Genomic DNA, 144,179 nt, shown 5'->3' on the forward strand with positions numbered 1-144,179 from the left:
GAATTTGGTAATGTAGCAGGATACAAAATTAATGCACAGAAATCTCTTGCATACACTAATGATGAAAAATCTGAAAGAGAAACTAAGGAAACACTCCCATTTACGATTGCAACAAAAAGAATAAAATACCTAGGAATAAACCTACCTAAGGAGACAAAAGACCTGTATGCAGAAAATCATAAGACACTGATGAAAGAAATTAAAGATGATACAAACAGATGGAGAGATATTCCATGTTCTTGGATTGGAAGAATCAACATTTTGAAACTGACTATACTACCCAAAGCAATCTACAGATTCAATGCAATCCCTATCGAAATACCACTGGCATTTTTCACAGAACTAGAACAAAAAATTTCAAAATTTGTATGGAAACACAAAAGACCCCGAATAGCCAAAGCAATCTTGAGAAAGAAAAATGGAGCTGGAGGAATCAGGCTCCGGGACTTCAGACTATACTACAAAGCTACAGTAATCAAGACAGTATGGTAGTGGCACAAGAACAAAAATATAGATCAATGGAACAGGATAGAAAGCCCTAAGATAAACCCACACACATATGGTCACCTTATCTTTGATAAGGGAGGCAAGGATATACAATGGAGAAAAGACAGCCTCTTCAATAAGTGGTGCTGGGAAAACTGGACAGCTACATGTAAAAGAATGAAATTAGAACACTCCCTAACACTGTATACAAAAATAAACTCAAAATGGAATAAAGACCTAAATGTAAGTCCAAACATTATAAAACTCTCAGAGGAAAACATAGGTAGAACACTCTATGACATAAATCACAGCAAGATCCTTTTTGACCCACCTCCTAGAGAAATGGAAATAAAAACAAAAATAAACAAATGGGACCTAATGAGACTTAAAAGCTTTTGCACAGCAAAGGAAACTATAAACAAGACGAAAAGACAGCCCTCAGAATGGGAGAAAATATCTGCAAACGAAGCAATTGACAAAGGATTAAACTCCAAAATTTACAAGCAGCTCATGCAGCTCAACATCAAAAAAACAACCCAATCCAAAAATGGGCAGAAGACCTAAATAGACGTTTCTCCAAAGAAGATAGACAGATTGCCAACAAACACATGAAAGGATGCTCAACATCACTAATCATTATAGAAATGCAAATCAAATCCACAGTGAGGTGTCACCTCACACAGGTCAGAATGGCCATCATCAAAAAAATCTACAAACAATAAATGTTGGAGAGGGTGTGGAGAAAAGGGAACCCTCTTGCACTATTGGTGGGAATGTAAATTGATACAGCCACTATGGAGAACAGTATGTAGGTTCCTCAAAAAACTAAAAATAGAACTACCATATGACCCAGCAATCCCACTATTGGGCATATACCCTGAGAAAACCATAATTCAAAAAGAGTCACGCACCACAATGTTCATTGCAGCTCTGTTTACAGTGGCCAGGGTATGGAGGCAGCCTAAGTGTCCATCAACAGATGAATAGATAAAGAAAATGTGGCATATATATACAATAGAATACTACTCAGCCATAAAAAGAAACAAACAAACAAAAAAAAGGTTCTGAAGAACCTTGGGGCGGGACGGGAATAAAGATGCAGACGTAGAGAATGGACTTGAAACGGGGAGGGGGAAGGGTAAGCTGGGACGAAGTGAGAGAGTGGCATGGACTTATATACACTACCAAATGTAAAATAGATAGCTAGCGGGAAGCAGCTGCATAGCACAGGGAGATCAGCTTAGTGCTTTGTGACCACTTAGAGGGGTGGGATAGGGAGGGTGGTAGGGAGACGCAAGAGGGAAGGGATATGGGGATATATGTATACATATAGCTGATTCACTTTGTTGTACAGCAGAAACTAACATAACATTGTAAAGCAATTATACTCCAATAACGATGTTAAAAAGAAAAGACAGAGGAAGACAAATTCTGTGTGATATTACTTGCATGTGGAATCTAAAAAATACCACAAACAAGTGATTATAACAAAAAAGAAGCGGACTCAGAGAGGTATAGAACAAACTAGTGATTACCGGTGGGGAGAGGGAAGGGGGGAGGGGCAACATAGGGGTAGGAGAGTAAGAGGTACAAACTATTAGGTATAAAATAAGCTACAAGGATATATTACACAACAAGGGGAATATAGTCAATATATTATAATTATAAATGGAGTATACCTTTATAAATGGTGACTGTATTGTACACCTGTGACTTGTATAATACTGTGTATCAATATACTTCAATAAAAATAAATATAAATTAAAAAAAAAAAGTAAATGAATTCTTTGGGCCTTATATTGAAATGGCTGATGTTCACTTGTTTCAATCACATAAGTGAACAAGGGCTCTGGTGTACTCTGAGCTACCTGCCCGTCAAAACAGCATGAAGATGCTGGGATGGGTACACAGAGAGCAGAAGGCGTGAGTTTATCCTTTATCCTTGTCCCCCCCTTTAACTATAAGCCTGTGTGCAGTTTCTAGACTCCTGACAGAGTGAAACTTGGCACGGTGATTTCATTAGCACACTGCTTTGGTGAACTGAGCTCTCCAACCATAAACATCTAAAGTGTGGTGACAGTCAGGTTCATTTTAGAAGGCCTTTTGGTTCTGGGGAACAGAAGAAAAATAATCTACATTATTTGCAAAGCCCCTCGGAGAGCCCTGGGTGAGCATCCGGTTTTGTTAACTGAAATAGAAACAATTTTCTCTCGAGGTGCTAGTGTTCCCTCCCCTTGACAGGTACTCAGTGAAAGAAACTAAAGTGCCTTTGTGTAATTAAGTATTTGCCTGTGAGGGCCTCTGTGACTCATTCCTCATTTTCAATTGTTTCCATCTACTTCTTTTTGTCTCTCTAAGCTTCTATTGGGTGTTTTGTCCACTTTTCTAACATATTCTTTTACCACTACTATTTCTTTGTCACTAGTCTTGCCCATCTCCTAAAATGCCCTTAGTTCCTGCAAACAGTGCATACTCATTGCTTTATTTTTTTTTTCTTTCCATCTTTTTTGTTTGAAAATAAAGCTTAAGAGCTAAGAAGAGTATTCAACTGAATATATCCTCAGTTTAAGCAGCTAGGGGCTTTTTAAAATGAATCACATTTCTCTGGGGTGAATACTGTTAATGGAAGAATTCTCCCCCTTACTAAGGCCACATTAAGATAAGTTTAACATCTCCAGGGCTCAGTCACTTAAAATAGGGTATAAAGACATTCTGAGGAAATGCTAGACCTTCAAGTTTATCTTACACTGCTGCCAGCTTTTATGGCCTATTTTAAGAACTTGGTAGGAGCTCTCCTGTTTAATGAGCAGTTTAACGTAAAGCTTAAAATTATTAAGGATTCCAATAGAGTCATAAATAATGCAGTTTATAATATTCTTATCAAGCACATAAAGATACATTTGTCTTCCATTAACAACATACTTTTAAAGTAGCCTGACCTCTTCAGATGTATAAGAGCATGCAATTAGTGCAATTTGTCACAGGCCTTTTACACGTTAATAAGATGTAATTAATTGTCTGTTTTGTCTAATTAACTTTTCAGACACTGGCAGCTCCTGTTCTTTTAATACAAAGCAAGTTTGCTCTATTTGCAATTCTAATACTTGACAGAGAATTCTGACCATAAACTCAAGTCTACAAATCTTAGAAAAAGAGCATAAGGCAATTAAGAATCCAACAGAGAAATAGTATATATTTTAGGATATTAATATATTTTTAAAGTAAGGAGTAAGAAAAAATGCTACTCAAAAAAGGCTGCTCTAAACCATATGAGTAGAGAAACTCATATTAGAAAATAAATGATAAGAAAACATATATACACATTCTAAGGACATATTCATATATAAGAAGTTCTATACAGTCATTGCTCAGTATCCATGGGGCATTGGTCCTAGGACCCTCCCCTATGCCAAAATCCACAGATGTTCAAATCCCTTATATAAAATGGCCTAGTGTTTGCCTATAACTTATATACATCCCCCCTTATGCTTTAAATCATCTCAATTACTTATAATACCTAATACAATGTAAATACTATATAAATAATTGTAAATACAGTGTAAGTGCTATGTAAATAGTTGCCTGCTTGGTGAATTCACGTTTTGCTTTTTGGATCTTTCTAAAGGTTTTTTTTTCAATTCTTTTTGATCTGGGTTGGTTGAATCTGTGGATAGGGAACCCATGGATATGGAAGGCTGACTGTAATTCATTTCATATTTGTTCATTCATTAGCCATTCTCTTACTAATTTATTCATTTTTTGAATGCCCACTTTCTGCAAAATTGTTAGTAGCTAGAGATGTGAGGATTAGCAAGATAAAAACACTACCTTTAACAGAATATTTGTTACTTGACCATGATATTAATAGTGAAATTAACTGAGCCTTGGAGTAAATGCCTATACTCTCTGTGTAAACTTTTATTTTCCTAGTGAAGTGTAGACCAGAGTGAATTTTTGTGGCATATTTGTTCAACATGAGCCAATATATTTACTCTGTTCTTCATGCTTTTTAACTGTAAAATTAATATGTTTTAAGTACAAATATTTGAGAAATAGTTTATAAATATTTTGTGTAATATTAAATATTATTCAAAAATATTATTTTAATGGATAGAATAATTCTAATGAGTACTATAATTTATTTAACACTGATCCTGCAACAGATCACCAGTGGGCCTTTTTAAAATTCTGAATCTGTGATTCTGTGTAGAAACTCTACAGGCAATTGTGTTAGTCAAGTTTGAAAAGAGGTTTCTCACTATAATATATTTACACAAATTACCAGTGTGACAAGTAATGAAAGATTTTACATTCTGCTTCACTAAATATTTTTCTTAGGGTACCCTCTAGATTTAAAATGTGTGAATCAAATTCCAAATTGAAAGTTTTTTTTAAATCTTCTAATTCATATAGTCAAATCACTTTCTAGAAAATTCCCAGAAATTTGACACTCTATATGAAAATACCAGTCTTACTGGACTGTATTATTTTAAAAATTCATATTTGATTTTAAAAGTCTCTATATTTTGCATTTTTGAATGACATTTTCCCTATTTGTATTTGAGTTATGTACATAATATTAAATATTTCCCTATCATGTAACAAACTTTTTAAATTTTCCATTTTCATTGTAATATAATGAAGTACTACTTACACTCATTCCCCCACATGCTTCCCCTCTGGCAACCTCCTGTTTGTCCTCTGTATATATTTGTATCTATAATTCTATTATGTTTGTTCACTTGTTTTTTAGGTTCCACTTATAAGTGGAATGTATGGTATTTGTGTTTCTCTGTCTGACTTATTTCAATTGTATATTGTCTCTAGGTCCATCAATGTTGTCACAAATGGCAAGATTTTATTCTTTATTATGGCTGATTAATATTCCATTGTAAGTGTGTGTGTGTGTATACATATGCATAATGGATATACTATATATATAATCGCTTCTTTACTTATTCATCTATAGGCACCTAGGTTGCTTCCATCTCTTGGCTATTGTAAATAATGCTGCAGTGAACAGAGGGGTGCATATATCTTTTCAAATTAGTATTTTATTTTCTTTGGAAAAATACCAGAAGTGGAATTGCTGGGTCATATGGTAGTTCTATTTTAATTTTTTAGGGATCCTCCACACTGTTTTTCATAATGGCTGCACCAGTTTACACTTCCACCAACAGTGCATGAGGGTTCCCTTTTATCCATCTCCTTGCCAACTCTTGCTATTTCTTGTCTTTTTGATTGTAGTTATTCTGACAGGTGTGAAGTGATATCTCATTGTGGTTATCTTTTGCACTTCCCTGATGATTAGTGATGTTGAACATCTTTTTACATGTCTGTTGGCCATCTGTATATCTTCTTTGGCAAAATGTCTATTCAGGTCCTCTGCCCATTTTTAATCAGTTGTTTTTTTGATGTTGAGTTGCATGTTATCTGTATATTTTAGATATTAACCCCTTATCATATATATCATATTATTTCCAAATATATTCTCCAATTCAGTAGGTGGCCTTTTCATTTTGTTGATAGTTTCCTTTGCTATGCAAAAGCTTTTTGGTTTGATGTAGTCTCACTTGTTTATTTTTGCTTTCGTTCTTCTTGCCTGAGGAGACATATCCAAAAGAATATTGCTAAGACTGATGTCAAAGAGCATACTCTCTGTTTTCTTCTTAGGAGTTTTATGGTTTCCAGTCTTAAACATTTAGGTCTTTAATCCATTCTTGAGTTTATTTTTTAATATAGTGTGAAAGAGTAGTCCAGCTTGTTTCTTTTACATGTAGCTGTCCAGTTGTTCCAACACTATTTATTGGAGAGGCTGTCTCTTCCTCATTGTATATTCTTGCCTCCTTTGTTGTAGATTAATGGGTCATATGGGTTCATTTCTGAGCTCTCTTTTCTGTTCCACTGATCTATGTGTCTCTTTCTGTGTCAGTACCATACTGTATTGATTCCTGTAGCTTTGAAGTATAGTTTGAAGTCAGGGAGCATGATACCTCCAGCTCTGTTCTTCTTTCTCAAGATTGTTTTGGTTATTTGGGATCTTTCATGTATCCATACAAATTTTAGAATTGTTTGTTCTAGTTCTATGAAAAATGCCATTGGTATTTTGATAGGAATTGAATTAAACCTGTAGAATGCCTTGCATGGTATGGTCATCTAAACAGTATTAATTCCACTAATCTATAAGCACAGTGTATCTTTCCATTTGATTTGTGTAGTCTTCAATTTCTTTTATCAGTGTCTTAAAGTTTTCCAAGTCCAGGTCTTTCACCTCCTTAGTTAAATTTATTCCTAGCTATTTTATTCTTTTTGATGCAATTGTAAATGGGACTGATTTCTTAATTTCTCTTTCTGATAGTTCACTGTTAGTGTATAGAAATACAACAAATTTCTATATATTAATTTTGTATCCTGAAACTTTACTGAATTCATTGAGTTCTAATAGTTTTTTGTTGGTGTCTTTAGGATTCTCTATATATAGTATCATGTCATGTGTGAACAGTGACAGTTTTACTTCTTCCTTTCCAATTTGGATTCCTTCTATTTCTTTTTCTGATTGCTATGGCTAGGACTTCTGATACTGCGTTAGATAAACGTGGTGAGAGTGGGCATCCTTGTCTTAATCCTGATCTTAGAGGAAATGCTTTCAGCTTTTCACCATTGAGTAGTATGTGTTTGTGGTAAATAGACTGATAGTGGTGGTCATTTTGTAATGTATAGATATATCAAATCACCATTATGTTGTGCACTAGGAACTAACACACTGTTGTAGATCTATTACACTTCAAAAAACAAACTCATAGAAAAAGAGATCTGATCTGTGGTTAATAGAGGCAGAGCATGGGAGGAGGGGAATTGTGTGAAGGTAGTCAAATGGTACAAACTTCTAATTATAAGATAAACAAGTACTAGGGATATAATGTCAACATGATTAATATAATTAACAGTGCTGTATGCAGTATATGAAAGTTGTTGAGAGATTAAGTCCTAAGAGTTCTCATCACAAGGAAAGTTTTTTTTCTTTTATTTTGTATCTATGTGAGATGATTGTTCATTAAATTTGTTATGGTAATCATTTCATAATGTAGGTAAGTTGAATCATTATGCTGTACACCTTAAACTTATACAGTGCTGTATCAATTATATCTCAGTAAAACTGGAAGAAGAAAAAAACAAAAGAGATATCTACAAAGAAGCATTTTTCCTTAATAGCAAAATCAAGGGAATAACCTAAGTGTTTACAGGTAGAGAAATGAATAAAGACATTCATATGATAGGGTATAATCTCAGGTTGAAACATTGTAAAGCAGATAGAATGTGGATTCATTTCAGAAACATAGTGCTGCAAGATGTAACATGATCTATATACATCTTTTAGTTGGTAGCAGTTAAAAAATACACCAAAAACAACACTCAGATCATTTGTGACTGCATACCTGTGTGTGTACAGTGGAGTGAAAGGATAAATACTAAATGTATGATATTTGTTGCCCCTGGGGTTAGAAGAATAGGAATATAGGTGTTAGTAAAAGGTGAGTTTAGTCATACCTGTAATATCCATAATATATAATCTCTTAAGATAAAAAAAAACTGGAAACAATTATAAAGAAATGTTTGTGGATTTTTTGATGATAGCCATCTTTAGTGTGAGGTGATATGTCATTGTAGTTTCGATTTGCATTTCTCTAATAATTAGCAATGTTGAACATCTTTTCATGTGCTTCTTGGCCATCCATATGTCTTCTTTGGAGAAATGTCTGTTTTGCTCTTCTGCCCATTTTTTGATTGGGTTGTTTGTTTTGATGATATTAAGCGTCATGGGCTGTTTGTAAATTTTGGAGACTAATCCCTTGTTGGTCACATCATTTGCAAATATTTTCTCCCAATCTGTGGGTTTTCTTTTTGTTTTGCTTATGGTTTCTTTCACTGTGTGAAAGCTTTTAATTAGATCCCATTTGTATGTTTTTGTTTTTATTTCCATTACTCTTGGAGATGGATTGAAAAAGATCTTGCTGAGATTTATGTCAGAGAGTGTTCTGCCTATGTTTTCCTCTAAGAGTCTTATAGTGTCCGGTCTCACATTTAGGTCTTTAATCCATTTTGAGCTTATTTTTGTGTAAGGTGTTAAACCCACTCCTGGGCATATATCTGGGAAAAAAAAAAAAAAAAACATGGTCTGAAACGATACATGCACCCCAGTGTTCATTGCAGCACTGTTTACAATAGCCAAGACATGGAAGCTACCTAAATGTCCATGGACAGATGAATGGATAAAGAAGATGTGCTTTATATATAAATGGAATATTACTCAGCCATTAAAAAGAATGAAATAATGCCATTTGCAGAAACATGGATGCACCTAGAGAGTAATACTGAGTAAAGTAAGCCAGACAGAGAAAGAATATCGTATGATATCACTTACATGCAGAATCTAAAAAGAAATGATACAAATGAACTTATTTACAAAACTGAAACAGACTCACAGACTTAGAGAAGGAACTTATGGATACCAGGGGGGAAGGGTTGGGGAAGGGATAGTTAAGGAGTTTGGGATTGACATGTACAGACTGCTATATTTAAAATGGATAACCAACAGGGACCTACTGTATAGCCCAGGGAACTCTGCTCAATATTATGTAACAACCTAAATGCAAAAAGAATTCGAAAAAGAATGGATACATGTATATGTATAACTGAATCACTTTGCCTTACATCTGAAACTATCACAACATTGTTAATCACTATACTCCAACATAAAATAAAAAGTTAAAAAAAAGAAATGTTAACCATTATTCTGGGTGTTTAATGTTAATAAAACATTAATGCTTGTAAATCTTTGTACATTAAATTCCTCAAAAAAATAAAATAAATATATAAATATAGACATTTGAAGTTCAGATCAAAATTATGAGTATTTTGTGTTTTTTTCCATTGCTATTATGTATTGAAAGATCTTGACTTTTCCGTCATCAGTTTCATATTAAATTATGTTTTTTTCCCACAATGTTTTATGTTCTCTCTCTTTTACATTTTACTTTTAATTCAATTGGAATTTGTCTTAGCCTATGTTGAGATGAACAGTTGACTTGATTCTTTTTTTTAGCTCCCAGGTAGCCATTTTTCCCCACATAATTTCTTGAATACCTAACAATTACATATTGGCATATGTGTATGCCTTTAACACATGCTCAGTAGATTTCTTTCCAGAACTATATGTTCTGCTACACTGATCTATTATTTATTGTGCCAGTTCCACATCTTTAATTACTATAGTTTTAAAATATTATTTGAACTGATAATTCAAGCACCCTTTTATTCATCTTTATCTTCAACATTATATTACTTTTCTCCTTTAATTCATCAAAACGGACTTTAGAATCATAATTTTTGTTTCCTTAAACTCTCATTGTGAGTTCTATTATAGTATAATTAAAACCTCTAAAGTATGCAGGAAAAATCATACTCTTTTACAATAGTCAATTTTTATATCCAGAAATATTGAATATATCTTAATTTATTAAACTTCTATGGCATTTATGAGCAAATTTAGAGATGTATTTTTATAGTCCTATATATTCTGTGTAGATAACATATATTCTTCTGTATATAAATTACATGTGTGTTTAATACGTAAAATATTGGATCTCATTTATTTTAGTCTACTTAAGCACATTTTTTCAGTCTTTGCCACATTATCTCTATAATTTTGTTTCTCTAGGTTTCTCTTTGTACTTCTAAAAGTTAAGCCATTTTAAGTTTCGATATCAATATATCACCTGAAGACTCATGATTATTAAACCCCTATTATGGATTCAGCTTTGTGATGATATAACATTATTTTGTTTCCCCTTTTCTTAAATGCTTATAAAATAATAAATGTGTCTACCCTCATAATCAAAATGTTTAGCTCAGTTTTTGAAATTTTGGGAAATTTCTTTGCAGCCTCCTTTCTGCTACTGAATAGATTATATTTTATCTTAAATTCTATGGTTATTTTGGTGGTAATATATTATGTTAAATTCTAATAGTAGTTTCTTTAGTTTATTCAATACGTCAGTATTTCTCTAATACAGGAATGTGATTCTTATTAATTTGTAAACTCAGTTTTTTGCTTAATGAGTTTGTGTTTTGTTTTCTCTATAATATTAGCAATTTCACTGTTCCCACTCCTTTTGAGTTGGTTGTACTTCTGTCAGCAACAGTGTTAAGTTAGATTACCATTCTCTGGTCTTCAGTGCTCATACCCACTGTTTCATTAAAATCACTTTTAATCTTCCACTGCATTCTTGGTGAGTCTTTCAGGCTCTCTCAAGTGTATGCTTCAAATCACTGATTCACGTTTCCAGAAGTTTCAAATATAATCTTTGCCACTAGTGTATTTTGTATTTTCTGGCATTTTTTTTTTTTTTTCAGTTAACTCTTTGCATTTTTTACTTCAGCCCAATTTTGATTTCCCCCTATGGGTCCAAGACTTTGTGTATTAGAGGCCCTTTCTTCTTTGATATATTTGATAACACCAAGCATATATCTCATAATATTTCCGTATTTTAGTTTTAGAAATCTATCTTTACAGATGTACTTAGTCTCTGCTTTTCTCCTAATTTTATTTTTTGGAAGTGGGTTTATATTTAAAAAAAAAAAAAACTTCAGGCTACTCGCATTGAATAGGGATATATTTATCTAGGCCTGTTGTTTTGCTAGTAGGTAAAGTGGCAAAGTACTTTTGATCTCTCTGACTGCTGACATGCGAACTGGCAATGTTCTGCCTCTACCCCCAAAATAGACCTAGTTCAACCTGATATGCCCTGCATCTTTTCATTTAATGTTGACCTGATCATGAAGATTGAAATTTGTTTCAACATTTTCAGAGACTTTGAGGGCTTAGAGAAATGGCTTTGGTGAAATACCTGAAGAATTCTATTCAAAAACATGGTTATAATCATTATTATTAAAACTTGTATTATTATTGAAACTTGTATTATTGTCCAATTCACAAGTGTTATAATATAGTTACTGACAACTATAATCATAGAATACTTTAGCTACTGACAACTAGAATCATAGAATATTAAAACTGGAAAGAAACATTATCATTCAGATCAAGCTCAGAATTTTATAAAACCAGATGCCAAAAGAGGTAAAGTAATAGCTATTAGGTAGCAGAGACTGGAATTTGACTCAGAATACCAAATGTCAGTGATTTGTCCCATGATATATCACTAGCCCTTAAGGTTCAGGAATCAGGATACTAGGCCGGGAAAACACAACACGTTCACCAATTTCAGAGATAGTTATCATTGGATAAAATCAGGCAAGTGGTACCTAAGAATAAAGACGGGCTAAACACAATATGAAGAGAATGAACCATTTTTCTTGGCCCCTACGGAGATTCTTGCAATAATGTTTGAGTGGATGTCATTGCATTAGGAAGTGATAATGTGCCCAGAGAGCCATGGGTAGATGCGTATTAAAGAGCCGGACACTTGAAAGTGGAGATTTGTAATTTTATTCTCACCTGGGATTTGGATTAGTTGACAAAGTTGACGAAGCATGGAAAAAAGAGGACAGGTTTTTTTTTTTTTTCTGTTGTTTTTAGATCCATATCTCAAATCCATCACTTTGGGAGTTATATAAGCTGTCTCCTCATCAATAAAATATCAAAAGTGAAATACTTCCTTTGCCATCCAGTTATTAGGGTTATGAGTGAAATTACCTATGTAATGAATATCCAAAACTCCATTTGCTAGTGCATCTCAGTAAAGGATCATTTCCTTTCTTACCTTTTAAAACACACAGCTAAAGGTATCAGTAGTCAAGAGAATAGATATTCTCTTTGTTCTATTTGTTGCTACTGTATTAGCCATATAATAAAAATTATATTTTTATGAATAAAGACACAATGCAGTGTTTTGTTGATTGGCTACTAGAAGCAATGCTGTCTGTTTTGATTTGTCAATGCAGACGCTACTTCACTTGTTGGCGAATACCTAAATTTCAGAATCATGTCTGAAAATATGAACACTAAATTCTTTTGGGTTTTTTATGTATAGTTATTTTTTTTCCAGCTTTTTGGAGACATAATTGCCATATAACATTGTGTAACTTTAAGGTATATAATGTAATAATTTGATATACCAAAGTGAGTACCACAATAAGGTTAGTTAACATGTCCATCACCTCACATTGTTACCAGTTTGTGTGTGTGTGGGGGCGGGGGTGGGTAAGAACATTTAAGTTCTACTCTCTTAGCGACTTTCAAGTATATGATACAGTATTATTAACTTTAGTCACGATATTGTACATCAGATCCCCAGAACTTATTCATCTTATAAAAAGAACTTACTTCTTTTGTAAAGAAAGCTTGTAATCTTTGACCAATTTCACCCATTTTCCCCACCCCTTCATCCCTGGCAACCACTAATGTACTCAGTTTCTATGAATTCACTTATTTTAGATTCCAGATGTAAGTGAGATAATATAGTATTTGTCTTCTTTGTGAAATTATTATTCAAAGAGGAAATAATTTTTTATCATGGACATTTTACAATTAATTTTGAGGCATATGTAGGCATTATTATAAAACCTAGCTGTGATTTAAAAATGGTTCAGACATGAAGAAAACTATTCAATATTATTATTTTAAAATAAAAAGTGAAAGTACTTTTTGCTTTGTATATTATGACAGGCTAAATAAAAACTTTAAAGAACCTTGTTCATTAATTGTCTCAAACATGTTTGGAAAACACCATACTAAATAAAGATAAGCAGGCCTCAGTGTTCTCTTTAGTATTACCATGGTGATGTATATTGAGAAGAGAGTATCCATCACTTCCCAAACTCTCTGGATCATTCTGCTTCCATCTCCTTTTCCCAGAACACACAACTAGTCCTCTAAGGTACACAGATTGGAAAAAACATGCAAAAAGGCTCATTTTTAAAATGTTGCACACTGATGAGTTATTTTTGTACTTCTGTCTTGGAGTTTATGTCAAAGCTGAGATTGTTGAGTGGAATGATGAATTACATCATCTATACCATCCTTTTTGTCCCCGTTATGAAGTCATGACTATGAAAAGTATATACTCGATTAAAATAAATTGGAATATCTTCATTCTGGCATTCTCTGGTTTTTGTACAATGAAACCACTTTGTGAGAGCAGTACAGCAGAGGGCTGGAGGGAGAGGGCCCAAGTCTTCGTGCTGGGGTCAAATGCCAGCTCCACCACCTAGCAGCCAAATGAACTTGAACAAACTGGTCAGCCTTCCTAAGCCTCAGTTTCCTCAATATTAAATAAGAAAATTAATCATTTCTAGTCTTATTTGAGGATCCATTGAGTTACTACATTTGCATGGTATTTGGCACATACTAAGTGCTCAGTAAAATACATAGTTATTTTTCATAATGAAACTACAAAAATTAATACATGATCATCTTTAAGGAGAGTGTATAGCATTTTAGATTTTTCAGGTAATTAATATCTCTTGCTGTCTTAAATAATTTCAAGGTTTTATACATTGAATTTAACATGTTAAGGATAGAATCTACATTTTTATTTAAACCACTTAGGGAAATAAGTTGTTTGAAAATAAGGATCTTATTTTAGTGCTTAGTTTGCATTCTCAGAATTGAATTGAAACCTGGATGTTTGGGAAAATCTTATTTTTTAACTATCTTGATAATTGAAAACTATCATGAGACAATTCTAAGCAACATAAAAGCAATTTTCTAATGTTTTCATTAGAATAGTGACATTCTTGGAAATTCTTTCCTTGTAGTTGTTGAATATTTTATATGTAAATTATCATATATATGTATATTGCAAAACTTAGTGGAAAGTGTTCATTGCAAAAGGTAAAGCTTTAAGAGAAGCATAGTATTATTTTTAGTATAGATTTTGTGTTTTTATGTAAAATTCTGTGGGAAAAACCCAGCTAAAGTGAGGATTCTTTGTCTGATTCTAGAACACCCAAAATGATATTATATAAATCTTTTCTTCCTATACTGTATATAGACTGACAGGGACAGAATGAAAACCAAAGCAAATACGGGGTAAAAATGATTTTTTATTACTTTAGGTATTTCTAGATATCAGATAAAAATGAGAACATTGCTAAAAATTTTACAGAACAACAGCTCTGCCTTATGGATAAAATTTTATAGTTTGATGTGTGAGGTGCAAAATGTGACAAATATTATGAAGTACTACCCTGACATGATGGAAAGCTGCTGGAAGTATGCTAACATCAGAGAAATAGAATAAAGTTAAACTAGGAAGAATGCAATTTTTTTGAATCTTGCCTACCCCAGAAACATGAAGTTTGGCTTTCAAAAAACGCAAACCACTAACTTTTATTCTTTAGTGACTTCTAAATGTTCCACTTTACTGCTTCACTTTGAGATTAACTTCTCAATGAATGCCTTTGCATATCTATCAAATATGAAATATAGAAAGTTCTTTAAGAATCATGATTGATTTTTTCCATGCTCTGTTCTACTGCAAATTACTAGATTACTGTATGATAAATTACTAATTCAGTGTTGCTACACCTATATTCTCTCTGCATTCTTTCTTCTAAGTGATAGTAGGCACTGGATTCCTTAGTCCACATGGTAACCATTACCCTTTATTTACATTCACGTTAGTCAATTTTGTCTTTTAGAAATGCTCTAATTCAATGTGCCCTAGCCTTCATCTTTCAAGAGGTGAACACCTAACTCGGAGTCAGGCAACTGGCCTCTCTCTCCTGAGATTTTGCTCTTAGGCTGATTTATGTCAATGGTGGTTCTTTAGAAAATCAGCTTACTTTCTGGAAACCTGAACCTGCCCTGATTCCTAAACCTTTCTAAGCTTGATACATCCATTACTCTTTTGACTCTATAAGAAATCTCTTTCCTTCAAGTAAATTTTGTTTTTGTTAAATTAGCTAAAGTGATTTCTGAGGCTTGCAACCATAAAAACAGTATAAGTACCATACTTATTAGTTGAAGCCGTGATATGGTATAAAACCTCATGACAGAGGCATGCAGTTCAAAGTGTCATAGTATTCTTAATACCTTTAATAAAACAAACCTCCTATTTCTATGAATAATGCTGTCATGGGATTTTATTTTGAAGGAAACTCTCTGTTTCACTGATTCTTCCCCCATGTATTTCTGATGTTGAGAAGACTCCTCATGAATTAGTAAGTTAAATCAAATATTATTTATTATCGCATATATGTAGATACAATAGTTTCTACATTGATTTTACCTTAAAAAAGGGATCCTTCTTTGTAGCTGCTATCCACATAATATAATGTATTTCTATAAGATCTTAATTTTTCATAGACTACAGGCCAGAATATGGGCTACTGTATTTTTTTGCCATGGATATTTTTCATTAAGTTGAAGTTCTGCTGTACATATACATATATATGATATTCAACAGCTGCAAGGAAAGAAAGACTTCATTTCCTCAAGAATGCCACTATTCTGGACAGTTTAATGGGAACATTAGAAAATTGCATTTATGTTGCTTAGCATTAGAAAAACTCAACTTTTATATCATTTACAAGGCATATGCATTATTTGGGTTTAATGTATTAGAGTCACCAATGAGAACCATACTTAGAACAATAATTATGTTAGAGTTTATTTCTGATTAGATATATTTGTATAAATATTCATGTTGAACAAAAATTAAAGATTAATTGAAAATATTTTTTACTCATTCAATTTGCTTTGTATAATAGTAATTACCTCATAGGATTTTTATGAGTAATAAATGAGACAGTCCATGAAAAGCTCAACAGAAAATTGGAGACATCACAACCTCTGAATAAATATTAGTTGTAATATTGAAAAGTTAATATAATGATAATGATGGTGCAAATCAACTTGACAATAAGTCTTGTCTAAACATTATTTTTTAATTTTTAATACTCTTATCAGCTGGTTGGGACAGTTTATATTTCTCACCAACACTTGCTATAATTAAACTTTTATGTTTTTATTATACTGATGGGTATGAAATTATATCTTATTGTTGCTTTAGTTTGTATTTCCCTGAGTTCTAGTGCAATTGAGCTCTGTAAATTACTTAACCACACACTTCACCTGTTTTTTTTTAATTAAAAGATGTTTATTAATATATAATTGACATATAACATTGTATTAGTTTTAAGTATGCAACATAATGATTTGATACATGTACATATTGTGAAAGATTACTATAATGTTTAGTTAACGTCCATCACCACCCATAGTTACATACCACATCTTCTTTATCCACTCATCAGTCAGTAAATACATAAGTTGTTTCCATGTCTTGGCTATTGGCTATGGTAAATAATGTTGCAATAAATATGGTGATGTATATGTGTGTGTATTATATATATATATGTGTATATATACACATATATATATATATATATAATACACACACATATACATATAAATTTTTTTGAGGTTGTAATTTTGTTTCCTTTGCATAAATACCCAGAAATGGAATTGCTGGATCATATGTTATTTCTATTTTTAATTTTTTGAGGAAGCACCATATTGTTTTCCACAGTGGTTACAGCAATTTATATTTCCATCAACAATGCCCAAGGGTTCTCTTTACTCCACATCCTCACCAACACTTATTACTTTCCGTCTTTTTGAAGATAGCTATTCTAACAGTTGTGAGGTGCTATTTCATTGTGGCTCTGATTTGCATTTACGTGATGGTTAGTGATGTGTTGAGTACCTTCTCATGTGCCTGTTAGCTAGCTGTATGTCCTTCTTGGAAAAGTCTGTTCAGATCCTCTGCCCATTTTTAATTGTTTTTTTTTCTGTTGTATGACTTCTTTACATATTTGGGATATTAACCCTTATCATATATAAAGTTGTATATATTCTGTCCCACTCAGTAGGTTAACTTTTTATTTTATTGATGATTTCCTTTTCTGTGCAGAAGCTTTTTAGTTTGACATAATCCCACTTGTTTATTTTTCATTTTGTTGCCTTCACTGTTGGTGTCAAATCCAAAAATTCATTGCCAAACCTATGTCAAGGAACTACCCCATATGTTTTCTTGTAAGAGTATTATGGTTTCAGGTCTTATGTTCAAGTCTTCAATCCATTTTGAGTTGATTTTTGTGTATGGTGTAAGATAATGGTCCAGTTTCATTCTTTTGCATATGGCTGTTCAATTTTTTTCAGCACCATTTGTTCAAGAGACTATCCATTCCCCATTGTGTATTCTTGGCTCTTTTGCCATAACTTAATTGACCATATATATATGAGTTTATTTCTGGGCTCTCTGTTCTGTCACACTGATCTGTGTGTCTGTTTTTATGCCAATACCATACTGTTTTGATTACTATAGCATTGTAATATAGTTTGAAATTGGGAGGCATAATGCCTCGTACTTTGTTCTTCTTTCTCAAGATTGTTTTGGCTATTTGGGGTCTTTTGTGGTCTCATAAAAATATTAGGATTGTTTGTTCTTTTTCTGTGAAAAATTCCATTGGAATTTTGATGGAGATGGCATTGAGTCTCTAGATTACTTTGGGTAGTATGGAAATTTTAACAGTATTCTTCTAATCCATGAGCATAGAATGTCTTTCCATTTACTTGTGACTTCTTCAGTTTCTGTCATCAATATCTTATAGTTTTCAGTGTATAGATATTTCACCTGCTTGGTTATATTTTTTTCATAGGTATTCTTTTTGATGCAATTGTAATGGGATTGTTTACTTAATTTCTCTTTCTGATATTTCTTATTAGTGTATAGAAGTGCAACAGATCTTTGTAAATTGATTTTGTATCATGCTACTTGACTGAATTCATTTATTAGTCTCACAGTATTTTGGAAGAGTCTTTAGGGTTTTGTATATACAATATTAGGTCATCTGAAAATAGTGACAATTTACTTCCTTTCCAATTTGAATGCTTATTCTTTTTCTTGACTAATTTCTTTGCTAGGACATCTAATATTACATTGAATACAAGTGGCAAGATGAGGCATCCTTGTCTTGTGTTTGGTCTTAGAGAGAAATCTTTCAGCTTTTTATTGTTGAGTATGATGTTAGCTGTAGGCTTGTCATATATGGGCTTTATTATTTTGATATGTTCCCTCTATACTCTATTGTCAATACTTTTTGTCATATATGGATGTTGAATTTTGTCAAATGCTTTTTCTGCATCTATTGAGATGATCATATGATTTTTATCCTCCATTTTATTAATGTGGTATATCATGTTAATTGATTTGCAAATATCAAATCACACTTGCAAGCCTGGAATAAATTCTACTTCATCATGGTGTATGATCTTTTTAATGTACTGTTGAAATTGGTGTCCTAATATTTTGTTGAGAATATTTGCATCTATGTTTATCAGAAATATTGTCCTGTAATTTTCTTTTATTGTGGCATCCTTGTCTGGTTTTGGTATCAGAGTGATACCTTGTAAAATGAGTCGGGAAGTGTTCTCTCCTCTTCTGTTTTTTTTGAAAGAGTCTGAGAAGAATTGGTATTAATTTTTCTTTAAATGTTTGGTAGAATTCACCAGTGAGCCATCTAGTCCTGGACTGTATTGTTGGGAGACTTTGGATTACTGATTCAATCTCCTTACTAGTAATTGTTCTGTTCCAATTTTCTATTTTCATGATTCAGTCTTGGTAGGTTGTATGTTTCCGGTAGGTTATATGTTTCTAGGAATTTATTCATTTATTCTAGGTTGTCCATTTGTTGACATATAATTGTTCACAGTGGTCTCTTATGATCCTTTGTATTTCTCTGGTATCAGTTTTATTATCTCCTCTTTCATTTGTTATTTTATTTCAGTTCTGTTTCTTTTAATCTTGGTAAGTCTAGCTAACATATGTCACTTTTGTTTATCTTTTCAAAAAACCAGTTCTTATTTTCATTGATTTTTTTCTATTGTCTTTTTGGTCTCTTGCATTTATTTCTGCTTTGATCTTTGTTATTTCTTTCTTTTTACTAAAGTTGGATTTTATTTGTCTTTATTTTTCTAGTTCCTGGAGGTGTAAAGTTAGGTTGTTTATTTGGGATCTTTCTTGTTTCTTGATGTGAGCATTTATTGCCATGAACTTTCCTCATAGAATTGCTTTTGCAGCATCCCACAAGTTTTGGTATGTGGTGTTTACATTTTCATTTGTCTCAAGGTATTTTTTGATTTCTCTTTCGATGGTTTGTTTGACCCATTGTTTGTTCAGTAGCATGTTGTTTTATCTCCACATATTTGTGAATTTTCCAGTTTTCTTCTTGTAATTGATTTCTAGTTTCATGCCATTGTGGTCAGAAAAGATGGTTGATATAATTTCAGTCTTCTTAAATTTTTTTAAGACTTGTTTTGTGGCCTAACCTATTATCTATCCTGGAGAACGTTCGCTGTGTACTTGAGAAGAATGTAGAGCCTGTTGCTTTTGGATGGAATGTTCTGCATATGTCTTTAAGTCCCTCTGGGGTAAAGTATCATATAAGGCTAATGCTTTCTTACTGATTTTCTGTCTGGATAATCTAGCCATTGATAAAAGGGGTGTATTAAAGTCTCCTACCATCATTGTATGCTATCTATTTCTCTAGGTGTTAATATTTACTTTATGTGTTTAGGTGCTCCTTTGTTGGGTGCATATATATTTAAAAGTTTATATCCTCTTGTTAGATTGACCCCTTTGCCATTATATAATGATCTTCTTTTTCTCTCATTAGAGTCTTTATTTTAAAGTCTATTTTGTCTGATGTAAGCATAAGCATCTCAGCTTTCTTTTGGTTTCCGTTTCCTGGGAAGATGCTTTTCCATTCCTTTACTTTCCGTTTGATCATGTGCTTCTATCTGAAGTGAGTGTCTTGTAGACAGCACATAGATAGGTCATGTTTTTTATCCATTTAGCCACTCTGTCTTTTGATTAGAGAATTTATCCCATTTACTTTTGAAGTCATTATTGATAGGTATGTCCTTATTGCTATTTTGTTCATTGTTTTCTGGCTGTTTTTCAGTTCCTCAAGTTCTCTTCTCTTGCTCTCTTCCTTTGTGATTTGCTGACTTTCTGTAGTGGTATGCTTATATTCCTTTCTCTTTATCTTTTGTGTATCTACTATAAGGCTCTTGCTTTGTGTTTACAGTGAGGCTTACATAAAACAACTTATATTTGTAACAACCTATTTTAAATAGATAGAAACTTAAGTTTGAATGCATTCTAAAGCTCTACATTTTCACTCCTCCTCTCCATGATTTATGTTTCGATGTCACAGTTTACTTCTGTTAAATTGCTTTATATCTTACTTTGATTAGGGTACTGTTGTTTTTCAGAATCCCCTCCTAAATATAGGAAACACTTTAGGTGGGATGCCAATGTAAATTTTAAATAATACTTGACACATTTATCTGTGCAAATATTCTCCCAAGTTATTTGAATTTAATAACATCAATTATAAGGAGCTACACTGAGTAACGTTACCTTTATGTTTCAAAATATAAATAAGTATGTTTTACTTTACTGGTAACGTTGACTATAATTATAAAATAAAATGAAATAACTTCATTGAGTGTTTTATATCAGGTACTCACTATGACTTTCTCTATGCTGTGAACTTTATATTGATATGTATTGCAAAGAAATAGAATATTTAAGGTATCCATTATTTTCTCCTAGAGAATGTAAGACACAGTAAGATATATATATGTTGGATTTCTGCTTAGTATATTAAAATGCCTGTGGAAAATGCCACACATACATAATTCCCTTGTGCTCATGCTATGGCCTGTTCTGTTCTCAATGGAGTTGGTTTTTTAGTCTCTCTAGTCCTCAGTGACATTTTTGTTTTGTAAACGACTCTTCTGTTTAGGATGTGTGCATCCTTTGTCTAGTATCTGTTGCAATGACATTTTGGAACAACTCTATTTTTTTTAGATCAGTATTAATTATACCACACATTTTCCTTTTGCATTGGGTCTGGGATTGCTAGTGGGTATCTGAATGCATACATATGCAAAATACACTGTTATCAAAGGAAAATAATCACCTAAGTACAGAGTTAGAGTGAGACTGCATAACTCTTAACATAGCATTTACAAACTCAAACATATATGAAGCATAATTGTCACCCATAATACATCTTAGATGTATATTGTCATTATTTTCCCAAACATTGTAAACTATAACAAATGGACCCCTCTCTTAAATAAGTATTTATCAAGCTCCTGCTTTAGAGAAGCTAAAGATGCCTTCCCTATACCCATCCTTAAAATTTATTTCATTTAGGAGTATGTAGAAAAAGATGTTAGAATACTAATAATTTTTGTCCCCCCACTCTCATCTCCTACTACCTTCATTCTCTTATATGTTCCCCTGCTCATGCCCTTTGAGTGCAGTGGATTTCCTAGTCTTTATTTAATCCATCATTCTCCTGCTCAGTCTTTGAATCACTTGCTCTCTGTGCTTAGAATGTTCTTCCACATGCTTGCTGCATTATCTCTTTTACAACTTTGTTTAAACTCCTTCTCATTGAGTCCTACTCTGACCTCTCTATTTAAAATTGCTATCTCTCCCACAAAATCCACTTTTTTCATCTCTCTTTCCTTGCTCTTAATTTTCCCACAGCACATCTTTTTAATACCTTATAAATGTTCATTGTTTATTATCATTTTCTCCACTAGAATATTAACTATATGATGGCAAGTCTTTTCTTTTTTTTTTGGATTGTTTTGTTTTTCCAGTTTTCCTCAGACCTGTACCCACCTTGCCTAGAATATTACTTGCCGGGTAGTAGATAGTCAATATATAATTGTGAAATGAGTGAATAATTACACTTTCTATTAATTAAGTACTCAAATGTAATAAAGTTTCATAGAACATGTCTGAAATGCCATGAATTCATAATTAGGGGGGAATTTACAGTAACTGTTTTAAATTTGTTTTTATTGAAAAGATAATATTAAAAAGTTAAATTAGAACTTTATAATCCCACCATTTTAGTGAGCCTATGTTAACATTTGTATGTTATCTTTATCATGTACATAGTATGCTATTGAGACAACATACCAACATATACAATTTTATGTTATATTTTTCCACTGAGTTTTTATTTTTTCCAGTTTTATTGAGATATATTTGACATATCTGTGTATGTTTAAGATATACAGCATAATGAGTTGACTTACATATATATATATATATATATGATTACCACAATAAGTTAACATCCATCATTTCATATAAACACAAAGAAAAAAATGTTTTTCTTTCCGTGTGATGAGAACTTTTAGGTTTTACTCTCTTAACAGCTTTTAAATGTACCACACAGCAGTGTCAACTATAGACATTATGTTGTACATTGCTCCCTGAGTATTTATTTAGCTTATAACTGGAAGTTTGTGCCTTTTGACCACCTCTATCCAATTCCACCTTCCTCCATCCCCACCTCCAGTAAATACAAATCTGACTTCTTTTTCTATTAGTTAGTTAGTTTGTTTCTTAGATTCTAAAGATAAGTGAGATCATACAGCGTTTGTCTTTCTCTGCCTGACTTATTTCACTTAACATTATGTCTTCAAGGTCCATCCACATTGTCACAAATGGCAGGATTTCCTTCTTTTATATGGCTAAATAATATTTCGTTGTTTATATATACCACAACTTCTTTATCCATTTATTTATTGATAGATACTTAAGTTATTTCCATGTCTTGGCTGTTATAAATAATGCTGCAGTGAACACGTTGCTGCCTATATCTTTTTGAGTCAGAGTTTTCATTTTCTTTGGAAAAATACCCAGAAATGGAATTGCTGGATTGTATGGTAGTTTGTTGTTGTTTTTTTTTTTTTGAGCAACAATCATACTGTTTTGCAGAGTGGCTAAATCAAATTACAATCCCACCAACAGTGTCCAAGGATCCTCTTTTCCACATCCTCACCAGCATTTGTTGTTTCTTGTGTTTTTGATGATAATCATTCTAACAGGTGTGAGGTAATGTCTCACTGTGGTTTTGATTTACATTTCCCTGATGATTAGTGATGTTGAGCACCTTTTCATGCACCAGCTGGCCATTTGTATATCTTCTTGGAAGAAATGTCTAGTCAGTTCTTTGCCCATTTTTTAACTGGATTATTTTTTCCATTGAGTTGTTTGAGTTCTTTATAGATATTTGGATATTAACCCTATCAGATACATGATTTGCAGATATATTTTCCCCATTCCACATGTTGTCTTTTTATTTTGTTGATTGTTTTTTGTTCTGCAGAAGCTTTTTAATTGATAGTCCCACTTTGTTTTTTATTTTGTTGCTGTGCTTTAGGTATCATTGTTGTATTTATAGATTAAATGATCTATAATTTTATTACATATTTTCTTTAAAATGTTCATAATGATCTTAGGGTTATAAATATTTTACCAAGTTTCTGTAACATCATTTAATAAATCATGTTTTCTTTGATAACTTTAATTTTTTAATTTTATAAGTATAAAATAGATTCTCAAAATTCCTTTAATTTGCAATCCTTTATCATGGAGAATAAACATTTTTTATTTGAATTTTGTCTAATTAGCTCAATTGTTAGTTTTTTCCCTTACAAAAAATTGTAAGTTTTTTCAACTTAACTGTTGAAGTATTATAGTTTGATAACTTTCCTATAAATTACAGTAACAAAATAGATATATGAACACCTATTAATGCATTGATAGAAGTGTTTTTCTCTTCTACTGTGCTTTTTGAGTTTTATTATATTCACTCTAAGTTTTAGTTTTTATACGTTATAATCTGCCAATATTTTCCATCATAAATTTTCTGCTGTTTCAAGGTTGAGAATTTTTGTTGATTCTATTATTTGTCCCATTAAATTATATTTTATATTTCTCCTCTTATTCATAAGATTTAGTTAGGAGTATGATATAAGACAGTATTTGTCAATGCAGAGATCAAAATTATATGCTATCAGATGCATGTGGTTTGCTTATGCAGATTAAAGCAGTCTCTGGTCTTGAGATCTTGGGAAGTATGTTTTTACAAGTGCCTGAGTTGATACTGAAGAACACTTGAGAACAACTGGCATAAGATGGATAGAACTCAATATTTGCCCCTAAATCACTGACTGTATTAAAATACAACTCTTTATTAAATAACATTCTACACTAACTTATATTAAAATTGTGTATAATCATGAGATATTAGGCTTTATATTTAATGGATTGCGTTCCGAGTTCTCTATTCTGCTAATTTATTTCTCTGTTTGCCTCTACAAAAGAGAAATTTTTAAATGTTTGATTTGAAAGAGTTTAATTTTAAACTTAGTTTCTGAAAGGAAAAGAGTCCAGCTGTCCCATATTTTCTTCCAAATGTCCTACAACATTGTCTTTTTATTGCCATTATGTTTTGTAAACATTCTGTCAAGTTTTAAAAATGTTCTCTTAAATATTGTCATCTTGGTGTTGTTTAAACTTATATGTTTAACTCAGGAAATAGATATATATTTTTTAATATTTAGTGTTTATATCCAAGAGTATGATGTATGTCTGTTTATTTTCAGATCTTTTGATAATTAAGGCTTTGCCCTTTTTAAAAATCCTGACCATCTTTAGTTTATATTTATGGCTTATTATGTATTATATATTTTATATTATTTTTGCTATAGTACATAGAATCTCTGTTTTTATTATATCTTATTTAGAGGTTTTTTCATGATGTTCAGCAATTGATCCCTTCTTTGGAACTTTATATGTAGTTCAGATTTCATACTATATGACAAGGCAGAGAAAAATAAAAATTTAGTGGTAAGAAAGAAGTTTATGTAAGTTCCTGGGTCATCCCCCACCCCCTCTTCCATATCTTTCCCACAATATCTCAATAACCTATGCAACAATGATCATCTTATTTCCATAGAAATTAAGTTTTAACATAGATTCAATCATGCAAGCTATCCTTTCAGTCCCTCATTGCTCCTCCACTCCACTAATTTAGTAAAGGGTTGTTTCAATTGCCCATTGAAATTTTCAATCAGTACACTACTTTGGTAAATGATAGAGTATAGGATAAATTCAGTATATATGATGCTTCTTAGCCCATTGTTGTACTGCATCTTTAATAAAAGCAGTTGCGTTGATCAGGTGATACATAAGCAGGGAATCCAACCTGAAATTATATTTTTGACTCTAGACCTATGGCTGTTGAATCTAGGCGGATGTCTGTCTATATGGGTGGTGAATATCTAAGTAGTTAATTGGTATGATGGGGGTGTTTTGAGGCTGATCTGTTTTGATGGGTGTTTGTTTTAGACGAGGCGGGGAGACTGGAATGCTATGTCTATTGTACATATGTACACAATATAATATTGTTATGTCCTATAACCACTGACTGAATTGCACACCATGGATTGTTGCTGCTGGTAAATAACTTTTCAGTTGAAGTCCAGCTACAATTTGCTTGACTGTGTTAAGACCTTTTAAGGTCATAGCTGAATCCAAACATCCCCCCTAAAACTTAAAAAATACCAAATGCATGAAATCACAGTTATGTGTGAGCATGGGCTGATTAGTCATTAGTCTATTGAGATGTCTTATTTAAGGGAAAGAGTGGGCAATTTTAGGTGAGATGACCCTGAAGTAAGAACCAGATGTCTGGTAAAGTTCATCAGTAGTATACCCTACAAGTTATGGGCCCGGAGTGAGAAGAGGGACACCTGCCGAGCAGGTTGATGGTTTCATGCGGCCTGGTGATTAAGCTCGTGATCTAATGGACCGGATATGCATGTTGACTGGAATTGATTTGACTTAATGTGCTATGTACGATTAATAATCTGTATGTACTATGTAATACTAATAATAAAATGTACATGCTTATAAGCATGGGGTAGATAATGTAATGCACGATTATACATATAATGTAATATGTACGTATGAGGTATATGTACTTATTAATGTGATAGTACAAGTATGCACGATGTACATAATAGTTTGTGATAAAATGGACTGTTTTGATACTGACACAGTTCTTAATAATTTTGTAAATGTCTTATATTTTCAGGGAATAGTTTAAGTAGAATTTCAGCTTTGGGCGCTGGCGGTGAAGCTTTGGGCTTCTTCCTTGAGTCTTAGGGAGGTGTGTTGTCCTCCTCTTCTGGTTTACAAGACCAGGGTAATGTGATATATTACAAAGACTCTTCATTTCAGGGAATTATTTTCGATGATGCTAGTTACTGGCATTAGCACTAGAATTAAAAGAAAGTATAAAATAGATGCGAGTCGTCCGATAATGATGAAGGGGTGTTCTACAGGTTGCCCTCCAATCCATGTTAGTATTAGTAGGTCTGCCACTAGCACTCAAAATAAAAACTGGCTAAGAGGTCGGAATAGTATGCTTCTCTGTTTGGATGTGTGGAGTATTGGGATAAATGCTAGAATTAGGACTGAGAGTAATAGGGCTAAGACTCCTAGTTTGTTAGGGATTGTTCGTAGAATTGCATATGTGAATAGAAAGTACCACTCTGGTTTAATGTGTGGTGGTGTGTTGAGTGGATTTGCTGGGGTATAGTTGTCAGGGTCTCCTAGCAAGTTGGGTGAAAATAGGACTAGTATTAGTGAGGCTAGGATTAGTAGTAGGGCACCCAGGATGTCTTTGATTGTGGAATAGGGATGGAATGGAATTTTGTCTGTGTCAGATGGGATTCCTGTGGGGTTGCTGGATCCTGTTTCATGGAGGAATAGTAGGTGGACAGTTGCAAGTGCTGTAATGATGAAGGGGAGAATAAAATGAAAAGCAAAGAATGGTGTGAGTGTTGCTTTGTTTACAGAAAAGCCGCCTCAGATCCGTTCGACAAGAGTGGTTCTGGTGTATGGGATTGCTGAGAGCAGGTTTGTAATAACTGTTGCCCCTCAGAATGATATTTGCCCTCATGGTAGTACATAGCCTATGAATGCAGTAGCTATGACTGTAAGCAGTAGAATAATTCCAATGTTTCATATTTCTTGAAAGGTATAGGACCCATAATATAGGCCACGTCCTATGTGAATGTAAAGGCAGATAAAGAATATGGAAGCTCCATTTGCATGCGTGTATCGAATGATTCACCCTTAGTTAATGTCTTGACAGATGGTTGCTACTGATGAGAAGGCAGTTGTTGTATCTGGTGTGTAGTGTACTGCTAGTATTAGGCCTGTTAGGATTTGTAGGATCAGGCAAATGCCTAGTAGAGAGCCAAAGTTCCATCATGATGAGATGTTTGATGGGGTTGGGAGGTCAATAAATGTATTGTTGATGATTTTTGTTAGTGGGTGAGTTTTTCGGATGTTGGTCGTTGATATTCTTACAGTTGAATGACAACGATGATTTTTCATGTCATCGATCATGGTTGGGACCCGTGTGAGAATGATGATGACATATATTGTATTTATTTTAGGTGTTATTTTTGTGATCAGTTCTGTGGGGGGTTCTTCAAAACCTTCACCTATTTATGGGGACTTTGGGTTGATTGTGAGTGGTGGTGTTGGGTGCGGGATCGTGTTGAGCTTTGGTGGTTCATTTTTAGGTTTGATAGTGTTTTCGATTTTTTTGGGAGGAATATTAGCTGTGTTTGATTATACGACGGCTATGGCAACTGAGACGTACACTGAGCTTTGGGTTTCTAATAAGACTGTTTTGGGGGCATTTCCTTCAGGGTTGATAATAGAGTTTTTGATGGTATTTTATATTTTAAAGGATGAGGAGGTGGAAGTTGTGTTTAAGTTCAATGGGTTGGGAGATTGAGTTATTTATGATACTGGTGACTCTGGCTTTTTTGGTGAGGAGGCTATAGGGATTGCGGCATGATATAGTTATGGTAGTTGGTTGGTGATTGTTACTGGCTGGTCGCAGTTTATTGGTGTTGTGGTTATCATGGAGATAACTCGTGGTAATTAAATAAAAACATGCTAAGGGTGAGAGTAATGAGGAATGATAGGAAGTATAGTTTAATAAGGCCTTTTTGGCTTGAGATTAGCGTGGAGCATTTTAGTTGAATAAGGGATGTGGTTTTTGGTAGAATGTTTTCTAGTCAGATTAAGTCTAAAAGGGAGGATGCCGATTTTTGGTTTATTAATAGGCTTAGGTAAGGAGGTAGACGGTGCATGATGGTGGGGAAATATCCTAAGAGACTAGAGAATTTAAGGGAATTTGAGGGGTAGATGAATTTTAAGTTTTGTGTGTTAAGGTTAATTTTGAGTGTTAGTAGGAAGCCTAGGGTGGTTACTGCAAGGGCAGTTAGTTCTAGATGTAAGGGTATGGTTATTAGGGGGACTCTGGTTGGGGGGATGTTGTTGGAGATAATGAATCCAGCAGACACGTCCAATTAGTAGGTGTTTGATGGGGTTAATTAAGAGGGGGTCGTTTTCATTGACGGGGGTTCGGGGAGAGAAGCAGGGTTGGCCTAATAGAACGAAGAAGATGATGCGGGTGCTATAGGCAGCTGTGAGGGAGGTGGCAATTAGAGTTATTAACAGGGCTCAGGCGTTGGTATAAGACGTGTCGGCGGCTTCAATGATCAAGTCTTTAGAATAGAAACCGGTGAGGAAAGGCATTCCTGTCAATGCCAGACACTCGATAATAAGGGCTGTTGTGGTGAAGGGTAAAGCCTTGAATAGCCCTCCTGTTTTTCGAGTATCTTGTTCATTGTTCAAGCTGTGGACAATGGATCCGGAGCACATGAATAGCATGGCTTTAAAAAAAGCATGTGTGCAGATGTGCAAGAATGCTGGATAGGGTTTGTTGATGCTGATTGTTACCATTGTTCAGCCTAATTGGCCTGAAGTGGAGAAAGTGATAATTTTTTTAATATCATTTTGGGTGAGAGCGCATGTAGCTGTGACAAGGGCGGTGAGGGCTCCTAAGCATAGCGCTGTTGTTTGAATAAGTTTGTTATTTTCTGTTAAGGGGTAAAATATGATAAGTAGGAAGACTACTGCCACATCTATTGTGCTTGAGTGGAGCAGGGCTGATACAGGGGTGGGGCCCTCCATTGCTGAGGGGAGCCAGGGGTGAAGTCCAAATCGGGCTGATTTTCCGGCTGCAGCTAGTACGAGTCCTATAAGGGGGAGGTCTGAGGGACTTTGGTCGAGTATAAAAATTTGTCGCAGGTCTCATGTGTTTGAGTTAAACAGGAATCACGCTATTGATATAATGAACCTGGTATCTCCAATGCGGTTATATAAGATTGCTTGAAGAGCAGCTCTGTTTGCGTCTGCTTCTCCATACCATCACTCAATGAGTAGGAAGGCTATCATTCCAACCCCCTCCCATCCAATGAAAATTTGGAAGAGTTTATTGGCAGTAACAAGGATTAGTGATGAGGAAGAGGAGTAGGTACTTGAAGAACTGATTAATGTAAGGATCTAAGTGTATGTACCATATTGAGAACTCCATAATGGACCATGTACCAAATAATGCTACTGGTACGAATATTATTGAGAAATCTATTTTGAAGCTAAGTGTTGATTTAGGGGTTTGAATAGTGACTCAGTGTCAGTTTGAAATGATGATTTCTTGGCCTGTGTGGAGGAATATTATTTTTGGAACTAGGCTGGTAATAAAAGCACGTGAGACAGTATTTTTTACATATGATGGATATTTATCACTTTTGTAGAAATTTGTGTTAGTTATTATAATCGGGATGATTAGTATCAGTAGTGTGACCAGGGCAAAAGAGGGAAATAGGTTTACTACTTTTATTTGGAGTTGCTCCAATTTTTTGGATCCTAAGACCAATGGATAACGACTATCCTTTAAAAGCTTGAAGAAGCCATACTGTTAGGCATGGGGGCATGAATTAGCAGTTCTTGCGATACTTTCTCGGTAAATAAGAAGTCTCAGTCTTCTGTTACTAGATTGACAATATAGTGGGTTTTTTAAAACTATATTTACAATACAGGGGGCCCAGGATGATTTTGGGGTTTAACGACAGGAATAGGAGGGGTAGAATGTGGAGGGCTATAAGGGCCTTTTCTCGTGTGAAGGAGGGTGTAATATTATTAATGTGGTGTGTGTATTTACCGCGTTGTGTCATAATTAATATGTATATAGAATATAGGGCTGTAATTACAAGGTTAGTTCCTATTAAGATAATGGTGAGATTTGATCATGAGAAGGTTGTTATAGCTACGAATAGTTCCCCAATTAGATTGATGGTTTGGGGTAGGGCTAAGTTTGTCAGGCTTGCCAGTAGTCACCAAGTGGCTATTAGTGGGAGGAGGGTTTGTAGGCCTCGGGCTAAAATTATAGTTCAGCTATGGACTCGCTCGTAGTTTGAGTTTGCTAGGCAGAATAATATAGATGATGTGAGGCCATGGGCGATTATTAGAGTGGTGGCTCCTATGTAACTTCAAGGAGTCTGGATGAGGATAGCTGCAATAACAAGTGCTATGTGGCTGACAGAAGAGTATGCGATAAGTGATTTTAGGTCTGTTTGGCGCAGACAGATTGAACTGGTTATGATTATCCCTCCTAAGGAGAGCATAAGAAAAGGGTATGCTATGAATTCTGTCAGGCACTACCTATGGTAGTGTGTAAAACACTGGCTTCAGTTACTGGGTATGCAAATACAAATCTGGAATAAAAATATACCCCTGGCAATATACTGGTGATACCTACTAGTATCACCTGGAGCCATGGGTAATAGGACAGCTCTGGGCCGACTCTTAACTCCTCTGTTGTGGAACGAATGTTTGTTTCCCCCCAGAAATTAATATGTTGAAACCCTAACCCCCAGTGTGATGGTATTAGGAGGTGGGCCCTTGGGAAGTAGTTAGGTTTGGATGAGGTCATAAAGATGGATGGCTCCCATGATGGGATTAGTCCGCTTATAAGAAAGGGAAGAGACACCAGAGCTTCTGCTTTTTGCCGTGCTAGAATCTAGGAAGAGGGAAGTTGTCTGTAGCCAAGACTGTAATCTACCAGCACCTTGATCTAGGACTTCGCGGACTCCAGAACTGTGGAGAATAGATGTCTGTTGTTTAAGCGCCCTAGTCTGTAGTATTTCATTATAGCAGCCACACTAAGACATTCTTAGTGGGTGACCCACGGCTGTCCTTCTTCTGTCTCTTACGTTTCTGTTGAAAAACAGAACAATCGTTACCACATTTCAAGCTTTTAAGTGCCTTAGATTAGCGGGATGCTTTTCTATGCACCAATTGTTTCAATGATAAATGCATCTACACCACTCATCTCATGTACAGGAGAGACTTCTTTGAAAGAATGAATACAGGCATCCACTCACGAGTTCCAGTATATTTCTGAAGTTGGAAAAAGATTCTTTTGAGATATTCAGCATGCCCGCTTTGATTTTTCCTCTTTAAACCCACAAAAATTTTTATAACATAGAGCCCCAAATTGAAATTTAATTTTCCAGTTATCTAAAACCCATCTTAAACTGTACTGTTAATCCATTGTCTATCACCTGTATTGCTAAAAAATATATACCAGATAATTATTGTTGTTATCTAATTCTTCTGGGTGCCATATAATTACTGTTATTATCTAATTCTTCTGTCCATTAAGCATATTTACCTCTTCCTTCTTTGGTCAAAGTACAGCCCTTAAACAGTGGCAATATAGCTGTTTTCCAAATTAACTGTTGCTACTCCACTCTTGAGCTACCATCTTTAGATCATGTGCTGGTTTGGCATCCTCAGATACTGATCATAGGAAAGGAACTATTTAGCTTTGGGGTTAGTTAACTCCTCAGGGGTATCTAATGTAGGACTCAAAGTCATGCCAGTTACCTGTTTATAAATGCAATATCTATTCCCAAGTGTAACCCCTGTAACAATGTCCTAAACATACCATATCCATTTGACAAGGTAACCCTTCTTTGTATTTCCTTTTCTATTGAAATGCTATTGTGACATAAACCATGACATGATGGGTATTATCTCAAATAATTTTCTGTTCTTCTGGTAATAAAAGTAGTTTCAACTAAAGCCAAAAAATAATCCACTAATTGTCTTTCAAAGGGTATATATGATAAGAATATGTAATTAATTTTCTAGTCCAAAATCTTAGCAGTCAGCATGATGTTGAGTTACTGACACTTTTAATATCATTCAAACATTTAGGTCCTAAGAAGGGTGATCAACTGTCCTGATTTGTCTGGACTGTATAAGTTTAGCACTGAAAGTCTTGAATGCCAGGAAAACCCACCCTAAGCTATAAAAGGTTTCAGTAGTCACTGTAGAAGGCTGAGGAAAAGTATAAAACCCATATGATGGGCCAAATATAGGGACTGAAAGAAACACTGTTTTTGGTGTCAAATGGGTATGGTATAGATTATATAACTTCCATAATCACAGCCACTGCTTTTACCTGACTGCTGATATTGGTAACCATGATTTACAACTCACAATAATAAATAATCCATTGTTGAATCATTCGAAATGATGTGATTTAAGTGTGATATGATCACTTGTGGAGTAATTGTTGTGCCTTTTATTGCAATACTGCTAGTTTTATTTATAATATTGTGAATGTTGTGACAATGTTTTCTGAGAGTTCAGATAATGAATATGCGGATGATTACAATACCAATGCCAGCAAGACTCAAATATCACCGACAAAGAAGGTTAACAACTGGGTCATTTTATTGGCAATGGAAGGACACATACAACGGCATTAGGACCAAAACAGAGCATACTGTATGATGTGCAAAAAAGAATTCAAAATTGGGCAGAGTGGAGAAGGAGGTATAAAATCACATAAAGGAGACCGAATCTCACAAGTCTTGGATGATACAGGCACGTTCTTCTAAAGCAATGGAAACGTTTATTGTTTCCCCAAATGCTCAGTCCAAAATAGTGAGCACTGAATTAGCTTGGACATACCCCATGAGTGAACATGCGTTATCATAGTGCTCTTTTCATTGCTTCCTTAAACAGGATAGAGTTGTATTTCCTGAGTCAAAGATCGTAACTATAATGTCCTATGGGCAAGCAAAAGAAGAAATTTTGATAACAGATGTGTTGGTGTCTTATTGTATCATACTTGGATGAATAGTGTCCCTGAAAATTCGTATCTTTCCAAAACCTCAAAATATGAACCTCTTCGGAAGTAGCCTTTGCCTATGTAATCAGGTTAATTTAATCAAGTTAAAATTGGGTGTATTGGATTAGAGCAGGCCCTGAATCAAATGACTGGTGTCCTTATAAGAATGCCATGTGATGACAGGCAGAGATTAGAATGATGCATTTATAAATCAAGGAAAACCAGGGATTGTCGACAAACAACAGGAGCTAGGAAGAGGCAAGGAAGGATTATTTCCTAGAGCCTGCAAAGGCAGCATGGTGCTGTCAGTGCCTTGGTTTTGAACTTCTAACCTCCAGAACAGTGAGAGAATAAATTTCTGTACTATTAAGCCACTCTGTATACTGTTATTTGTTATGGTAGCCATAGGAAACTAATACAGTATAGAGCTCATTCTGTCAGATCTTACCACCTATCATGCTTTCTAGGATGTATAAAGTGATGTGTTGAATCGAAGCATCCAAAAATGTTCTAACTCTTAGATACTTTCACTTCAGAAAAATGTAGTTTCAAATGAAATCCTTGTTTCTGTGAAGATTTTAGTGAAACCACAGAAAGCATAAATCAAAATATTGCTAATATCTTTTCAAAATACAAACTAGACTTTATTTACCTCTCTCCATATTTGGCAGACAGTGAAAACATAAATTTTGGCAAGTTCCATTCCATTTATAAATTTCATATCAGGGACAATGAAAAAATCTTACCTGCTTAATGTCTTATACATGTAAAAAATACTGCTAACTAGGGGTGTGGTTTTCTCACCTGTGATATTGAGACTTTTGTAATGTAAGTCATGGATAAATGTGGTATGTTTAGTAATGTTCCCCAAAGATACCCCGGTCCTAATCCCTGGAATCTGTGAATGTTACCCTATATGGCAAAGGAATTTTGTAGTTGTGATTATTAATCTTGTGATGGTGAGATTATTCTGGATTAGCCAATTAGGCTCATTAAACGTAATCACAAGTGTCCTCCTAGATGTGTTTCTACAAGAAGGCTTTCATTGTTGTGCGCTATAAAAAAGTGCTAAAATGTTGGCCTGCTGCATGGAAATGTTGTTCTAGAAATATCTGTAAAGTGTAGGAAAAATAAAATTTCCTTCTCTAATTTGGAAATGCAGTGAGGATGAGAATAGAGATTACAAGATTATAATAAAATAGAAAGTTGCATGCTGTTTCCCTAAAATGTCTGAGAATTTTTGAGTCCATAAGTCTAGAAAAGAATGAACTAACAGCGTCTAAATTGACCAGTATTATATGTAGGCTGTGACAAAAATTCAAACTGTGGGAAAAAATCAATTTTTTTGGAATAACATTGTTTCAGAATATTTTTTTAATCACCAGAAAAGAGACAAGTTAAACGGGACTTTTCAATTTCTTTACTAAAACTAATTTACATAGAATGCAAATTAAATTTCACAAGATCAACCTCCTCTGTGCTTTAAAATAATTTTCCCTGAGAAAGAAAGGTTTAACTTTTTAAATAATATCCAATGTGCTTACGAATTTTTAAAAATGCTAGAATTTCAGACTTAGTCTATATAATGAGTTTATAGGTACAAACGGCCTGATTGGCAAGCAGCTGATGATCTACCAAAATAAGTCTGTGGATACAAAGTGGGCATTTTTGGAGTACTGAACACTAATTTCTTAATCTAAAAATCTGCTCTTGCTAGTAAATTGAATTCCTAAGTATTTCATGTTCAAGTGTGTTTTTGAGATTATTTATTTATTTTTATTTATGGCTGTGTTGGGTCTTCGTTTCTGTGCGAGGGCTTTCTCCAGTTGTGGCAAGTGGGGGCCACTCTTCATCGTGGTGAGCGGGCCTCTCACTATCGCGGCCTCTCTTGTTGCGGAGCACAGGCTCCAGACGCGCAGGCTCAGTAGTTGTGGCACACGGGCCCAGTTGCTCCGCGGCATGTGGGATCTTCCCAGACCAGGGCTCGAACCCGTGTCCCCTGCATTGGCAGGCAAACTCTCAACCACTGCGCCACCAGGGAAGCCCCCAAGTGTGTTTTTGAGATTATTTAGCTTGATGTTATCACATTAGATTGACATCAGGACTCGGTAGACTGTGAGCTTCATAAGGGCAGAGCTGCAAGTCAGTCAGTCAATTTTACATTTGACTATACTCAGTTTACCACTACTGTAAGTTTCTTTAAAAAGAAAATGGAATAGACATTTACCTGCTAAATGTCCTTCACACCTATACACTATTTTGACAGTGTTATTTGCTACCAAAAAAAAAAAAAGGGTGCAGGCAATTCAGAGAAGTATTATTTGAAAAATGAACTAAGTAAAATTATCTAGTATAATACAGGGGAGAAAGAAACTTATAGTGGCTGACAGACTCTAAGGCTGCTATGTTGCCCACCTCCCACTAATTCTCACCCCTTGACTGTGGATGGCACTTGTGACTTGCTTTTATTTTTTATTAAGACTTTCCTTTTTTTAAGAGCAGTTAAAGGTTCACAGAAAAATTGAAGGGAAGGTACAGAGATTTCCCCTCTACCCGCTGCCCCTACACATGCACAGCCTCCCCTATTATCCCCATCCTCCACCAGAGTTGTATATTTGTTACAAATGATGAACCTATATTGACACATCATTATCACCCAAAGCCTGTAGTTTACATTATGGTTCACTCTTGGTGTTGTACATTCCATGGGTTTGGACACCTCTATAATGACATGTCTCCATCATTATGATATCATACAGGGTATTTTCACTGTCCTAAATAAAAAGCCTCTGTGTTCCACCTCTTCATCCCTCCCCTCTACCCCCAGTTGCTAGCAAGCAATGATCTCTTGATTGTCTCTATAGTTTTGCCTTTTCTAAAATGTCAGAGTTGGAATCATACAGTATGTAGCCTTTTCGGATTGGCTTCTTTCACTCAGTAATACGCACTTAAATTTCCTCTATGCCTTTTCATGGCTTAATAGCTCACTTCTTTTTAGTGCTGAATAATATTCCATTGTCTTTGTATAATACAGTTTACTAATCCAGTCACCTACTGAAGGAAATCTTGTTGGCTTCCAAGTTTTGACAATTATAAATAAAGCTGCTATAAACATCCATGTGCAGATTTTTGTGTGGACAGGCGTTTTGGACTCCTTTGGGTAAATAGCAAGGATTGCAATTGCTGGATCTTGTGGTAAGATTAGGTGTTTAGTTTTGTAGGAAACTGCCAAACTCTTCCAAAGTGGCTGCGTCATTTTCCATTTCTACCAGCAATGAAGGAGAGTTCCTGTATTTCCACATTCTCACCAGCATTTGGTACTGTCATTGTGCCAGATTTTGGCCATTCTAATAGATGTATAGTAGTATCTCATTATTGTTTTAATTTGCATTTCTTTGATATGATTTGGAGCATCTTTTCATATGATTATTTTCCATCTGTGTATCTTCTTTGTTGAGGTGTCTGTTAAGGTCTTTGGCCCATTTTTGTTAGGATTATTTGATTTCTTATCACTGAGTTTTGAGTTCTTTGTGTATTTTCAATAAATGCCCTTTATCAGATATATTTTTTTGCAAACATTTTCTCTCAGTCTGTACCTCATCTTCTATTCTTTTGACATGTCTTTCACAGAGCAGAAGTTTTTAACTTTAATGAAGTCTAACTCCTCCTTTTTTATTTCATGAATTGTGCCTTTGGCATTTTATCTAAAAAGTCATTACCATGCCAAAGGTCATTTAGGTTTTCTTCTCTGTTATCTTACGTAGTTTCATAGCTTTGCCTCTTAGATTTAGGTCTGTGATCCATTTTGACTTAAGTTTTGTGAAGGGTGTAAGGTCTGTATGCAGATTTACTTACATGTTTATTTTTGCATGTGACTATCTAGTTATTCCAGCACTATTTGTTGAAGAAACTATCTTTTTTCTAATGTGTTGCCTTTGTTCCTTTGTCAAAGATCAGTTGACCATATCTATGTAGGCCAATTTCTGGACTCTCTGTTCTGTTCCATCAATCTATTTGTTTACTCTTTTGCCAGTACCACATTGTCTTGACTACCATAGATCTTGAGTAAGTCTTGAACTTGGGTAGCATCAGTCCTCCAACTATGTTCTTCTCCTTCAATACTGTGTTGGCTCGTATGGGTCTTTTGCCTCTCCATATAAGCTTTAACATCAATTTGTCAATTTCCACAAAATAACTAGCTGGTATTTTGTTTTGGATTACATTGATCTGTAGATCAAATTGGGAAGAACTGACAACACTGAGTCTTCCTATTCACGAAAATGGAATTTGTCTCCATTTATTCAGTTTTTCTTTTTGTTCATCAGAGTTTTGTAGTTTTGCTCATATAGATCTTGAGTTATACCTAAGAATTCAATTTTCAGGGGTGCATTGTATTTTAAATTTCCAACCCCACTTGTTCCTTGCTAATAAATAGGAAAGTGATTGGCTTTTTTATATTAATCTTGTATGCCACCACCTCACTAGAATTGCTCATTAGTTCCAGGAAGTTTTTTGTTGAATTTATTTTGGATTTTCTACATAGGCGATCACGTCATACGCAATCAAAGACAGTTTCATTTCTTCCTTCCCAATCTAACTTTTATTTCCTTTTATTGACTTATTATATTAACAAGGACTTCTAGTATGATGTTTAAAAGTAGTGGTAAGTGGGGACATCCTTGAATTGTACCTGATCTTAGTACGTGAGTTTCAGGTTTCCCACCAGTAAGTATGTTATTAGCTGTAGATTTTTTCATATGTATTCTCTGTGAAGTTGAGATAATTTCCTTCTATTCTTAGATTACTGAAAGTTTTTATCATGAATGAGTGTTGGATTTTGTCAAATGTTTCCTGCATCTATTGATATGATTATGTGATTTTGCTTTTTTTAGCCTATTTATGTGATGGATTTTATTAACTGATTTTCAAATCTTGAACCTGCCTTCCACAGCTGGGTTAAATCTTATTTGATCATGGTGGAGAATTCTTTTTATACGTTATTGGATTCGATTTGCTAATTGACTATTCTAAGGATTTTCCCATTTGTGATGAGCAGTGTACCTCATCCAGAATAATCAGCTACACACTGAAATTCATATGATTAACCAGAATTTGTAACTCAATCTTAGCTTGATCTACCAATTGAGAATCAACATTATATCATCAACATTATATGTGTGTGTGTGTGTGTGTGTGTGTGTGTGTGTGTGTGTGTGTATGATTGTCTGTACTTCCAGTTTAATCAAGTATATGTCTCATCTCTAGGCTCTGGCAATAAGCCTGAGAATTTAAATATCCCTATGTAAACAGAATATTATAAACTCTAAAAGTATATTTGAGTTTGTCTCACGTGATTGTGCATTGGTTCTGGCTCCCCCCCACCCCAATTTTCTTCTTTTCTTAAAAAAATTTGAAGTAGTTATTGAAAAGAAAGTGTTAGCCAAATTGAACACAGAATACTGATATGCCTTAGTTTCTTACACAGTTTGAATAAACCACACATTTGGAAGAACTGATGCTATTGAAGGCAACACTCCATATAATCTTCTGTAGTCTGAAGTTAACCAGGGGACTTCCCTGGTGGTGCAGTGGTTAAGAATCCGCCTGCCAATGCAGGGGACACAGGTTCAAGCCCTGGTCTGGTAAGATCCCACATGCCGCGGAGCAACTAAGCCCGTGTGCCACAACTACTGAGCCTGTGTGCCACAATTACAGAAGCCCGTGTGCCTAGAACCCATGCTCCACAACAAGAGAAGCCACCACAATGAGAAGCACGTGCACTGCAACAAAGAGTAGCCCCCGCTCACCACAACTAGAGAAAGTCCTTGTGCGGCAATGAAGACCCAATGCAGACAAAAATAAATAAATGAAAATAAATAAGTTTATTTTTTTTTTAAAGTTAAAGAAAATAAATAAAGTTAACCAGGATCCATCACCTTTTCTCCAATAGCCATACTGGACTATTAAAAAAAAAATTGTGGGTACTGATAGACTCGCATCTAATATATCCTTAATGAAAGCTGAAATTTATTGATACTCTCCAAGGTATCTGATATTGCTTTAAATTAACCATTTGAGTGTGTTGAGGTAACTGTAAAAGTTCTTATTTGGCATACAAATTAAAAAAGTACGAACAGATTTGAAAACAGTTCAACAGCAGATTTGAATGATATCCCTTTTCCAATGGTTTGGAAAAGGACATAGTCTCCCATTCAAACATCTCTCCCATTACAATAATATACTCTGGTGGGTGAGACAGCAATCAGAGATAACATTTGTTCTTAAATTCTTTAAGTCTTACTCATACTTTGGAGTCTATTATAGTTGCATCACCATACCCTATTAACATAATTCTATTGCCCTGTAGGTTTTGATTAGTGGGTTTAGTTATGACAGTACTTTCTTCACCAGTGTCCAGAAATCCCAGTAAAATTTCTTCACAATACCTAGTCCGTTTTATTAAGGCAAATGGACTTTGGTCCCCTGCTGGGGTTGTACTAAGAGATCCTAGCCATCCACTCAAATTATAACATCTCCTTTGCTTCACACCTTTTAATTGGCACTGTTTGGAAGGTACTGTAGATCCCTCCTTTGTGTTATTATCACTTTTTAAAATTAATCAAGGCTATAGCAAATTGAGTAAATTCATTGTGGTCTTTGTGCAGTATTAGGGGTTGAGAGTAGCCAACCACCTATGTTTTACAGCGATCCATTAAATTTTTAATAGCTACTCCATCTATCTCCTCCTTTTTTTATGTCATTTTAAATTATCTGAACACTTCTACCTAGTTTAATTGTCCCAAGGATATTTCATCCGTTTAATTTGTATTGTTTACTTGCTCCTTAAATTGTAACTATTTTCCCATTATTCAACCCCATCCTGTGGAAGCTCAGCAAGGATGTACTCCACAACATCTGTCACATCTCTCTGCCTTATGTGACTTTATTCTGACAATAGGGTCACATAAGGAGTCCAAGCAATTGGAAACTCTTTTCTCACAGCATCTAACATCACTTGGGTCAAAGGAATAGAATTAAGGAATACTTCAGTATCATCATAAAATTAATCCATATGTTATGTGTTTGCATCTTCCACATTTCAGCAGCCTCAGAAACAGTATTCCATTTAATAGCTTAGGATGGATTTGGACAATTTCTTTCTTAGGCTATATCTCTACTTTATCTCACTCAACAGGTTGGGAGTTTGTCTGGCTATATTTCCTGCAAAAGTTGAGATCAATGAAGATCCTGAGTAAAACCAAATATGCCTTTTCATTTGGTAACATCTAATACAAGGGAAATAGCTCCCTGACCACCAATGATCTATTTCAATAATGTCTTAAAAGTAATGTACTAACAGTGTTACACAAAGTGACTTGACTATTTGAATCAATATTCCCATCTTTTAGGTGTCTCTTAATTCCTGTCTCCTATAATCTATATTTTCCTTTCAGTGATTTATTATTGGACGATGGCCACATGTTATTTAAAAAAATATGCCTACCTCTCTTTGGTGTCATGTGTGTCCTTTGAACACACAGATTCATGGGCCATAATTTGAGGGCCTTGGCAGCCTTGAGATCTTTATCAGTTACTTTTGTTTTCTCCAAAGCAACCAAAAAAGTACCATATTAAGGCGCTGACTTCCTCCTTCTTTGAATTTTTAAAGATCTGTTTAGCTAGTCCCCTCTGTTGTGGATCTACCACCTCTGATTCCCACGGATAAATGTTCCTTCCTTTGAGCTGTCACAGTGATTGAGTGAGGACCTCAAAGCAGAGGTGGTCAGGAAGCCATCCTGCCTTTGCAGATTCTCCATTCTGCCATGCCTCATCCTTCTTTTTCCTAAACCAAGCCTTAGCAATTACTTACATTATAGAGTCAAGTGTATTACAAATAACCTGCGTACAGTGCCAGCCGTAGCAATTAAACAATCAGAGAATTGAAAGAACATCCATAGGGTAAACTCATTAATGGTGTTAATAAAGAAAACGTCCAAGCACAGCCTTTAGCGATTTTTCTCAGTTATACAGAATATGCTTCATTTTCAAACTATGTGATAAGTCTTGATGTCAGGGGAGTCAAAGCACAAGTTGACTGCGGGGTTTCCCATATTCCGCTGGTAAAGTACCAAAAACCAGGCTGTGTAACCAGTTAAAGAAGGTCTAAACCATTAATTAATACATTTTTGTAAACAGTGGAGACAAGAGTAGAGAGTTGTCTCCAGGGGAATTGTGAACTTTAAACAGGACATTAAAAGGACTAGCTAGCACAATTTATTTTTATCTTGGCCAAGGGTTAGAACCAGATTTTCAAGCATTATCAAACTTAAGCATGGAGCTACCCCAGACCAGCTTGAAGGCAAATCTATGTTTATGTACCTTTTCCTAACTTGCAAAGATGTTTTATTTGTCATAAAAGAATGTTAAATTTTGTCAAATGCTTTTTTCTACATGTATTGAAATAATTAGTTTTACTCCTTTATTTAGTGGCATGGGGACTCAAATCGATTTTTAAAAATTTTTATTAATAGACCTTATTTCTTAAGCAGTAATGAGTTTACAGGAAAGTGAACAGAAAGTACAGAGAGTTCCTATACGCTCCATCTCTTGCCACCGAGTTTCCCACAGTAGCATACATCTTGCACTGCTATGCTACATTTGTTACAAGTGATGATCCAACATTGATACATCATAATTAAAATCCATGGTTTAAATTAGGGTTTATTCTTTGTGTTTCATAGTTTTATGGGTTTTGCCAAATGCATAATATCACGTATTCACCATTATGGTATCATACCGAATAGTTTCACTGCCTTAATAATCTCCTAAACTTGACCTATTCATTCAACTTAACCTCTACTCCAACACCCACCCCAAACCATGGGAAACTGTTCTTTTTACTGTTTACATTTTACAGAATGCCATATAGCTGGAATCATACAATATGAAGCCTTTTCGGACTGGATTCTTCCACTTAGCAATATGCATTAAAGGTCCCTCCATGTCTTTTCGTGGCTTTAAAGCTCATCTGTTTTTATCACTGAATAATAGGGCATTCTGTGGACATGCCACAGTTTGCTTATCCATTCACCTATTGAAGGACACCTTGGATACTTGAATTGCTTGGTTGCTTCTAAGCTTTGGTATTGTGAGTAAAGCTGCTATAAACATTTGTATGCAGGACATAAGTTTCTTGGTTTGTTTTGGACATAAGTTTGCAACTTATTTGGGTAAACATCTAGGAGTACAGTTGATGGATCATACGGTAAGATTATGTTTGTTTGTAAGAAACTGCCAAACTGTCTTCCAAAGTGACTGTGCCATTTTGCATTCCCATCAGCAGCATATGAGAGTTCCTGTTGCTCCACACCCTCACCAGCATTGTGTTGTCAGTGTTCTGGATTTCGACCATCCCAATAGTATAATAGTATCTCACTGATGTTTTAATTTGCATGTTCCTGATGACCTATGTTGTGGAGCATCTTTTCACATGCTTATTTTCCACCTGTATATCTTCTTTGTTGAGCTCTCTGTTAGTCTTTGGCCCATTTATTAATCAGATTGTTTACTTATTGTTGATTTTTAAGAGTTCTTTGTATCTTCTGAATATAAGACTGATTGATGTTTTATGTTAAACAAACTTGCATTTCTGGGATAAACTCCACTGGGTCAAAATATATTATTCTTTTTATATATTGTTGGATTTTATTTGGTAATATTTTATTAAGGAACTCGCATTGACATTCATGAAATTATTAGTATGAAGTTCATTTTTTGTGATGTCTTTTCCTGGTTTTGTGACCAGAGGAATCTTAGCAAAATGAAATGTGTTGGGAAGTACTTCCTACTCATCTATTTCTGGAATGTATTCATCTTGGCTTAGTCTTTGTTCTTAAATATCTGATACAATTCAACAATGAAGCAATTTAATATTGGAGTTTTCTTCGTGGGAAGATTTCAATTATGATTTCAATTTCTTTAATATATATAGGAGAATTAAGATTTTTCTATTTATTTTATCAGTTTTGGTAATTTATGTCTCTCAGGAATTTATCTTCTTCATTTAAGCTGTCAATAGTATTGGTGTAAAGTTGTTCTAATATTCTCTTATACTTTTAATTTCTGTAGGATCTTTAGTGGGGCCCACTGTTTCATTCTTGGCACTGATAGGTTTGTTCTCACTCCTTTTTTCTTAATCATTCAGTCTAGGAGACTGTCAATCTTGTTGATGTTTTCTAACAAAGAGCTTTGGACTTTAAAAATTTTTCTCTATTCATCTGTTTTATATTTTATTAATTTCTAATCTTGTCTTTATTTTCTATCACTCTACTTATTTGAGTTAATTTCCTGACTTCTTAAGGTGGGAGATTAGATAATTAATTTTAGACTCTTTTCTTCTTTTTCAATAGAAATATTTAAAGTTATACATTTCTCTTTAAATGCTTTAAATTTTCATGTTTTTTATGATCACCTAGTTCAAAATATTTTCTAATTTTCATAATTATTTTTTATTTTTACCTGTGAGATATTTAAATGTGATTTGTCAGACTTCCAAATATTTGGTGGCTTTTCTGGATGTTATATTTATATTGCTTTCTAATTTAATTTTATCATAGTCAGAAAAGTTTCCTTGGGAGATTCATTATTTGATTTTGAAATCTACTGAGACTTATTTTATGGTGCAGCATATTGAATGTGTTATATCTACTTTGAAAAAAATGCATATTCTGCAGTTATTGGATGTAGTGTTCTTTAAATGTCAATTTGACTAAAGTAGTTAATGTTGTCAATCAGATGTTCTATATCCTTACTCATTATTTTTATCAAGCTTCTCTATCAATAACTGACAGAAATGTATTAAGGTCTCCAACCATTATTGTGGATTTGTTGATTTCTCCCGTAAGAACTGTCAATTTTTGCTTCATATACTTTAAAGCCCTGTTATTAGGTGATATACATTCATAATTCAGAAAAGTATATTTAATGTGGTATGAATTTTGGAAACAATGGTCAAAACATTCTGCACATATTTATCAATTTACCTATTATCTATCTACCTATATGAATATACATACACACATACGTGGAGAAAATGTGTATAGAAGAATGCACAAAGTATTTGAAAAAGGACAAGAAGAAGGAAGATGGCAAGTAAAACATGCAATTTAGGAGAATTTTTTAATTGAAATTTTACCATACTTACATTGTAATAATGATAGAATATGCTATAATACTAGTATTTAGAATTTAAATTATTTTAAATATTTTAAAATTATTTCAGTTGATAAATATATATATCCTTACTCTCATATAAATATTCAGACACCTGCACATGCAGTATGTACACACACACACACACACACCCACATTGTAATAAGAAGGCAAAATTGAATGTTATTTATTTATTTACCTGAAGAGATGTGGTTTCAAATTAGGAAGGATTAGTGTCTGCATTTTGGTTTGTTTCTATTGTTGCATATTTTAATTACTGTTAATGGTAAGATAATACAACTATTCTTAAAAATTAAATAATCATAAAAACTCATTTAGAAATATTTATTGGGTACCAGGCAATCTTCTGAATGATTTGTATTGTCTTACGAAAATAATTTTAGGAATAAAGAAATGCATTTAGGATAATTGTGTAACTTTTCCCTGTCTTGTATATTTTACCATGCCAAAAGAATAGAAGAAATACTTGTATTTTTCTCAAATATAAATTTTCTTCTTTATTGTAAAACTGAATCAATGTCATAGTCATACAAAACAATATTGATCTCTCCAAACTAGCTAAAATTGCCATTCTGAACAGCAAATAAATATGGCTTATGTTTTCCTAAGAGACTTGGAACTTTCCCTTAGCTAAATAAGTAGCTCATAATTTGAAGATGGCATTTTATTGGGGAAAAAAAAAGTAGTATAAAGTCTCTTGCTATATATAGTTTTGCTTGGTAATTTTGAGTTTATTCTAATATGTGTGTACCTGAATTTACTATTTATATTAAAATTCCAAATACCCTCAAAGGAGCAAAAGCTAGAAAAAAATGTTTCTATGTCAAAATATACATGAAACAATTTAAATATTATTCATACCACTGCACTGGATTCATTTCATATTGGAAATCATCTTGATTGTTTAAAAATAAACTGAAAAATTGGATTAAATGGATTTTGAGTTAATGTCAATGCTCAAAGCAAAATGACCACATCTGAAGGACAGTATCACAACTACTGCAAATAGTAAAAATGTATAAATTTGGTATCCATTATTTTTGTAGAATACTAATGTAAACTAGCATATAATCTTTACTTTGATTAATGCAAATATGTTAATATTTGGATTCATTTATGAATTCAACTCAGTAGAATTAAATACATGTTGAACATCTACAATGTACAAAAACTAGGCTAAATACTACAAAATATAGAGCTGAGCAATTATAATAAATATTAAATATAACGATAAGCACAGTCAATGGCATTAGATACTCAAACTGCTATAGATTTTTGGAGGAAGGGAAAAATCACATGAAGTTTGATGGGTCCAGAAATTCTTCAGTGTTAAAGAAATGATGGAGGGAGAAAGGAAACAAGAGGGGATGAGGATAAAGAAGAGAGCAGAAAGATTCCTACTCTGCCAGGATATTTCTTTCTTTATTAATATTCAGAAAAAACCTGAATTGTTGGTACTTTACACTTCGTTTGAGAGATGAAGCTTGAAGAATTGAAATAACCTCCTTTCCACGATTCCATTGGTTGAGATGTTTGGAAACTTACAGGGGATCCCACACGTATTCCTCTTCTAAAATCCAGGACAATTTACAAGCTATCTAGTTTTCTGTGTTCTTCTGTTTCTTCTGAAACAAACCCCAAATAGTCAAGCTATTTCTGAGACTGTCTAGGGAGTGGAACAATTACCTATCAATAAACATTCTTATTTCCATCAGACACAGATACACAGCCTCTTCTACCACTGTGCACCCTTTTTTGAAAGAGTTTTACAGATATCCCCTTGAGCCACTTTGAAAGGATAAAAAGATACAAATCAGAACAGGGTATTTTAAAGTTGGTGTTTCTGATGCTTTTTTACACCCTTTCAGAAGATAGCTGTGGTAGGCAGCCTCTAAGATGGGGGGCAGTGATTCCCACCCTTTGATATTCATGCCCTGTGTAATCCTCTTCCCTTCATGTGGGCTGAATTTACCAACTCCTTTCTTAGAGAACTGGCAAAAGTGATGATGTGTCACTTCTGAGATCAGGTAATGAGAATGTAACTTCAGTTACCCTGAGGAAAACCAGATGCCACATCATGAAGCATCCCTTCATGATGCATTATCCCTTAAGGGAGCATGAGGAGGCCCACAGGGCAAGGGACTGAGGCCTGCCAACACCCATATCAATGAGCTTGTAAATTGGATCCCTCCCCGCAGTGAGCCTTCAGATGAGACTGCAGCCTCAGCTAAGAGCTAGACTGAAACCTCAAGAGAGACCAAATTCAGAGGCACCCAGATCAGTTGTGACCAGATCTAGACCCAACAGAATCTGTGGCTAATAAATATGTTATTTTTAAATATCTAAATTTTGAGATATTTTGGTACACAGCAATAGATAAACAGTACAGTAACAAAAAACATCTCTAGACACTCCCACTCTTTCATGTCTTAATGACACAACAATCTTCCCTCCAATCCAAGTGTCCCAAATTGTCATAGAGCATCTAAACCTTCTGAACTCAAATAGCATTTGATGTATTCAGTTACCCACATTAGGTAACCAAAGTCAGGAGTAACCATTGGAAATAAATTTGAAATGAATCAAAATATATGAGAAAAAAATATACTATCTTGGGGTTAAGAATGTAATTTGAGAAAATGTTTTGTTTTTATGCATACTTTGTGGAAGGACACAGATAATTTAGTTCTTAGTGACCCAGAAAATTTCATTAAAAATCAAAACACTTTAAATGATAATATTACACAGGTCTAGTACTTTTTCTCTTAGTATCATTCATGTGCTTTTTTTTCAATTACATAGTAGATGTTGGGATATTTGATATGTTATTGGTAGTGTATATTAACACAATTTAATACAGAATTTGAATTTTGTACAGTGGTGTATTTTATACTGAATATGGTATATGATAATACCAAATATAGATGAGACATACATCTATAAGCTTTGGAAAAGAATAGAATTGTTAAATATGTTAATGTACTCATCCATTACTTTTACATCAAGTTCATTTCATCTTTTAATTATTCTGTGTCCTGAGTATTTTACAAGGCATTACACCAAGGTCTAAAGCATGTTTTGACTTCCATTTGGAGACATCAAAGGTCACTTTGTTCACCTTCTTCCTGAATCCAATTCTCCAAGACAAGGAAATGAGATGAGAAATAGAAAATAATAAAATTGATGAAATTAGGACAAAGCACACAGAAAGAAAGAAAAAAAAAACTAAACACGGAGTAAAGTTGCCAACAGCGGAAATTATTGGACCAGAGCAGTAAAGAGAGACAGAGAGAAAATTGTCTCTGTGTATCTAGGTCAGAGTGAGAGGAGCACAGAGAATTACAAATTCAGTGTCACTTTCTCAGAGGCCATTGCAAGGTGTCCTTGATTGAAATAGCAATGTCTGGAAAAACAAACAAGGAGATGTCCTTAAACCATATTTATCACAGAGGTTTGTAAGGGGGAAAGGGGCTGGGAAGGGCCCATCGTACATACTGTCCTTGAAAGAAGCATGCTTTTAGGAGGCAGGATGAAGCAGCTTTGGGGAGCATGCAGCCCTGCAATTTTCAATCTTGTCTGCTAAAAAAAAAAAAAAAGAAAATGCCATGTCAGCATACAATAAGTCTGTGTAGGAAGATTGAGAACCAAGAGGACTGCTTGCTACCTCAAGGGCAGAGAAATTTAGAAACCACAGGAAAAAAAATGTTCAAGCTGGGCTATTACAGCTCATGGACCTTTCCCCTTAAAATCACGTCTACAAAAAGCTGGACCACGGAGAACAGTCTCCATTCAGGGATGAGTGAAATCTAGAAAGGATTGAGCAAAGACACTCCAAAACAAATGACCTGGAGTGGACGAACAAAAGATGAATTATATCACAAAGTAGATCAAATCTTAAAAATCAACAATGGAAACAAAGAACAGTGAAAGATATGGCCCCTCTGAAATAATTGCCCAAAAAAGCAATGACAAGGTAACATATAGAGATGAAAAGTGAGCAAACTGGTTCCAGAAAATAAGTGAAAAGGAAAAAGAAAATATGTAATGAAAATTCAAATAATATTAGCCAATAAAGCGGTCATTGGTCAAAGGTTTGAAAATATACAAAATCAAATTAGAAACAAAGACTGTAAAGAAAGAGAAAGATAATGAGCAATATGCAAAACAGCATGTAACAAATCAGTGTTTTTAGAGGATAGAATAAATAAACCTAGAAAAAATTCATATATATAATCAAAGAAAGAAATTATTTTAAAAGGAAGACCTGTATTATCACCTTAAATAGTCCACAGTGTCCCAAAGATTATCAATACCAGGCCAATCCTGGTGAAGTTATAGAACTTCAATAACAAATAGTAAAATTCTAAGGGAATTTAGGTAAAAGATCAAGTCACTTAAAAAAAGGACAAAAAAATAGAGCTCATTGCAGACTTGTAATTAACACCATTCAGTACTAAAAACTGTGGGGCAAATGTCTACAGTGTTATCAGGGCTATGTTAGAAAGCATGACTCAAATATTTTATACTCTATATGTGCCAATAATTCAGTAATTTAGAAGAGGGCCTCTGGGTCAGTATGGCTGAGTTAAAATTCTTGGTCCACCAGCTATAGCTATGTGAACTTGAACAAGTCACTTAAGTTCTCAATATCTCAGTTTCCTCATCTCTAAAATGCAGACAATAGTCTTTTTTGCAAAAAAGTTACTTCTAGAATTTAATTAGTTAATACTTTTAAAAGACTTAGTATGAAGTCAGGTGAGTATTATACATATGTTAAATAGTTAAGGAGCATTAAAATTAATAAAGCAAGAACTCTCTGGAAAAATACCAGGAACTTCTACTTATCTATTAGCCAATAATAGATTAAATAGTTTCAATAAAATCAAGTATATAGGAGAAATAAATAATGTATTTATGGTAGGATACAAAGAAAAAGATACATGTTTATGTACTCATATATACTGAACGCATAGAATACACTGCGCAAAATATAAAGGCAGTAACACTATCAGCTCTTTTGTAGTATCTGGTAAAAATGTTCAGATGAAAAATTAATACTATTATGCACCTAGCTTACAAGAAAAAGGAAAAAAATGGAAACAAAGGAAAACATTGAGTTTATAAAATAATTAAAAGAACAACAAAACATAAAAAAGGAATGGAGAAGAAAATAACTTTAAAAGATAAAAGCAAGCAAAAATTTATAAAATAGAAATCAGAAAAATGGCAAAGATTAAGCACAAATGATATTAGAAAAATGAATGGCAAAATATAAAAGACTTATTTTTGACCACTTCTCTCAGCTCCATATGAATTAATTTGAAAAGCTGGATTGGAAAAACTGTGTCCAAAAGAGATGGAACTCTAAAAGAACAATTCTAAGGAACTGTTTGAGAAAATTGTTAAGGAACTATTCTTCAAAACTCTATGTCCAGATCTTTTACAGGTGTACTCTTTTTCATTAGGAAACAAACAGCTCCAATTATATTTAAAGAAAGGGGGAGGGGCAAAATAGGGTTATGGGATTAAGAGAAACAAACTACTACGTATAAAATAGATAAGCAACAAGGATATATTGTACAGCACAGGGAATTATAGCCATTATGTTCTGATAACTATTAATGGAGTTTCACCTGTAAAAATATTGAATCACTATGCTGTAGATGTGAAATATAACATTATAAATCAATTAATCTATGATCTAGATGAATTAACTAATTCATCTAGATCATAGAAAAAGGAAAAATTTGTAAAATGGTTTTCAGAAAAGTAGGAAAATACTGTCACCAAAAACTTAAAAATGGCAAAGAATAAATTGAAGAAAATTACTGACCAATATTACTTAAGAATATGAGTCCAGTAATGCTAAATGAAAAATGTATTAATACATAAGTACCATCAACTGATTGAATTTTATCTAAGGAATGTAAAAATTCTTCAGTATTAGGACATTTATTAGATTCACTGATTCAAAGGAAAAGAAAATTAACTCACGAGGTGCTTTTCTGCATGAGGTAATGAAAACAAACACAATCAATATAGACACTCCACCTAAAATAAGGGTAAGATTTGGGAAAATAGTTTGTGATGTCTTTAAAAAACAATTGGGCAGTATATAAGAAATACAAATACATTATTTCAGCTTAATATTATCATTGCAGACTCTAAAAACATAATTATTTTGAATATTCTTGATAGTACTAGGTAGTCCAATTACACATGCAGTATATAAATAAGAACACTTTGGGCAGATGGTGTTGTTGTATTTGTCCAAAACTCTGGAGACTCAACCAGAATATGGTTAGAAATGATAAGAAACTGTATTAAAATGGTTAGCTACACAAGTAATAAAGTCAATCATTTGTGTACTGTAACAGAGAAAATCTAACAAGAAAAAAGATTTCATTTGCAACATTTCCTTAAAGAAAGAAAAGAGAGGGAGGGAGGAAGGAAGAGAAAAAGACAATAGATAATATATGGTGGATGTGCTTAGGAATTGCAGATCTACAAAGGAAACTTGAAATATTTGTGTAAGACAAAAAATAAGACTTGAGTAAGTGGAATCATAAATTGTTTTTTTTTTTTTTTTTTTTGTCTCTTTTAACATTCTTTATTTTAAAGTCTATTTTATCTGATATGAGTATAGCTACTCCAGCTTTCTTTTGATTTCCATTTGCATGGAATATCTTTTTCCATCCCCTCACTTTCAGTCTGTATGTGTCCCTAGGTCTAAAGTGGGTCTCTTGTAGACAGCATATATATGGGTCTTGTTTTTGTATCCATTCAGCCAGTCTATGTCTTTTGGTTGGGGCATTTAATCCATTCACGTTTAAGGTAATTATCGATATGTATGTTCCTATGACCATTTTCTTAATTGTTTTGGGTTTGTTTTTGTAGGTCCTTTTCTTCTCTTGTGTTTCCCACTTAGAGAAGTTCCTTTAGCATTTGTTGTAGAGCTGGTTTGGTGGTGCTGAATTCTCTTAGCTTTTGCTTGTCTGTAAAGCTTTTGATTTCTCCATCAAATCTAAATGAGATCCTTGCCGGGTAGAGTAATCTTGGTTGTAGGTTCTTCCCTTTCATCACTTTAAGTCTATCATGCCACTCCCTTCTGGCTTGCAGAGTTTCTGCTGAGAAATCAGCTGTTAACCTTATGGGAGTTCCCTTGTATGTTATTTGTCGTTTTTCCCTTGCTGCTTTCAATAATTTTTCTTTGTCTTTAATTTTTGCCACTTTGATTACTATGTGTCTCGGCGTGTTTCTCCTTGGGTTTATTCTGTATGGGACTCTCTGCGCTTCCTGGACTTGGGTGGCTATTTCCTTTCCCATGTTAGGGAAGTTTTCGACTATAATCTCTTCAAATATTTTCTCTGGTCCTTTCTCTCTCTCTTCTCCTTCTGGGACCCCTATAATGCGAATGTTGTTGCGTTTAATGTTGTCCCAGAGGTCTCTTAAGCTGTCTTCATTTCTTTTCATTCTTTTTTCTTTAGTCTGTTCCGCAGCAGTGAATTCCACCATTCTGTCTTCCAGGTCACTTATCCGTTCTTCTGCCTCAGTTATTCTGCTATTGATTCCTTCTAGTGTAGTTTTCATTTCAGTTATTGTATTGGTCATCTCTGTTTGTTTGTTCTTTAATTCTTCTAGGTCTTTGTTAATCATTTCTTGCATCCTCTCAATCTTTGCCTCCATTCTTATTCCGAGGTCCTGGATCATCTTCACTATCATTATTCTGAATTCTTTTTCTGGAAGGTTGCCTATCTCCACTTCATTTAGTTGTTTTTCTGGGGTTTTTTCTTGTTCCTTCATCTGGTACATAGCCCTCTGCCTTTTCATCTTCTCTATCTTTCTGTAACTGTGGTTTTTGGTCCACAGGCTGCAGGATTGTAGTTTTTCTTGCTTCTGCTGTCTGCCTGTCTGGTGGTTGAGGCTCCATAAATTGTTTTTGATTATAAGTCTTTCATATTTAAGTATGTCATTTCTCCCCTCAATTAATCTGAAATGTATGTATCATAGTTTCTGGAACTCAACAGTTCTAATGTTAAAATTCTTAACAAAAAATATATATTTTTTAAAAAGGCCAGGATGGTCTAAAGAGAAAATGAGTAAAGGGTAAGTAATCTCATCAGATAACTGAAAGATATTTAAAGCTTTAATAATTGAAACAGCTTCATATTGGTGCAAAAAAATCTACAGACATTAATGGTACCAATTAGAAAATTAAGAAGTAAACACGAACAAGTATGGGAACATAACATATGATAAACTGCCATTCCCAGTTAGTGAAGAAAATACAGATACTCTGTAAATGTTGGATACATGGCTAGCCATTAGAAAGAAATAATGCTGCTTTTTAATTCCTCTTGAAACAAACATTAACTGCAAATGAATCAAAGATTTAAATATTTAAAATGGAATCTATAACAGTACTAGAATAAAACAATATATTTTTAAAAGATTCTTAGTTGAGGAAGTCCTTTATAAGCAAAAATTTAAAAATTTAGATGAAAAGATGCCATGTATGAAGTAAAAAAGAGAAATAATATTCATCCATGTAATTGTAGATTGTGGTAGAGTACTTTTTTCACTGGTGTGTATTCGCTGCACAAATGTAACACTTATTCTATGGTTAGTTGCTTCTAATTTTTGACTATTCTGAGTAAAGCTGTTATGAATATTCTTTTATGTGTCTTTGGTGGACATGTGCACTCATTTCCCTTGATAATCTGCCTAAGAGAGGAATTGCTGATAGGAAGTATGTTTGGCAGTACTTACTAAACAATATGGTTTTACCTGTTTACAGTCACTAACTATGAAAGAAAATTTCACTTGCTACAGAAATCCTTGCCAACATTTGGTATTGTCAAACTTTCTATTTTAGCCACTGATGGATGTATACTGATATATCCTTGCAGTTTAATGTGTATTTCTCAGATTACTAATATGAGCACCTTTTATATAATTATTATAATTTCAATATATTCTTTTGTGAAGTGTCTTAAGTCTTTTGCCCATTTACTATTCAGATTTTTTCTCTTATTGATTCATAGAGTTTCTTTATACAATCTGAATATAAGTCCTTTCTCAGTTGTATGTATTGTAAATATCTTCCAATCCATGACTTCCTTTTCATTCTGTTAATGATATCTTTTGATGAACAGAAAGTCTTAAATTTAACAAAGCCTCTTTCCGTTTTCTATTGCCGTGTGAGTACCTACCATCAAAATTAGCAACTTAAAACATTGTATTATTTCCTCACAATTGTGAGATTGGGGAGGGTATGGCAGTCCCTTGAAGTTGCATTTCTCGCTTGGTAACCTGCTTCCGGTAACACAAAAGCAGCACAAATGCCTTGTCCTCCACATTCTTTTAGTTAAAGTACATTACAGTCTACAGTTGTGCAAACACACCCGAAAAAAGATTCTCCTAGTAGCATAGTTTGTATTAACAAAATGCTAGAAATGAATCAAATGCCGGTTAATATAGGACTCAATAAATGTATCAAAATACAATTGTCTAATGAAATACTGACTCTGCTGCTGCTAAGATAATGAAGTAGATCTAATTTGATGATGTAGAATGAGCCAAAATATATATTGGATTATTTACTGAAAACTGAAAACTGCATGAGAGGAAACACTTATATATATATGTGTGTGTGTGTGTGTGTGTGTGTGTGTATAACATGATCTCATTTTTGTTAAAAAATATAAATGTATTTGGGCATATTCATAGACAAATTATGGTAAGATACACAAAATAATACTAACAATGTTTGCATATCAAGAAGAGCCTTGTGGAATCTTCTATAGAAAAGAATCTTTCCTTTTAACCCCTCTTTGTTTATCATATGCATATATTAATTTTCCATTAGAATGTTAATAAAAGTATGTAAATGTGCCATTTCAACATATCAACATTAGCAAGGTAAATAGTGCTAAATGTGTGTGTGTATATGCACGCACAAATTACATGCCTGCCATGAATATGTTGTCATTTGTTGTTTTTGATTTTAAAGTTTAAAGTACTACCTATATGTTTCTGAGTACACGAAAAAAGAAGAAAACTTGATGGTGATAATAAAAACGAGATGAGAATCCCAGTAGAATTTCAACCTAATCAGGAACACCCTCAGGCAATAATGAATTCTCTGAGAGGATTTTTTTTAATGGTTTCAGAAACTTACACAGATATTTGAAAATAGTATATGTAAAAACATCCGCAGGAAGTTGCATAAATTTCATGATGCCACAGAATATGTGATGTAAGTGATAGGTGGCATCACTGTATCTCCTAAGACAGCATCTGTCAGGAGTGAAGTTTGCCTCTTCTTGTTTACTGTGGACATTTAACCTTGGCTTTCATAGCCCTGATAGGAACCACCCAGTCTAGCATTCCACATGCCACGTTGTTTCACCTGGGAATTAACGAAGATGTGAAAAGGAATTTTTGAGACATTTATGATGTCTATTATTATGTTAAAAAATCATTAAAATGCAGTATTTTGGGGGGTTCTGATGTCAACTACCAGTTTCCCTATTGGAATCTGGTATAAATATTGGCCAGTCTTAAGGATTTTCTGGTTTTCTTCCATCTTTCTATCCCTTGTGTACAGTTGTGTTTTCTAATTTATCATTTAACTCATCTTTACTAAAATGTCAGATTATTTCTTACTACAGAGTACACAGGAGAGCATCATGCTCCATCACAGAGACTTTAATTATTACCACACTCTTGATTTCTGAGTCAGTCTCAAATGTCAGCTCTGTAAATACTTTAAAACACTTGTTTTTCTCATTGTTTTTGAGAATTTTTGAATAAGTAGACATTAATATTGATGAGATCTGTGAGGGTCTAGTCCTACTTTAGTACCCCAAAAGATTTCTTGAAATCATTTGAATATTTGGGCTGTGGGGCTGGGGAGCAGGAGTGCGTTAATGATAATTTTTTAAAATATAAGAAACCTACAATGTGACTTGGTATTCAGATAAAATCGTTGGAAATGCAGATCTTTAAAGTAACCAAAGCCCTAAGTTTAGCCTGGAGCAGAGCTTCTAGGCAAGTTAGGGAAAAAATGGTTTCTATGGACATTTGCCTGTAGGCAAAGTCTTTTGTTATAGCTGCTGTACCAGCAGCTGAGTCACCAATTAGGCTCTAGGAGCAATTTGCAAAGTACTAAGGTTTGACTGCATACCCCTCTTTCTCTGTAACCTCTTTCTAGAGCTGGGTGGGAAAAATAAAGTTATAGCCTTGAGAAAGAAAAATTCACATTCTACAGCTTTCAACTTTAGAAACTCTGAGCCAGTACTTACTGTTGCAGAAGTTTTGATTAGAAGTTAAGAAAAAAAAAAAATCAATACTTTCTGATTCCTGTGATCCTGTTATTGCAATCACTTGCTTTATGATGAATAAAGCTATTATTGCTGCTGAGTGAACCAGAAAAATCTAGACTCAGAGCCAGACATAACTTATGACATAAAGTCAAATGTCAAAATGAATTTTCACTTTTTTATTGCTTCATGTATTTTATTTGCTGTAATAAACATATAGACTATGAAAACATAAATGGCACATCTCTTCCTAAAAACAACACACTCTAGCCCCTTACTGTTGAAAAGAAATTACTAGTTAAAATGGCAACATTGCTGCTTTAATTTAAACAAAGAAACAGAATGTTTGGATGCTGCCTTTGTTATTTAGTGTAGACAACAACCTATTTTACGCTTCAGTTACACTACATTGCAAATGTGGAAAATAATGATATTAAGAACTGATGGAAATAATAAATTACAGATAAAATAATTATGATGTAATCTGCAAACACAAAGTACAAAGGCAAATGTAGTAACAGCAGCTTCATGAAATATGTAGAGGGTCATGAAGGCACTTATGGAATTAATTGCTTAGTTCTGGATTGAATAATTCTGTGTAAGCATTACTCACACAGGTAAGACATGTTCCTCAAGGCATCAGTGTAAATATTTAAATCACATATCCAATCCTTAGAATAAAGCAAGAGTAATAAGCAGTACAGAAATGTCTTTCACCCTTGGTTCCCAAGAATGCATGTCCTTTTAGCTTATTATTTATTTTAGGCAATTCATGTCATCAATGGGGGTAAAAGATGAAAAAAAAAGGAATAATTGAAGCCATTAATATAATACCCTGTTCTTACTTTCTATTAATATTTTTCTATATTTAATTCTTAATATTATCACACATGATTATTTTTGCTTCACTTATATTTATTTTAAAATGAAAGAATATCCAAGACTATACTCACTGTAAAAACAAAAGGAAATTACAAAATATCTTGAGGAAGAAAAAAAAGAGCATTGATTACAAAACCCAATACCCAATGCAGCTTTATAAACCAAACAGCAAACCTTTGAATATCTCTGATTTTCAGAGTCTATAGATAAGTTAACATGAACATAGACAAGAAAGAATAAAAGAGAACAGCACAAAGAATAGGGAAATGTAAGAATTAGAAACTGGGCACTGAATGCTCATAAAAGCTGAAATTGATTGAAAATTTTGTTAGTGCTGTGCACTATGCTTTGAATGCAAATTTTCTAAATCCCTACATCCCAGCAGTGTTGATTTCATTATGTAATTATGTAGCCAGGATAAACTATGTTCAGTAAAATTAACAAACTGGCCTTCAGTTTATTCAGCCAATAGGAGTCAGCACCAGCATCTGAAGGCAAGTTGGCCTCAAGCACAGTGCATGCCTTGTTGCTGGGCTGTTCCTTAAGTTTAAGGAAGGCTCCTGGGTTTATTAGAGAAGAAGAGCTAAGTCTCCCAGACAGGAAGAACCTGATCTGGGAATCATTTGACAACAAAATTCTGATGAATTACATACCAGGATACTAAGTTTCAGATCAAGTTAATAAGGGGTGGCATTACTATTGGAAGAATCATGAAGAAGAGAAAGAAGGAAAGATGTAGCTTCTGTTTTCCAAAAGACAAAGAAATTAAGTTCTGATAATTATTAGCAGATGTGATTATACAGATCCTGGTTAAGTTTCTAGAATTAGGTACTTAAAATTTGTGTGCTTAGAAAATGAAACCATTAATCACTAGGAGTATTAATGGCTTCATTTAGTACATGCCATTATGACTAATCTAATTTTCTCTTTTTTTCTTTTAGCAAGACATTTGTCAAGGTTTGTCATATAACCTAGTGGATAGGAACAGAAATATGGGTGACACAGAAGTTTAGAGAGGCATTTTTCATAACATTTTAGCCAATAATATGAATAAAGGCATTGAATACATATTGCAAAATTTACAAATAACAGGGAATGGTCATTAGTGAAAGTAATTAAAATCTAAAGGAGGTGCAATGTAATAGAGCAGTCTGCCTAGTAGAATGAACTTAAAAGTGGGTAAATAAAAATTCTTGCATTTGGTTACAAAAGGGATGGAAGAAAATAAAATTTGATTGGGAAACAGTACCTGGGAATTGAGAAGGCATGACATCTGAATGTTAGCTACTAAACTCAATATCAATCTCAATTAATACTCAATATATTGGTATAAAGTACCAACCCGTATAACTAATACAGTGCTAGCCTAGTTGAATAGAATTGTAGTTGTGTTAGATTGCAAGATTTCAGAATATTGACTTGGGGTTCGAAATGACCAAAACTCCTCATTGCAGAGCTATCCAAATGACCAAACTTTTCCTCATTGCAGAGCTATGAAAAAAGTTTCCTCTGTAGGTTGTGTATTCTCAACTATGGCAGTTATCAAAAGTGCACTGGTATATTCTCTGGTGAGAATATATCCAAATAAACAATCCACACATAGTGGGAGATAGTATTGGATTGGCCAAAAAGTCTGTTCGAGTTTTTCTGTAACAGCTTACGGAAAAACACGAACAAACTTTTTGGCCAACCCTGTATTTATGTGTGTATATATATATATATGTGTGTATATATATATAAAGCTAAGCACTTTATTTTTTTTTCTATTTAAAGTGTATAATTCAGTGATTTTTGGTACAACCAAAATTGTACAACAAAGTTTCTGCAACCGTCACCACAATCAATTTTAGAACACTTTTATTACCTCCCCACAAACCCTGTATCTGTTAGCAGTCACTTCCCTCTTTCCCTTCATACACTCCCTGCCTCCTCAAGTCCTAGGCAACCACTAGTCTACTTCTTGTCTCTGTAGATCTGTCTGTTCTGGATATTGTGTATAAATGGAATCATATAATATGTGGTCTTTTATGACTGGATTCTTTTACTTAATATGCATTTTCAAGGTTTATCCGTGTTGTAGAATGTGTCAATACTTCATTTCCTTTTTTTTTTTTTAAATTTATTTATTTGGCTGCATTGGGTCTTTGTTGCTGCGCGCAGGTTTTCCCTAGTTGCAGTGAGCGGGGGTTACTCCTTGTTGCGGTGCGTGGGCTTCTCATTGCAATGTCTTTTCTTGTTGTGGAGCACGGGCTCTAGGCACGCGGGCTTCAGTAGTTGTGGGTCACGGCCTCAGTAGTTGTGGCTCGCAGGCTCTAGAGCACAGGCTCAGTAGTTGTGGCACACGGGCTTAGTTGCTCCGCGGCATGTGGGATCTTCCCGGACCAGGGCTTGAACCCATGTCCCCTGCATTGGCAGGCGGATTCTTAACCACTGCACCACCAGGGAAGCCCCCATTTCCTTTTATTGCCTAATAATATTCTGTTAACCCACTCATTGGTTGATAGACATTTGGATTGTTTCCACTTTCTGGGAGTTCCACCATTGTTATGAATAATGCTGCTATGAACATTTGTGTACGAGTTTTTGTGTGGACATATGTTTTCAAATCTCCAAGTATATACCTAGAAGTGGAATTGCTGAGTCTTATTGTAATTCTATTTTTAACCTTTGGGAGGAACTGCCAAAGTGTTTTGCAAAGCAGCTGCACAATTTTAAATTCCCACCAGCAGTATGTAAGGGTGCCAGTTTCTCCACATTGTCATCAACACTTGTTATTATATCTTTTTTATTATAGCCATCCTCATAGGTGTGATGTGGTATCTCATTGTGGTTTTGATTTGTATTTCCTTGATGGCTAATGTTGACTATCTTTTCATGTCCTTATTGGCCACTTGTATATCTTTTTTGGGGAAGTGGCTACTCAGATCTTTGCTCATTTTTAATTGGGTTGCTTGTCTCTTTCTTGTGGAGTTGTAATTCTTTACATATTCTAGATGTTAACTCCTTATCATATAAATGATTTGCAGTTATTTTCTCCAGTTCTGTGGAGTATCTCTTCACTTTCTTGATGGTGTTTTTTGCAACACAAAAGCTGTTAATTTTAATTAGATTTTTAAAATTAATTTTTATTGGAGTATAGTTGATTTACCATGGTGTGTTAGTTTCTGCTGTACAGCAAAGTGAATCAGTTACACAAATACATATATCCACTCTTTTTTAGATTCTATTCCCATATAGGTCATTACAGAGTATTGAGTAGAGTTCCCTGTGCTATACAGTAGATTCTTAGTTGTCTATTTTATATACAGTAGTGTACATATGTCAATCCCAGTCTCCCAACTTATCCCTCCCCCCACTTTCCCCTTTGGTAACCGTAAGTTTGTTTTCTACATCTGTGACTCTATTTCTGTTCTGTAAATACGTCCATCTGTACCATTTTTTTAGATTCCACATGTAAGCAATATCATATAATACATGTCTTTCTCTGTCTGACTTCACTCAGTATGACAGTCTCTAGGTCCATCCATGTTGCCGCATATGGCATTATTTCATTCTTTTTTTATGGCTGAGTAATATTCCATTGTGTGTGTGTATGTATGAATATATATATATGTATATATATATATATTTATATGCCACATCTTCTTTATCCATTCCTCCATCAATGGACATTTAGGTTGCTCCCATGTCCTGGCTATTGTAAATAGTGTTGCAGTGAACATTAGGGTACATGTGTCTTTTCGAATTTTGGTTTTCTCCAGATATATGCCCAGGAGTGGGATTGCTGGATCATATGGTAGCTCTTTTAGTTTTTTAAGGAACCTCCATACTGTTCTCCATAGTGGCTGCACCAATTTACATTGCCACCAACAGTGCAGGAGGGTTCCTTTTTCTTCACACCCTTTCTAGCATTTATTGCCTGTAGATTTTTTGATGATGGCCATTCTGACCGGTGTGAGGTAATATCTCATTGTAGTTTTGATTTGCATTTCTCTAATAATTAGTGATGTTGAGCATCTTTTCATGTGCCTCTTGGTGTCTTCTTTAGAGAAAGTCTATTTAGATATGCCCATTTTTTGATTGGATTAATTTTTTATTTGATATTGAGCTGCATGAGCTGTTTGTATATTTTGGAGATTAATCCCTTGTCAGTCAATTCATTTGCAGATATTTTCTCCCATTCTGTGGGTTTTCTTTCATTTTGTTTATGGTTTCCTTTGATTTGCAGAAGCTTTTAAGTTTAATTAGGTCCCATTTGTTTGTTTTTGTTTTTATTTTATTACTCTAGGAGGTAGATCCAAAAAGATCTTACTATGACTTATGTTGGAGAGTGTTCTGCCTATGTTTTCCTCTAAGGGTTGTATAGTATCCAGTCTTAATTTAGGTTTTTAGTCCATATTGATTTTATTTTTGTGTATGGTGTTAGAAAATGTTCTGATTTGTTTACATGTAGCTGTCCAGTTTTCCCAGCACCACTTATTGAAGAGACTGTCTTTCCTCCATTGTATATTTTTTCTTCCTTTGTGGTAGATTAGGTAACCATAGGAGCGTGGGTTTATCTCTGGACTTTCTATCCTGTTCCATTAATTTATCTTTCTGTTTTTGTGCCAGTACCATACTGTTTTGATGACTGTAGCTTTGTAGCATAGTCTGAAGTCAGGGAGCCTGATTCCTCCAGCTCTGTTTTTCTTTCTCAAGATTGCTTTCACTATTCAGGGTCTCTTGTGTTTCCATACAAACTGTAAATTTTTTTGTTCTAATTCTATGAAAAATGCTGTTGGTAATTTGACAGGGATTGTGTTGACTCTGTAGATTACTTTGGGTAGTATAGTCATTTTGACAATATTGATTCTTCCAATCCAAGAAACCAGTATATCTCTCCATCTGTTTGTGTTATCTTTGATTTTTTTCATCAGTATCTTATAGTTTTTTGAGTACAGCTCTTTTGCCTCCTTAGGCAGGTTTATTCCTAGGTATTTTATTCTTTTTAATGCAATGGTAAATTGGGATTGTTTCCTTTATTTCTCTTATCTCTCACTGTTAGTGTACAAGAATGCGAGAGATTTCTGTGCATTAATTTTGTATCCTGCAACTTTACCAAATTCATTGATGATCTCTAGTAGTTTTCTGGTAGCATCTTTAGGATTTTCTATGTAAAGCATCATGTCATCTGCAAACAGTGACAGTTTTACTTCCTCTTTTCCAATTTGGATTCCTTTTATTTCTTTTTCTTCTCTGATTGCTGTGACTAGGACTGCCAAAACTATGTTGGATAAAAGTGGTGAGAGTGGACATCCTTGTCTTGTTCCTGGTCTTAGAGAAAATGCTTTCAATTTTTCACCATTGAGACTGATGTTTGCTCTGGGTTTGTCATATATGACCTTTATTATGTTGAGGTATGCTCCCTCTATGCCCACTTTCTGAAGAGTTTCTTAAATCATAAATGGGTGTTGAATTCTGTCAAAAGGTTTTTCTGCACTGATTGAGATGATCGTATGTTTTTTATTCCTCAGTTTGTTAATGTGGTGTATTATACTGATTGATTTACATATGTTGAAGAATCCTTGCATCCTTGGGTTAAATCCCACTTTATCATGGTGGACGATCCTTTTAATGTTTTGTTGGATTTGGTTTGATAGTATTTTGTTGAAGATTTTTGTGTCTTTGCTCATCAGTGATATTGGCCTGTAATTTTCTTTACTTTTTTAAATATCTTTGTCTGGTTTTGGTATCAGGGTGATGTTGGCCTCATAGAATGATCTTGGCAGTGTTCCTTCCACTGCAAATTTTTGGAATATTTTCAGAAATATAGGTGTTAACTCTTCTGTAAATGTTTGATAGAATTCAAGTGAGAAGCCATCTGGTCCTGAACTTTTTTTTGTTGGGAGTTTTTAAATCACAGTTTCAATTTCAGTACTTGTGATTGGTCTGTTCATGTTTTGTATTTCTTCCTGGTTCAGTCTTGGAAGGTTGTACATTTCTAAGAATCTGTACATTTCTTCTAGGTTGTGCATTTTATTGGCATATAGTTGCTTGAAGTAGTCTCTTATGATCTTTATATTTCTGTGGTGTCAGTTGTAATCTCTCCTTTTTCATTTCTTATTTTATTGATTTGAGTCCCTTTTTTTTCTTGATGAGTCTGGCTAAAGGTTTATCAATTTTATCTTCTCAAAGAACCAACTTTTAGTTTCACTGATCTTTGCTATTGTTTTCTTAGTCTCTATTTCATTTATTTCTGCTCTGATCTTTATGATTTCTTTCCATCTACTAACTTTAGGTTTTGTTTGTTCTTCTTTCTCTAGTTGCTTTAGGTGTAAAGTTAAGTTGTTTATTTAAGATTTTTCTTGTTTCCTGACGTAAGATTGTACTGCTATAAACTTCCCTCTTAGTACTGCTTTTGCTGCATCCCATAGATTTTCGTTTTCATTTGTCTCTAGGTATTTTGGTTTCTTCTTTGATTTTTTCAGTGATCCATTGGCTGTTTAGTAACATATTGTTTAGCCTCCACGTGTTTGTGTTTTCAACATTTTTTTCCTGTAATGAATTTCTAATCTCATAACTTTGTGGTCAGAAAAGATGCTTGATATGATTTCAATTTTCTTAAATTTACTGAGGCTTGATTTGTGGCCCAATATGGGATCTATCCTGGAGAATGTTCCATGTGCACTTGAGAAGAAAGTGTATTCTGTTGCTTTTGGATGGAATGTCCTATAGATATCAGTTAAGTCTTTCTGGTCTAATGTGTCATTTAAAGGCTTGTGTTTCCTTATTAATTTTCTGTCTGAATGGTCTGTCCATTGGTGCAAGTGGGGTGCTAACATCCCCCACTATTATTGTGTTACTGTTGATTTCCTGCTTTATGGCTGTTAGCGTTTGCCTTATCTATTGAGGTGGTCCTATGTTGGGTGCATATATATTTACAATTGTTATATCTTCTTCTTGGATTGATCACTTGATCATTATGTAGTGTCCTTTCTTTTCTCTTGTAATAGTATTTATTTTAAAGTCTATTTTGTCTGATATGAGTATTGCTACTCCAGTTTTCTTTGATTTCCATTTGCATGGAATATATTTTTCTATCCCCTCACTTTTGGTTGCTATGTGTCCCTAGGTCTGAAGTGGGTCTCTTGTAGACAGTATATATACAGGTCTTGTGTTCATATGCATTCAGCCAGTCTGTGTCTTTTGGTTGGAGCATTTAATCCATTTACATTTAAGGTAATTTTCAATATGTATGTTCCTATTGCCATTTTAATGGTTTTGGGGGGGTGTTTGGTAGGTATTTTTTCTTCCCTTTCTCTTCTCTTGTGGTTTGATGACCATCTTTAGTGTCGTTTTTGGGTTGCTTTTTCTTTTTTGTGTGTGTATCTATTGTAGTTTTTGTGTTTGCTGTTCCCATGAGGTTTTGATATAGCAGTCTATGTATGTACACAGTTGTTTTAAGTTGCTGGTCTCTGTCCCACCCAGAGAAGTTCCATTAGCATTTGTTTTAAAGCTGGTTTGGTGGTGAATTATCTTCGCTTTACCTTGTCTATAAAGCTTTTGATTTCTCCATCGAATCTGAATGAGAGCCTTGCTGGGAAGAGTATTCTTGGTTGTTGGTTTTCCCTTTCAGCACTTGAAGTATATCATGACGCTCCTTTCTGGCCTGCAGAGTTTCTGCTGAAACATCAGCTGATAACGTTTTGGGGATTCCCTTGTATGTTAATTGTTGATTTTAATATTTTTCTTTGTCTTTAATTTTTGTTAATTTGATTAATATGTGTCTCGGTGTGATCCTCCTTGGGTTCATCCTGTATAGGATTCTCTGCACTTCCTGGTCTTGAGTGAGTGTTTCCTTTCTCATGTTGGTGTAGTTTTCGGCTATAATATCTCCAAATATTTTCTCAGGCCCTTTCTCTTTCTCTTCTCCTTCTGTGACCCATATAATGTGAATGTTGTTGCATTTAATATTGTCCCAGAAGTTTCTGAGACTGTCCTCATTTCTTTTCATTCTTTTTTCTTTATTCTGTTCTGTGGCAGTGATTTCCACCACTCTGTCTTCCAGCTCACTTATTCCTTCTTCTGCCTCAGTTATTCTGCTATTGATTACTTCTAGTATATTTCTCATTTCAGTTATTGTATTGTTCATCTCTTTGTGTTTGTTTTTAAAAATCTTCTAGCTCCTTGTTAAACATTCCTTTTATCTTCTTGATCGTGCCACCATTCTTTTTCTGAGATTTTGGATTATCTTTACTATCATCACTCTGAATTCTTTTTCAGGTAGATTGCCTATCTCCTCTTCATTTAGTTGTTCTTGTGGGTTTTTATCTTATTCCTTCATTTGCAACATATTGGGTTGGCCAAAAACTTCCTTCAGTTTTTAAGTAAAAATGAAAGACACATTTTTCATTTTCATCAAGAACTTTATTGAACAATGTATTCACCCTTTTGTTCCGCTACCTTCTGCCATTTTTCAGGCAACTTCATAATTCCATCTTCCCCAAACCTTTTATCTTTATGAGCAAAGAACTATTCCAGGTGCCTTTTACAGTCCTCCAGGGAATTTAAATTTTTTCCATTAAGAGAATTTTGTAAAGACTGAAATAAATGGAAATCTGAAGCTGCAATGTCTGGTGAATACAGACAGAGTAATCAGAACTTCCCAGCCAAGCTGTAACAGTTTTTGCCTGGTCATCAAAGAAACACGCAGTCTTGCGTTATCCTGATGGAAGATTATGAATTTTCTCTTGACTAATTCTGGATGCTTTTCATCGAGTGCTGCTTTCAGTTGGTCTAATCGGGAGCAGTACTTGTTGGAATTAATCGTTTGGTTTTCTGGAAGGAGCTCATAATAGAGGACTCCCTTCCAATCCCGCCATATACACAACATGACCTTCTTTGGATGAAGACAGGGGTTTAGCGTGATTGATGGTGGTTCATTTCACTTGCCCCACGATCTCTTCCATTCCACATTATTGTACAGTACCCACTTTTCATCGCCCATCACAATTTGTTTTAAAAACGGAAAGTTTTCATTATGTTTAAGTAGAGAATCACGTGTGGAAATACCGTCAAGAAGGTTTTTTTTGCTTAACTTATGTGGAACCCAAGCATCAAAGTGATGAACATAACTAAGCTGGTGCAAATGATTTTCAGTGCTTGATTTGGATATTTTGAGTATGTCGGCTATCTCCTGCGTGGTATAACATTGATTGTTCTCAACTAATGTCTGGATTTGATCACTGTCAACTTCAACTGGTCTACCTGACCATGGAGCATCGTCCAGCGAGAAATCTCTAGCAGGAAACTTTGCAAACCACTTTTGACACGTTCAATCAGTCACAGCACCTTTTCCATACACTGCACAAATCTTTTTTTGTGTTTCATTTGGGTTTTTACCTTTCTTGAAATAATAAAGCATAGTATGCCGAAAATGTTGCTTTTTTCCTTCCATCTTCAATATTAAAATGGCTACACAAAAATTCACCAATTTTGGTAATGTTTTTAAAAATGCACACTGATATGACAGCTGTCACAATATAATCTAACAAAATTGTTTTGAATGAAGTTAAAGACAACTAAGCGCTACTAGAGCCATCTTACGGGGGGGAAAAAATGAACCTTTTGGCCAACCCAATATTTCTGTGTTGTCTCATTTTGTCTGACTTTCTGTGTTTGTGGTCTCCTTTCTACAGGCTACAGGATTGTAGTTCCTCTTGCTTCTGGTGTCTGCCCCCTGGTGGGTGAGATTGTTCCAGAGGCTGGTGCAGGCTGCCTGTTTGGAGGGACTGGTGCCTTCCCTCTGGTGGGTGGAGCTGGGTCTTGTTGATCTGATGGCTAGGGCCATGTCAAGGGCTGTGTTTTGAGGTGGCTGTGAGCTCAGTACGACTTTAGGCAGCCTGTCTTGTGATGGGTGGGGCTGTGTTCCTATCTTGGTGGTTGTTTGGCCTGAGGCCTTCCAGCACTGGAGTCTGCAGTTTTTTGGGTGAGGCTGGGTCTTGGTTCTGAAATGTGGACCTCCGGGAGAGCTCACTCTGGTCAATATTCCATGGGTCTTCAGCTGCCAGTGTCCTTGCCCTCACAGTGAGTTCTAGTTGACCTTCACCTTCCCAGGAGACACTCCAAGACCCCTAGGTAGGTGGAACCCAAGTTCCAAGGGAGGTACTGCTTCGTGCTGTGTCCCAGTGTACATGAGACCTTGTGTGTGCCCTCCAAGAGTGCAGTCTCTGTTCTCTCAACCCTGTAGACTTTCTGCACTCCATCCCTGCTGGCCTTCACAGCTAAATGCTCTGGGGGTTCTTCCGCCAATGCCTGACCCTCAGAGGGTCTTCAAGGGCCATTTTTTGTGGGAATGTCCCTGTGTAGCCTACGTGAGTTTAATATTTTTTGGTGCAAGTGTTGTTTTTAGTATACATGTCTGCTATCTCTTTCCTTAGTGTATGGTGGCCTTTATCCTCTTTATAGGAGGTGTGATGACCAGAGCCTGCACTGGTTATTGAGTAGGGCCTTCCCTTTTCTCTGTGGTTGTTACTGCCCTGTCAGAGGTGGGGTATCCTCCCTAGTTGTTGGAGTCGAGGCCCCCAGATCTGTTTCTAGCTGTGTGTCTGATCTGCGGTGCAAGGTAGGTGGGATTGGAGCACTCCCACTGGGAGAGAAGACACTGAGTATTCCTCCTCTGGAGCTGTTCACCTATGGGTGTGCTCTGTTGTGTCACCTTTCACCCATTGTGTGTGCTCTCAGGTTACACTGTTGTTGAAACCGCTCTCGGGCCCACCTTAACTGTGGGTATGCTGGCAATTGGCCCTGGTGTCTCTTAGACATTATTTTCACGAGGGCAGCAGCATAGATCCACTGAATTGAGGTCCCAGGAGTGCAATAATTATGGATCTGGACCTGCTGTCGACGCTATGGGGCAGCTCAGGCTCTGGCCTGGCCCAACCCCCATGTGTATGTGCCCATAAAGTCTACAGCTGCTAAAGCTAGACCAGTCTTGGCTGCGGGAGCACTTGTCCGTTCAGATGTTCTGTATGCGCTGAGTTTACAAAGCCGGTTGCGGGGGTGTCAGTGCGTGGTCTGCACACCTGCAAGGAGAGATTTCAGCTTTTCTTCCTTAGTTGCATGGCCCCTGGGGCTCAGTTGTGGTGTCAGCCCCACCTCTGCGTGTGGGCCACCCACAGGGGTCTGTTCCCGAGGCTGCCCAGGATCACACGAGACCACCCTGGTGAGGAAGGGGTACAGAAGCGGCAGCGGCCTTGGCCGTGGGAGCCCCAGTGGGGATGGGGCATGCGGGGTAGCTGGCAGCCATGGGCATGAGAGAGGCAGCCCTGGTGGGAACCCTTCCTAGTGCCCAGCTACAGGCATGAGAGAGCTGGCCCCGGCAGGGGCCCTTCCTAGTGCCTGGGGAGGCAGGGGCCGGTGCATGGGGAGAGAAGCCGCAGTGGTGGCCCCACCCCTTGCATGACACTCAGCAGTGGTGCTTCACTTCTGTGGTGGTCCGGGTTTCCTCCACAGGCATTCCCAGTAGCTGATTTCCTCACTCCAGTCCCTTCAGGCTGTCTCCTCACAGCCAACAGCAGTCCTCTCCCTTAGGTCTGCTCTCCAAACCCCACATTCCAGCACACAGAATGAATACTACTTGTTGAGTTTTATTTGACTTAATTGTGCTGCTCTATTTTCTTTGAAATATTTAATGATTTAAATTTTCCACTTCTGTGAACCAGTGTTCTCGATGAGCCAAAAAAAGTGACAGTTTATTTTTTTTATAAATTTATTTATTTATTTATGGCTGCGTTGGGTCTTCGTTGCTGCATGTGGGCTTTCTCTAGTTGTGGTGTGCGGGCTTCTCATTGCAGTGGCTTCTCTTTTTGCGAAGCACGGGTTTCTCTCTAGTTGTGGCGTGGTTTTTTTCTCTCTAGGTTGTGGCGCGCAGGCTCCAGGAAGCATGGGCTCTGTAGTTTGTGGCACACAGGTGCTCTAGTTGAGGCGCACAAGCTCAGTAGTTGCGGCGCGGGTTTAGTTGTGGGATCTTAGTTCCCTGACCCGGGATCGAACCCACATCCCCTGCATTGTAAGGTGGATTCTTTACCATTGGACCACCAGGGAAGTCCCTAATTATTTCTTTTTATTGGATGGAATAATTAAAATTTACTCTCTTACCAAGCTTGATGATTATAATACATCACTACACCGTGCTGATTTATTGGGTTGGCCAAAAAGTTCATTTGGGTTTTTCTGTAAGATGCTATGGAAAAACTGAATGAACTCTTTGACCAACCCAGTAGATCTCTAGGATTTATTTACTACTCATTGCAAGTTTGTACCTTTAAACAGTGTTTGTCCTATCCTTCCACTCCCACCCACCTACCTCCTGGTAACCACCATTTTACTCTCTCTTTTTACAAGTTTGGCTTTTTTAGATTCCACATATAAGTGATACCATACAGTATTTGTCTATTTCTGTCTGACTTATCTCACTTAGCATAGTGTCCTCAAGGTACATCCATGTTGGTGCAAATGGCAGGATGTCCTTCTTTATCATGGCTCAGTAATATTTCTGTGTGTGCCTGTGTGTGTGTATACATACCATGTCTTTTTTTATCCACTCATCCATTGATGGTCACTTAAGTTGTTTCCATATTTTGGCTAGTTTGAATTATGCTGCAGTAAATGGGAGTGCATATATTCCATCTATATTCCATTTCCATTTCCTTTGCTGGACCATATGGTAAATCTATTTTTAATTTTTTGAGGAATATCCATATTGTTTTCTATAGTGGCTGCACCAATTTACATTCCCACCAACAGTGTTCAAGTTTTCTCTTTTCTCCATGTCCTTGCAACACTTGTTATTTCTTGTCTTTTTGATGATAGCTATTCTAACAGTTGTGAGGTGGTATCTCAATGTGGCTTTGATTTGCATTTCCCTGATGATTAGTTCTGTTGAGCATCTTTTCATGTACCTCTTGGCCATTTGGATGTCTTCTTTGGAGAAATGTCTCTTTACTTTCTCTACTCATTTTTAAATTGGGTTCTTTTATTTTTTGTTTGTTTGGTTTTGAGTTGTATGAGTTCTTGATATGTTTTGGATGTTAACTCCTTATCCAATATATGGTTTGCAAATTTTTTTCCCATCCCATAGGTTACCTTTTCATTTTGTTGTTTCTTCTGCTGTATAGAAGTTGATGCAGTCCCTTTTGTTAATTTTTGCTTTTGTTGTTTGTGCTTCTGGTGACATATAGAAAAAGTCATTGACGAGAACAATGTTGAGTAATTCTTCTCTATGTTCTAGGAGTATTATAGCATCAGGTCTTATGTTTAAGTCTTTGATGTACTTTGAGTTAATTTTTGTGAGTGATATGAGATAGGGATCAAATTTCATTGTTCTGCATGTACTTACCCAGTTTTCCCAGCACCATTTGTTGAAGAGACTGTCCTTTCACCATTGGATGTTCTTGACTCTCTTGTAAAACATTAATTTTTTGTATATTTGGGGGTTTAATTGTTGCTTCTCTATTCATATTCCATTGGTTTATATGTCAATTTTTATGCCAGTACCATACTGTTTTAATTACTATAGCTTTGTAGTATGGTTTGAAATCAGGATGTATAATACCTTTGTCTTTATTCTTTTTGCTCAGAATTGTTTTGGCTATTTGGGGTCTTTTGTGGTTCCATACAAATTTTGACTTTTTTTTTATTTCTGTGAAGAAGGCCATTGGAATTTTGGTAAAGATTGTGTGAATCTATAGAGGGCTTTGGGTAGTATGGACATTTTAATAATATGAATACTTTCAATCCATGGACATGGGATGTCTTTTCATTTTTTTGTGTGTCATCTTTGATTTCTTTCAACAAAGTCTTGTAGTTTTCACTTTACAGATCTTTCACTTCCTTGGTTAAATTTATTCCTAGGTAATTTTATTATTTTTGATAATATTGTAAATAGGATAGTTTCTTTAAATTTTTCAAAAGATTCGTTATTAGTGTATTGAAATACAATAATTTCTGTATGTTGATTTTATATCCTCCAACTTTAATGAATTCACTGATCAATTCCAATAATTTTTTGGTTGTGTCTTTGGAATTTTTTATATACAAAATCATATCATCTGATAAAAATGTCAGTTTTACTTCCTCCTTTCCAATTTGGATGCATTTTATTTCTTTATCTTGCCTAATTGCACTAGCTAAGACTTCCAGTACTATATTGAATAAGAGGGGTGAGAGTGGGCATTCTTGTTTTGTTCCTGATCTTAGAGGAAAAGCTTTCAATATTTCTCCACTGAGGATGTGAGTTGTGGGTTTGTTGTATATGACCTTTGTTATGTTGAGGTATGTTTCTTCTATACTTTATACGTTTTCTGCATCTACTGAGGTGATCATGCAATTTTTATCTTTTATTCTATTAATGTAATGTATTATATGTATTGAATTGTGTATGTTGAAACATACTTGCATCCCAAGGATAAATCCCATTTGGTCATGGTGTATAATACTTTTAATGTGTTCTTGAATTTAGTTTGCTAATATTTTGTTGAAAAATTCTACATCTATTTTTATCAGGGACATTGGTCTATAGTTTTTATTTCTATTGTTTGATTTTGGTAGTGTTCTTATCTGGTTTTGGTATCAGAGTAATGCTGAATTATAGAATGAGTTGAGACATGTTCTTTTCTTCAATTTTTTGGAAGAGTGTGAGAAGCATTGGCATTAATTCTTCTTTAAATGTTTGATAGAATTCACCCATGAAGTCATCTGGTCCTGGGGTTTTCTGTGTTGGCAGATTTTTGATTACTCATTTAACATCTTAGTACTCATTATTGGTCTGTTCAGATTTTCTATTTCTCCCTGATCTAGTCTTTGTGGGTTGTGTGCTTCTAGGAAAAGATAACATTTTTCCCCTAGGTTATCTAATTTGTTGGCATATAATTTTTAATAGTACAGGCATACCTCATTTTATTGCCCTTTGCTTTATTGCACTTTCCAGATATTACATTTTTTTTTTTACACATTGAATGTTTGTGGCAACCTTGAGTCAAGCAAGTCGTGTCAGTGCCATTTTTTGCAATAGCATGTTCTCACTTCATGTCTCTTTGTCACATTTTGATAATTCTCACAATATTTCAAACTTTTAATTATTGTTATATTTGTTATGGTGATCTGTAATCAGTGATCTTTTGATGTTACTATCTTAAAAAGATTAAGATTTATTGCTAAAGTATTTTTTAGCAATAAAGTTTTTTAGCAATTAAGTATTTTTAATTAAGGTATACACATTTTCCAGACACAATGCTATTGCACATTTAATAAACTACAGTATAGTGTAAACATAACTTTTATATGCACTGGAAAACCAAAAAAATTATGTGACTCAGTTTATTGTAATAATTGCTTTATTGGAATGTTCTGAAACTGAACCTGTAATATCTCTGAGGTATGCCTATAGTCCCTTATGTCCCTATGTATTTATGTAGTATCAGTTGTACTTTTCTCTTTAATTTCTATTTTTATTTATTTGAGCATTCTTTTTTTCTTGGTGAGTCTAGCTAAAGGTTTCTCAATTTTGTTTACCTTTTTGAAAAACAAGCTCTTTGTTTCATTGATCCTTTTTATTGTTTTTCTCATCTCTAGTTCATTTATTTCCATTCTGATCTTTATTATTTCCTGCCTTCTGCTAAATTTGGGGTTACATTGTTCCTCTTTTTCTACTTCCTTGAGGTATAAAGTTAAGTTGTTTATTTGAGATCTTTCTTGTTTCTTGATATTGGCATTTATTGCCATAAACTCCTCTCTTAGAACTACTTTTGCAGCATCTCATAGGATTTGGTAAGTTGTGTTTCCATTTTTATTTGTTTCAAGAGATTTTTTTTAATTTCCATTTTTATTTTTTGTTTAACCATTGGTAGTTCAGAAATGTGTTGTTTAGTTTCCATGTATTTATAGACTGTCCAGCTTTCATTTTGTTTTTGATTTTTTGTTTCATACCATTGTGTTCAGAAAAGATAGTTGGTATTATTTCAATCTTTTAAAATTTGCTAAGACTTGATCTGTTCCCTATCAGATGATCAAGCCACTTGAGAATGTTCTATATATGTCTGCTAAGTCTCTTTGGTCTAAAGGATGGTTCATTTCCAATATTTCCTTTTTGATTTTCTTTCCAGGTGATCTATCCATTGCTGGCAGTGGGGTATTGAAATTTCCTACTATTACTGTATTGCTCTCTAATTCTTCCTTCAGATCTGTTAGTATTTGCTTAATACATTTAGGTGCTCCAATGTTGTGTGTGTATATGTTTATGATTGTTATATCTTCTAGATGTATTGAATCCTTTATCATTATATAATGACCATTGTCTTTAGTTACCATTTTTGGCTTCAAGTCTATTTTATCTGACATAAGTATGGCTATACCCACTTTATTTTGGTTTCCACTTGCATGAAATACCTTCTTCTATCCTTTGAGCCTATGTGTGTCTTTAGAGCTGAAATGTGTTTCTTGTAGGTAGCAGACATCTCCATAACTAAGCTTTTATGACTTTTTTGCTTCTTACAATTCAACAGGCTGGCTATTAGAAACCTTTCTTTTGTATTCCAGAAGGTGGTGCTATAGCTCAGGTTTGTAGTTTCTCCCTTGCCTATTATCTGATGACACTATGTGTCTACTCCAGTTCCCTCTTAAGGATGCACTTGAGAGCTTGCACAAGGAGCCAGCAACAGAGTGCAGTGGGGGGGTGGGTTTAACACTTGGTGATTTGGGGGTACCCAGAGGCTGGTAGGGAGATCCTTGAGTGCGATACTCCCAGAGGTTGGTGGGTAGACTTCCTGCTAAAGTCCTGAAGCAGACCGCAGGAAATATATTCCTTTAATGCCCTTTGGCATTCTTATCGGCTTCCTTCTCTTTCTCCTCCTTTCCCCCCAGTCATGGAGGTTCCTCCTCAGAAATCAAGAGCTGCTGGAAACAAACAGGTTTCTCCAGATGTAACCCACACACCTGGTGTGGCTGGGCAATCACTCACAACTTTTGCTTCCCACCTCCTCTGCAGGAGGGGTCACCACTACAGCAGCCAAAAGTTTAGCCCCTTGCAGTGTTGCCCTGGTAGCAGGGTGGTGTGTTCCTCCCTCTCCTCTGTGTCCATACTGACCTCTATCTTGATTCATTGGAGTGCTAGAATCTTGCCTCTGGCAGGCTGTACTTTTATAAATTCTCTCTTGCCCATAGGTACCTGCCCAGTTTTACACTCTCCAAATTTTTGTTTTTGTTTTTCCTAATCAAGCCCAGTTGGGGGGTGGGGGGGCATGGAGCAGGTTCACTGAATCCCTTGGATCCACAGCCCTTACAAAGTTCTTGTTTAGCTTTGGATGCTCTTGTGGGCTAGGAACCTCCTGGGTCCCTTGGTGTAAAATGCAGAGGCACTTTTGTTTAGTTATGGATATCTAATTAGTTGTTTAAAAACGGGAGAGAAAAGAAGAGAAATGACTTAGACCACCATGAGGCTGACATCATTCCTAATAAATCCTCCAATTTTATAATTCATGGTTTAGAAAAAAACATTTCTGGTAGATGTCATCTTCTGGAGAAGTCAAGATCACATAGCCAATGTATATTATCTTTTTAAGTAAATCTGTAAAGTATGATTTTGATTTAATTCATTTATAATTAACAGATTTTTGAAATGAGATTTCTATACTTCATTCAATACAGTAAGAAAACTCTTGGTTCCTGTTTTATAAATGAGGGAAGTCAAAGAATATTATGAATCATAAATGAATGTCTACTGTATGTTGACAGATAGGGTATATTTATTGTCAGAAAGCTTTGGCAAGTGCTCAGAATTCTGAAAAAAAAATTATACTCCTGACCTAAGGTAAATAGGATGAGCAGTAGATAAGAAAATGTACAGTATATATGTGTTTATGGTAAACTCCCCTCTGCCGTACAGATACAATTAAAATTAAAAGTCACACCTTCTGGCCTATAAATTCCTGCTGAAAACTAAGCTTATAATCTTATGGGGGTTCCCTTGTATATAACAAGTTGTTTTATCTCTTGTTGATTTTAAGATTCTCCCCTTAAATTTGACATTTTAATTATAATGTGTCTTGGTGTGGGTTTCTTTGGGTTCCTCTTATTTGGAACTCTCTGTCCTTCCTGGATCTGAATGCCTATTTCCTTCCCCCTGTTAGGGAAGTTGTCAGCTATTATATCTTGAAATAAGTTTTCTGCCACTTTCATTCTCTCTTTTCCTCTGGGACACCTATAATGTGAATGTTAATCCATCTGATATTGTCACATTATTTCCTTAATCTATCTGTGCTTTTGCAATTTTTTTTTTTTTCTTTTAGCTGCTCTGGGTGAGTTCCAATGCCCTGTCTTCAAGTTCATTGATCCTCACTTCTGCTTTGTCTAGTCTGCTATTGAACCCCTCTATTGTATTTTTCAGTTCATTTACTGTATTCTTTAGCTCTGTGACTTCTATTTGCTATTTTCTTACATTTTCTTTCTCTTTGCTTAAGTTCTCATTGTGGTCATCTGTTCTTTTCCAGAGTTAGTGAACATCTTGTTGACCATTACTTTGAACTCTTTATCGGGTAAATTATTTATCCCTGCTTCATTCATCCCCCCTCCCCCGCACCTGGGTTTCATCTTTTTCTTTCCCTTGGGACATATTCCTCTGTTTCTTTATTTCCTTTGATTCTCTATGCTGGTTTCTATGTATTAGATAAAACAGCTGCCTCTTCCAGTCTTGAAAGAGTGGCTTTGTGTAGGAGATGAATCTTATTGTTCTATCCTGCCCTCGCTCTTATTTTTCTCTCAAATTTGTGTGATTGCCAATGCAGTCTATTTTATTTTTAATAGCTCTCACTAGTTGAGGTTGTGCAATACTCCTCATTGTCCCAGAGGGGAAGATCTCATTCAGCACCTAGATTCAGGCTGATAGGAAGCCAGGCAACAGCTATTAAGGTATGCAAATATATACAAACCTGAGGGGCAGCAAGTATAAGTATCACTACCAGAGCCATGCGGTCAAGGGTGTTGCCTGGTTACCAGTAACAAAAATTGGGGCTCCTTTCCAGGAGATACACATGAGTTGTAACAAAGCAGAAGGAGAGTGCAAGGATGGCTTCCACTAGTCTACGTTACCTGAAAGTAGCTCCAAAGAGCCTTAGATGTGTGCCAGACCTGAAGCCTGTGCCTCAGGCTGAAACTCCAGATCAAGCACAGAAAGACTTTGGGTGTGTAGAACGGTCTCTCTGATCGTTACAGTCCCACGACACCCAGGAGCACAGGCTCCCCTGGCCACCAGAGCCAGGTATTCATGTGGCATCGCTTGGGTGGCAGCCACAGAAACCAGGGCATCAGACACTGTACAAGTTCTCCTCTGGGAGGTACAGTTGCTCTGGAGCATGACAGTTAGAGAAGGCAAAGACAGTGCCCACGCTACAAGGTCCCTGGAAAGGACTGTATTAGCTCTTACCTGTATGTTCAGTTAGAACATGTCCCTCAGGCTACAGCTGTGAAGCTAAGAAAGACTGAGCTCCTGGGTCCATTGCCTCTTACTGTGCCCTGTGGGTAGTAGCCAATTTTTTTTAAGTCTTTTAAGTTTTTACTTTATTACAGGCTTTTCTATTTTTAATCATCACATATGTTTTCAACATTTCATGTTTCTGCTCCATTGTATTCCATTATGATTCTCATCTGTCCACCATAACTTCAAGTCATGTCTAGTATATTCTATTTTTAAAAAATTTTTATTTTATATTGGAGCATAGTTGATTAGCAATGTTGTGTTAGTTTCAGGTGTACAGCACAGTGATTCACTTATACATGTATATATTCTTTTTCAAATTCTTTTCCCATTTAGGTTATTACAGAATATTGAGCAGAATTCCCTGTGCTATACAGTAGGTCCTTGTTGGTTATCTATTTTAAATATAGCAGTGTGTACATGTCAATTCCAAATTCCTAATCTATCCCTCCCTCTCACCCTTTCCCCCAGTAACCATAAGTTCCTTCTCTAAGTCTGTGAGTCTGTTTCTGTTTTGTAAATAATTTCATTTGTATCATTTTTTTAATTTTAATTTTTAATTTAATTTAATTTTTAATTTTTTAATTTTATCATATGTAAGTCTGTCTGACTTACTTCACTCAGTATGATAATCTCCAGGTCCATCCATGTTGCTGCAAATAGCATTATTGCATTCTTTTTAATGGCTGAATAGTATTCCATTGTATATTTGTACCACATCGTTATCCATTCTCTGTTGATGGACATTTAGGTTGCTTCCATGTCCTGGCTATTCTAAATAGTGCTGCAATGAACATTGGGATGCATGTATCCATTCAAACCATGTTTTTCTCCGGATATATGCTCAGGAGTGGGATTGCTGGATCATATGGTAGCTTTATTTTTAGCTGTTTAAGAAACATCCATATTGTTCTCCATAGTGGCTGTACCAATTTACATTCCCACCAACAGTGTAGGAGGGTTCCCTTTTCTCCACACCCTCTCCAGCATTTATTATTTGTTGATTTTTTGATGATGAACATTCTGACTGTTGTGAGGTGATATCTCATTGTAGTTATGATTGTATTTCTCTAATAATTAGTGATGTTGAGCATCTTTTCATGTGCCTGTTGGCCATCTGTATGTCTTCTTTGGAGAAATGTCTATTTAGATCTTCTGCCCATTTTTTGGTTGGGTTGTTTGTTTTTTTGATATTAACCCACATGAGCTGTTTATGAATTTTGGAGATTAATCCCTTGTAGGTTGCATTGTCTGCAAATATCTTCTCCCATTCTGTGGGTTGTTTTTTCATTTTGTCTATGGTTTCCTTTGCTGTGCAGAAGCTTTTGAGTTTAATTAGGTCCCATTTGTTTATTTTTGTTTTTATTTCCATTATCCTGGGAGATGGCTTGAAAAAGATCTTGCGATTTATGTCACGGAGTGTTCTGCCTGTGTTTTCCTCTAAGACTTTTATAGTAGCTGGTCTTACATTTAGGTCTTTAATCCATTTTGAGTTTATTTTTGTGTATGGTGTTAGGGAGTGTTCTAATTTCATCCTTTTACATGTAGCTTTCCAGTTTTCCCAGCACCACTTATTGAAGAGGCTGTCTTTTCTCCATTGAATATCCTTGCCTCCTTTTTCATGGATTAGGTGACCATAGATGCATGGGTTTATCTCTGGACTTTCTATCCTGTTCCATTGATCTATATTTCTGTTTTTGTGCCAGTACTATACTGTTTGGTTACTCTGACTTTGTAATCTGAAGTCAGGGAGCCTGACTCCTCCAGCTCCATTTTTTTTTTTTTTTCCTCAAAATTGTTTTGGTTATTTGGGGTCTTTTGTGTCTCCATACAATTTTAAGATTTTTTTGTTCTAGTTCTGTGAAAAATGCCATTGGTAATTTGATAGGGATTGCATTGAATCTGTAGGTTGCCTTGGGTAGTATAGTCATTTTGACAGTATTGATTCTTGCAATCCAAGTACATGGTATATCTCTTCATCTATTTGTATCATCTTCGATTTCTTTGATCAGCACCTCATAGTTTTCAGAGTAGTTTTCAGGTCTTTTGTCTCCTTATGTAGGTTTATTCCTAGGTATTTTATTCTTTTTGATGCAATGGTAAATGGAATTCTTTCTTTCATCTCTCTTTCTGATCTTTTGCTGTTAGTGTATAGAAGTGCAACAGATTTCTGTGTATTAATTCTGTATCCTGCAACTTTATCAAATTCATTGATGAGCTCTAGTAGTTTTCTGGTAGCATCTTTAGGATTTTTCATGTGTAGTAGCATGCCATCTACAAACAGTGACAGTTTTACTTCTTCTTTTCCAATTTGGATTTATTTTATTTCTTTTTCTTCTCTGATTGTCATGGCTGGGACTTCCAAAACCATGTTGGATAAAAGAGGTGACAGTGGACACCCTTGCCTTGTTCCTGATCTTAGAGGAAATGCTTTCAGCTTTTCACCATTGAGAATGATGACAGCTGTAGGTTTGTCATATATGGGCTTTATTATGTTGAGGTGTGTTCCCTCTTTGCCCACTTTCTGGAGAGTTTTTATCATAAATGGGTGTTGAATTTTGTCAAAAGCTTTTTCTGCATCTATTGAGATGATCATATGGTTTTTATTCTTCAGTTGTTGATGTGGTGTATCACACTGATTGATTTGCAGATATTGAAAATTCCTTGCATCCCTGGGATTAAATACCACTTGATCATGGTGTATGATCCTTTTAATGTACTGTTGGATTCGATTGCTAGTATTTTGTTGAGGATTTTTGCATCTTTGCTCATCAGTGATATTGGTCTGTAATTTTCTTTTTTTGTGTGGTGTCTTTGTCTGGTTTTGGTATCAGGGTGATGGTGGCCTCATAGAATGAGTTTGGGGGTTTTCCTTCCTCTGCAGTTTTCTAGAAGAGTTTGAGAAAGATAGGTGTTAACTCTTCTCTAAGTGTTTGATAGAATTTGCTTGTGAAGCCATTTGGTTCTGGGCTTTTGTTTTCTGGGATTTTTTAATTCACAGTTTCAATTTCAGTACTTGTGATTGGTCTGTCCATATTTTTCTATTTCTTCCTGGTTCAGTCTTGGGAGATTGTACCATTCTAAGAATTTGTCCATTTCTTCCAGGTTGTCCATTTTACTGGCATACAATTGCTTGTAGTAGTCTCTTATGATCCTTTGTATTTCTGTGGTGTCCATTGTAATTTCTCCTTTTTCATTTCTAATTTTACTGATTTGAGCCCTCTCCCTTTTGTTCTTGATGAGTGTGGCTAAAGGTTTATCAATTTTGTTTATCCTTTCAAAAAACACGCTTTTAATTTCATTAATCTTTGCTATTGTTTTCTTCATTTCTATTTCGTTTATTTCTGCTCTGATCTTTTCAATTTCTTTCTTTCTGCTAACTTTGGGTTTTGTTTGTGCTTCTTTCTCTAGTTGTTTTAGGGGGTTAGTAGCCATCTGAGATTTTTTTCTATTGGTTACAGCCCAGTGGGAACCAAAAACATAAGCACCATTGGCCACCAGAGCCAGGTGATATACAGATGTCCTCTAGCCACAGGCAATAATCAGGGTGCCAGACAAAGGTATAACTTTTTTTTCTGGATGATACCAGTGTGCTGGAGTGAGGCAGAGGCAGAGTGCAAGGATTGCATCCACCAGCCTCCTTTCCCTGAGAGCACCACCATAGCGCTCTTAGTCGTGTGCCAAAGTAGAAGGCTGCCCCTCAGACCAAAGTCCCTGGGCAAGCAAATAGGCTTCTTTCACAGAAAGTTTGAGGGTATGTTTCTCTGCTGTCTGTGCAGTGCTCTGGGCTGGTAGTCTGCCAAGGACTGTCTCTCTGATTGTTCCAGTACCATGGGACCCAGGATCACGAGCTTCCCTGGCCTCCAGAGCCAGATATCAAAGCATATCCTCTTAGTGGCAGCCATAAAAACTGGGGCACCTGATATAAAAACCAGAGAACCAGATGCATGTGAAAGCGCCCATCTGGGAGATACTTGTACTATGGAGTGTGGCAGAGAGGGTGCCTGAACATGGTGCCCACAAGCTGAAGCAGGGCAGAGGGAGAGTGTGAAGGTTGTGTCTGCTCGGGGGAATAAAAAATAGATGGAACAAGGCAGAGGGAAAGCATATAAATGGCACCCACTGGGGGTGGGTGGTTAGGTGGTGCCCACTGGCTGGAGTGAGACAGAAGGAGAGTGCAAAGATGGTGCCTGCCAGCCATCAAGTCCCCAGATGTGTACTAAATTAGATTCCTGCTCCTCAGGCTGAAACTTTAGGATTAGCAAATGAGCCTCTTTCACCTGAAGTCTGGGCATCTCTTGATCGACTGCCTCTGCACTGATCCCTGAGTTGGGTGAGTTCGTGCATGAGCCCCTTATTAGCCATTTCTCACTTCACTATGGTCTTGTTGCTCTCATGGATATGAGTCTCATTGGTTTCAAAGCTAGATGTTTTGGAATCTCATCTCTTAGATGCAGGTCTTAAAAGATGGGGCACCCAGTGTGTAGTTCAAACCCTTTACTCCTCAGGGGAACCTTCAGGTTTTGAGTTCCCTCTTGATTGTGGGTCATAGCACTGGGGGTGGGATTCATGGTGAGATTGTGTTCCAGCCTCTCCTACCCACTTCAATGTGGGCTTTTTCTCATTTGCCTGATGTGTAGGAGTTGCTCAGCCAGTTTTTAAGATTTTTCAGAGGAAGTTGTTCCATGTGTAGTCACAGATTTGGTGTGTCCAAGGCAGGAGGTGAGTTCAGAATTCTGCTATGTTGCCTCTTAAACCAGAACCCAGCACTTTGATTATTAAAATACAGACAGTTATGAATGGGGGGACTAGGAACAGAGATAGCTCCTAGTTGTCTGCACACCTAAGTTCTACATGCCATCCAAAAATAGCAGTAAAGTCATTGGAATCGCCACTTTTCATCATAAATTAAAGTATTCTTCATAATCATCTCTTGGTACAGTAGGTCTAACCATACAAATATCTATAGCCAACCAATTCTTATCTTCAATAAATTCTCCTTTCAAAACATCTCAAAAACCTAGTTAGACAGTGAGGTTCAATGCCCTTCCACAATACAAGTCATGGTATTATCCTTTAACGATTTAGCTTTTTTATTTAGGACATTTTTTTTAAAGATCGAATGAGTATTTCAATTACAGAAATATGTTCTGCTCTTCCAAAATAAAATTAATTTACATAATAGAAAACTCTCTTTCCATGGTTTGAAAATACTTTAAAAGTGAAGTCCTGTTAAATATATGGAGTTCCAAGGATACCTGGAACATTAAAATTTTGGGAGAAATAGGTTAATAAATTAAATGTTACCTGTTTTTTCTGGATAATATAAACATTTTATATAAATGTAAAAATGTCAGTTTTTAAAAAAATCCATGATTGCAATTGGAACAGATAAATACTTGCATATTTTGACAAGGAACTGTCAACGTTAAGCCCTATTTATTGGTGGAATCTTATTAATTAACTTGCCTTATTTCAAAAATGAAAATTATCTTGCCTTTTACTTTATGGTTTTATTTGTTTTAATATTTAAATAAGCTAATTATAAAAATTTTATAATCAGTCTATGCTTGTTATCTTGAAATTTAATACTGTTGAGTAACAATTTAGTCAAATTAAAATCCTCCACATTCAGTATAAACTGAAGAAATATAACTGTGAAAAATCAGAGGCTCTGAATGTCTAAGCAAGAAATAATTATGTTGTATACAAAGAAAATACATAATATAATTACTAACTTTATAAAAAATCTTTAAAAGTGAGAGAAACTTCTCCCTATGATAAAAAAAAAAAATAGGAAAATGGAATAGTGAGACAGGAGTTGGAGGAGAGGGGCAGAAAGAAAAGAAGAAGTGCAAAAACTGTAACTACTTCTAGATTTCCCTTGACCAAAGTTGATCTTACCTTCTCTCCTGGTAAAAATAGGTCCCTCATTTTAGAAAGTGGAATTTGAGAGAGAATAATCCATAAGGATCAACAGCATCCTCTTTCATAATCCCCAGAAATTAGGGGGAATAGGAATCTTCTATATATTTATGAAGATTTAGTTGTGAAGGCTTCAGGAAATGTTAAATATTAGGAAATATGAGTTATATATGTTGTATATGTTAAATATTAGGAATAAGGGTTATGAAAAGAAAAGTCATAGAAGGAATTTTGAAGTGTGGGACAATAGAAAGGTGGGAAAATCTGAATAGGATGTCATGGTAGGGTTGTAGTCAATTAGAGAACAGTAAAGTGAAAGTTACTGAAGGTCTTGGAGACAGACCTAGAATATATAAGTGAGAGTGAAATAACTCTCATAACTATTTTGTCTAGAGCCACCTACTTTGGCCACTGTGCCACTTTTGAAATATTATCATAGGTTTTCATTTCTATTTATAAATACCTATATTTTAATTCTGAAATGCTTCCAACATACAGCAAGCTATGCCACACCTTTCGGGGCCAACTAGATTACAAAGGTTACCAGAAGGAGAACTTCAGGCAGGTTCAAGGTTGTTGTTATTATCGAACTAGCAGAAGCCATGCAAAGGATTTATGAGGGAAGAATCAACATGATTGGAGGCAGGTGCCCAGTTTCTTCCTAGAGCCTCACAGAGGTGCGCACAAAGTTTGGTCAGGACTGCCTATGTGGTGGAAAGAATCTGATAGACCTGAAGAGTCCAGAGTCAGGGGCTTGCTGTATTTTACTCCAATCCACTAATCTTACTTCATCAAAGTTCCTCACCACTCAACCACTATTTGTCATTCATAAATAAGTATAATAAATATAGACAAAGTGGACAGCCAGGTGCACTGGTCCAAATTCTACCCCCTGCAAAGATTTCTCTTCCCACGACCCTTTAAAGAAGGTTTTAATGCTACAGACTTCCATTTTCGTTTGGTGATAGCATATCACATAGCGCCATCTAGAGGACAGGTACATTTTTTTTTTCCTTAGTCACCCAGTCACAGGAACTTTCCATGAGACCATTGATAAGGGTTGAAAAAGACAAGGCAATAAAACAGGGATGAATGCATGCATTGGGAGTGCAAGCTACCTGCTCATGCAACCTAATCATGTTTTCAGGACCTTCTTCAGGACCTCCTCTTCTTTTGGGCACTGGGGACTCCGCAGGGGACTATGGAGTTTACCTTCTGCGAGATGCAGACTGAAAAAAAATTAAAAGGACATATTCTGTGTACAGTAGTGAGTGCTAAGGAGAAAATTTTTAAATAAATAAATATAAATAAAGCAGGTAGAGGAAATGATGTGAGTTGTTTAGGGTTGTAACTTCATATAGATGGTGAGGGAAGGTGATAGTTGTATAAAGAGAATGAAAAAGGAGGTGAAGGAAAATGCTATGGGGACATCCCTGGGAAGAAGAATGTTCCAAGCAGAGAGAGAACCTGTGCAAATATGCTGAGGTAGGAGCATGCCTAGATTATTAGAGGAGGCCCGTGTGCCTGGAACACAGTAAAAAAGGAGAAGAGTGGAAAATTATGAGAATACCGCTGAGGGCAGCATGATTATTTACCACCTTATACACTTTTATTTCTCTGGGTGAACTAGGAAGCCATTAGATAGCTTTGAGCAAAGATGTGACATCATCTGACCTGCGTTGAAGTAGGATCATACAGGCTTCAGTATTCAGAATAGACTGAAAGGGATCAAGTTAGGAGACTATTGCAGTTATCCAGGAGAATGATAATGGCAGCTTGGACCAGAGTGGTTAATGGTGTAGGTGGGAAGCAGGGTTAGATTCTTAGGCCAACAGAAGTTTTTGATGAGTTAGATGTGGTTTGTAAGAGAAAGAGAAGAAATATGGCTTAAAGAACTGAAAGGAACTAAGATGAGGAACACTTTTTAGAGCCAGACTGGGGGGATGGGAAATCATATCAATTCTGAACATATTAATTTGGGGTACTACTAAGTCAGTTGTGTATATGATATAGGTATACATAGGATAGACATTGGGAATCAACAGCCTGGAGATGTTTAAAACTATGAGACTCTGTGAGATCATCTAGTGAGTGAGCAATCCAGGGAGGAAACAGGTCTGCAGACTGAGCCCTGGGTGTTCCACCGTTGAGGTCAGAGACATGAGCAGGAACCAGTATAAGTCAGTGAGATGCAGTAGCCAGTGAAGAAGCCAGAAATCCAGGAGTGTGTACGTCTCACAAGAGTGTCAGGGAAGACTGAGTCGAGTCACATGTTAGATTTTTAAATTTCATTCTCCACATCTCCAATCCCTTTCATATTATCCATCTAGTTATGACTCTATGCGAATTCTAGATAATTTCCTCAGGGTCAGCACAGCAGAGTGGTTGATAGCACAGGTCCCAGAGCCAGTTTGCTTGTCACTAACAAATTCCAGCCAGCAAGACTATACAAATGAACATACTTATAATAATAAAATTAGTAACAAACAACAATAAAAAATCATAGTATAGCAATGACCTTTTTAGCATTTGTAGGCTTGGTAAGCACTCTATAGGCATTAGTTATTATGTAGCTAGCTTCCAGGTCACTAATTTCCTACTCACCTGTTTCTAATCAATTGTTTAACTTCATAAATGTTTAAATGACAATTTTTAATTTTTGAAACTTATATTTAGTTCTTTTCAAATACTCCTATTATTTAAATTTGCTTTTTAGATTTCTAACTTCATTTTTATATATTTTTAAATCATTTTAAACATACATTTTCATAGTGTCTACCAGTTTGCTTTATTACCTAAATTTCTGAGGTTCTATTCAACTGGCTCGTCCTGGCTGTGACTCTCTTACATGGGATAGTTTTGTTTCAGTGTGTTATAACTTCGGACTGTGAGCTTGCCTTCTGGGATGTATTTATAGGGATCCTGTAGGGCCAAAGAGATTTTGCACTTGCTTTTCCCTAGTACCCCAAGCCTACCACTGTCTTCTGGGCCAACACTTATGTCACAGTGTAGGTTTCTTACTGTAGGGTTTCCAGAACCATTTGGTTAGTATATACCAGGGGTCCCCAACCCCCGGGCCATGGACCGGTCCCAGTCTGTGACCTGTTAGGAACCGGGCCGCACAGCAGGAGGTGAGCAGCGGGCAAGCGCGCAAAGCTTTATCTGCCGCTCCCCATCGCTCGCATTACCACCTGAACCCGCCCCCCCCCCCCGCTGCCCCCCTCCCTGCTGCCCACCCCCCCACCGTCTGTGGAAAAATTATCTTCCAGGAAACCAGTCCCCGGTGCTAAAAAGGTTGGGAACCGCTGCTATACACTGAACCAAAAGCCCAGTAGATAAAGATCCATTGTTTTGGATCATTAATCCAGGTAGACACTATCTTCCTCATCATCTGCATGTGCAATTAGGCAAACTTTCTCTGTGTACCCTCTTCACGTGAATGGAGGCTCTGAGGGTCTCAGCTTTACATGGGAGTCTCAGTACTAAATCCCTGCTTAGGTTACAAAGAGCAATAACTAAGACCTCCCTGCAGACCACTGCCAGCTCATTTTCTTATAATCCAGGTTGAAGTTCTATTTTGTTTATTTTGCTTGGGGATTTCCCTTTCTTCCCTGTGAGAATGCCTCTTAAATTTTATCCCACATTTGTAGCAGGGTTAGTTTTTGTCGGTCGGGGTCAGAGATTGAAGCCACGTTATCTATTTCACCATATTACCAAAGCCAGAATTACTCTACCTAGGTTTTCGAGCCTGGGATTTTATGTTAAGATTATGTATGAAGATTGGTCAGAGCTTTACTGAAGGCATACACAAAAACATGTTACTCAAATCTACATAGTTGGAAAGCAACTTGTAGTTTGTATATACTTTCAGGTCAAGGTGAAAATCTCCACAAATGCCAAAGACATGATGGTATTATTATTTGACTATTGAATCCTTATTTTTCTACCCTCGTAAGCAGGCATTTCTTTACCCTTGCACATGGCTTTCCATTATGCTTATAGGACATAAGCTAGATGAAACAAAAATGAATATATTCTCAGTAAAACAGCTAAATTAGTCCTGCTATTTTGTAAAGTAAAACTACCAGAAGCAGTTTTAGTTTCTATATCATAATCCTGATTCTGTCCTGGTATTCTTATTTTAAAGGAGTTTGTGACATTATGACTCTGCAAAAGTTACAAGTTTCACAGGTTATACAGTTATAAAGATTAAGCTGCAAGGAAGAAGGAGCTGAGATAAATCTGACTAATTGAATTTTACTTTATCAATCATCTTTAGAATGCTATGCTTGCTTATATTGAGTTTTCAATTCAAATATCAAAGATAATTTGGTACTGAAAAGCAGTTGTCTTTGACGTGGCATTAAGAACATCCATGTAATTCACTATGCTATTCGCCTGTTTAGGAAGGCAAAAATGTGCTAGCAGAACAACAACAAAAACTGTTACAGCCCTGTCGGTTTCGTTTTAACATGGTTAATGTTTAAGTGCAACAGAAACAGGAAACAGGACAAGAATATGATTTTGTTTGCTATAAATGGAGTCTTTGTTTTTGAGCATCCATATTGCATTTGATAAGACAATATGTATTTAGTTCTACTGAGTAACTACAATTCCAATTTTATGAATGTGTTCATTGTAATTCAAATTATCAGGTAGGCAAATACATTTGAAAAAATAACATTTTGAAATATTGACATTTATTGATCATATAACCATGTTACAAAATTATTCCATAAATAAAGTGTGAAGGAACTTATTTAAAGATATGAATGTTGAAAATTTTACACAGCACCACATTACTTTGAGAAGAGAAATATAAAGAAATATAACCTGTGACAATCCAAGGATACTTGAATCCTGTTTATATAGTTTTATATGTACTAAATTTGATTTTTCAGCTCTAATTAGGAAAAATATTGTTTTCATGACTCACTTTTCTGCCAAATATGTTATTACTTTAAGATTAGTCTAAACAGTCCTACATAATTCCCAAGTCATTTATACTTATTATTCTTGTGCTACTTACAATAGACCTATTAGTTCAGTGAATTTAACTGTCAGGATTGTTATAAGTCAATGCCTTATGTCAAGTGACTATCCAAGTGGCAAACCAGGGATAGCTGGGAATTAGACGAACCTAGTTTCTAGGCTGCAGATCATCACCCCATGTCATATGGTTTTATAAAGGGAACTATAAAATAGTGTATATAACATCCTTTCATGTCATATGTTTTGCATGTATATATTTTTGTAGTACTTACTTTCAGTGTTTTGCCCAGTACTTTTATATGCATATTCATATCTTTTGATAAATCAGAGGAAACTCTGACTTAAAACGAATTTTAAAAATTAAAGCAAAATTAATGCTCAAAAATAGTTAAATAATACATTTTCAAGGATTAGGGCTTATGTGTATGTATGGGGTGTCTATTTATAATACATACAGATATTAACTACATTCATTTTCCTGCTTATTTTTTGTCCTCACTATTCTATATAACTCATACATTTCTTTTTGCTTAAAAAAACAAATTTAAAAATGAGATGGGAACTGTATTTGATTAAATGCTGGGATTTCTTGGTAAGGAAATAATTGTTTAGATTTGCAGCTCAGTAGAACTTCTCTATTTATCCATTACTTTTTCAAACAATTCTTTAAAGCTAAACAGGATTGTTTTTTTTTCCTTCGCATTGCTTTTCAATATTGTCAGAAATGTTTCCATAATGAAGAGAAAATTACTTCAGTAAAATTTTCATCTTCATTACATCTCATGTACCGTTCAAGTTAATGAATAACTATTTAGCTATTACTTTCAAAGACTTCAGCTCAACGGTAATTCTGCTTTCCTCATTATTGCTGGTATATAACTGCATCATTGTAGCCAATATTTTTTGCTTCACAATGATGCATCTTGAAAAAAATACAGTTTTCCTTTCAGAGAAGCTGTACCATTGCTGCAATAAATTCCAACCCAAGAAAGCAGTCATTCACAGGCTTAGTATTTCATCCACGTTGTAAATGTCACATGCCATAGCATCTGAGGTCAGGCATTCTGTGAACACTGAAATTATAGTTATATAACACTTCAACATACCAAACTCAACAAAATAAAGTAAGCCATTCTTTTCTTATACAATAGAAAATTTGAATGAAGAATTGAACTTTAATTTTAATGATGAAAAATAGCAAAAACAGTTTCCGCCGTGCTATTTGTGAAGGCGACAGGTCTTCAGAAGTATGGGATGTATTTGCTGAATCTGACAGAGTTGGTTTGAGGCGTCCGGTTCCAGGCCAGAGATCCCTGTGTGACCTTTCAGGCCCGACTATAGGCAATTACACAGGCTCTGCCTTACAGGTCTCGTGGGGAAAGCTGCTCCCTCCTCACCAGACTTGGTGTGCAAGCCCGCACGTTAGAGTTTTCTGGAGAGAGTCAAGTTCAGGACTCGAGGTCCCACAGGCCAGCCATGCTCAGACACATACCTGCTTCCTAGCCTTGGTGCCTGCATTCAGAAGCCTCTTTACTGGGGCAACTGGCCGAGGCACTTTTCAGGTGTCTCTGCCAGGACCTTCTTAGTGGGGAACCTTGACTAAGACACTTTTCTCCAGTGGCTCAGTACTTCTCCACTCTTAGCCCTTCCCTTCTCCCAAGCCCCTCAGTTCCATAAAGAGATAGGGGCTGTCTGTTTGGGGATCCTTGGCAGTTAGACGATGTCTCCTGTATGCACGGTGTGTCACTGAACCCTTGCCTTGCTGTTCTATGTGCAGACAGGGAATGCTGGGGAACTGGCATCTACTTTTGCCTCTTGTTATGCTGTTACAGTGAGTCAATAGGCGTGCTTGTTACCTCCGGTTTGACTCGGTATCCTAATTGACCGCTTTGACATCTGAGAGCTCCACGTAGCTCATAACTCTTCTCTGTTCATTGGGTGGTTTTCCTTAAACAACTTTCTTTTTCTGGAACTAATGACCAAGTAACACAGACATTTTTATACACTGAATTTTCTAATGGAGAAAATGTCCTTCTCCTAAGAATACAGATAAAACTACTGGCTATCTAGACTCATATTTATAGACGAAGCAAAGAAGGATGACATGTCAGTCTATTTGAATATAATAGCCTATAAAATAAACAGTCATGGAAACCATATTCATTGATATCTCATTGATGCGGCAGTATTTCCTGTGTTCAAAATTGTTGGGTTTTGGTTTCCATGACTGAATTTTAAAATATGTGGCTTTCTGTAATAACAATGTCATATTCACACCCTAACAATTAATATAATGTAAATGTTGAATCTTTCCTCCTGACACTTTAGGCATCAAATTAATCTCTTGAGAAAGAAGTTGTTATTCAAGCTACACTAGTAAAGAGACCAATATTATGTGCGGGAAAACAAAGTTTCATTGTCTAACAGATGTCTAATTAGGGAGTTGAGCACTTGAATCAAGTGAGGCATGGAAATGGATTATACAGCATTTGCATGTGGAGCACATTATTTATCAGTCAGAGTAATAAATGCTGCTTTAAAGGCAAACTCACCGAAGCTTAGTTGAACTTTGAGCTGTTAATTTTTCTTCTTTTTTGATAATTCAAATGACAGAACATAACTTTACCATTATAGCTTGTGTTAAGTTAAACAGTTGATGAGTTATCCCAGTGAAAAAACACATTGACCATAAAACTTGAATCTTGTAAAGCTTTATTTTCAGAAACACACCATAGATATAGTTAAATTTAACAAAGAATCTGTGAAATACTGATGAAATAAAGCAAGTATTCAGACACTGCTAAATTCCATAGATGAGCTGCATTAGGAAGATAGCTTTGGTAGAAATGAAATGTTCTGTAAAAATAAAACAGCTGCTTTGTATAATGCATATGTCTAGCGAATAATGGATTGCTGTATTCTTTTTCAAATAATTTTTTCAAAAAAGGAAAAGTTTTAGCTTCTTTAGACTTTTACCATTTGCATAGCTGGGCTGAATATTTTAATACTACTTCTGACTTTTGAACAGATAGAATCTTACGCTACAATTACTTAATCGTAAGTATTATATATAAAATGTGCCTCTGTGATCTAGCACAAAATGCTCTGGGAGCAGAAACAAATGCTCTGCCATTTAGGAGATGGTAAGTGGAATTTAATCTGACTTTAGCAGGAGGTTAAGGGCTCCTCATACTTACAACAGAAGTAGTGGCATAAAGAAACTTTTGTAGTTTTAGACACAGCCACTACTATATATTATCAAAACTGTCCATTTTCTTAATCAGAATTTTACCCTGGCAAACTAAAATAAATAGATAAATACAGACATTTGGAAAACTCAGATTCCTTCACTTACAGTCTACATATCCATCAACTTATGCTCTAGTTATCTTTTCATTTTCCCCTTTCCTTCTTTTCACATTTGTCTTTTCCTCAATTTCTTTCTTTCTAACTCAGACTACTAACCTATTGTTGGGTTGTATTTATATGTGACTTCACAAAAATAATCCTTCTGCAAATGCCTGTAGGGCTAGCTAAGGAGAAGTGTATTGCCTATGACTGTATAACTATATTCTAGGAATATGCTTAAGTCTTGATAAGGCAGCTCAAAATACAGTGTTTGTTTTGACATCTCAATTCCAGGAAACCATGTGCACCATTGAACTTATCTGTATCAAGGAATGCTAAATAGTACATAATTAAATGCTAATGCTCTATATTTGGAATAGAGTCCATTGTTTAGGAAGTGCTTTATAATATTGTGGTTCTTAAGAGTCTGATCAGTTTAAAATGATGTCCATCTTCCGCATCCCTACCCTGCTACCTCTGGCAAGTGCCATCCAGGCTGGTGAAAGCCAGCCTGCTCTGCTCTTTACTCTTGTTCCCACTCTACCTCCTTAAAGCAGAAGCGTCTGATGCCTGGACTGGCCCTACCGTCTCTCTTCTCCTGCTACATTGGTAAAGTGAAATAGGAGGGATATGGGGCAGAAGTGGCAACTATCTCAATTCAACTGCCCATTGAAGGACGCTTCTATTCACTGTCACTGTCTTTAGCTAATACTGTCTGGGCATCGATGACCTCCATGTGGCAAGTATAAAATGCTGGCCCTATCTTGGAGAGTTCCTGTTACTCCTTTGAAAGATCCTAGGGTAGTTCCTAGACATAGGAGTGCCACTCTTAAGGCAGTCATGGTAGTGCTTGACTGTGGTTGGACTAGTTCAGCTTCTTTATAAAGACCTGTCTGGTCCCAAATTTTGAGGCTCATTTTAGAACTGAGGCACATAAGTCCTCTTTGTCCTCAGGAGTCAGTGCCAATTGAGGAAACCCTGAAAATCCTACTAAATGTCTTGTTTGACAACTATAGTTCTTTAAAAGCACCCTGACATGATGAAACCCACGGACTGCTGTGACTTTGTTGAGGACGTTACAAGATGTCTGTGTGGTGGTAAATGCAGGTGCACCAAGCACCACCGGGGAGCTTCAATGACCCAGTTAATTTTCAAGTAATGCTTTAAAGGAACTATAGAGGATTGAAAGGATGAATGAGTTAAAGAATTATATCACTTAAAAAGTGTGTGTGTGTGTGTGTGTGTGTGTGTGTGTGTGTGCATGCATGCACGTGTGTGGAGAGAGACCTAGAGTTAGGGAGCCAAAACAATGACAAAGAGAGAGAACAATTAAAGTAACAGTGTTTCACTATAGACTTACCAGTTAGCTTCAGAATTGGTGTTTGGGGAACATAACAGAGTCTATTTCAAAGCCAAGTGGTACGGAGTTCTCACTGAATTATAGTGTAATCGAAGATGTGGCAATTTCTGAGATACTACTAAATGCTTCAAAGAGACTAAAATAGGTAGGAATCGATTTTGAGATAGATAGATTTTTTAATATACCTAGGGTAGGAAATAGAAGATTAACTGTCATCATAATAGATCTTTTATCTTAGTGGAAGACCTTGTGGAGAAATAAATGAAATGTTTTAAGTTTTGATCAAATAAAGTATGCACGTGATTTTAAAAAAATGGAACATACTTACTTGACATAAAAGCAACTGTCCCTTCTCTATTTTTTTCATATTCTGTCCTGTTCCTTGCAGGAAGAAAATACTTTGTATTCTCTTGGATCTTTCTTCTGAAACCTAATTTTATCTAAAGTGTATTCTCTTATAGATATTTTAAAATCAATTTTAACCATTATCTATAGAATTTTTACTCTGAAAAAAAAGAGAATATAGCTCAACTACAAATTTCCTTATCCTCCTTTCCCTTCTCCATTCTTCCTTTTCCTTTTGTATTTATCTATGATAAATTTTTCCGTTGCAGTTACCATGAGGTTCTGATACAGCAGTCTATATGTATACGTGATTGTTTTAAGTTGGATCTCTTAATTTCAAATGCATTCCAAGTGTCCTGCATTTGTACTCTTCTCCAATCTTGATTACTGGTTTTGATATCACATTTGTGTGTGGATGATTTCCTACCTTTATTGTATGTTTGCCTTTACCAGTGAGTTTTCCCATTTTGTAATTTTCTTGTTTCTAGTTGTGGCCTTTTCTTTTCTGCCTAAAGAAGTTCCTTTAGCATTTTTTGGAATGCTGGTTTGGTGGCGCTGAATTCTTTTAGCTTTTATTTGTCTGTAAAGCTTATGATTTCTCCGTCAGGTCTGAATGAGAGCCTTGCTGGGTAGAGTATTCTTGGTTGTAGGTTTTTCCCTTTTATCACTTTAAATATATAATGTGACTCCTTTCTGGCCTGTAGAGTTTCTGCTGAAAAATCAGCTGATAACTTTATGGGGATTCCCTTGTATGTTATTTGTTGCTTTTCCCTTGTTGCTTTTAATATTTTTTGTCTTTAATTTTTGTCAATTTGATTACTGTGTCTCAGCATCTTCCTCCTTGGGTTAATTCTAATTCTATTCTATTCTATTCTATTCTATCTGTACTTCCTGGGCTTGGGTGACTGTTTCCTTTCCCATTATAGGGAAGTTTTCAGCCATTATCTCTTCAAGTATTTTTTCACACCCTTTCTCTCCCTCTTCTCTTCTGGGACCCCTATAACGCAAATGTTGGTGCATTTGACGTTGTCCCAGAGGTCTCTTAAACTGTCCTCATTTCTTTTCATTCTTTTTTCTTTATTCTGTTCTGTGGCAGTGATTTCCACCACTCTGTCTTCCAGCTCCCTGATTCGTTCTTCTGCCTTATTTATTCTCCTGTTGATTCCTTCTAGTGTGTTTTTCTCTTCAGTTATTGTACTCTTCAACTGTCTTTGGTTGTTCTCTATATTTTCTACCTCTTTGCCAAGAACTTCTTGTAACTTGTCGATTTGTGCATCCATTCTTTTCCCGAGTTCTTGGATCATCTTTACGATCATTACTCAGAACTCTTTCTCGGGGAGACTGCCTATCTCCACTTCACTTAGCTGTTGTTCTTCTGGGGTTTTATCTTGTTCCTTCGTCTGGAACATATTCCTTTGCCATCTCATTTTGTTTAAATTTCTATTTGTATTTTTATGTATGTAGTAGCTTAGTTACATTCCTCGACCTTGGAGAAGTGGCCTTCTGTAGGGGATGTCCTGTGTGTCCCAGCAGTGCACCCCCTCTTGTCACCCAAGGGCCAGGGATCGGCTGGTCCCAGGGTAGGTTCTGACTTGTGTGTGTGGACTCAGTTCTGCAGGCTGCAGGATTGTAGTTTCCTTCCTTCTGGTGTCTGGTGGGTGAGGCTGGTTTAGAGGCTTGTGCAGGCTTCCTGGTGGGAAGGACTGGTACCTGCTCACTGGTAGGTGGAGCTGGGTCTTGGCCCTCTGGTGGGCAGGGCCATGTCAAGGGTATGTCTAGGGGCAGCTCTGGGGTCAGGAAGTCTTTAGGTGGCCTGTTTGCTGATGGGTGGGGCTGTGTTCCCACCCTGTTGTTTGTTTGGCCTGAGGCGTCCCAGCACTGGAACTTACAGGCTGTTGGGTGAGGCCAGGTCTCTGTGCCAAGGACCCAAGATATCTGCCTCCAGCCGGTGGTCATGTAGGTCCCTGCTATGTCTGCCACCAGCTTTTATGTCACAGCCACGCCCCGACCCCCCCAGGAGACCCTCCAAGACCAGCAGGTAGGTCTGGCCCAGGCTCCTATGGAGTCACTGCTTTTGCCCTGGGTCCTGGTTGCACAAGACCTTGTGTGCACCCTCCTAGAATGGAGTCTTTGTTTGCCCCAGTCCTGTGGAGCTCCTGCAATCAAGCCCCACTGGCCTTCAAAGCCAAGTGCTCTGGGGGCTCCTCCTCCTGATGCTGGACCCCTAGGCTGAAGGGCCCAGTGTGGGGCTCAGAGCTCTCACTCCTGTGGGAGAACTTCTGTGATATAATTATTCTCCAGTGTGTGGGTCACCCAGCCCGGGTGGTATGGGATTTAATTATATCATGAGTGCGCCCCTCCTACCATCTCCTGGTTTCTTCTTTATGTCTTTGGATGTAGAATATCTTTTTTTTGGTAGATTCCAGCCCTTCTTATCAATGGCTGCTCAGCAGTTAGTTGTGGTTTTGGTGTGCTCCTGAGAGGAGGTGAGCTCAGTGTCCTTTTCCTCTGCCATCTTGTCCTGAGTCCTCCATTCTTTCAGTTATGTCAGTATTTGTAATTCCACTCTTTAAAACCTTCAAGTAAATTTACTTGGTACCTATATGTAATGTACTTGCACATCTGTTTCTTATTCAATAAATTATGCAGAGTATCATGGAAGACACTATTGGATGTCTATATAGCAGCTATTTCCCCCTTTCTTGCTTGGTTTATAGGATAATATTTTCTACTGATCTCCCTTCTACCCTTGCATTCTGTTTAGGTTTATCCCACGTAAGGACGCTGCTTACAGCTATGGCTGACCTTGTGGGGTAAACCACTAATGCACTAAGGATGGCCAAGAAGAAAGGTAGAGCCTGGTCCTTGATAATTTGAATGAGTCTCAAAAAAAAAAAAAAAAAAAAAAAAAAGAAGCTCTGGGGATGCTTAGTTCCAAACATTTTGTTAAAGAAAATAATAAATGACCATATGGGTTATGTCAGGTTTATTTGACTAGTCTCTTACGTTCAGCTGAAAATACTCCTAATGCATGATCACTTGATGCCCTCATTCTCTTCCGCCCTCTTTGCCTTCCACTTTCCAATTTTATTTATCTGCTCTTTTATTTTACCCTCTCAGAGTGGAATAACAAAGATATAAATATGAGAAATATTTGATTGAGAGGTGATTTCCATAAAGGTTAGAGAATATCCAAAATTAGCCAGAGATTTAACACATGTAAATTAAGAAAGAGAAAACCAATAAGAAATTAAGCCAGAGAAAAGATTAGGAGATAGTATAAGAAAAGCTAAATAAATACAGTACCCCATTTGGATCAACAGTAAAATAGCATTTATGTAGTCATTTAAAAAATAAGAATTCATATGAATTCATTTAAAAATGTGAAAGGGAAGGGAAATATGGATGAAAGCTAAGGAATTAGGACAATGTAGGAACAAAGAAACAATGGAACAGATTAAGGAGTCAGAAATAGACCCAATAGTGAATGAGGTTTTAATGTATGATAGAGATGATTTTCCAAATCTGTGGGGAAAAGTTAAATCATTTAGTAAATTTGCTGGGAAAACTGATTATTAATAGTTAAAAAATCAAAGTGGATTATTCAGTACACACATGCATGTATACAAATAATCACAGTAAAATTCAACCTAAATATTTAGAGCAAAGTATGAAAATTGTAGAAAATCTTTCTGAAGGTGGGGCAGAGAAGGACTCTATTGGCAAGAATCAAGATAGCATAAACCATTAAGGAAACATTTAATACATTTGACTACTTTATAATTAAAATTAAAATCTTCTGGACACCTGTATCAGCGTAAACAAGTTAAAAGCAAATCCATCCACAGGGAAAAGATATTTGTTACACATATAAATAAGCATAGAAATACACAGAAAAGACTTGACAAATCAAATTAAAAACAACAGAGATAACTCTGCAAAATATCCAAAGAGGAAAAAACAAAAACAAAACAAAACAAAAAATTTTAAGTGTATTTGAGAAGAGTGGCTAATCTTACAGTAGTCAGAAAGAATACTTCTCCATTACTTTCTTTCCTTGAAGCACTGGACCTTTCCCCCATGTGCCCTGCCATCCTCTGTTACAGGCAAATCTCCAAAGTAAATTACTCCCCTGTGTTTTCATCCTCCCCTAGATTGGCTTCACAGTAATTCTCCATCTTTTGGATTAAGCCCTCAGTCCTACCCATGTAACTGACCTCTTTTGTGTATTATACCATTAGGTCGCCTGGATTCACATAGCTCAGGTATGTCCGTCAGGTCTAATTTTGAGAGCTAGGTGCCTTTCTAGAATTGATTCCTTAGCCTCCAGTGAGCAAAATGTGTCCTGCTACCCGGTTCTTTTTCTCCCTACTCAAACAGCAACATCTTTGAGAACTGCATCTTCAACCTCAACTGCCCAGGTGTATTCTTATCTGATTCATCGCTTTGGCATATCTTTAAGATTACTGGACACATTCTGCAAAATAGGAGCTCTTTAATATGTATTCACTTGTTGCTTCTTATATATAGGGAAATATATTCTATAACATACACTTGTGTTTGCTGATATGGGACTACAAAATTCCACAATAAGACAAGTTTCATAATGTTTAAGAATATAATAAGTATGAGCTTTTGTTAACTTTGCTATGTAAAGCCAGGGTTTTTTCCCAATAATATCACCTTCCCTGTAACTCTCCCATTATTCTAACTGAGAAAATATAGGGGAAATATTAAGACCAAAACAATAATTTAATATTTTTTTTCAAAAATTCTGTCTTCCCATTTAGAAGACATAATCATATATTCCAAAAAATAGTTGTAAAGTAGATATTGAGTCTCATTCTTAGGTAGCATAATGCCAATGACTGTAAAACTGAGACAGATGGCTCTTCATTATTCTATGTAAAGACAGTCTCTTGGATATAAAGTCGACAGCAGATGCTTCAGGAGGTTTTTTTTTATGAGACACAAAACAGGGGAGATGTTCATAAAAGGCTCATTATCTTATTAAAGGGCAATTAAGCCATACCAAGCATTTATTAAATAAAATATCTTAAAGAGTTAATTATATATCTTGAAAAAAGTGAGTTTTTGAATGTTTTAAGTCACCTTCACATGGCTTATTTATTAGATTAAAATAGTCTATACACTTTTAAGGTTAAGTAAGAACAAAAACCGACACTGAATTTCATTTTGCATTCCTTGAGATTCTAATGATTAGTGTGCTCTGTTGTGATGCCAGTTTGCTACAATATTTAAAGTTGTGCGCAAAAGGCTATATAAATTATGTGCAAATTATAGACAACACTGTTGAAAACTTAGTATTGCCTAAGCTTGTTAAATCCTGTAGCTAAAGTTGACTGCTGAGTGGATTTTTTAAGGCTTATGTCACATCTACTGGTCATTAATTTTTCCTATTTGAAAAGTGAGCCATTTAAGTGCAAGCTACAAAACACCTATATTTCTGCCAAAATACAGCATGATAATTCCATGAAAGCAAGTGATAGCTAACATCTGGGCTAAACTCAACCACATTGCTTAACCTTCAGAGTAAGTTGAAAGAAAGAGGCCAGTTCCACTCCTAAATAATAGGCTGTAAATTAATCACACATTTACAAATTAGGCCAGTTGTAAAATTTTAGAGAATTTTACAAATTCTCTAAAAGAATCAAACCTCATATGCAATCTTTTCTGGCAAGTGTAAACGTACAGAGCATTTCTGCAATTAGCTGCATACTGCAGTGTTGTACCTTTAAAGACTCTTTTTCACTGCACCTTTTTGTCAAAGAAAGTTATTAGTTTCCATTCTCCCTCTTGGTTTTGTTAGCATGTTCCATATTTTTTTAGGTGTTTAAAAATTTGTCCAGGATATCCCAATCTTCTAATAAACTATTTCTTAAAACATGGGTTCTAACACCTGCGTCAACGAGAATCATCTCATAACTTAATAATGTCTATGTATCTTGAGTGATCATTAGGGGCACCTTAAAATCTGGCAATGATTGCTCCAACATTCATTATGATTCAGCAGTCAACATAGGTGTTGGTAAGGCTTAATCTGCTCAAGTTGTTTTTATATTTAAAGGGTCTTATTTTCCATTGCTCTGTAAATTCTCAATTATTCATGGGTACTTTTCACATTTGAAGTGCCATGCTTCCACATTACAGGGATAAAAGTCCAAGGGATGTGAGCTTTTTTATACCCAGTAAGATTTTTAACTTGCTCAAAATCAGCCAGGCATAGAAAGATACTGGAAGGAAAATGAGCTGAAGAAATGACTTTCAGAGAGAGAGAAAAAAAAAGATAACTGCCACTACGTGTTTTCTGGAGATTATTGAAAATGGAGTTTAGATAGCTCTTATTTCTTTTAAAGTTTGGGAATTCAGCACTTTCAATTTAGCTAGGATCCAAATCAACACACAATATGGACAGGGCTAATATACACAATGTGTCAGGCCACAGATTTTAAAGACTACTTTGATTCACCCTGAAAAACTCTGGAAGAAGCAACCTATACAGCTTGACAGTGATCCCAGAACAGCTACAATAGCTAAAAGCATTGCTGTCTCTACATGGGAACACACCCTTAAAGCACTGTAAATGTAATAATAAGTTTCTAGTAATAAAAGCATGTAAAAATACATAAAAAGCTGCTTCACAAATTACAGTAAACTCTTTTTTATCTGTATGTGTCTGGTATTTTGAAATAATCCCTGCACTAAAAATAATGACCATTATCTTCTGAAATTGTTCCATTCCAGTGCTAAAGCTTATGGAGTTTATGAAATTTTTTCCTTCCTAGTTTATTAGGTGAGGTATATGTACCTGAAAATGTAATATTGGTTACAAGAACAAAATTCATACTCACAGGATTAACAAATCATACCTAAATTGACAGCACCCTCAAATATTTTAAGAAATTTGCATTCTTGCATAAAGTCTGCTTTTTGATTGAAGAAAGTCTAAACTTAAGTAGAAGAATAGGCTATAAAAGAGTAACCTTCTAATTGGGACAACAAAAAGTATAAACCCAGGAAAATAATTCAGTGAATGTGTAAGGTATGCGTGCTCTGTGTCAGCCTTTGTATGCTATTGGTCTTTTAGTTTGTGTTAAGGAAATGTTTATGCTGTATAATTTAAAGATTTATTGAAATCAAAGTCCATATATATTTAGTGGAATGGCTGCAATACAATTTACAGCACTTGAATCTCAGAATACTAGTGTAGCAATGCAGTGATCTAGTAAAGTAATATTCTAGCATTCCAAATGTCTAGCGGTATCTCTACGTGTATTTATATCTATTACTAATGATCTTGTGTGTGTATATGTGGTTCTTCTAGTTCCCGAGAGCTGAGTTCTGTTGATGAAAAAAATTAATCAGTCAATCTAAGAAAGAAATAGAAAATTGTATTTGAGCCAAGTTGAGGATTATAACGTGGGAAGAGCCTCTCAGAAAGCTCTGAGAACTGTCCTGCTCCTGGGAGGTCAAAGCACAATTATACAGGTTTTTGAGACAAAGGGCCGTACATTAAATGATGTAGATAGTTTGCACAATCCAGGTCTGCAAGTACGAAACGAATAGTGGGTTATGGGTCACCGTGGCCCCTTACAAAATTAAGAAGGAAGGTTATCTCCTAAGGAGTTGTCCTGTTGGTGCTAGGAGAATGTTGTTCTTTATAGTTGAGCAAGTATTTCTGCTGATGGGGAGGTCTGGTCGATGCATAATACAGATACCTAATGCACAGTAGAGGGGAGAGAGGAGGCCAAAGGGCAGAGAAAAAAAAATTTTTTTTTTAAATTTTATTTTTTATTTATTTTTATTTTTGACTGTGTTAGGTCTTCGTTTCATGCGAGGGCTTTCTCTAGTTGCGAGGAGCGGGGGCCACTCTTCATCGCGGTTCACGGGCCTCTCACTATCGCGGCCTCTCTTGTTGCGGAGCACAGGCTCCAGACGCGCAGGCTCAGTAGTTGTGGCTCACGGGCTTAGTTGCTCCGCGGCACGTGGGATCTTCCCAGACCAGGGCTCGAACCCGTGTTCCCTGCATTGGCAAGCGGATTCTCAACCACTGCGCCACCAGGGAAGCCCCAAGAGAAAATTTTTTATGTTTAAATCTTTCTTGACTTGCCATAAAATACAAATTTTTATTTTATCTGTTCAAAATATAGCTCTAATTTACTATGTAACCTGGGTTAATTTCCTTATGCTTCCATTTCATCAGTAAAACAGATAATAATGGTACCACACTTCTATGACTGTTAGGCAAATAAATGAATATATGTAAAACCCTTTTGCTAGTTTTACACTCTCAAGAAATGTTGGTTGCTATTTTTTTTTTTTATAAATTTATTTATTTATTTATTTATGGCTGTGTTGGGTCTTCGTTTCTGAGCGACGGCTTTCTCTAGTTGCAGCAAGCGGGGGCCACTCCTCATCGCGGTGCGCAGGCCTCTCACTATCACGGCCTCTCTTGTTGCGGAGCACAGGCTCCAGACGCGCAGGCTCAGTAGTTGTGGCTCACGGGCCCAGCTGCTCCGCGGCATGTGGGATCTTCCCAGACCAGGGCTCAAACCCGTGTCCCCTGCATTGGCAGGCAGATTCTCAACCACTGCGCCACCAGGGAAGCCCCTTGGTTGCTATTTTTACTACTACTTTGTTGGAGCTTTTTGCCTATAGTATCCCCTGATCATCTACGCTGAGGGATCTGGTAGAGCAGTGTGGCCAGATGAAATGAGGAGTTGTATCCTGGATCTCTGTTCTCTTAGGGATGTCAGAAAAAATTACTAAGGATTATTTTATTAGCAGAAGGTTTTGAAGATAGGGAGCTATCTTTAGTTATCTTTATGTCCCTAATATTTAGTGTGGTACTCGATAATTAACTTTTGCTTCCTCAGTGTCTGATACATGACAGGCTGTGGGCATTTATATAATGGACAAAACAGTCTGGGTAGCATATCAGGGAAGACTCATGGTATTCATCTCAGAAGCTCTGTGCCCAAGTCCAAGACAGGGTAATCCAAAAGGACAGCCAGATCCCACATAGAGAAGGTGAATGGCCAAGGTGACCACAGCAACAGGTTCATTGCCACAGCAGGCAGTAAGGATCTCTCTCTCCTATAAACTGTCCTTCCAAACAGGCAGGATGTTGTAGAACTGGCAACGACAGCACCTGGAATCATGTCAATCTTGAAATAGAATTGGCAGAAAACAGGATTTGGACAAGCAGGAAGACAGAGCAAAGGCCAAAACGTCACTCTGTGGAAGGTAGACCTATCCAAGCTACATTTCTCAGACCTGAAAGGAACGAGGCAATACAGTTTTGTATTCCCCAAAGTGATTTCTGGCTAGAAACATCTCGTTTGGGGAGTGCTATTGTGTTGGGAGTGCTTGGCTTTACACCTTGTAGAGAGTAGGGCTGCTTTATGTGAATGCATTGGGTGGGCCAATTTTCTGGGAGACGCAAACTGAATAATTACTGAGCATTTGATAAATCGGAGGCACTAACTTGAGAGATTTCTCATTGCATCGTTTAATTCAATCATAATAATTCTGCGAGTTAATGTCCTTTAAAAAATTTTACTGATAGCATTATCACTACTTAATTTAATGTTTAACAAATAAAGAAGCACAGATACATAATTTGCCAGACATCAAATTGGCACTGATAATTAAGACTCTCCATAAATATTTTGGGATGAATGAGCTGTAAAACTGATATTTTCTTCTTTCTTGTGGTTTACCTACAGAAAAAGCCGTTTTGAGTTAGTTCGATAAAGATTTTTTGGTCTGATATGATTAAACTGAATTAAGTTTAGCACCTGTTTCATGTGTATTTCATGAAATTTTAGAAACTTTGAAGAACTTATTGGTGACATGCAGGACAAAGAAATGATTCTGTGGAAAGAAATCTATGATACACAAAAAGGGTTAGGATGTAAGGATGTACAATTAATAAAGTAAGTTGAAAAAGGTTGAATAGAGGCATTGCGTGAAGAAAAGTAAGTACAAATCAGAGTCTGTAAATGTCCATTTCACAGGTACCATTACAAATGAGGAACAAAGAATGTAGTTAGAGATTTCTTATTCTTTCAGAGTTACAGAATGATTTGTTTAAACAGCCACTAAACATAGTAAAAGATATTACTGGCTCTTACACAGCACAAATGAAAATTTGCATCTTCTATAACTCATCGAATGTTGAGAAGGAGGAGAGGGAAAGGATCTTTAGAGAAAGAAAGAGAGAGATTCTCCCAAGACATTGTCACCTCTGTATCAATAATCCCCAAAGTTCTCCTAGATTTATTTTTATATTTATTCTCTCTCTCTCTATATTTCTATATAAAGAAACAACATCTTTAAAATCATGGTTTCATCATTCCTGATTTGTATATACTAAATTTATCTCTTGGTTGAATATCTTTATCAAATAATTTTTCTTTATCTTATCAAGAAAGGTTTATACATGTCTATATTTGTTAAGTGTATATATTTAGGAAATACTTTATATTCATGTTTTTTTAAATTTTAATTATTTTTAATTGGGATATAATTGACATATAACAATATATTAGTTTCAGGTATACAACATAATGATTCAATATTCACATATATTGCAGAATGATCACCACAATAAGTATCGTTAATATTCATCATGTTACAAAGTTTTTCTTGTGATGAGAACTTTTAAGATTTACTCTTAGCAACTTTCAAATCTACAATACAGTATAACCGTAGTCACCATACTGTACATTACATCTCCATGGCTTATTTATTTTATAACTGGAAGTTTTTGATCTTCTTCATCCATTTCACCCATCACACACCCCACATCTAGCAATCACCAATCTGTTATCTGTATCCATGAGCTTGGTTTGGTTGTGTCTTTTGTGGGGTTTTCTTTAGATTCTGTATGTAAATGAGATCATGTGGTATTTGTCTTTCTCTGACTTGTTTCACCTAGCATTAACGCCCTAGGATCCATCCAGGTTATTGCAAATGGCAATATTTTCTTCTTTTTTTCAAGGCTGAGTAATATTCCAGTGGGTGTGTGTTTATATCCCTACCTATCTATCACCTATCTATCTATCTATCTCTATATGCTTTCTTTATCCATTCATCCATCAATGGAAACTTGGGATGCTTCCCTATCTTGGCTATGGTAATTATACTTCAGTGAATTGGGAATGCAGATATCTTTTTGATACTGTTTTGGTCTTAGGATAAATACCCAGAAGTGAAATTGCTGAATTATACGGTAATTCTATTTTTAATTTTTTGAGGAACCTCCATATTGTTTTCCATAGTGGCTGCACCAATTTACATTCCCACCAACAGTTCACATTCCTTTTTCTCACATCCTTGCCAACATTTGTTATTTCATGTCTTTTTGATAATATCCATTCTAACTGGTGTGACGTGATATCTCACTGTGGTTTTGATTTTTATTTCCCTGATGATTAGTGATGTTGAACATCTTTCCACGTACCTGTTGGCCATCTGTATGTCTTCTCTGGAAAAATGTCTGTTTAGCTCCTCTGCCTATCTTTTAATGGATTGCCTGTTTCTTTGTTATTGAGTTATAGATGCAAAAAAATATGTAAAGAATTCATATATCAGATACATCATTTGCAAATATTTTTTCTCATTCAGTAGGCTGTTTTTTCATTATGTTAATGGTTTCCTTTTCTGTGCAGAAGCATTTTAATTTGATGTAGTCCCACTTGTTTATTTTTGCTTTTGTTGCTTTTGGTGTCAAATTCAAAAAAATATCAAGACCAATGTAAAAAGCTTAATGCCTATGTTTTCCTCTAGGAGTTTATGGTTTCAGGTCTTATGTTCAAGTCTTTCACCCATTTTGAGTTAATTTTTGTTAATGGCATAAGATGGTGATCCAGTTTCATTCTTTTGCATGTGACTGTCCAGTTTTCCCACAGTATTTATTGAAGAGACTACCCTTTCCCCGTTGTATATTCTTGGCTCCTTGCAAGTGTTAAGTCTCACTGGCAGCCACAGCTGAGTAATTTAGAGGTGGTTCCCTGCACACAGGCACAAAAATTGAGGTGTCAGAAGAGTGTACAAGCTCCTTTCTGTGAGATACCGGTGAGCCATAGCGATTCAGGGAAAGAGAGCAAAGACAGCACCCACTAGCTTTCGTCCCTGGATAGCACCTCAGTAGGCACCTAATTAATTGTGTGCCAAAGGAGATGCCTGCCCTTCAGGCTTCCAGGACAAGCCAGTAATAGTCCTCTTTCACAGAAAGACTTTGGATGTGTTTCAGTCTGCCGTCTGTACTGTGCCATGGAGGTGGCAGCCGGCCAAGAACTGTCTTTCTTTCCATTTGTACAGTGCCATGGGACTCGGGAATTCAAGCCCCACTGGCCACCACAGCCAGACGATCACCGGGCATCCCCTGGGCAGCAGCTACAAAACTGGGGCACCAGACACGTGTACAGGTTCCCTGCTGGGAGATGCTGGCGCTCTGGGGCATGGCACAGGGAGAGCACAAAGATATTGCCCATCCTCTGAGGCCTCTGGAGACGATGAAAGTTGGCCCTTACATATGTGTTGAAGTACAACCTTGCCTCTCAGACTGTACCTATGAATATTAGCTCCTAGGTGTCTTTCATAGAAAGACTGGGCATTTCTGTTTGCTGCCTCTTGCTGCGTCCTGGAGTTGGGAACCGGTTAAGAATTCTTTCTCAGTGTCTTACAGGCCTGCGGGGCCTGAGAGCGTAAGCCCCTCCGGCCACCAGAGCCACGTGACATAGGGGTGTCCTTTGGGCAGCAGACACAAAACTCAGGGTACCAACAAGGGTACAAGCTCTTTCTGGAAGACAGCAGTGAGCTGGAGTGAGGCAGAGGGAGAGTGTAAGAATGGTGCCTGCCAGACTTTATCCCCCGAGAGTATTTCAGTTGGCTCCTAAATGTGTGTCAATTAGATGCCTGCGCCTCACATCAATGCTGTAAGCAAATAACCTCTTTCACAGAAAGTCTGGGTGCCTTTCGGTTGGCTGCCTCGGTGCTGGGCTTTAGGGCAGGTGAGTCTGAGTGTGAGAGCCCTTTAAGAGCCCTTTCTGCGTTCACTCTAGCCCTCTGCTTCTCACGGATGCAAGCCATGTTAGCTTTCAAAGCTAGATGCTTTGGTGTCTTGTCTCTCAGGTGGAGATCTTCAAAGTTGGGGTGTTCAGTGTGTAGTTCACACCTTTTGCTTCTCAGGCAGAAGGTGGGGTTTGGCGTCCCCTCCTGACTGTGAGTCACCATGGTGAGGTGGTGGGGATTATGCTGAGTTTGCCTCAGCCTCTCCTACCCACTTTGATGTGTTTTCCTTCTCACTTACCTGCTACGCAGGAGGTGCTCAGCTAGTTTGTTTTCTTCTTCCTCAGAGGATATTGCTCCATATGTAGCATAGATTCAGTGTGTCTGTGGACGGAGGTGAGTTCAAGGTCTTTATACATCGTCATCTTGAACCAGAACGCCCATTCATATTTTAAGTGAATAAAAATATGAGTGTTATAAAATGTTTAGGAACACTCTCTCTATATATAGCTCAACTGTTGGCTTACATCAGATTTACTGAGGAGAATCCTGGAGCCAGTTATTTTATGCTTCATCTTTACAAGTAATTTAATTTTTCTGTCTGAATACCATAGGTGATTCTTTCTTGATCCTTCAAGTTCAATAATGTTATCAACATATGTGTCAGTGTTCGTCATTTTAAACCAACTTTTCCTGGAGCAAATTTTGCATTTTTGGTCTAGAGAGTCAATTCTTCTATTAATTATTTCAGGAAATATCTTATTCCTTTTGAATTTTAAAATATTCTCTTCTTTTAGAAATCCACTCATTTGTTTTCCTATGTTTTTCCATGTCTATCATCTCATTAAGCAAGTTATTAAAATGTTTTTAAGTAATTTGTTTTTCATAGTCACCTTGTGTTTGTTTGTTCAGTAGTATTTATTCTGTTTCTTTCTGGTTCAAATGTAGTTTTCATTACTATAGTGGTTTTATTTCATTTCTCTGTTTTCTGTGTTTTGCTGATTCATATTTTATCTGCTAGTATGTCTCCTCTCTTTTTTAATCACTACTGCAATCTCCTCTTTATATTAGAATTTTTTCCTTTAGTTTATTTAGGGGTATGTAGATGTATTTGTGTGAAATGTTTTCTGTTACCTGGACAGAATTATTTTTTCTTAAGTGTCTTAATGAAAGTTCAGATGAATTGTTAGGTTTATCAATCACTCCTCCCCTTTCCACTGTATCTGTGCATATGTTCTTCTTTGTCTCCACTTCATCTTTGAACGAGATAATTCTATATGGTACAGCTGTTTGTTCAGCAGTGGTTAAGGCAAGTAGATGGATATTGATCTGTGATCACAACTTCAGGAAGAAAATGATGAGAATTCAGCTTTTGGCATTCCACCCTCAGGACAAGCAGCCACCCAGACAGAAGATGTTACTTCTCAGTGAAGCTTGTAGTGCTTGGGTCTTTTGTATGATGGTTAGTGTTGATTTCTGTTCAGTCAATTCCATCCCCTGCTGTAAAATTGGATGCTACTTATATTCTAGCCTCCATTACGATTCATCACCATGATGCTCTTCTTGGCTTAGAAATAGAGATGGTGCATCAACAATATCCTTCCTTCCTTTATCCATAATGTTTTACCGGCTTTCAGAAGAAATGTAGTATAAACAGGCTACTGCTTTACCAACAGTTTTCTTTCTTTCTTTCTCATTTTGGCCACTGAATATATCTTTTCTGAATTTCACTTTATAAATTTAATCTAACTAACTCACATGGTTGTATACATAAATCACAGTTTAATTATTATTTCCGTGAAACCAGAAGTAAACTTCTTGCTTTGCATTGATTCTTTCACATAAAGCATCAATTACCTGACGACCATTGGGGAAAGGTCTGTGTCACTTTCTCTGCAATGGATTGTTCACAGTAGGTTTAAATGCAGTTGCGACTTACATGCCGTAATGCAAAATTATGAAAAGTGTTTGTTTAAAATAGAACTCCAAATTGTTTAAAGCAAGAAAAATTATTTCTGGATATACTAATAGCAATATTCACACTCTTTTACTGAGTTACTATACGATTAAATGAACTAGCAACTATCTGCTATCGCATTAGTCTTCCATAAGAAAAGGAGAGCATGCTAAAATTAAAATACACAACTTCTAAATATCATTTGCCCAAACAATGTCACATTTACTTTATTCCTTTCTCAAAGGTTTCCTTGTGTCTTTTAAAGGCAAAAGGTACAAAAATGTTTCCTCAGTATCTTATTTCCATTAGTCAATGCTTAATTTTTCAGCTTTGCTGAAGTAGTGTTTTGCTTCCTTGGCATATCAGACCATTTTCTTTGATTTTTGCATGAGCACATCTGCCTTTCAATTGTAAACCCTCAGTAATAGATCTTTAAAATCTGATTGATTGTGCTCTCATTCAGTATATCATGATACTAATTTTTTTCTTCCTATCTATCTTAAGAAATTTCTTACTGGCAATATAACTTTGAAATCATCCTTAATATAACTAACAGCATCTTACATGTTTTCAGTTGTTTCCTATTTTCATTCAGATGTAAGATTTAAACTTTTGGAAATACACAAATGCTCTGATATAAAAAATGAGCATCTATTTATATGTTAAGACTAACTGCGCTGTATCAAAAGTGGTTGGACAAAATAAGAATGTTGCACCAACAAGTATTATAAGAAACTATAAATAATAGAAACTGCTGAAGGTAAGGAGCAATGAGCTAGATAGAAATATTATTTGAAAGTGATGCCTAAGCACTTAGAAAACACTCACTGTTTTCTGCGGTATAAACCTTGGTTCTCAGACCTACAAATAAAAAAATTTACATACAGCCATAGGTCACTGGTTATCTCTAGGAGGCTAACTCATAGTTGTAATATGTTAACGCTGCTGTCTTCAGCTGCCCCCAATCAAATTAGTTTCACATGAGCTCTTCTAGTTTAATTCTTCTAACATTTCTCTGCTTCATGGAAAATAGATGGCTTCTCTGACTTGCTAGTTTGAGGGGCTGGGCATGCTTGTGCCACTTTCTCTTCCTACTTTCTTTGAGCTGCCAGCATATGTCCAATGCTATCCTTTGCTTCTTTTTGCCATAAACTATGCGGGGGAAGCTCTATAGAGGATGGTCTGCATCCTGACACCATTGCCTTAACTGGAAGGGTAAACCTGTGTAATTTTTCAAAATACAGTAATCCACTTGACTGCAGATACATGCCCCATTTTCCAATACTAACTTTATTAATTAAAAAAATTCATATTTGATCTCTCATCTGCCTCACTCTGTTGGTCTTATTTCCCAATTGATTAGAAATTAGATGATGAAATTAGTGCTATAAAACTCTAAAACCTATGTATTCACCAAAATGCTAAATTAATTGTCTTACAGAGAGAAATAAAACAGCCAGCCAAAAGAGAATACTTGTTAGCTGGTATCATCTTCTTTTCCTATAAGAAAAATTAAGTGGGAAATCATATGATTATTAGATGATTTTATGTTAAATATACAATCAGGGTAAGGCTTACTGGGTAATCTGGATGGCTACCATCACCAACATACAAGTCCGATGCATCTATTTTCTTAAAAAGATATGCCTGTCAAGAGGTCTAGATGCTTAACTCTACCAGTCGTTACAGGTTCTTTACTAGAACTGCTGAAGATACTAAAATTTTCGTCTTTGCCACCCTTTTTCTAGCTTCTAGGTAAATATTCAAATCATTCCCTTCAGGTAAAGGAATCTTTCTTCAGACAGGGTATAATATATTTGAACATGCTACATAAGCGGACCTTCTATGAGAGTTATATCTTTTCAACTACATACTAGACAACATGAATAGGACTTATAAATATTTTAAAAATTAATTTTTAGTGGAGTATAGTCGCTTTACAATTTTGTGTTAATTTGGGCTTATATATTTTTAAATCTCCTGTGGCAAAGATGGCTAGTTGTCTGCCAAAAATTTTTGCTCACTAATCATTGTGTACAATTCCTACGGATAGCAACTGCCTGAGTAGACAATATTATTTTCCAGTCTTCCTTAAACATCTTATGTCCATGTGACTGGGTTCTGACCAGTGGAACGTGGGCCAAAGTTCTTATAGCAATTCTAGCCCTGGCCCATAAAAACCTCTTGTAAGATCCTATAATCCTGATGTTTGCTCAGAATCAAGCCTTCCAAGGTGACGACATTTGGAGCTTCTGCTGAAGATGGTAGACCCCCCATCATTTGGGTTCCCAAATGAACATATAAAGAAATGCTTCTAGAGAGTGATATATCACCAAGATTGTGACCTAGTCAGTCATTCCTGACTTTGCCCCCCAGCACAAGAAGAACAACTAACAACTATTCATAGACAAGACATTAAGGAAAAAATCCTAGAACACGGGACTGAGGAGGAAGCACCCCCTGCACCACAGAGACCAAGACAGATTGCATTAGAAGGTAAGAAAAGTAGCTGTATGCGGCCCACGTTGCCCCTCCCTCAGGCCAGCACAGCATCACAGGGAATGGTTGTCCCTGAGCCTGTAGTTCCTCCAGAGGAGAAGCACCACCCAGGGTAAACATGCATCTCCCCCAGCATTGTCGGTCACTTCTTGGGAGCCCCCATTCTGGTACTGCCCCATGGGGGAATCTGACAGGCTTTCCTGCTGGGAATCTAATTATGACAGGAAAGGTCTTCCAACAATCAGCACTCAGATCTTGGCAGACCAAGTTCCTACCTGCAGTGCCCAAGTAGTAATCCCGACCAGCAGCTTTGCTCATCTGCAGAGCCAAGACAGCGGTGCAGTCTGACCAGGGAACTTGGCAGGGTGCAGGTCAGCCTGATTCGGGTCCTCAAACCAACAGCCTCTTGGCTCTGGAGACTATTCAGCCCCTGCCCAGGCAGGGGAGCTAATTCATAGCCCCATCTATTGCTGAGTATAGCTCCCAGCCTCATCCGACTGGAAAGCCATGTATCCCAATAATGCTCAACTGAAGAGTCCAGCAGGCAGAGTTAATTGCCCACAGAGCAAAGCTAGCGGCCCCACTTGGCCAGGGAACTTGGGGTGCAGGTCAGCTTACTTCAGTCAAGAGCAAAAACAGCCTTACTGATTTGGATCCAGTTCTCCCACGCTGCCCTGGCAAGAAAACTAATTCATAGCCATGTTCATTGCTAAACCCAGCTTCAGGCCTCCCAACCAGGTGATCTAACCAGAGCCCACCCAGCAGATCTGTTTAAAGTATAAGATGAACAGAGAGCACAGCCTGTGGCTTGCCCCATCTGCAGAGCAAAACTGGTGGTTTCTCTGCCCAGGGAATTCAGTGCATAGTTTTGCCTGATTTGGTTCCCCAAACAAGAAGCTGTGCAGGTCCTGGGGACAGTTCTGTTGCCCTGCCAGGGCAGGTAAGCTAATTCATAGCCCCTAACTACTACTAAATAAATATAGAACCCAGTCCCAACTGTCTAAATCTCACCAGGCAACTGCAGACACCATACTTCAGCCTTGCTTGGGCAGGGAAACAAGCCAGCAATCCTATCTAAATCTCCTCAGCTAGCAGATATCCCACTCTGACCTCAGAGCTCAGACAGTTGCCTCACCCAAAAATAGTCCCTGATATCAAGCCAAACCTGCCCAAGGGAATTACCTGTGGACACATCCAGAAACTCAAACTGAGCTGACTGGTTAAAACAAAACTGTCGTCTCTGCCACAGTGAACCTGTAAAGTTTGGAAGAGGATAACACTTACTTACTCAAATTCACAGATACCAATGAAAGAAATCAAGGACCATGAAAAATGAGGTAAACATGACACCACCAAAGGAAACTAATAAGGCTCCAATAACTGACCCTAAATAAAGAGGTATATGAAGTGTCAGACAAATAAACAGTTCAGACTAATCCTCTTAAATTTTAGTGAAATACCAGAAAATCCAGACAACTAAATGATATTAGGAAAACAATGCATGAACAAAATGAGAAGTTCAATGAAGAAAGAGAGACCATTGGGGAAAAAAAACCCAGAAATCCCAGAGTTTAAAAATACAATGACTGATGAACTCAATAGAGAGCTTCAAGAGCAGACTCAATCATGCAGAAGAATCAGTGACCTAGAACACAGGATGTTTGAAATTACCCAGTAAGGGGAGCCAAAAGGAAAAAGTGAACAAAGCCTATGGAACTTATTGGACACAGCCAAAAGAAACAATATCTGCATTATGGAAATTCCAGAAGGAAAATAGAAAGTGTATTTAAAGCAATAATGGCTGACAACTTCCCAAACCTGGGGAGAGAAATGGACATCCAGACACATGAGACTCAAAAGTTCCCAAATAGGGCTACACCTAGACACATTACAAGTAAATTGTCAAAAGTCAAAAACAAAGAATTTTGAAAGCAGCAAAGGAAAAGAGAGACTTGGCAGATTTTTCAGCAGCAACTTTTCAGGCCAAGAAAAAAATGGAATAATATATTAAGACGTTGAAACAAAAAACCCCCCACCAACCAAGAAATCTATATCTGGTAAAACCATCCTTCAAAAATTAAGGAGAGAGAAATACTTTCCCAAACAAACAAAAGCTGAGGGAATTCATTGCCACTAACTCTGACTTACAAGAAATGCTAAAGGGAGTTCTTTGAGTGGAAGTAAAAGTACCCTAATAGTGGGGGACTTTAACACCCCACTTACATCAATGGACAGATCATCCAGACAGAAAATCAATAAGGAAACACAGGCTTTAAATGACACACTAGACCAGAAGGACTTAACTGATATTTATAGAACATTCCATCTGAAAGCAGCCAAATATACTTTCTTCTCAAATGCACATGGAATATTCTCCAGGATAGATCACATCTTGGGCCACAAATCAAGCCTCAGTAAATATAAGAAAACTGAAATTATATCAAGCATCTTTTCCAACCAAAATGCTCTGATATTAAAAATCAACTACAAGAAAAAAAAAACTGTAAAAAAACACAAACACATGGAGGCTGAACAAACAATATGTTACTAAACAACCAATGGATCACTAAAGAAATCAAAGAAGAAATCAAAAAATACCTCAAGACAAATGACGGTCCAAAACCTTTGGGATACAGCAAAAGCAGTTCTAAGAGGGAAGCTTATAGCAATACAATCTTACTTCACAAAACAAGAAAAATCTCAAATAAACAACCTAACCTTACACCTAAAGCAACTAGAGAAGGAAGCACAAACAAAACCTAGTAGAAGGAAAGAAATCATAAAGATCAGAGCAGAAATAAATGAAATAGAGGCAAAGATCAATGAAACTAAAAGCTGGTTCTTTGAGAAGATAAACCTTAAGCCAGACTCATCAAGAAAAAAAAGGGAGAGGACTCAAATCAATAAAATTAGAAATGAAAAAGGAGAAGTTTCAATGCACACTACAGAAATAGAAAGGATCATAAGAGACTACTACAAAAAACTGCCAATAAAATGGACAACATAGAAGCAATGGACAAATTCTTAGAAAGGTACAACCTTCCAAAAATGAACCAGGAAGAAATAGAAAATATGAACAGACCAATCACAATTACTGAAGTTGAAACTGTGATTTTAAAAATCCAAACAGGGACTTCCCTGGTGGCCGCAGTGGTTAAGAATCCGCCTGCCAATGCAGGGGACACAAGTTTGAGCCCTGGTCCGGGAAGATCCCACATGCCGTGGAGCAACTAAGCCCGTGCACCACAACTACTGAGCCCACGTGCCTAGAGACCATGCTCCGCAACAAGAAAAGCCACCAGAATGAGAAGCCCACACACTGCAGTGAAGAGTGGTCCCTGCTCGCTGCAACTAGAGAAAGCCCACATGCAGTGGCAAAGACCCAATGCAGCCAAACATAAATAAATAAAATAAATACATTAAAAAAAAATCCCAACAAATGAAAGTCCAGGACCAGATGGCTTCACAGGTGAATTCTATCAAACATTTACAGAAGAGTTAACACTTATCCTTCTGAAACTCTTCCAAAGAACTGCAGAAGAAGGAAAACTCCCAAGTCATTCTGTGAGGCCACTATCACCCTGATACCAAACCCAGACAAAGATATCACAAAAAAAGAATTATAGGCCAATATCACTGATAAACATAGACATGAAAATCCTCAACAAAATACTAGCAAACTGAATCCAACAACACACTAAAAAGATAATACACCAGGAACAAGTGGGATTTTATCCCAGGGATGCAAGGATTCTTCAATATCTGCAAATCAATCAGTATGATACACTACATCAACAAATTGAAGAATAAAAACCATACGATCATCTCAATAGATGCAGAAAAAGCTTTTGACAAAATTCAACACCGATTTATAATAAAAGCTCTCTAGAAAGTGGGCATAGACGGAACTTACCTCAACATAATAAAAGGCCATATATGACAAACCCACAGGTAACATCATTCTCAATGGTGAAAAGCTGAAGGCATTTCCTCTAAGATCAGGAAAAAGGCAAGGATGTCCACTGTCACCTCTTTTATCCAACATAGTTCTAGAAGTCCTAGTCATGGCAATCAGAGTAGAACAAGAAATAAAAGGAATGCAAATTGGAAAAGAAGTAATACTGTCACTGTTTGCAGATGACATGATACTATACATAGAGAATCCTAAAGATGCTACCAGAAAACTACTGGAGCTAATCAATGAATTTGGTAAAGTAACAGGATACAAAATTAATGCACAAAAATCTCATGGATTCCTATACACCAATGATGAAAAATCTGAAAGAGAAATTAAGGAAACACTCCCATTTACCACTGCAACAAAAAGATTAAAATACCTAGGAATAAACCTTCCTAAGGAGACAAAAGACCTGTATGTGGAAAACTATAAGACACTGATGAAAGAAATTAAAGATGATACAAACAGATGGAGAGATACATGTTCTTGGATTGGAAGAATCAACATTGTGAAAAGGCCTATACTATGCAAAGCAATCTACAGAGTCAATGTAATCCCTATCAAAATACCAATGGCATTTTTCACAGAACTAAAACAAAAAATTGCACAACTTGTATGGAAACACAAGAGACCCCAAATAGCCAAAGAAATCTTGAGAAAGAAAAAAGGAGCTGGAGGAATCAGGCTCCCTGACTTCAGACTATACTACAAAGCTATAGTAATCAAGACAGTTTGGTACTGGCACAAAAACAGAAATATAGATAAATGGAACAGGATAGAAAGCCCAGAAATAAATTCATGCACCTATGGTCAACTAATCTACAACAAAGGAAGGAAGAATATACAATGGAGAAAAGACAGCCTCTTCAATATGTGGTGCTGGGAAAACTGGACAGCTACATGTAAAAGAATGAAGTTAGAACACTCCCTAACACCATACACCAAAATAAACTCAAAATGGATTAAAGACTTAAATGTAAGACCAGACAGTATGAAACTCTTAGAGGAAAACATAGGAAAAACACTCTTTGACATAAACCACAGCAAGATCTTTTGTGACCCGCCTCCTAGAGAAATGGAAATAAAACCAAAAATAAACAAATGGGACCTAATGAAATTTAAAAGCTTTTTGCACAGCAAAGGAAAACATGAACAAGATGAAAAGACAACCCTCAGAATGGTTGAAAATATTTGCTAATGAAGCAACTGACAAAGGAATAATCACCAAAATATACAAGCAGCTCATGCAGCTCAATATAAAAAAAACAAACAACCCAATCCAAAAATGGGCAGAAGACCTAAATAGACATTTCTCCAAAGAAGATATACAGATTGCCAACAAACACATGAAAGGATGCTCAACATCACTAATCATTAGAGAAATGCAGATCAAAACTACAATGAGGTATCACCTCACACTGGTCAGAATGGCCATCATCAAAAAATCTACAAACAATAAATGCTGGAGAGGGTGTGGAGCAAAGGGAACCGTCTTGCACTGTTGGTGGAAATGTAAATTGATATAGCCACTATGGAGAACAGTATGGAGGTTCCTTAAAAAACTAAAAATAGAACTACCATATGACCCAGCAATCCCACTACTGAACATATACCCTGAGAAAACCATAATTCAAAAAGAGTCATGTACCACAATGTTCATTGCAGCTCTGTTTACAATAGCAAGGACATGGAAGCAACCTAAGTGTCCATCGACAGATGAATGGATAAAGAAGATGTGGCACATATATACAATGGAATATTACTCAGCCATAAAAAGAAACAAAATTGAGTTATTTGTAGTGAGGTGGATGGACCTAAAGACTGTCATACAGAGTGAAGTAAGTCAGAAAGAGAAAAACAAATACCATATGCTAACGCATATATATGGTATCTTAGAAAAAAAATGGTTCTGAAGAACCTAGGAGCAGGACAGGAATAAAGATGCAGATGTACAGAATGGACTTGACATGTTGAGGGGGAAGGGTAAGCTGGGACAAAGTGAGAGTGGCATGGACCTATATACACTACCAAATGTAAAACAGATAGCTAGTGGGAAGCAGCTGCATAGCACAGGGAGATCAGCTCCATGCTTTGTGACCACCTAGAGGGGTGGGATAGGGAGGGTGGGAGGGAGACGCAAGAGGGAGGAGATATGGGGATATATGTATACGTATAGCTGATTTGTTATACAGCAGAAACAAACACACCATTGTAAAGCAATTACACTCCAATAAAGATGTTAAAAAGAAAAACAAATTGAAGAATAAAAACCATATGATCATCTCAACAGATGCAGAAAAAGCTTTTGACAAAATTCAACACGATTTATAATAAAAGCTCTGTAGAAAGTGGGCATAGATGGAACTTACCTCAACATAATAAAGGCCATATATGACAAACCAACAGCTAACATCATTCTCAATGGTGAAAAGCTGAAGTCATTTCCTCTAAGATCAGGAACAAGGCAAGGATGTCCTCTGTCACCTTTTTTATCCAACATAGTTTTGGAAGTCCTAGACAGCATTCAGAGAAGAAAAAGAAATAAAATGTATCCAAATTGGAAAAGAAGAAGTAAAACTGTCACTGTTTGCAGGTGACATGATACTATACATAGAAAATCCTAGAGAAGCTACCAGAAAACTACTAAAGCTCATCAATGAATATAGTAAAGTTGCAGGATACAAAGTTAACACACAGAAATCCCTTGCATTCCTATACACTAAAAATGAAAGATCAGAAAGAGAAATCAAGGAAACACTCCCATTTACCATCGCATCAAAAAGAATAAAATACTTAGGAATAAACCTACCTAAGGAGAGCAAAGAGCTATACACTGCAGACTATATAAGATGTTGATAAAAGAAATCAGATATGACACAAACAGATGGAAGGATATACCATATTCTTGGATTGCAAGAATCAATATTGTCAAAATGACTATACTACCCAAAGTAATCTACAGATTTAATACAATCCCTATCAAATTACCAATGGCATTTTTCACAGAACTAGAACAACAATTCTAAAATTATATGGAAACACAAAAGACCTTGAATAGCCAAGGAAATCCTGAGAAAGAAACACAGACTGGAGACTCCCTGACTTCAGTCTATATTACAAAGCTACAGTAATCAAAACAGTATGGTACTGGCACACAAATAGAAACATAGATCAATGGAGCAGGATAGAAAGCCCAGAAATAAATTCATGCACCTATGGTCAACTAATCTACAACAAAGGAAGCAAGAATATACAATGGAGAAAAAGTCTCTTCAATAAGTGGTGCTGGGAAAACTGGACAGCTACATGTTAAAGAATGAAATTAGAACACTCTCTAACACCGTATGCAAAAATAAGCTCAAAATGGGTCAAAGACCTAAATGTAAGGTCAGATGCTATAAAACTCTTAGAGGAAAACATAGGCAGAACACTCTTTGACACAAGTCGCAGTATGATCTTTTTTGAACCACCTCTTAGAGTAATGAAAATAAAAACAAAAATTAACAAATGGGACATAATTAAACTCACAAGCTTCTGCACAGCAAAGAACACCATAAACAAAATGAAAAAACAACCCAGAGAATGGGAGAAAATATGTGTAAACGAAGTGACCAACAAGGGATTAATCTCCAAAATATACAAACAGCTCATGCAGCTCTGTGTCAGAACAAACAATCCCATCAAAATAGACAGAAGATCTAAATAGGAAGAAGATCTAAATAGACATTTCTCCAAAGAAGACATACAAATGGCCAAGAGGCACATGAAAAGATGCTCAACATCACTAATTATCAGAGGAATGCAAATCAAAACTACAATGAAATCTCACCTCACACCAGTCAGAATGGCCCTCATTAAAAAAATAATAAATGCTGGAGAGGGTGTGGAGAAAAGGGAACCCTCCTACACTGTTGGTGGCAATGTAAATCGGTACAGCCACTATGAAGAACAGTATGGAGGTTCCTTAAAAAACTAAAAATAGAACTACCATATGATCAAGCAATCCCACTCCTGAACATACATGTGGAGAAAACTTTAATTAGAAAACATACATGCACCTCAATGTTCATTGCAGCACTGTTTACAATAGCCAAGACATGGAAGCAACCTAAATGTCCATCGACAGAGGAGTGGATAAAGAAGATGTGGTACATATATACAATGGACTATTAGCCACAAAAAAGAACAAAATAATGCCATTTGCAACAGCATGGGTGGACCTAGAGATTACCATACTAAGTGAAATAAGTCAGAGAAAGACAAATATCATTTGATATCACTTATATGTGGAATGTAAAAAAATGCTACAAATGAACTTATTTACAAAACAGAAACAGACTCACAGAAAACAAACTTACGGTTACCAAAGGGGAAAGGTTGGGGGGAGGGATAAATTAGGAGTTTGGGATTAACATATACACACTACTATATATAAAATAGATAACCGATAAGAACCTACCGTATAGCACAGGGAGCTCTACTCAATATTCTTTAATAGCCTATATGGAAAAGAATCTGTAAAACAATGGGTATATATATATATATATATATATATAAAACTGAATCACTTTGCTGTACACCTGAAACTAACACAGTATTGCAAATCAACTATAATCCAATATAAAATAGAAATTAAATTAAAAGCACAACAACAAAAAATAGAAGAAACTGATGTAAGTTTTTAGTCAAAATTAGATTCTGCAGTATGGTAATTGATGGTGCATAATTTAGTTACAAGTTGTTTAAAAGTTAAAAACAAACATGGTAGAAATAACCATAACTACAATAATCTGTTATTGGATACACAATATAAAAGTATGTAAAGTGTAACATCAATACCCTAAAATGTGAGGGGGAGGTGAATGTTTAGAAATGCGATCCATGTTAAATTGCTATTAGCTTAAAATAGCATGTTAATATAAGCCTCATGGGAACCACAAAGAAAAAACCTGTAGTAATTACATAAAAGAACATGATACATCAAAGCATACTGATACCAAAAGACATCAAGACACAAGAAAAGAGAGCGGGACAAGAAGCAAGGAGCAATGAATCTACAAAACAGCCAGAAAACAATGAACAAAATGGCAAAAGGAAGTCCTTACAAATGGATAACTACTTTAAATGCAAATGGATATAATTCTCCAATCAAAAGACATAGAATGGCTGAATGAATCAAAAAAGAAGATCCAACAATATGCTGCCTATAAGAGACTCTCTTTAGCCTTAAAGACACACACAGAGTGAGAATGAAGTGATAGAGAGTGAAGGGCAGGAAAGCAGATGGTAAGCATAATAAGGAAGGAGTAGCTAGCTATACTTAGGTCAGACAAAAATATACTTTAAACTAAAAATGGTAAAAATAAACATAGAAGGTCTTTATAACGATAAAGGGGTTAATCCATCAAGAAGACATAACGGGCTTCCCTGGTGGCACAGTGGTTGAGAGTCTGCCTGCTAATGCAGGGGACACGGGTTCGAGCCCTGGTCTGGGAAGATCCCACATGCCACGGGGCAACTGGGCCTGTGAACCACAACTGCTGAGCCTGCGCGTCTGGAGCCTGTGCTCTGCAACAAGAGGCCGCGACAGTGAGAGGCCCATGCACCGCGATGAAGAGTGGCCCCTGCTCGCCGCAACTAGAGAAAGCCCTAGCACAGAAACGAAGACCCAACATCCAACATAGCAATCAATCAATCAATCAATCTTTAAAAAAAAAAAAAGACACAACAATTGTAAATATTTATGCACCCAACACTGGAGCACCTAAATATATAAAGCAAAACTAACCAAGCTAAGAGGAGAAATAAACAGTAACACAATTATACAATTATAGTTGAGGACTTTAAATCCCACTCTCAACTATGAATAGATCATCCAGACAGAAAATCAATAAGGAAACAACAGATCTGAACAACACTATAGATCAAATGAACATGACAGACATATACAGAACACTATCTGACAGCAGCAGAAGACACATTCTTCTCAAGTACACATGGAACATTTTCTAGGATAGATCATATGTTAGTCCATAAGTCTTAGCAAATTCAAGAAGATTGAAATCATACGAATATCTTCTCTGATCCTGTGGTATTAATAAAAATTAAAAACAGGAGGAAGACTGGAAAACTCACGAATACATGGAAATTAAACAACATTCTCCTGAAAAACCAATAGAACAAAAAAGAAATTACAGGGAAGTAGAGCAAATTGAGCCCAGCCTTAGCAGAAGTAAAGAAAGAATAAAGATTAGAGCAGAAATAAGTAAAACAGAGAACAGGAAAACAATAGAGAAGATGAACAAAACTGGGGTTGGTTCTTTGAAAAGATTAGCAAGAAAAAAAGAGAGGACCCAAATCAACAAGATTACAACTGAAAAAAGAGACATTACAGGTGACATCACAGAAATACAAAGGATCATAAGAGCCTACTGTGAACAAATATATGCCAACAAACTGGAAAATCTAGAAGGTATGGAAAAATTCTTGAAACGTACAATATTCCAAAATTGAATCAGGAAGAAATAGAAAATCTGAAAAGACCAACTACTGGTAAAGAGATGGAATCAGTAATCAAAAATCTCCCAACAAAGAAAAACTCAGGACCAAGTGGCTTCACTGATATATTTTTACCAAACATATAAAGAATTAACATGAATCCTTCTCAAAATCTCCCACAAAATCCCAGAGGAAGGAACACTCTCATATTTATTTTTCAGAACCTGCATTACCCTGAGACCAAAGCTAGAAAGGGATACTACTAAAAACAAACAAACTGCAGGCCAATAACCCTGATGAATATAGATACAAAAATTCTCAATAAAAACTAACAAAATGAATTCAGCAGCACGTTAAAATGATCCTTCACCATGATCAGTGAGATTTAACCCTGGGATACAAGGATGGTTCAACATATACAAATCAATATATGTGTTATATTGTATTAATGTAATGAAAGAAATGTCTCAATAAATGCAGAAAAAGCATTTGACAAAATTCATTACCTGTTCATGATAAGAACACTTAACAAATTAGGTATAGAAATAAAGTGCCTCAACATAATAAAGTCTATATATGACAAGCCCACAGCTTACATCTTACTCAATAATAAAAGTTGGAAAACTTTTCCTCCAAGATCAGGAAAGCACAAGAGTGCCCACTCTCACAACTCCTATTCATTATAGTACTGGAAGTTCTAGCTCGAGCAGCCAGGCAAGAAAAATAAATAAAGCATCAGAACTGGAAAGGAAGAAATAAAACTGGCTATATTTGCAGCTGACATGATTTTATGTATAGAAAATCCTAAAGCCTCCACCACACTGTTATATCTAATTAATGAATTCAGAAAAGTTCCAGGATACAAAATTAACATACAAAAATTAATAGCGTTTCTCTCCACTAATAACAAATTATCTGAAAAAGAAACAAAGAAAATGATCCTATTAATAATAGCATCAAAAATAATAAAATATTAGAAATAAGTTTAACCAAGGAGGTGAAAGATCTCTACATCAAAAATTACAAGACACTGATAAAAGAAATCAAAAAAGACACAAATAAATGGGAAGGTATCCTGAGTTCATGAATGAGTAGAATTAATATTGTTAAAATATCCATACTACTACAAAGCAATCCCTACCAAAATTCCAAAGGCATTGTTTTACCAAAATGGAAAAAACAATTCCAAAATTTATATAAAACAACAACAGACCACCAATAGCCAAAGAAATCCTGAGAAAGAAGAATAAAATGGGAGGCATCATATTTCCTGATTTCCAGCTATATTATGAAGGTATAATTATCAAAGCATTATGACACTAGCACAAAAACAGACACATAGACCAATGGAACAGAGTTTAGAACCCAGAAATTAAACCATACATGTATGATCAACTAACGTCTGACAAGGGAGCCAAGAATATCCAATGGAGAAAAGACAGTCTCATCAATAAATGGTGCCGGAAACGCTGGATATTCACATGTAAGCTAGACCCCTTATTTTACATCACTCACAAAAATTACCTCAAAATGCATTAAAGACTAAAATATAAGGCCAAAACTACAGAACTCCTAGAAGAAAACAAATGGTCAGCTCTATTACACAGGTCTTGGCAGTGATATTTTGGATATGACACCTAAAAAGCACATGCAACAAAATCAAAAATAGTAGGACCACATCAAACTAAAAACCTCTGCACAACGAAAGAAAGGATCAACAAAATGAAAAGAATCTATGGGATGGAAGAAAATATTTGCAAACCATATGTCTGATAAAGGGTTAATATCCAAACTGAAGAACTTAAACAACTCAATAGCAAACCAACCAACCCACCAACCAAACCTGAACAATCTGATTAAAAAAATGGGTAAAGGACCTGAACAGACATTTTTCCAAAGAAGGTTTATGAAAGCCAACACATACACGAAAAGATGCTCAAAATCACTGATCATAAGGGAAATACAAATCAAAACTACAATAAGGTATTACCTCACCACCTCACCAATGTTGTCCTCAAAAAGAGAAGAGATGATAAATGCTGGAGAGGATATGGAGAAAAGGGACCCCTCATGCACTGGTGGTGGAAATGTAAATTGGTACAGACACTATGGAAAACAGTTTGGAGGTTCCTCAGAAAGTTAAAAATAGAACTTCCATATGATCCAGCATTTCCACTTCTGGGAATATAGCCGAAGAAATTGAAAACACTATGTCATAGAGATAGCTGCACATCCATGTTCATAGAAGCACTATTTACAATAGCCAAGACATAAAAACAAAGTAAGTGTCCATAAGTGGATGACTGGATAAAGAAGCTGTGGTATAAATACATCAGTACAAAGAAGTATTATTCAGCCATTAAAAAAGAAGGAAATCCTGCCATTTGCAACAACATATATGGACCTTGAAGGCATTATGCTAAGTGAAGTCAGACAGAGAAAGACAGATACTGTATGATCTCATGGAATCTCAAAAAACAAACCAAACCAAAACAAAACGTCATAGAAAAAGAGATCAGATTTGTGGTTACCAGACAAGGTGGGTGGGAAGAGGGGGAATTGGATGAAGGGGGTCAAAGGGTACAAACTTCCAGTTATAAAATCAGTAAGTACTAGGGATGTAATGTACAACATGGTGACTCTAGTTCACACTGCTGTATGGTATATTTGAAAGTGAAGAGAGTAAATTCTAACAGTTCTATTCACAAGGGAAAAATATATATTGACACATATATGTGATGATGAATGTTAACTAAACTTACTGTGGTAACAATTTCAAAACATATGTAAATCAAATCATTATGCTGTATACCTTAAACTTATACAGTGCTATATGTCAATCATATCTCAATGAAACTGGAAAAAAACGAAAATAAATCAACATCAGCTTTCATAAGGCACACTGTAATCATGTACCATCTAATAAAATGCAAGGAAATCAAAAAATCACTTCTAAGGTATCCCTGGCAAAAATGTATCACCTGAATCTAATCATGAGCAAACTTTAGACAAGCACAAATAGAGGATATTCTACAAAATAACAGTCATGTAATCTTCAAAGATTCCCTGGCCATGACAAGGACTGAGGAAATGTTCCAGATTGAAAAGGACTAAAGGGACCTGACAACTAAAGTAATGTATAATTGTGGACATTATTGGGACAACTAACAAAACTTGAATGGGTGTGGGGATTCGATGACAGTAATGTATATGAGTTAATTTCCTGATTTTTATATTGCATCATTATTATGTGGGAAAATGTCCTTGTTTGTAGAAAATGCACACCAAAACATTAATGCTATTCTTGGAACTGAACGGACCATTGTTTTGAAAAAAAAAGAAAGAGGAAAACCATCTATCAGTCTTTTCCTCCACTCTTCCTCATATTAACTTCTGTAAGCCACTGAGATTTTAGGGTTGATTTGTTATAATAATAGTCAGGCTATCTTAACAAATTTGCCCCTTAGCTTTACCACTGACAGATTATTTATTAGTGTGGGACTTGCTGCACCTTAGCCATTATTGATCCCAGTCGAGACATGCCAGTTGCTTCTAAATTCATCCTCATAATGTCTGTAACCTTACCTTCCAAGTTTCAGGTTTCTTGTGGTCACTAGTATATACTATAGAAAGGGTCAGTCAACCAGAGCCTGCAGGCCAAGTCAGCCAACTGTCTATTCTTGCATGACCCACAAGCAAAGGATGGCTTTATATCTTCAAATGGCTGGGGGAAAAAAATCCAAAGAATAATAGTTTGTAACATGAAGATTATATAAAATTCAATTTTCAATGCCCATAAATACAGTTTTATTGGAACACAATCATGTCCATTTATTGACATATTTTTCTATAGCTGCTTTCATACTACAACAGCAGAGAAAATATTTACTTGCTTGACCTTTTACCAAAAAAAAAAAAAGAAAGGAAAAAATGTGCTGAAGCCTGTACAACAAAAAACAAAAAAGTTTCCCAAACCAAGCTTTTATTATTAAGAGGTTCTGAAGCCTGAGACCTGACTCTTCCATTTACCAACTCTGTGATCTTGGGAAATTGACATACTGTTTCTGAATGGCAATATTTGATTGGTAATAATAATAGGACACAATTCAGAGGGTTGTGAGAATTCCATGAGTTATTATAGGGCAGGTCCTTAGACCACTGCTTAACAATAAAATTAGCATTTTTTCTTTTTATATTTCCTTTTTAATTTAAATTGTGTGGTATCATTAAACATACGTGTTATTTTCAACACTGATCTCCAGAAAAACAAACTCTCAAAATTCAAAGATATTATATAACAACAATCTAGTAATGTAAATTAATTCATAACTTTGTTTACATTAAATCCCAATGAAAGATTAAGGGGCAGTGACAGAGATAGTCTTAATCCTGAAAATATTACTTAAAGCACAGGGAAGGATAAGAAAAATAATTTATGTGGTAGTTGAGAAATTAAAAATAACAGGAAGATAATAGAATTTCTTCCTAATACTATAGTGGAGGGGTTAAGTTTAGACACAAAAAATGAGTCTATAGTCTGTATTCCTGAACCCTTTTGACTTAACCCTTAAAATCCACTTAACAAAAGTAATATATTTCAGATGCTGGAACACAGAGAAGAAATATGATACATTTTACATTTTTCCCTCCCATATATATTAAGAATTTAATGCTTTTAATAATAGAAAACATTTTCTCCAATACATTAAATTAGTTGAACACAAGGATTTTACCAATGCATGTAGTTAAGAGTCTCCTGGAACAGTATATAAAGTCTTTTCATATTTTTTCTCCAAGTTTTTATAAGATTTCTGTAGGCGAGTTAACAGTTTAGATATTTAATAAAAAATAGACTCAAAGAGCACCAACTTCTAGCCTTTCTAGGAAATTTAAGGTTAGATATGTATGAATTTGGTTGAGTTGGCATAAATTTGCTCAAATTCATAAATATATTTGCATGTTTATATCTTCCTTCTGCTTTTAGGTTCACTCTGAAGTTATGTTATACAGCAAAGGAAACCATAAGCAAGACAAAAAGACAACCCTCAGAATGGGAGAAAATATTTGCAAACAAAGCAACTGACAAAGGATTAATCTCCAAAATATACAAGCAGTTCATGCAGCTCAATATCAAAAAAACAAACAACCCAATCCAAAAATGGGCAGAAGACCTAAATAGACATTTCTCCAAAGAAGATATACAGATTGCCAACAAACACGTCAAAGGATACTCAACATCACTGATCATTAGAGAAATGCAAATCAAAACTACAATGAGGTTTCACCTCCCACTGGTCAGAATGGCCATCATCAAAAGGTCTACAAACAATAAATGCTGGAGAGGGTGTGGAGAAAAGGGAACCCTCTTGCACTGTTGGTGGGAATGTAAATTGATACAGCCACTATGGAGGTTCCTTAAAAAACTAAAACTAGAACTACCATACAACCCAGGAATCCCACTACTGGGCATATACCCTGAGAAAACCAAAATTCAAAAAGGGTCATGTACCACAATGTTCACTGCAGCTCTATTTACAATAGCCAGGACATGGAAGCAACCTAAGTGTCCATCGACAGATGAATGGATAAAGAAGATGTGGCACATATATACAATGGAATATTACTCAGCCATAAAAAGAAACGAAATTGAGTTACTTGTAGTGAGGTGGATGGACCTAGAGACTGTCATACAGAGTGAAGTAAGTCAGAAAGAGAAAACAAATACCGTATGCTAACAAATATATATGGAATCTAAAAAAAAAAAAAAAAAGGTTCTGAAGAACCTAGGGGCAGGACAGGAAGAAAGACACAGACATAGAGAATGGACTTGAGGACACGGGGAGGGGGAAGGGTAAACTGGGACGAACTGAGAGGGTGGCATGGACATATATACACTACCAAATGTAAAACAGATAGCTAGTGGGAAGCAGCCGCATAGCACAGGGAGATCAGCTCAGTGCTTTGTGACCACCTAGAGGGGTGGGATAGGGAGGGTGGGAGGGAGGGAGACGCAAGAGGGAAGAGATATGGGAACATATGTATATGTATAGCTGATTCACTTTGTTATAAAGCAGAAACTAACACACCATTGTAAAGCAATTATACTCCAATAAAGATGTTAAAAAAAAAAAAAGAAAAAAAGAATAGTGGTTACCTCTGATGGTGAGTGGGTGTAGGCGCGAGTGGGTGTAGGTATTGGCTGGAAAGAGACACAAGGGAACCTTCTGGAGAAATGAAATTTTCTCTGTCTTTAATCTGGGTCTAATTACAGGTGTGCATATATGTAACAATGTATCAAGCTGTATACTTAGTCGTTGTGTATTTTAATAAAGTCACTATATTGTTTAAAAAGAGAAAGTGAAAAAGAGTAATATCTGTCTTGTCCTACAGTAGAGTTTTAGAACTGTAGCTCGTCAATAGAATTGGAAACGGTTGTGTACTGAGTGAATGAAAAGAGGCCAAGTCATGGAGTGAGAAAGAGTCCACAGAGGGTGGGAAACTGGAAGTCACCCCAAGGGCCACTGATAAGTGGTGAGAACATTAGCGAAATACTCAAAGTCTAGCTTTCCATTGTTCCTTATCAACCCTCTGAAATCGCCACAGCTTTTTCTTACTCCTATTGCCATCCTAAACGTAAAAAACATTTGGGAAAGCAGGCAACAAACAGGAGCAGCTGTTACTACTGGCACAGAAGAAAGAGCTGCACAGAACTGGCGGCAGGCGGTAGAACGGCCATGAAACCAGGACAAGTAAGGGCAGCGCCGCCCAAGGATGGCAGAGACCTGCGTGCCAGGAAGGGCGACCAGCAACATTTCCACTTTCGAGAGCTACTACGAAAACTTAAACACAAATAATGGTTCTTAGTCAAGTCACGGATACATAACCAATAACTCAAATGCCCTTTTCATAAAACCATGCCCAAGTTCTCGGTATCCCAAAGCAGTTAGATATTCTAACCCCAGTAATTTTACTACCATCTTTTAGCTTACTAAAGTACTTAAGAGTTTGCTAAGTAAATCTTGGGTAAGATGAAATATTTTACTTGTCAACACATTTGCTGGCTTCTTTGTATTTCTCAGCAATTTCAGGTAGCTTGGAAAAGAAAGCTGTGAACTTTGCATTTACATGCCTGACAAGGATAGGAGTACAAGAGACAAAACCCAATTGAAAAAAAAATCAAACAAACATATAGCAGGAAAACTTTATCCAAAAGAAAGTTGGTGTTGACTAGACTTTAAATAAAAAGCAATATTAAAAATAGTCATATATTGCTAATTGTTTTTCCAGTAAGAAAAATTAATTCTAAACTCCTATGCATCAAATAATAAAGTTTTGTAAACACCAACTGATAGAATTACGAAGAGAAGGTCTCAGAGTCACCACACCAAGAGGATTTTAACATAGCTTTCTTGGATAGATCCATCTGCCCTAGCCAGAAAGTATATAGAAAAATTAAAGAACAAAATTAATAAGCTTAATACAATAGGCATATAAAGAACATATTCCTTGAGAATTATTTTAAGCATAGATCAAGCATTTATGAAAATTCATATAAATTTCTACAAATTCAAAATGACTGTTATCATAAAACTCCATGCCCTAAATTAATTTAAAATAATTTAAAGAAAAGTAGAACTTCCCACCCAGCTAGAAATTTAAGAATGCAAATCTAAATAAATCCTCATTCAAAGATAAATCATACTGAGAAGCAACAAATTTTAGATGTAAATCATAAAGAAATACTTATAGAATTCAGCTTATGAGATACATTGAGATAAAATAAACTTTAAGTCAAAAGCGTATTTTAAATGCTAATTTTAGAATAGAAATGTATAAAGGATTAAAATTAATAAGCTAATCCACTAATATAAGAAGAAAGAAAAAGGTCAGAATACATCAGGAGAATATAAGAACAAGGAATAATAAAAAAAGAAAAACAAAAATTCATGACATAGCAAACAAAAGTATAAAAGTCAAAAGAAGAAACTTTTTTTAAAGACTAATATTTTAAAACCTATGATGAGAGTGATAAAGAGAAATGTATTCTTATAAATTTGAAAACTGTAAGAAATAAATGAACAACTTCCTAGAAAAATAAGATGCATCAAAATAAGTGTCACTGAAGAAGACACTGACAACTTGAATAGTACAATAACCATTTAAGAATGAATCGATAACTAAGTATCTTCCTCTCACCAAAACCCATAGACCTAAGTGATATTACTTACCAGGATTACCAAATACTCAAAAGACACATAATTTCAAGTCTATTATGACTCTTTCAGAGAACAGAAAAAAAAAAAAGATATATCTTCTATAACTTCAACTCATTGTATAAATCCAGAATAATCTTATCAACACCATGAAAGGACATATGAGAATGAAAGAATAGAGGTAAATTCCATTAAGCAATACAGAAACAAAAATCCTGAGTAAATAATCAGGAAGGTGAATCTTCCAATATATAAAGTCAAGATATACCATGAGCAAGTTGGATTTATCTAGGGAATTTATGTTTGGTATAACATTAGAAAGTGATTCGCTAATTAATGGATTGAGAAAATACAGTTGAACGTCGCAAAAACACTCCCGAAGAAGTAACACACGGAGAAGAGATTTACTTATCTTAAGTACCACACCACAGAAATGAAGCCAAAATGTTATGAATATAGAGACAGACAAATAAACTAATGCAACAAAACAGAGTATCCAGAAAAAAAGACCCACAAATATATGGAAACATGGTCAATGGTGTTTGAACAAGTAATTAGCCATGTTGAAAAATAAATTGGGGAGTTCCCTGGTGGCGCAGTGGATAAGAATCTGCCTGCCAATGCAGGGGACACAGGTTTGAGCCCTGGTCTGGGAATATCTCACATGCCGCGGAGCAACTAAGCCTGTGCACCACAACTACTGAGCTTGCACTCTAGAGCCCACGAGCCACAACTACTGAGCCCGAGCGCCACAACTACTGAAGCCCACGTGCCTAGAGCCCATGCTCCGCAACAGGAGAAGCCACCACAATGAAAGGCATGTGCACCGCAACGAAGAGTAGCCCCCGCTCACTGCAACTAGAGAACACCCACGCACAGCAACGAAGACCCAATGCAGCCAAAAATAAATAAAATTTTTAAAAAAAGAAAAATAAACTGGATCCCCACTCATACCACACACAAAAATCAATTTCAGGTGGATTAAAATCAACGTAAAAATACAAAACCATAAAGCTACTAAAAGACAATAGAGTAGGAGGTGTATCTGATATCGGGGGCAGAGAAAATGTTAATAAAATAAATGTAAAAACACAAAAACAAAAAAAAAATTTACAAGTTCCACTACATTAATTAGAACTTATGTTCATAAAGGACAAGGCAAACTTGGTGAAACATTTGCATCACATAAAACTGAAAAGGACTGTTATGTAGAAAGTAACGTTTTAAAACCTACAAATGAATACGAAACAGACAATCCCCCCCAGAAAAATGGGAAAAGATACTTCTTTTATAAAAAGAGAAAATAAGAAAAGACAAATGACCAATAAATATATAGAAGATGCATTACATTATGAGCTCTCAAAGGAATTAAAAATTAAAATCATAGTGAGATCAGAGTTTATACTCACCAGCTAAGCTAAACAAGATTTCCAAATTTCACAAGGTGAAATAATGGCAAAGATGTAGAGTAACTAGAACTGTTACATAATGCTAGGAAAAGGTAAATTGTGCAACTACTTGGAAGTCAATTTGGTGCTTTTCTGTTAAAGGTGAAGTTTAAATTTTTTTTATTTAGTTTTCTTTCAACAAACAGGCTTACACAGATGCAAAGACACTGAAACCAGACAGCTTCAGTTTGTCTCACGGCCCTTTCACTAATTAGCTCTGTAACCTTGGGAACATCTATGACCTCTCTCTGCTTCAGTTTCTTTATCTGTAAAATAAGGACTTAGAACACTGTCTGTCATGCAGTAAACATTCAATAAACGTTAGCTGTGCTTGCATGGAGTAATAAAAATCCTTTTAAAACAATATTAATCAAAGGATACACCCATTAGCTTTGAGAAAAATATTTGTTAGGCATGACCTTTAAATTTGTAATGAAAAATTATTTTTTAAACTACCCTGACAGGCAAATCTATCTGTGGCGCAAAAAATTCTGATCCAACTAAACTTAGGAGCTGGGAAAGTAGAGTATTTAAAGGCACTTATCACAAAGAAGTACAAGCAAGTTCTTAGAATTGAGGGGACTACAATCATTTACTGAGCAAATGCCACAAGCTCACCACCCCAAAAGATCTCCCAACCTGTGAGACTAAGAGGATAGTCTTTACAGCAGAGCTTAATGAAGCCCTTTTGTTTGGTACATTAACTCAAGCATATGAGTACCTGCTAGGAAGCTGAGTCCCTGACAATCTCAGGCACATGCAGACGAACGTCCCCAGTGCTTTGCATCTTTAGCTATACATTAGAAAGACCTGGGAGTTTAAAAAAAAAAAAAAAAATCTCATGCCCAGGCCATACCCACACCAATTTAATCAAGTTCTTGGGATGGGACCCAGGAAGAAGTACATTTGAAAATCTTGGCAGGAGATTCCAAAATGCAGCCAAGATTGAGAACCACCGTGTTAGAACAAGTCCCCATCACTCTACCTTGAAAAACCCAATCAATGCCCCACGTGGGCATAATTTTACTTGACCCTCGATAAGCTAGCCAGTCTAGAATTGACGGTCTGAAGCTCTAAAGGTTCGTTGTTTTTTTTTTTTTTTGGTATATAGATTAAGGTAAAGCCTTTAAAGACCAGAAAATGAACAAACCACTGTGGAACCTGTTGTTTCACCTGAGGTTAAAATCCTGTGTAGAGTCATACAGCTGAGGACAGAATCAGTCAAAAAAGTATATCAGCGTGCATTGCCCTCACCTACCACAGAGACCTGAACGATCACGTCATAGTCATGAAACTACCTACAATTCACAATGATGTCTGAAAAGCACTCTTCATTCAATCTCCATGAGAAGTGCACCAAATAGGCAGAAAAACAGTAGTGGGTTTACTCCATTCATAGAGGACAAGGTCTACACAGACTCTCTGAAAAACAAAAACAGTTCACATAGAAGAATATCTTAGTAATGCATTCTATTGTCCTTACTGATGTGGTATTATTAGAAGGTAAGTTCCTAACTGCATTATACAATATCAACCAAAAGTCTGTGGGTACCAACAACTATAGATACCTGCATTACTAGACTTCTGTATTTACATATAGGCGTATTTCTCTTTTTTAATTGGGGTATAGTTGTTTTACAACGTTGTGTTAGTTTTTGCTGTACAACAAAGTGAATCAGCTATATGTATACATATATCCCCTCCCTCTTGGACCTCCCTCCCACCACCCCCATCCCACCCGTCTAGGTCACCAAGGAGCACCAAGCTGAGCTCCCTGCACTATACAGCAAGTTCCCACTAGCTATCTGTTTTATGCATGGTAGTGTATATATATCAATCCCAATCTCCCAATTCATCCCACCTCCCCATCCCCCCTCCCCATGTCCACATATTTCTTATACTTAAATTATAAGCTGGCTATTATTTTCTTTGAGACATTCATTTGCTTATTTTATAGCACTTTCAAAAAGGTTAAGCTGATACTTTTTTAGCATAGATATACACAGTTTTAGACATATTTTATTATTTAGTTCAGTTTTCTGAAAGAGACTATTTTTTTCAAAACTAATTCTTTATACACATGCTTAAACCTAGCTCAGAATATTTCTGTTTACCATTCACTTTGAGGATTCTTTTCCCCTGCTGTGCTCTATGGTTTAATTCGTGTCTTCATATCTCAAACATGTTAACAAGGAAGCAAACGCTATCAATTACTGTGATTCTTATGGTGAAAAATTCATCTTCATCTATTAGCAAGCCTAAACATGTAGTGATTTTGAGTAGAATGATTAACAAGCATATTTCTCTTCTTGTAAGGGGAACAGAAGTACAAGAATGATTAAAGACACAGGTAAGAGCAGATCTTAACTATACTGGGAAAGAAAAATATATAAGAGATTGGGAAAGAAGAGTTATAAATGTACATAGGTTTCTAGATATGTAATTGGTAGATAGAATTTCCCATTTACAAAAAGACACATGAATCCAACCAATGTATAAAATCTCCTTATGTTATTGGCAGGAGAATTAAGCTATTTGAGTGAATTAAGGTAGAGCTGGGCCAGAAGACAAGGGTAGATTAGTTTTAATATTGGAGATAATGAGCAGAATTGGTTTAAAACTGAACCAGCAAAACCCATAGCAAAAGGCATACATAAAACCAAGGAAACAACTAATGAGATGGTGTATAGATGCTGTTGATGCCCACGTACGTCCCCTTTACCAGGCTGATGTGCCCATATCCAGCTGTGAATGTTGCTTACTCATGGCTCACAGCCGCCCCTTTCTCCAAAGAATTGACCTAGGTCTTGGAATGTTCATCAACCCTTCATCTCCCCTTCCCAGCAGTTCAGTTGATATGAGACAAAAAGACTGCCCCTTAACCTCAACTGCTCACCTCACCAGCTTCAAAGCTGGATCGAGTCTATGTTATCATTCAGCTCCAGAGTCCCCTCTGGGACCAGAATAAAGCTAGTCTCACATTCTCTACTTATATTTCTTCCCTTTCCTACTTCCCTTCGGCTGAGAACTCTCCTAGTAAACCACTTGAGTAAGAATCCCCGCCTCAGGCTCTTTGTCTGGGGACCCTAATCTAAACTCTCTTAAGTTCTGTGGTCTTAGCTTGCATGGAGTAAGGGATGTGCCAGTTAAGAGGAATCTAAACTCTTTTAAGTTCTGTAGTCTTAGCTTGCATGGAGTGGGGGATGTGGCAGTTAAGAGGAAGTCATGGGGTTTCTTTTTCTTAGATTTATTTAATTAATTAATTAAGTATTTTGGCTGCATTGGGTCTTTGTTGCTGTGCACGGGCTTTCTCTAGTTGCGGCGAGCGGGGGCTACTCTTCCTTGCAGTGCGAGGGCTCCTCAATGCGGTGGCTTCTCTTGTTGCGGAGCACAGGCTCTAGGTGCACAGGCCTCAGTAGTTGTGGCACGTGGGCTCAGTAGTTGTGGCTTGCAGGCTCTAGAGCGCAGGCTCAGTAGTTGTGGTGCACGGGCTTAGTTGTTCCGCGGCGTGTGGGATCTTCCCGGACCAGTGCTTGAACCCATGTCCCCTGCATTGGCAGGTGGATTCTTAACCACTGCACCACCAGGGAAACCCACTCATGGGGTTTCTTGTGACTGGGGATGAGGTATGCCAGGATCCATCCTCTTACTATACAAGAAAATGCAAATTACCTATTTCCACACTCAGTGTTCTTCTCACATCATAAGGCTACTGGCAGTGGGCCTGTCGTACTCTTCAAAGATCCTACCCTTGATTGTGAACATGGGTGTCCAGCCCTTGTGGACAACCAACCCTCTAGCTCCTGATTGGGCATGGGAATGACAACTCTATAATGTGGCAGAAACATACTTGCCTTTTACGTTACACGACTCTCAGTTCATAAGGCTTTACATTTCAGTGACTTGCTATGTTTTACCTCAGGGTCCTCAGTTACGAAGTAGTGATTATCTGGCCTGCCGTTACCAGACAGTTCTTCAAGACTTATTTGTCGATCTTTACTCTGTAGGACTCACTGACCAGGCTGTGTTCTCAGGATTCCCCACCCCATGGGAGAGAACATAGCCAAAGGCCTACGTGGACTTGGTAAGTTCCACAGACTTCTATTAAAGAATCCAGAATGATAACGTTGGCAGATAATTCTCTGTTCTACACCGGTTCAAAATCAGCTGTAAGGTGCAGGCCAAAAGAAGATACTACATGAAATTGACAACTAGGTATTGGGTTGCCGAATTTAGCTAATGAAAATCTAAAACACCCAGTTAAAATTGAAATTCAGATAAGCAATGACTAAATTTTTTTAATATAAGTATGTTCAAATGTTACAGGAGACACATTTATACTAAAAAATTTTCATTGTCTGAAATCTGAAATTCAGATTTAACTAGGAGTCCTCTATTTTCTCTGATAATTCAACCCAGCGGTACACCTCGAAGGAGGTGGATATTCTAACTAGGGACTACTCTTCTACCGCAATCAATCTGCCACAGATCGATGGCAGACGGTGGCGGATGCACTGGCCTTCCCGGGGAGGCCAGCTCAGCCTCCCAGGCCTCTGGATGTGTCCATGAGACTATCGTACCTGAGACAACCCAGGCGTGGTCTCTTTGCTGTAGGCCACCAAGCCAAGTCTGGAACACTCCACGTGGCTAGAGGTGCAGGATCCAACCCTTTTCCACTAAAATTTCTCTGTCGTTCACAACACTCCAGAGAGGGACTCAGTAGCACTTCATCAGCCTCCCCCATCAGAGTCTTTCTCTAAATGCCTTCACAAAGAGCTCTCTGCTCAAGCTCAAGTGGGGATACATACAGTAATGGATGTGAGCAAAAGGGTGAGATCCATTACCTTCGGATTGCCTGCTAATGTTGTTATTTTTCTCCACTTGCCCTCCATTGAAAGTGTGATGTCCTTCTTGCCTATCTTGTAGACTGTATCAAACAAATTGGCCAGATCACAAAGTCCAGTCTAAGTTCAGATACTGGTAAAAATGACGACTGAGATTTGTTTGTATATGCTTTCATTTCACTACTGAAAAATAAGCACAAATACATACGAAAGTTCACAGATATCTGTGATTTGGGCTTCTGGTGCCTGACTCATTTGCTAGTAAGGTGCACCCAACGTGTGGCAGTCTTAGCACCCCAGCAGCATATGCAAGCTGACCTTCCACCACGCACAGCCCGCTTTCCAAGTGAACACATTGCAGGTCACAAAATTTCACCAACCTGAAACTGACTCTGGCCTCCCCATGGGAATGGAGAACCATGAGAACACATCTTCAAGACTGAGTTACAAGATGCGGAGCAAGATAGAGCCCCCATGTACCCATTTTACGTGTGATGTATGATGAACTAAGAATTAATGGACATAGAGAATTTGTAAAGAGTATCTTTATATCATTTTTTTTAATGACATACAACCAGTAGGAAAATAGGTAAATTGTAAAGACGGGCAATTCACAGAAAAAAATACAAAATTGACTCAATGGCAATAGGAGTAAGCAAAAACGAAGGGACTGAAAACTGAAATGCCTACACTTAGAATCATTTTCATCCATTAGATTTTAAAAAATTGAAAAGACAAATAATAACCAGAATTGACAATGATGAGGAAAAAGAGGCACTCTCATACAGTACAGCTGAAGAAAGTGTAAAATGGTAATGCCTATTTAAACAGCATCTTTTTAAAAAATGTTAATATCCATCAATTTAGTGATTCCACTTTTGGTATATATCTTAGTGAAACTTTTGCACATGTACAAAGAGGAATGAAAAGGAACAATGCTGTATGAAATAACTGAAGGTTGTAAACAATCTAAATCATCATCTAGAAATATAATAAATATATCAACACTATAGAATACTAGGTAATTTTAAATTATATGTGCATACATATATTGATAAATTAAAATATCTAAAATATATTGTTAAATAAAAAGAGTAATTTTCAGAAAATAGGGACTTGATTCTATTTATGTAAAAGTAAGCAAAATCAAAATATACTTAGTAAGTAGAAAAAGATTCACATGGATAAAGACCAACTAATACTAATAATATTTGAAAAGAGAGTGCAATTAGGGGAGAGGAAAAGAGAAAGTTTTCACTCTTACTTTGTATGTTTGAAATTTTAAAATAATTGTGGATTTATTTATTGTATAATTATAAATGCACAAACACAGACATACATATATATGGTGGAATAAGAACGACCGCACATTTTTTTAACATTCCTCCCTTTGACAGGTGGCAGCTGTGTACCTTCCCCTTGGTTCTGGGCTCAGTCTATTGAGATGTACTGACTAATAGAATACGGCAGCACTGTTGCTGAAACAGTTTCCAGGCCCAGGTCTTAACACACTGGCCACTTCCACTTCTGCTCTCTTGGAACACTCGCTCTCAGGTTGTTTCCTATGTGAAACTAGCCAACAGGTTGTGAGAAGCCTAAGTCATGGGGCGTCAACAGTCCCCAGCCAACAGTCAATATCTATTGCAGGCCATGTACATGAGCCATCTTGGATATTCAGTCTAGATGAGCCTGCAACATATGACTACAATAGCACTAAAGACTGCACACAAGAATTGCCCAGCTGAGCCCGGTCAACACACAGAATTATGAGAGATAATTATACAGTAAGTCCCCTACATACGAACGAGTTCTGTTCTGAGAGTGCGTTCGTAAGTCCAATTTGTTCGTAAGTCCAACAAAGTTAGCCTAGGTACCTAACTAACACAATTGGCTATAGAGTACTGTACTGTAATAGGTTTATAAATACTTTTCACATAAATAATACATAAAAAACAAACACAAAAATAAAACATTTTTAATCTTACAGTACAGTACTTCGAAAAGTACAGTACAGTACCAGCTACATCACCGCTGCTTTTACGCTTGCTTCCAGACATCCTGGGCTTGAAATAAAGATACTGTACTATTGTCCTCTACACAGTACTGTACACTAAAGTACACAAAAGCACAACCATTTGTAGAGGATGCACGCATGTGACAATGTATGCCAGACATGTGAACTAACTTTTGTGATTGGACATGCCAACGCACATTTGTATCTTTGAAAGTTCACAACTTGGAGGTTGCGTACATAGGAGACTTACTGTAAATTGTTGTTTTAAGTCACTCAGCTTTGGGATGGTTTATTACATGGTAATAGATAACAAGAACAATATAAACAATATGCTTTAAAACACTCAGTAATATACATCTAGGACTTTAAATAATGAAGAAGAATATAAGATATCAAATCTATGTATCTGGGGAAAGTTAATAAACGTAAGTCAAAGTAAAATTTTATCTTCACCGCCTAGCACAATCTTTGAAATGTAGCAAATGTTTCATAAATACAGTAAAATACAGACACAGGAGAGCTGTATAGTCAAGGAAAGGTTAAAAGAGAGGAGGGTATCTAACCTAGGTGAAAATGAAAAATATGTTTTCTCTAGGATTCATCAACGTCCCTTCAGCAAGTCAGAAACTACACATTCTACTTTATTTCACACGTGTTGTGTTGTAATCATCTATTTGTATATAGTTAACACTTCACCTAACAAAAGAAAGGAAGATATAAACAGTCATGTTTTGCCCCATGCCTTCGATTTTCCCAGAAAAGTTTATATACATAGTTTTACATAAACATAAAAATGTTTCCAATAAAATTATGAAAATATTTTAATGAGTAAACCTCAAGGACTTTGCTTGAAGACGTGCATTTCAAGCACAATTCTTCTTTGTAGAAGACCATATAATAACTGTGATATTACAAAACTAAAGAATATTATTGTCTTCTTCAAATGGAGGGAAGGTTACCCCCTAAAGAGTTGAGGCTCACCAAAAGAGTTTTGAGTTCACCGTTCTGAGTATCATAATATTTTTATCCTGAGTAACTGCAAATGTGTACATTGTATTTCCAGATTGTCATTGTTAAAAATAATCCATTTTTGGGGGACTTTCCTGGTGGTGTAGTGATTAGGAATTCACCTGCCAGTTCAGGGGACACGGGTTCGAGCCCTGGTCCGGGAAGATCCCACATGCCACGGAGCCACTAAGCCTGTGCGCCACAGCTATTGAGCCTGTGCTCTAGCACCTGCGAGCCACAACTACTGAGCCTGTGTGCCACAACTACTGAAGCCTGCAGCCTAGAGCCTGTGCTCCACAACAAGAGAAGCCACCACAGTGAGAAGCCCGCACACCACAACAAAGAGTAGCCCCTGCTCGTCACAACTAGAGAAAGCCCGCGCGCAGCAATGAGGACCCAATGCAGCCAAAAATAAATAAATAAATAAATTTATTTTTAAAAAAGTAGAAATTAAAAATAAGAAAATAATCCATTGTTTGTTGTTATTTTAAAGAATGTTGAAATTGGGAGGAGGATACTACAAGGTAATACTGAGGAAGACGAAGAGCTGCACATGAAGAGAGGCACGACCTCGCAGTCACTGGAATGGCCTACAGTTTGGGGAATAAATCTTAGGGCCACAGATGAAACAATAAAAAGTGCATTTCATAATATCAGCACTAAGGTAAATTATCATCAGTCTACAAAAAGAATGTCACACGTATTTGAAAGGAAACCGAGAAACTACTGCTACTAGATAATACACACAGGGCAGCTGCTCTAAGTGTAGCCCTCCTATCAAGAATAACCATAGTCGTTGAATAAAATAAAAATAAAACAAAACAGCAAACAAGCAATGACAGTCACAGACTTTTATGGCATTACAAAGCAATCAAGGCTTCAGAATTTGAGGGGCCACAATCTCAGAGAATAGGCAAAAATCATTGAAGTGAACTGTCGTTTTCTCTTCATTTTCCTTGAAGTATTTGTTTATTCTTAATCCACATGCATTAAGAGAAGAATCCAAAATTAAAGTGGCATCTAAGAAACTGAGTTAAGCAGAGTTTTCAGGAATCTCACAATACTGGGAAAGAATAGTTGGAATTTGGGCTATTAAAGCAGCCAGGACTTTTGGGGCCAAGATCCTAGGAAAACAAGGAAATAATGGAGAAGAGAGAGAATGTACTGAGCTGCATTTTCATTTGAGATTTGTAGATGCTGAAGTTTCATGGGATGAGAAGCTGTGATTAGCAAAATGGAGGCAAAGAGGCTAAAAATCTAGGCAGAGCTTCTAGCAAACTTATATTGCTAGGGAAACAAAAATGAAAGTTTGGGCTTCCTGAAGAAGACACCCTGCTTTCAGTTGAGACCCAAGGAAAATTCTCACGCAATACTAGTGGGAATGTAAATTCTTCCAATGACCTTGCAGAACAAGAATGGGTATTTTTGTTTTGGTACAGGGAGATTCTGCTTTACAAAGTCACTCGGGGATCCAGGCTGCCAGTGGCCCTAACATCTGCAAAATGCCGCTTCCAGGAACTCCCTGGCGGTCCAGTGGTTAGGACTCCATGCTTCCATTGCAGGGGGCACGGGTTCAACCCCTGGTTTGGGGAACTAAGATCCCACATGCTGCACGGCACGGTAAAAAAAATAAAATAAATTGCTTTAAAAAAAAATGTGGCTTCCAAGTGGAATTCACCTCTTACTCCACTGAAGATTGGGTAATAGAGATTATAGAGGGAAAACAGAAGGCTTGTATGGGCTAGGCCTTATAAGTGGTCAATATCACTTCCAACCACATTCCATTGGCAGGAACTCAATTATATGGCCACCTTTCACTGCAAGGGGAATTTAGCTCTGAACCCTAGAAGCAGCTAAATTTATTTGATGAATAGCCAGCCAGTCTCTGCCATGGCCCGTTTCTCATCATTTACACACATATAAAATAGCATTCCTTGAACAATGCTAGACATAAAAAATGACTAATAGATATATCACATCTTAATTTTATTTTACTGTATACAAGTAAAATTTCTCTGTGAACACCATTCTCTTAGAGTGGGTAGTTGCCGTATACTAAAAAAAAAAAAAAAAGTTCAAAACGTTATCCTCAAGCTTTTTGCTGATTTAACAGGAAAATTTAATAGATACTCCTTCAGTTCTCACTTTATGAACACCGATGATAAATTTGTTACAAAAAGAAGGAAATTCTACAAGTTGAAAAACAAATGATATAAGTAGCTATTAAAGATTGTAAACTGCTGTGTAGGACGGATATTCACAGCCAGTAATGGAAGTCTTAAAATAGAAGTTCTCATGGCATTCTGGGCATTAACCCTTTTCAAAAGCTAAACAAATGCTTTGTGATTAATACCTAATTTGAATATGCCATGCTAAACAATCCTAAGCAGTTGCTTTCGAGAGAAACTGTCATTTTCAGTCAATTTATTTTATTATGCTTTTGAAATTTACCCACTAGTGTTGAAGGATAAACTTAACCCTGAGGATGCAGTCCTAATCACCGTGTCTTTCACTAAGATTTTCTGGGGAGATTAGAATGTGCCTTCTGCACAGGTATTAACTTATCAAGCTTTATTTTAGCAATCAAGGAATTGCAAATAAGCACAAGGAGAGGTCACAATTAAGCAGAAAATGTATTGATTCCTGTGTCCTCCATTTATCATGGAATTTACATTATAAATTTCATCACAGTACATAGAAACCTTTTCTTCTGTAATTATTCACCTTGTCTTTGGTCGGGTTTAAACAAGAATTGGGAATTATTCATCCATTTTATCAGTCCTTAATTCAATCTTAAACATTTTAAAATACCTTGCTCTCTAATTTATATAGTTTGTTCAATTAATGTTGAGAGATCAGCCAAAGAAGGAGGTAAAGCTCTCAGCTAACATTTGTTAACTTGGCTAATGTCTGGTAAGCACTCTCTCCTTGTGCATTACATATATTGTATTTGTTTTATGTCTCAAATTTATCACACCTCCTATGTAAGATGGGTATTATAAGGACTAACATTTAAGTGCTTTGTCCTGTGTGACTTAATTAGCACCTTTCCTTCTGACTGGACCTTGCCTTTCTAGTAATTAAATATTTGAAGTATCATTTCTGGGAATTCCTATCCCATTTTATAGAAATAGGCATTTTAAAAGAAAAGCAGGGGTGCCTTCAAGATGGTGGAGAAGTAAGACGTGGAGATCAACTTCCTCCCCACAAATACATCAAAACTACATCTACATGTGGAACAACTCCTACCGAACACCTACTGAACACTGGCAGAAGACCTCAGACCTCCCAAAAGGCAAGAAACCCCCCACGTACCTGGGTAGGGCAAAAGAAAAAAGGAAAAACAGAGACAAAAGAATAGGGATGGGTCCTGCACCAGTGGGAGGGAGCTGTGAAGGAGGAAAGGTTTCCACACACTAGGAAGCCCCTTCGTGGGCGGAGACTGCGGGTGGCAGAGGGGGGAAGCTTCGGAGCCACGGAGGAGAGCGCAGCCACAGGGGTGCAGACGGTAAAGCGCAGAGGTTCCCGCACGGAGGATCGGTGCCGACCAGCACTCACCAGCCCGAGAGGCTTGTCTGCTCCCCCGCCGGGGCGGGCGGGGGCTGGGAGCTGAGGCTCGGGCTTCAGAGGTCAGATCAGGGAGAGGACTAGGGTTGGCTGTGTGAACACTGCCTGAAGGGGGCTAGTGCGCCACAGCTAGCTGGGAGGGAGTCCAGGAAAAACTCTGGACCTGCCTAAGAGGCAAGAGACCATTGTTTCAGGGTGCGCGAGGAGAGGGGATTCAGAGTACCGCTTAAAGGAGCTCCAGAGGCGGGCGCGAGCCGCGGTTATCAGCGCGGACCCCAGAGACGGGTATGAGACGCTAAGGCCGCTGCTGCCACCACCAAGAAGCCTGTGTGCGAGCACAGGTCACTATCCACACCTCCCATCCCGGGAGCCCGTGCAGCCCGCCACTGCCAGGGTCCCATGATGCAGGGACAACTTCCCTGGGAGAACGCACGGCACGCCTCAGGCTGTTGCAACGTCACGCTGGCCTCCGCCACCGCAGGCTCGCCCCGCATCGGTAGCCCTCCCTCCCCCCCGGCCTGAGTGAGCCAGAGCCCCCGAAGCAGCTGCTACTTCAACCCTGTCCTGTCTGAGCGGGAACACATGCCCTCAGGCGACCTACACACAGAGGCGGGGCCAAATCCAAAGCTGAACCCCAGGAGCTGTGCGAACAAAGAAGAGAAAGGGAAATCTCTCCCAGCAGCCTCAGGAGCAGAGGATTAAATCTCCACAGTCAACCTGATGTACCCTGCATCTGTGGAATACCTGAATAGACAATGAATCATCCCAAATTGAGGTGGTGGACTTTGGGAGCAACTGTAGACTTGGGGTTTGCTTTCTGCATCTAATTTGTTTCTGGTTTTATGTTTATCTTAGTTTACTATTTAGAGCTTATTATCATTGGTAGATTTGTTTATTGATTTGGTTGCTCTCTTTTTTTATTTTATGTGTATATATATATATATATTTTTTTTTTTCCTATTTCTCTTTTTGTGAATGTGTATGTGTATGCTTCTTTTTGTGATTTTGTCTGTATAGCTTTGCTTTTGCCATTTGTCCTAGGGTTCTGACTGTCCATTTTTTGTTTTTGTTTTTTTTTAGTATAGTTTTTTAGCACTTTTATCATTGGTTGATTTGTTTTTTGCTTTGGTTGCACTCTTCTTTCTTTCTCTTTTTGTATTACTTTTTAATTCTTTTATTTTTAATAATTACTTTCTATTTTAATAACTTTATTTTATTTATTTATTTACTTATATATTTATTTATTTTACTTTCTTTCTTTCTTTTTCTCCATTTTCTTCTGAGCTGTGTGGCTGACAGGGTCTTGGTGCTCTGGCCGGGTCTCAGGCCAGAGTCTCTTGAGGTGGGAGAGCCAACTTCAGGACATTGGTCTACCAGAGACCTCCCAGCCCCACATAATATCAAATGGCGAAAGCTCACCCAGAGGTCTCCATCTCAATGCTAAGACCCAGCTCCACTCAACGACCAGCAAGCTGCAGTTCTGGACACCCTATGCCAAACAACTAGCAAGACAGGAACACAAACGCAACCATTAGCAGAGAGGCTGCCTAAAATCATAATAAGTTCACAAACACCCCAAAACACACCACCGGATGTGGTCCTGCCCACCAGAAAGACAAGATCCAGCCTCATCCACCAGAACACAGGCACCAGTCCCCTCCACCAGGAAGCCGACACAACCCACTGAACCAAACTTACTCACTGGGAGCAGACACCAAAAACAACGAGAACTACGAATCTGCAGCCTGTGAAACGGAGACCCCAAACACAGTAAGGTAAGCAAAATGAGAAGACAGAGAAATACACAGCAGTTGAAGGAGCAAGGTAAAAACCCACCAGACCAAACAAATGAAGAGGAAATAGGCAGTCTACGTGAAGAAGAATTCAGAGTAATGATAGTAAACATGATCCAAAATCTTGGAAATAGAATGGAGAAAATACAAGAAACGTTTAACAAGGACCTCGAACTAAAGAGCAAACAATGATTAACAACACAATAAATGAAATTAAACATTCTCTAGAAGGAATTAATAGCAGAACAACTGAGGCAGAAGAACAGATAAGTGACCTGGTAGATAAAATAGTGGAAATAACTATGGCAGAGGAGAAAAAATAAAAAAGAATGAAAAGAATTTAGGACAATCTCAGAGACCTCTGGGACAACATAAAACACACAAACATTCGAATTATAGGGGTTCCAGAAGAAGAAGAGAAGAAAAAGGGACTGAGAAAATATCTGACGAGATTATAGTTGAAAACTTTCCCAATATGGGTAAGGAAATAGTCAAGCAAGTCCAGGAAGCTCACAGAGTCCCATACAGGATAAATGCAAGGAGAAACACGCCAAGACACATATTAATCCAACTATCAGAAATGAAATACAAAGAAAAAATATTAAAAGCAGCAAGGGAAAAGCAACAATTAACATAAAAAGGAATCCCCATAAGGTTAACAGATGATCTTTCAGCAGAAACTCTGCAAGCCAGAAGGGAGTGGCAGGACATATGTAAAGTGAAGAAAGGGAAAAACCTATAACCAAGACTACTCTACCCAGCAAGGATCTCATTCAGATTTGATGGAGAAATTAGAACCTTTTCAGACAAGCAAAAGCTAAGAGAATTCAACACCACCAAACCAACTCTACAACAAATGCTAAAGGAACTTCTCTAGGCAGGAAACATGAGAGAAGGAAAAGACTTACAATAACAAACCCAAAACAATTAAGAAAATGGTAATCAGAACATACATA

General features: G+C 36.3%; 2 pseudogenes; both read right to left on the reverse strand.

Annotated features, from left to right (window-relative positions):
• Positions 1-26,630: 26,630 nt before the first annotated feature.
• Positions 26,631-27,815, reverse strand: LOC132366295 (cytochrome b-like; annotated as a pseudogene).
• Positions 27,816-28,339: 524 nt separating this feature from the next.
• LOC132366296 (NADH-ubiquinone oxidoreductase chain 5-like) lies at positions 28,340-93,690 on the reverse strand (annotated as a pseudogene).
• Between the last annotated feature and the right edge of the window lie 50,489 nt (positions 93,691-144,179).

The sequence above is a fragment of the Balaenoptera ricei genome, chromosome 5 (assembly GCF_028023285.1).
Source record: "Balaenoptera ricei isolate mBalRic1 chromosome 5, mBalRic1.hap2, whole genome shotgun sequence".
In the NCBI taxonomy this organism is placed as follows: Eukaryota; Metazoa; Chordata; class Mammalia; order Artiodactyla; family Balaenopteridae; genus Balaenoptera; species Balaenoptera ricei.